This window comes from Pyrgilauda ruficollis, unplaced genomic scaffold (assembly GCF_017590135.1).
Source record: "Pyrgilauda ruficollis isolate IOZ18807 unplaced genomic scaffold, ASM1759013v1 scaffold62, whole genome shotgun sequence".
Classification (NCBI taxonomy): domain Eukaryota; kingdom Metazoa; phylum Chordata; class Aves; order Passeriformes; family Passeridae; genus Pyrgilauda; species Pyrgilauda ruficollis.
Genome location: NW_024527933.1, coordinates 3,540,285 through 3,684,463, shown reverse-complemented (window position 1 = coordinate 3,684,463; position 144,179 = coordinate 3,540,285). Strand labels below are relative to the sequence as shown.

The following is a 144,179-nucleotide window of genomic DNA, read 5'->3' as shown; positions in this document are numbered from 1 at the left end:
CTGCTTTTGGGATGCAGAGGTGGGTTGTGTGCCAGGTTTGAAGTGGTGCACACCCTATTCTGTTAAACATCTTTCCAAATTCCTGAGATAATGCCAGACAAACCTATTGAATATTTAAAGAATGGGCTTGTACTTTCTCAAGCTAAGTTCTTCAACTTCATTTCCTCATTACAAGGCAATCTAAAAACCTCTGTGTTACCTGATCACCGTCAGCGTGCTACCTGTGTCAGAGGCTGAAATCCCCTCTTTACCAATGGTTTATTTTTCAGAATGTGTACTGCCCTTTACAAAGCAAAAAAAGATAACATACTGGGGAAAGGAGAAGGCAGTGGAAGAACTATCTCCCATGTTATGGAAAAATCTAATCGCACCTGAAACCATTTGGGCATCCAAGCACAACATGACTGCAGCAGGAAAAGGGAGGGAGTGGTCATTTCTTCCCTGCAATGGAACTAAAGGTCTCAAACTAATACTTGGCCAAGAAGCTTTATTATTGTTGCTTTGATTTCAGAATTATAAGGAAAAAGCTCTGAGTACTGATGGGGAGAACTTGCACTCTTCCTTCATGGTGCTTAAAATTTTAAAATTATCCCTTGAAAGATGAGCACAATTGGAATCACAGTTGAATGTGTTGATTCTTTTCCCTGCATAGTCTACAGAGAGCCTTTAAAAAAAGGGTAAAAATCATCGGTGTGGCCTTGAAACCTTATATAATGTTTCAGTGTTGGGCCAATAAAAAATATCCTAACTGTTATTTTGTCTGAGCTCAAGTCCTGAAGGAAATGTCAGACCGAGTAGGAAAAAAGTTCTACAGTTACAGGTCTTATAATTCTCAGAGCTTTCCCCCAAATACCCCCCATTTCCAAGCCCTGTCTCCAAACACTCCAACTGTGGAAGTGATAACCTGCAGACTTGGCAGTGTACATGACATTTTACTAAGGGAGCTAATACAAATATTATCTCAAGTGAAATGAGGGTTTAATTCTATTATCTGTGGCTTTTCTTTCCCTGGGGTCAAAAGTACAGAAAGTGGTCATGTTGTCTTTATAGCCCAAGAAACAAAAGACCTGTTTTTAAACCAAATAATTAGTCATCCAGAACTAATGTCCCACAGCACTAACCACGAAGGGGGCTTTGGAGTGGTCTGAAGCAGCTCTCCAGACACATCATTCCAGAGGTGCTAGTGTGGAGCACAGCAGAGGATTCTCTTGGGGTGCCTGACACCATGGCCAGGGAACGAGGAGCAGGGATGCTGCAGGTACTGTAAAGAAACCCTGCAGTTGCCTATTTCTCCAAGAGTCCTACTTCTTATTTTACACTGAGAATTCCATTCGCTGTTGCTGTGTCTTTGTGCAGGTTGCAGGTGTGTGGCCATGACTGGCAAAGCCTTGTGACAGCCAGCAGTGCCTGTGGAGAGCAGAAGGCAGATCAAGGAGGGTGCTGGTGGAGTTCAAATGTCAGTGCTGTGGTCTGGCATCCTTCAAGGCATGTTAAATTCTGCAGCTGTGATCAGAGCTGTTCAGAAGGAGGAATCAGCACCAGCACAGATCTGCTCTTTGGCTTTGACTAATCACTCACTTTTAGTAGCTCTTGTGCAAAACTAAAGGGGTGCAGCTTCAGTTTTCTTCCTTTTAAACTGTTTGTGTCCCAGATTTGGGAATTCTGAAATTTGCAAGGGACTGAAAAGCACCAAAGCAGATTTTTTTAGCAATGGAAGTAAAATCTGAGTAACTCCATTGTCTGAATCTTGTCTCTTCTGCTTCTGCTGAGGGTATGGGCTCCAAGGAGCTCACAGCCTACACAAAAGGCTCATGGAAAAGGCCCACAGTGCTGGAGCAGCGTTTGCTGTCTCTGCAGGTAATGAGTACTGAAAGGAAAAATGACACACGCTCCCTCTGCCCAGGATTTTGGCAGTGGGTCAGCTCAGAGGTTGTGCAAAGAACTTGTGGAAGTGGCACGACCTGAAAGAATGCATTGGGCAGGATACCTGTGCCAGTGGTGCACACACACGTCCGTGAGCTCTGCCTTTTCTGGCAAGTGACACTCAAACGGAGCTGGGCGAGCCTGGCTCCCAGCAGAATGGAAACCCTCAAGTGCTTGTAGCAGTCATGGCATCGGCTCAGGGGCTTACAGAATTAATAACTTGCTACAGTTCATGTCCCAAGCCAAATGCTTTAGCTGGTCATTAATTTACAACCAGTGCCCACAGCACTGGTTATCGTTCCCTAGAAGAAATCTTCAAATCCAGCTAAAGATTTTTTAATGCTTCCCTCTCAGATGCCCATTGCAAGGCTGAAAGTTGGATCTCCTTGTTCATCGCAGGTTCTCAAGGAGGTTAGTTAATTTCAAAATGCTTTTTCTTTTCTCTTACAAATCCTTTTTTTTCTCCTAGCATTCACTATGACTACAGATGGTTGGCCAACAAATTTCATAGGCACTTCATTTTACTGGTCTTGGCTGGGATAACATTTCTTTTCTCCCAGGAAGCTGGTATGGTGCAGTGACCTGAATGTGTGACCAAAGCAGTCTCACGACCAAGCTGGTGCTGCAGTTATTGGTGAGCATGATTTATTCCAACGCAGCGGCAAGGGACACCAGAGGGGGGAGAGGACACTCCAGGACAGCTGACCCAGCTGGCCAGGGTGGCTGTCCCACACCATGACACATCAGAAGCTTGGGGAAGGGAGAGGCAGGAGAGGCTGTGGGGTGGTGGTGCTTGTCTTCCCGAGCCACACGTGCTGTGTCCTGGCCGTGGCTGGACACCTGCCTGCCCTGTGCAGGAGTCCTGAATTAATTTGTTTTGATTTGCTTGCGCGCAAAGCTTTTGCTTTACTGTGAAACTGTCTCTGTCTCAACTCACAAGTCTTCCTGCTTTTGCTCTCTCAATTCCCTTACGCTGGCCATCCCACTGTGGGGCAGAGGTGTGAGTGAATGTCTGTGTGGGCTGCATTGCTGCCAGGCTGGACCCAGAACGTGGCATGGCAGCTGAGACTTCCAGCCCAGCCTGGGGATTTCCTCAGCTAAAAAATTCAGCACTTTCTCAGGATTCAAGAGATACTCCCCACTTTCTCCAGCTCCCAGAGTTATCTCAGGCTGTTCTCTCACATGTTTTTGTTTCCTCAGAGTGCATTGTGATAACTGAATAAATGCTAAAATGGTTGTTTTAATCAAGAAGAAACTGAAAAATATGTTTTGTTGACAGCATGTGCCAGAGTAATAAGATCCAATGCTGCTGCTGTAGTAATTACAAGTAAAATAGTCCTTCAACTCTAAAAGATACTCTGCAGGCTCTGTTTGTTCAGATGGCATAGTGTCCTTTTGGTCTAAAGCAATTACTTACATTTTCCACATAACAACTTCCCAAAGATGCCTTTGAAAATTTCTAAAGACAACATGTATTTAATACTTTAATATAAGCAGGTTTGATTCAATACAGATTGTTCAGAAGCACCAAATATCTGTGGATGTATCTTAGGTTGTATCTAAATCTGTACTTCCGTGCATAGTTTTGTGTCTGAAAGCAATCCCAAGCCACATGGTCTGTGAAACAGCACAAGGAGCTTAGTAGAAATATAAACCATGTGAACTGTGATGCCACTAAATCACAGATCTTCCTTTTGTCTGTTTTGATAGCCCTTGATCCTCCAAGGACGTGGAAGTATTTTTCAGTCCAGCAACTGAAAAATAAGGCCAGTTTGGATTCTGGAAAGAAAAACATTCTGTTTAAATCCATCCCTCTTTAATTTTGTTTTCAGACACTGTCTGTCAGTCTAGCCTTTGAAATTAGCACAAATACCCATGAGAAATTTAATCCTGCTCAAGGCTCTGAATTAAATACATTGCAGCCGATAAATAGTTGCCCTTTGACTTCTAAATGATGTTTAATCTTTGAAGCAGGTACAGTAACCTTGGGTAATCTGCTCATCAGTTTTCTAGGTTAAATAAATGAATATTTTAGTTTCCTCTAGATTTCAATGTTTTATCGTAGCAATGGGAACACAAAATCAGCACCACAAAAAAGAGCCTAGAACTGTCTGCGGTGCTTTGTGGAGTCTATTAACAAGCCTGAGAAGAAAGGATCACTATTGCCCACGAATTCACTTTGTGCTGCCCAGGGGGACAGTCGGTGTTTCTGGGGTGAGGAGCTCTACTCCAGGTGTGTCAGGTCTGCCTTGCCCAGGTGTAACTGCCCAGCAGAGCCCTTGCCTCTCGGACTGAAAGGACCTGTGCTTTGTTTGGGCCACAGGGGACCCTGGGGCTGACACCCCCATCCTGCTTGGGGTGCAAATGGTGTCACCGAGCTGCTCTTCTCGTGGTTTGCCCGTTCCTTGTCTGCATGTCAACATCCCTCGCCTTGCAGGTACTTGTTGGAGATAAATTTACTTGGACTAAAGCACAGAAAAAGAACATGACCACTTCAAAAGGTTAAAGGACCAATTCAAGGAAGATTAGCTAAAAGGTGCTTTTACATATTATTGGGTATGCTTGGAAAAATCTTCATAGGAAGTCAAAATAAGGTATGTTTAGATGTAAATTCTTTTAAAATTCAGATTCAGCTCACTTAAGTAGCTGACAGAACCCAATGCACAGTCCATAGAAGTCGGGCAGTTCATGATTTTAAGATTCTCCTTTTTTGTCAAAGCAAATCAGGAAATAAAAATGAAGCTTATGTAGAACAAATGAACCTGGACACAGCAATCTCAAAGTCTGGGAGCCTCTGTGTTCATGAGATGATGTCCTACTGCATTCTCTTTGGGTAGGACGCTGTTACACATTTTTCTCAATGTGAATGAATATACTCAGTTTGGCTTCCTTATTATGCAAATCATCAAAATTATTGGAGCATATACAATTACCTGCCTCAAATTCATACTCATGTGGGACTGACAGGCAATGAGGAAACTGTAAAATTCATTGTTTAATGGAAGTTATTGATTATTTGCAGAGATGATTTATGGAATTACAAGGGTCTGACATTCATTGACCACCAAATTACCCTTTGAATTATTCAGTGCTTTAGAGATTATTTACTGACCTGCTGTGACCTAGCCTGAGCTGATTCCTGCAGCAGTACAGAGCATTGCCTGCTGCTGTGGTGCATGTAGGACACATGCAGATTTTACACCCTGTTGGCTGTAAAAACCATTAATTATGTCCAAACTGATTTTGTGATATAAAGCTATAAAAAAGCACTATAGTGAAGGCCGTATCAGTCAAGATTCCTTATATCCTTTTCCAAAAAGAGAGCAAGTTGCCCACACTGTTACTTTATTAAGGCTGAAATCAGGTTAGGTCCCTGTTTGCCAAATCTAACAAACACAGCCAGGCATTTTTCAAAAGGTAGAAGAGGTACAGTGTACTTTCATCAGCTTGGGTGGTAATGATCTTCATCTGGCTACTCAGGGGGTTTTGTGACAAAGCAAGCAGCTCGGACACCTTAGTGGCAGTATCTCTGGCACTAGCTCCATACTCCAGAAACCATTGCTTGCTGGAATAATTGTGGCATTTTCTTTTACTTTTGGTTGATAAGTAGATCTCTGAAAACAAAGAAGAAAGCCACAGAAACTTCCCACCTCTTTTTATGTAATACTCAGAGATTAAATAGTATTTGTCATATTTATAAGAAAAATAAAATGGAAAGTTTTGTTATGAATTTCAGACTATGTTAAAATGAAAGTGCTTCCTTAGCATATCGTGCTAAATAAGTGAGATTGATGGGGGGATTGCTTTTTAGAAAGCTGCTGAAATTTTTAGAAGATGACCAGACTTTCAGAGAGACTCATGCAGGAGTTAGTGATCCTGATACAAGCTGTCCACAACTCAAGTTAATTGGAGAATGATGACCATGCAAAGATGACAAGCTGAAGCAGGTCTAGGCACATGGATGGTAAAAGACTATTGTGTAAAAAGCATTTTGGTACAGGTGAAGAGTCCCCCCAGCTATACAGGTGACATTTACACAAATTCAAAGTTTGCCTGGAGTTAGACTTGCCCTATTAGCATAAGGAGAAGGGGTATTACTTTTTTAAAGTTTTTATGAGTTATTGTGAGAAATTATTCAGAAAGCATGTTCCTTCCCAAGTCCTGAAGTGTGTCCCAAAGTCTCTCATGGTGCCCTTTTTGTCTTGTGATTTTACTGATGTAATTGTTAGGCTAGTTGCGTAAGTTTCCCTGCAGTTCCTGAAAGGCACTTTAAACTGGGACAAACTTTCCTGTACAGGTGTGTATAGCAAGCTAGCAAACCTGCAGGAATTGAATTGTGTCTCTCCAATGTCCATGGAACATGAGTAATCTCTGAATTTCCCACGAGCATGCTATAAACCAGTGGTTTATCTAAAGCTGAAGGGAAGAGTGCATAGAATAAATTTCTTCCTAGGTGTGTTACAAGAACTTGCTCTGTAGGCTGTCTCTCCTAACTTTACACTCTCCCTGTCCTTGTAACAGATTCTGCAGGTAAATATTGTGACTGGCCTTAAACTTATGTGAATAAATTATAGTTACAGTTATTCAACTCCTCCAAAGACTTAAACCACAAGCATTTGGATTTCAGAACAGCACAAGAAGGGCTCTTCTCTACTTGTCCTAGGCATTCACTATCTTCAGGGGACATCACAGACACTGTGAACAACCATAATGGTTAGGGAGCCCTTGACCTGGGCTGCTCAGAGTGTTTCAGCTGCCCAACCGTAAAAGCAAAAGGGCTGGAAGTGTTTAGGATGGAGATCTATCAGACCACGGGATTACTGCTGTGCCAGCCCAGCCCTTAGAGCCAGAGCCACCCCTGCTTGGTGCCAGATGCCATCAGGGTCTGGTGGCTCAGGGAGGCTTTATTTTCCTTCTGAAATCAGTGTGCAAGCAGGCTGAGAGCCCGTGGGTGCGCGTGCACCTGGAAGGGAAGGTGCCCTGATCAGCCCTGCTGGTTTTCAGGATTAGTCACTGGTAACCCAGTGGGATTTCTTCTCTGCTGGCTGTAGCTTCAGCTGGGAAGCCTTGCCAGCTGCGGGAAGCAAAGCCGGGATCCCATGGATCCAATGGCCGTTAGGTGGTGCCCCTGTCTTGAGTAAAAAAAAGCAACAAAAGACGGTACTGTCCTCACTTTGGTTGTGCAAATAGGAACAGCTCTAAGAAGGAAACTGTAGAAGATTAAGTTCTAATGTGGGAATACATTAAGTGTATATATATGTGTGTGTATATATATATATGTATATACGCACACATAAAAATACTCTTTGAATCTCAAAAGAGATTTTGGCTGTTGAAACAGCTGGTAGAGGAGAGCAGTTTGTTCCAGTTCAGTTGGGTCTGCTGTCTATCTTCAGTGCAGCCTTTGTCCCATGGGTGCCCTCTGACCATTGTCACTGCAGTTTGTGCCAGTTGTAGGGGCCCAGAGGTGTCTCTGACACACAGAGCCACTTTACACACCACAGCACGCTTTCTTCTGCTTCACTGCCTAAACTTATGTATTTCTCTCTGCATTATTTTGATTTTTGTAGTTTTTTCTGACCCGTCTTAAATCCTGAAGTGCCGTGCATTGTAACCTGCTGATAGAAATGCAACACTATAAAATTACTTCTTTGCCTGTATTTTTTATTGACTGCTTTCAATAATGTTGTTTTCTGCCCCTTGCCCAGTGGTGAAAGGACATGGCTATTATTCAGTAGAGCGAAATCCAGCTCATGACATAATCTGTCTAGTTGCAAGTGACCCACAGAATTCAACGTGATGTCTTTTTGTATGCCATGTACAGTCACTTGTCACTGTTTGCTGTGCCCTGAGGCTTAGCTCATGGCACAAGGTAAGTGAGCCAAATCCTGAACCTTTCCTAGTGACCGACAGTGAATGAAGTTCAGAGCTGCTGACTTCCTGACTGAGTGCTCATTTATTCCTGGCTCCACAATGGCACGTGAACATCTTGTTCCATTGAAAGAATTTTGTCTGCAAACAGGGAAGATTTTAGAAAAAAAAAATTCCCTGAATTGGATATTTTCGTTTCAGCTGCTTCTTAGGTAAGCTCCACAGTATAGCTTAGAACAACAGCAGGTGAGTTGGGGGTACTGCTAAGGGTGATTGTGGCTGCCTTGCTTTATTTGACTTTTTTTTAAAAACAAGCATCCATATTTCCTGTCCATGGGTCCAGGACATTCTGAGCAGCTGGACAAAAACAGTTGGTAAGAGCAAAGACCTGGGGAGGTACCTAGTGCTCCTGGGTTCCAGCAATTGGAGGAAAATCAACAGCCTCGTTTCTCCACACCAGCTTTTCCATTAGCATAATTGAGAATAATGAACTGAACCAACAACCTTAAGGCTGACTAATAACTACAGCTTCTCTGGTGATGAAAAGCATTCCATATCCTATTATTAGCAGATCAATGTGAATAATTTGCAGGCATTCAACAAAAGCCACCCATTGCAGCAATTTCATTATAGTTTTTGAGTAAAATTTAAACAACTCCATTTTTATTATTTAAATAATATGGCTTTGATTTAATCTCTCCAAACACTCAAAATTGTTATTATTTTCATAAGTTGCTTACTTAAAATTACAGAAACCAGAACCTTGTCCTAACCCCCTTGTTTGTTTCTTTACATCATTCTCTCTATCCCTAACATTGCTCTTGTAAAATGTGCATCAGCACTGTGAGTCCCAGCCTGGGACAAGCAGAAGCAGCAGCTGCTGCTGCCACGGCCATTGTGCCCCCTCTCAGTGAATTACCCACCGTGCTGGCTTCCCTCTTCGAGACTGTTCAGTGATAATGGGGAGCTGCTTAGGAGGAGAGAGTTTCTGTAGTTCTTCTGGCCTTGCTGTCAGGGGAAGTTATCTTCCCTCCTGCACATCTGCTGAGCATAAAACCACAGCATTCAGCTGGAGCGAAGGAACAAAATAGCTGTAGTTTCTTTTTGAAATAGAGATCAAATCACCTGCAAACTCAGTGAGCTGGCATGGGAGCTGGGCGCTTTCTTCACTGAGCAGGTTACTGGAGAAGGCGTCTGGCTGGACGGGCAGCTCCTGTGCTTGAGCTCACAGCTCTGCAGTCAGCAGAGCCAGGAGCTTTGCTGGGCTCTGCCAGGAGAGCTTGCTCCTCCTGTTTCTGCACGAGTGGTGCTGCAGATGCTCCGTGTCAGGGTAGTCCAGAGACAGGGAAGAGTTTGTCTGGGGCTGGTCAGCCATGTGCCCAGCAGGCTTAGCACTCAGTCCTGGTGCTGGAAGAGAGCCATTTCACCTCCCTCCAGCCCTGGAAAAGCAGCACCTACAGGGCACAGGTGAGGAGAAGTGGGAAGAAGGATTCTCTCTGCTATGCCATCACTGTACTCATCCCTCCAAGATTTGCAAGGTCTGGCCGTTGTCTCAGCATTTTACGTGCAGTTTATGCCAGCCATTCTCCTGACCTCCACCTGGCTGAGTGCAGGACGGTCACCACGTTTTGTTTATTCTCTATTATTTATTTATGCTGTGTTTAATTTTTGAAATACAAAAAATTTTTGTATTTTGGGGGTGATTTTTCCCCCCATTTTTTGGTTTCCTAAAATTAATGTAACTAATATGGAAAGCATCTTGTATTAGGAAATTTGCAGATGAAAGCATGTATCTGGCACTGGTTACCTGCGCTGGACCTGACCCTGACCTGTGGATTGACTTTGTGTCTTGGCCCTGGACTTCCCTCACTGCCACAGGCTTGCTGGATGGTCTGGGCTCTTTGCTGACACCGGCTGCCATCCCTGGGCTTGTCCTGCTCTGCCCACCTTGTTCAGATACTGCAGGACAGGCTATGGCTAAAGAGGTCCCTTTACTGCCAGTCATGCTGTCACACTTTGTCCCCACCCCTTGCAAGCAGTTAGCCTCTGCTACTTCTTGTCACCTTTCTAACTTAAATCACATTTTCTCAAAAATACATTCATTGCTGATGCTATCTGACTTCTAAGTCTACAGGGATATTTTTAACAAGCCAATATGAATTTATAAAAACTAAATGCGATGTTCCTGTGTGCCACTTGTTCCATCTATTTCAGGGTTTCCTGGAATTCCTAATACACCTTTTCTTGCAGGAAGTTCACTGTGAATCCACCCTGATGCTAGGTGAGACAAGAAATGTTCTGGGGACATTAGGGCTCTGAATTTGCTGTCAGTATTACTCTCAGCTATTCAGCTCCAGATCTAACTGGAGCAAGAGTACAGTTTCTCACTGTGGATGGGGAGAAATTCAACTCAACAGATATTTTCCTTGCCTAGAATACCAGGTTTCTACTAACTGAGGGCACAGGAGACAGCTGAAAGGAAAATTGAAAATAAGCATGGTGCAATTAACAGCCAGCTTGTGTTCTCTCAAGTTCATTGTTTTCTTGCGCTAAAACCAATTATAATCCAAGACAAGTTCTGAATTTGTAAGCTGAAGTTGCTCTTGGCTTCTGTGAAGATGAGCATTTGCTTCTCTTGTCCCTCTTGACCTTATTTTCAAGCTTCCTTTCTCAGTAATATTTTTTTGACCTGAATGAAAAGCTGTCCATGTACAGCTTGTCTTTCCATCCTGATTTCATCTGGCACTGCAGGCTTCTTGTGAAGCTATTCCTACAGGAGCCAATCTGCACCTCAGGCTGCTACCAACTGTGTGCTCTGGGCAGCGGGGAGAGGGAAGCACAGGAGAAGGCTGACACACTGCCCACAGATCCACCTGGGAGTTAGTTTAACACCTGTGTGTTAGTTTAACCCTGCCTTACCTGGACTTGGTGTCTGGAGCTTCCTGTGGAGCAGCACGCAGGCATTAGGTTATTAAAATCTGATCTGCAGCTGTCAGACCAAGTGCATACACTGGTGTGTGGAATCTGCTTCTGAAGCCACACTGGCAATCAGTTTGCACATGTAAATCAGCCAAGCCATGTGTTTCCTCAGTGCTTTCAACTTTTTCTCAATTCAAAGAGCCGCCATAAGCTGCTGAGTCTTTGACTTAAGAGCAACTCCCTCCTGGTGGGCTGGAGGTGGGCCCCAGCCCAGGACACAGCCCAGTGGGTGTCAGCAGCATCACTGAAGGGCTCTGTCCCTGCTGGCAGACAGGGCCCGTGTCTGCGGCCACCCAGCCCTCTGGCTGGGATTCTGCTTTCTCAGCTAGGCAGCAGAGAAGACAATTTGCACAAAGCCTTGACTTTCTGTAGGCTGACTGCACTGCAGAGTGACTTGATGAAACAGGAAAGGTCCACCTCTTGTGGACATTTTTAATGTTCAGACATAATATATTGAAATGTAAAATGCATTCAAATTAGAGACTAGGTGTAACAGCGTTAGTGGCTTACCGCAGCTGGAATTCAGTGCTGAGCTAGGAACCCAGTGCAGACCAGCTTTAATTTGGATCAGATGGCATGCCAGAACTTGTGCACTGAATCTGGAAGGATTTCTGTGGGTATGGCAGGGGGTAGCCAGCGCCACAATAGCGGCACAGATCTGAGCAGCCAGCCTAGCTCTGCTCCATGAAACTAAGCACTGAATAGACACCCCATCCCAGCAAAGGAGAGATTGATCTCAGCAGGATGGCCCAGTCAAATAATTGTGTCAGTAAGAAGGGGGAGTAAAATATCTTCTCACTTTTCTGAAAACCCCTGGGCTCTGCCAAAGCAGGACCAGCACAGGGTAGTGGGGCTGTGCAGGAAACAGGGACTCGAGCCTCAGAAAGGTGCAGGGAGGCAGGTGCTGCCCCTTGGTGCAGAGAGCAACTACTCATGAAAAACATTGAGTGAAAAATTATTTTGAACCCCCTAATAGTGCTTTGACCCAATTACTGAGCTTGGTTGGACAATCTGGCTTTATTGCTCTCCGTAGATTTTCTCAAGAGGCTGAGAACTACCCTGATACAGTGGCAGTAAAAGAAACTCATCTGACTAAATTTCATATAGTGCTCCACAAACTGGCCAAGTGCAGAAATATCAAGCCAAGAGCTACAAGTATGTGTGAAGTGGGAAAACTCTGCCCACTGTTGCTACCCACAATGCAATAAAGCTCTCCCACTAACAGCGCATAAGACTCTTATGCTTTATTAGCTAATTACAGACAGGAGATTCATTCAGCACTATTGATAACAGAGTACTGCCACCACTTGATACTTGTCAAGAAAATATTGCATCTGTCTTGGAAAGGAATTTCACCATCCCCACTTAGAATGGGAGAGTTGTGAAGTATCCCAATAGTAAATAAACATCAGAACCTGAACTAAACATTTTCATTTCTTTTTTGCTGGTGTCTTTAGCTAGTTATAAGGACTCTAGAGAATAATGTCCAGCAAATATTCTTATTTTCTGCCTGTGAAATACCAGAAATATGTTGTGATTTTATTTTATATTTATTAACTCAAATGCTTTTTCGTCTTTTGGACTAATGATTATAAGGAAGGTATTGATAAAACAGTAAGAAACAAGTATGTCTGACAGTCCAATATGTGGCTACATGCTGGAGGAGAAAGAATAAAAATTGCTGAGGTTTCAGCAGACTGGTTTTCTTTGAGTTTAACATCTCCTTTCCTTGGTTTGGGATTCCTGCTAGTACAACCAGAGCTGATGCTTGTGGTAGACTCACTGACACAGCCTTCTTGGTCTCAAGTATTCCCTGTATCTTCACCTTTATTCTGCTAAACAATACAGCCCATTATCTGCAGTTCCCCTTAAGACATTTCAAGGAGTTCTTAGTGTCAGCTGTAATTCTTTCAGTAACTCAATCCAGGATGGGTTCTCACTGTTTTGTAATGCTCTTGAACTCTGCTGCTCCTTGGAAGCAGTTGATAAATTAATGTAAACAATGCCCTTGGGATAATAGATGATACCACTTTTTTATTTTTTATCTGTAAACAAAATAAGACCCATTTCCACTGGGAATCCAACTAGCCTGGTAAAGGGATCCCAGGCTGTGCTAGCTTCAAAGTCCACATCTCTTTATCAAAAGAGGAAACTGTCCTGAATATTAACATAATCAGGGTCCCACACTTGGAAAGAACAGCATATGGGATAAAACATGGAAATAAAAACATGGGATGTCTTCTTTTCTCGAGAGTCCAAGTGTTATCAATAAATGGTTGCAAGAAAATAAAGCGTGTGCAAAGATACCAGCACTTCTGTGTCAGCTGCTGAGCATTACTCTTCCTCCTCACCCAGCTGCTGACAGATTAAAATAGTTCGGATCAGCAGCTACAGAAGAACTCTCTTGGCAGCCCTGCTCCAGAGATGAGTTGCTTTTTCCTTGCTAGCCCTTGTCAGGCTAGGAAAGAAAGGGATGCAAGAGTGGAGAGGTGCAGAGCGCTGGAAAGTGGCACGAGCCTGGTGCTGCTCTGGGTCACCACTGAGCTCTAGCAGCCCAGGAGAGGCTGGGATTGACAGGTAAGCATGGGAAGGAGATACAGCCCTGCCCTTACCTCATCTTCCCAATATTTAGCCTCTTCCCAAACTTTTGGTGACATATGTCCCATTAGAGCAGATGTGTAGCTATGGACAAACTGCAGCTGCCTGGGTCACTGTGTTACACACACAGTGTAGCACAGCAATAGTCCAATGCCAAGGTGAAGGTAGCAGTCCTTTAGGATATATCTATATTCCCAGATATTTCTATATTCCTTCAGGATATATCTGTGCTGCTGCTGAAATCATACCTGCAGTCATAGCTCTGCCTGAAGACAACATGTGATCCCTACGGAAAAGACACATCTTCCTTGAACCTGAGCAAACCTATATTAATGCTATTTGCTTTAGTGAATTACTCTGGAGCAGCACAGTTTTGTGTAAGAGCAGTTATTTGGACTGGTAGGCATAAAACACTCTGGGTTGGAGGGCACTGGCTTCTACCAGCATGTCTTAAAGTGCTTTGCAATACTGAGAAAAAGACCAGGTACATTTCTCCAGTCTTGTACCACCTGAATAATACATATGATTTTTTCTTTTTTGAGAGAGTGGAACATGTGTGCTTTTGCAGAGTCTGACACCCCAGATGCTTTGGTATGTGTGGGCATTCTTTCTGTTGTCCTGACAGAGTCTCACCAATTTTGACTCAGTCTAATCCCTCTCTTTGCCCTCACTGCAAAAGAAAAGGAGGGCACTATACCTGCCACACAAATGCTTATCTAAAATATCTTTTTTCTATTTTAAGTTTATTCTGCAGCTTAACAATGGGACGCCTGAAACTACCATCTGAAATGGATAGGCAGGCTCTTCAAAATAATTCTTCTGTTTTTAGGGTACAGAAATCTGTTGCATGGCAAGGAGGGGAAAATTTGGAGGGACATAGGTGTCAGGATGTTTTTATAGGATGCTTTATCTTTGGCAGAAGTACTTGTGTTATGGTGAGTAATGCCATGGGACCTCTCCCTGCATCCCATTTCTCAGTGCTGGAGAACCCAACATCTCAGTGCGCACACACCTACTGAAAGCAGATTAGAAAGGTTTTTTTATATCTTCCTGAGATATTGCTCTCTCTTTCAGTAAGTTTTTACATGTGTCTTGGATGGAATTTTTAGGGGTTTTCAAGGTTCTTGAGACTGTTAATAATACAGCTCAGGGCCTCAGGGAATGAACAAGATGGTCTAACAGGTTGTTTCCCTCTCTTATTTCTGTGTCTCTTTGATTTAAGGATTTTCTGCATTTATTGGCTGTTGCTTCTCTTGGCCACTTTATACACTGTGTAGTGATTTTAACAATCATGGGGAATGGCAGAGGCTACTTGAAACACCCCCGTTGCCATAGGAACACAACAGCATCCAGCTGGCTCTACCCTCACTCTCCCATACCAGCCCCCATGGGAAGCAGAAATTCAGGCCTTAAAATTTAATCAATTTGATGTTAAGTTTTAGAAGTGATTTTCTTTTTGTTGCCTGGTCTCCTGATGGATGTTTTCATGCAGATTTAATTATTTACCCTACTAATACTTTATTTAAATTACAGTAACTAATTATTAGCACCAGTAGCACTGTAGATTTCCAGAGCCATCATAACTCCTATTGTTTGGGTGCTTTGAAGACCAACAATGTTTGTGTTTCAGTCAGCTACTGATGCAGCCACAGAGGGAAACTTCCAGCATAACATGAGAGATGTAAACCCAGAGAGACTGGGGGAGATGCCTGGGGGAGTGTGTGCTGGAGGGTCCTGTGCTGGGCTGTGTCCCCCCAGTGCTGCCACAGCCCTGCTGCTCCTCCTGCTCTGGAGCACGTTTCTCTGCCTGCAGCCACTTCCAGTCCCCTGCAAACCCTGTGGAGTGCACGGTGCTGTGGCCTCGTGTTTGGAGGTATCTCACTTGAAACTTTCCTCTTCTACTGATGGTTTTCAGAGTTCTGTACCTTCTGTGGGAAAGTGCTGGCTGTCCCATGGGCTGCAGCTTGGCACGGGCCCAGTGTAAGTCCCCTGACACAATTCCATGAGCACTTTAGCCTCTAGAATTCTGTTGCTTTCTCCTCTTTCTCCCATTTAAGCATGACAATATCTTCAGGTCTCAAGACAGGAAAACACCTTTGTAGCACAAGTCCTGGGGTGGGCTGTTCCTGTGGTGCTTGCCTCAGGTAGCATGACTTTATCTTTGGGTGCATAGAGAACCATCATTTCAGGTAATCTTCAGTAATTTCCAGAACTTTTTTTTGCTGTATTCAGTCAACGTGAGTTGTGAGCTTGGGGTGGTTTACTGTCATTGCACATCCTAATGAGCACATACTCTGGCATCAAGGGCAAGGCTGGAGCTGGGATACCTCAAACAGGGTGGAGAGAGAGCATACAGCTACTGTTTTAAATTGCCATTACTGATTAAAAAGTGACAGCAAAGGGTTTTGCTGTGTGAGCTCTGCATCATAAAGACTGAGCAGAGTCTCAGATAATGTGCTAGGAAAGGCAAGTTACTGGAATCACCTGCTTCTCCCATTTGCTTTTCTCCAGTGACTGCTGCTGACAGAGAAGTTTGGAGAAGAAAAAAATTATAAGGATTTGCAATATGAATAGCTTCTGGCAAGCAAATACTGTTTCTCTGCTTACTTGGAGATGACATCAGGCCTTACAACCCCTCTCTTGTCCTGGTCTATGTGCATAGGAGGGCTAAGAATTTTACCTAGGAGTTGGCTTTTACAGAATTAAACTCACTGTGAGAACAGTGGCAAACACCTCTAGTAAAATAAAGGAATTCTGTGAAGATTAGCCCTCTAAAAGTGGTTCATACTGCAAAAGTTTTGTCTTGCCAGGAGTGGCTTAGGAAATTATGGATGCACCTGCAGGACCTCCTTCCTTTGCTCCCATGATTAGATCAGGCTGTAACCTTTCAGTACCAAAAATGTAATTGCTGTGTGTCTCCAAAACTTTAGGAGGCAGCCTTAGAGCTGACATGGGATGGAACTGGCTGTGTGTAAGCACAGGGCAGCTCGTGTTTGGTGAGAGTCTGAGGAGAGGACTTGGGTCAGTAAGGACTCCTGGCCATTTCCAGCAGGTGCTCACAACAAGACCAGGAGCTGGGGAGCCAGCTGTGCCTCTGGGGTGCAGCTGTGCACAGCCACGAGCCAGAGCCAGCTGCTGATGCTGCTGGGCTTGGGGAGCAGGCTGGGAATTGCCAGATTCCCAGGGCCCCGCCGTGCCACGTCGCTGCTGAGCTTTGCTGATCGTCTCATTGCTGTAACAGAAGTGTACATGTTTTTCTTTTGTAAAACAGCAAAAGCATTGCTGTCCTTGGTGTTGTTAAACTGAGTTTGCCCCTGTAAAATCCTATGCCGTTTTGGAGCTTGCAGCTCATTTTCCCACTCAGTATTTTTATGTTTCTTGGAGAGTTCCTGTAACTTTACTCTTCCCTTCCCTCTCCTGGCTGACGTGTTTCTGATCTGTACCAGCCCATATAAAAGCCTAGAGAGGAGAAACAGTTTCTGCTCTCTTTCCATAAACTGGTAAACCTCTTCCTAAGCCTTCACAACCCTTTGGAAGCACACAAAGTACATTTCATAATTTCCAGGTACAGTGCATGAAAATTCTGCTAAGTAAACACTATAAAGTAGGTTTTGAGAAAATATTAGTCACCATTATGCAATTCCAAAACCAAAACCACAAAGAGAGTGCCAGTATATTTTGTTTTATTGGTTGTGACTGCAAATACTATGCACACAAAGGAAACCTTTGAAAACCAACCAGCCTATGTTTGTATGCATATTACTCTTACAAGGTAATTTGTCTAGTAATCTCAGTGTTAATATTTTTCATCTGGTACACACTGCTGATACACCAGACAATTTTCTGTAACACATCTGAAAAATCCCACGTAGAGTGATTTTTTTTTTTTTTTTTTGCTTATCTTATTTGTAATTTTCTAAAAAGAAATTTACCTGCTTTTCTTTTTTGCCTTTGGTAGTAAATGTAGTGAAGATAATATTTTCATACAGTGTCTTTTAACTTCAAAGTTTTCAAAGTAAATAGAAGCAATGTGCACTCTATTAGAAAAAAAATGCACAAAGTACCTAAATCCTAATTTTTCAGGCCTGCCAGAGCTGCATCTGTTTAAACATGTTACTTATATGCATTGTACAGTACAGGAAGCTGGACTGCTTTCCAGAATTGCCTGGAGTCGTATCTTTTTTTTTATTCTTCTCTTTCTCAAAACAATTTTAAATCTACACAAAAGGTCAGGGGAGGTCATGATTCCTGACCCGGGGCTGAACCGAGCCTGCCTGTTCCGCCTGTTTGATGCTCCGACCCGGGTCACTGAACCGGGGTTATTACTGGCTCCCCGTGTCTATGAGGCGCAGCCTATCCCAAACAATTTTTAAATTACCACTGGCATGAGACTGTCAGGAAGGATGGTCGCTGGGAATGTCTAGACGCTGCCGCCAGGACCCGCTCCCCTCGAGCGGAGCCGCCGGGCCGGGGGTCAGCGAGGGGGGCCGGGGCTGCCCGGAGCCCCCGGCTGAAAGCCAAAACTCCCACCACGTGCCCTGCAATTTGCTCCAGGGGCTTAGCCAAAGAATTTCAGATAAGGAAATCTATAGGCATTGCAACTGGGAGAATTTTTAACTTCTTTATTGCTTTCCGTGGATTCTAAAGCCGGTTGTCTGCTTTTATGAGCTCTTTAAATCACACATCAGTTTCTCTTGGCTTCAGTCACACTAAACTGCCTCTGAATTTATACTGGTTCTTCTTGACTTTATTCTTCAGGAATTAACATTGAGGTATGTCTTTAAGGTTGTATCAATGAATTCTCATCCTTCTGCAAAGCTGCAGCGCCTTCCAGTGCTGGCCAACAGTCCTTTATGGTGTGTGAGGCACAGACAAGGCCACGGGGGTCTTTAAATTCTGTCTTCTTCTGATTCATCACTCTGCTTAAGCAGAACTGCAAGGAAAAGAGAGATTCAATGCATCTTCTACTCTTTCCGGCTCAATTAATTGCATTTTTCAGGAAATTTCATTCAGAATGTGTGGGCAAATTATTTAATAATGATATATCAAAATTTATTAGTATCATCATTCACTCATTAATAAACAACCTGTTTTTTACAATAACAACACAGTTATTTTGAACTTCATACTTCAAGACATTTTTAATGGAAAAATGCCCTGATCAGTTAGGTTAGATTGGTGGTGGGCAAGCAGAGCTGAAGCCCCAGCCAGGCACTGGGCACTGTGTGGGAGCTGCCCTGAGCAGGGCCAGGCAGTCAGGTGTGCCTGGGGTGTGGGAGGGGGCACCCCCTGCTTTGCCTCCTGGTGGCTGGACATTTAAGCACCTCACAAAATCCCGTGTATTTCTCTAAAAGCAGCTGAATGGTGGTTATTTCCCTAAGGAAAAGTAAAGCTGTATGAAAACTGGAGTGCTTTCCCTTATGCCCCTTGTCAAAGTCCACCATTCTCCAAAGGGGCAGCTTTCCTGCTTTTCCCCTTGGCCACACGATCATGCTCTTTCACAGCATTTTTGGGCTAACCTGAATGTCAGTAGGAAATACTTTCCATAAGCCCAGAGTTCAGTTTGCACTGTGGGAGCTGTGGTGTGTCACACAGCAGAGCCCCAGCCCTCACTGTGAGCACAGGGAGGGGACAGCAGGGACAGCACACGGCTGGCACACAGCTGGGACAGCACAGGGCTGGGACAGCAGGGAGAGCACACGGCTGGGACAGCAGGGACAGCACAGGGCTGGCACACAGCAGGGACAGCACACGGCTGGCACACAGCTGGGACAGCAGGGACAGCACACAGCTGGCACACAGCAAGGACATCACACGGCTGGCACACATCAGGGACAGCGCACAGCTGGCACACAGCAGGGACAGCACACGGCTGGCACACAGCAGGGAGAGCACAGGGCTGGCACAGCAGGGACAGCACAGGCTGGCACACAGCAGGGACAGCACACGGCTGGGACAGCAGGGACAGCACACGGCTGGCACACAGCAGGGACAGCACACAGCAGGGACAGCAGGGACACTGCCTTGTCCCAGCAGAGCCTTGTGTGCTCACCTGACCCGTCACAGAGTGCTCTCAGTCACGGAGTGAAGCATCACTGCCTGCTCTCTCACTGAGCAGGAAACAGGCTCGTACACTTCCTTGTCATGCTGACACTCCAAAGACAAATTTGCAGCATAAATTAATTTACATTTCGGTTGTTAGCTCCTGTGCAATTTAATAACAAAACAAAAAAACCCCAAAGAGATGATACTATGCTTGCTATATATAAACTCTCCTAAAAGGCAGTGGCATTAGGGAAATGACAGTCCTTACCTTGCTCCCAGCAGAAATCTCTCAGTGAAACTCTTATCACACCTGTGCCTCAGCCTCAGACTGAGGGCTGCAGATGGACTTAGGGAAAGGAAGGAGAGATTCTTTTGCTCGTGCACTGCAGCCTGTTAGCCCGTCCAGAGTGGCAGGCTGCTGGAGGCAGGTTGCAGGTGCTAAGCCTGTCACCACCCTCAGAGGTCACCGGCAAATCTCTGCTTTTGAGGTCGCATCTCTGCAGCCTGGGCTGAGATCCAGCTGGGATGCGAGTGCTCCCAGTGCTCTCTGGCTCTTCCTGCTGTTGTCTGCCCTTGGGGCAGCACCAGCCCAAGGAATCCAGCCTGCTCAGCCTGCTGACGTCCTGGGAGAGCTGCCACACTAAGTTTGAGGACAATTTTTACCTCTCCGTTTTGCTAAACTACATTGGAAAATTAATGCACATAAAGTGATGTGCTTCACATTCCCCAGGAAAGAGGAGCTCCTTCTAAGGACACTTTTTTTTCCCCCTCCCTGAGTTTCTCTATTAGTTTATTCCATTTTTTTAATGCCTGCTAGTTGACTAGGAAAAAGATGCCTTTATGCCTTCAAATGGGAGTTAATCAAGAGCAGTTGAGGCAAGTTATTTTACAATAGCTGTCTTCAGGAGCTGGCCTTCATCTGCTGAGATCTTCAGCCCAAGTACGACTACAGGTTAGTGCACTTCGCATTGCTTTTTCTTACATCCTGTAACAATTGTGTGAACCAACAATTTTTCTAAAGTTGGATCTGCCCGTTAATAATCCTGTTTTAAACTAAGCCTCTTTCTCACAAGCTCACATACAATTTTGTGGAGCAACAGATCCTGTTTCTGAGGATGCAAGAAAAATCAGTCTCTTCTCCTTAAGGCAAATGTTTGCAAAGAAATGCATTGCTCATCTAAACCCTGCCTATTACTGCTTCAATCTGTTAAGCCTGGGATGTAAGTGCACGTGCAAATAAGAACTCTTGCAGGACTGCCTTCCCTGCCCCTCCCGGCAGCCCCTCTCTGGGGCGCCTGCTCCGTGCTGGCCCAGCTGTGTTGGCAGCTCTCTGCCCGTCCAGGCAGCCCTGAGCTGCGGGGGTAAACAAGATTCAGGCTGCAGCTGGACAAACTGGCCCCAAATGCTTCTAGAGACTGAGGGGCGAGCCACTGAGCATGGGAAGGGGCAGGATTTAACTTGGCTGAGGTAGAAGAAAATTCAGTGAGCAAAGAATGAAGCGGGACAAGAACCCAGCCAAGAACAAAGACTCTCCTGGGGCATTACCTGTGAGTGATACGAGTTATGCAATCTGGGGCAGTACTAGTTTTGCTGACTGTGATATCTACATATGGCATAACAATGCATTTCTACAGAAGATGACACCAACATTTGTGAGCAGAAAAGAGGGTCTCTGATTTAAGGCATGTGATATAGTTTTGATGCCTGTTTTTAAGAATGCTTCTCTGAATATTCCAACTTGAAAAATGCTGTTGAATATTAAAATGAAGAAGCTGAATGTCTAATTCCAAAGAGAAAATTTAGAATGAGAAAAAGGAACCCTATTAGTCACCATGAAATACAAAAGGAAGACACACACAAACAGAGTGCTGTCCAGAAATCAGTCAGTGAAATATCCCAGTACCTCTGGACTTTGCTCCCTGTATCATTGTGGGTCTGCTTGCCCCTTGTGCTATCTGCTATGGACCTTCCTAGCTCTTAAGTATTTAAAAATATGTTTTAAAGAAAAATCGGCAGCACTCATCAACTAAAAAAAATTGAAACAAATAGTTCAAACAATTTATCTCCCGGTGTACATCAGAGTTAGAGAAGCCCAAGAAATGAAATGATGGCTGTCACACTCATGATTTTCGTGCAGCTGATGAAGACAGGAGAAGGCACAGAGCCTGCCAGGGCCCCTGCAGCTGCTCTGGGGCTGGGGAGGCAGCCCCAGGAGCAGGAGCCACCGTGGGTCCTGCTCCTGGGGCTGCTTTTATTTACCTGTGGCAAACAGCTCAAAACTCAGGAGTAAGACAAATTATTTGTGGCGCTAAGTTAAAATTCATGCTAGCTGTCTTCTTCACTCGCAAAGTTCCCTGTCTGTGCAGTAGGTGATATGAAATGACACTTGGGATGACCCATCCTGGAGCCCTGCCCTGCCTGGGAAGCTGTGGCATTGCCTTTCTGCCTTTCCTGCTGGCTCTTGCAGTCTCTTTTGGGGTGTTTTATTTTTTATCTCCCTGGTTCTCCACACTCTTGTTTTTGCAGAGTGTGTCTCTGGATGCATGAATAATACACTTGATGGGATGTATGTGTGCGTGTTCTCTCTCCTCAGAGGTACTGTCGTGCCCTGATTTGTGTCATCTCCTGGGCAAATATTTCAGGGTTATGTACAGCTTAGAAATTCATTTTGGAAGCTTCAAAATTATTGTAGCAAGTAGGGAAAATATAGCAAGTGGAGAAAAAGAGAATTTCCCGATAGATTTCTCAGTCATAGTTTTAGTGATGAAATAATACTCCAGAAGAAGCAGAAAGTTGCAGGTTTAGTGTTAACAGAATTTGAAAATAAAAAGAAACCCCTATAAGGAACCCACAGAATAAAATTATAATATTCAATTGGATAAGAACAATTTTCTTTTAAAATATAAATTTGAAAGGACTTTCACAATTATGTCTTATATTTTATACATAAAGTCACTTGTGTGCATAACTACAGGGCAAGCCTTTAAATAAAAAAATAATTGGTGTATGTGGTGTGAAAATGTTTACTGAAAAGGATTAAAAAATAAACACACTATGTTTGTGCCAAATTGTTCCAGTCTAAGCCAACTGATTCTACATTGCAGCATTTTATCTCTTGTTGTCATGTTTTCATTCTAATTTTCCAATGTGTTGATTACTATGAACTCACAGCAAACCCAGGCTGGATGTGAGCATGTGTATAACATCTCTCTCTACAAAATAATTTTTTCTTTTTACTAATCATATCAACTGCAAAGCATTTTCAGAACAGTGATCATTCAAAAATAAGATAAGCAAGGCGCTGTACCTTACAGCACTGACATAATGTCATTTCACACATTTTTGTAGGACTTCTTATTCTGCTTTTGACCTTTTAAAGTATTGCAGTGTATAATTATAGTTATCTTTTATGAAAAAAAAAGCTTCAAATAACCAATTTTCATTGAAATCGTTAGAGCAATTTCTGTTTTGTACAGATCATTAAGAAAGGCCAGCAGTTATGAATCTGCTGCAAATACTCTCTATGGAGCCTGATTTAAGGAAGGCAAGTTTATTAATAGTATGTTTAATAAAAAGAGCCTCTGGTTCTTCCTGTGCACGACTACCAAATCTGTTGGTACCTAGGATGATGAGATGTGGTTCCAAGCGTAATACCCATTTCAAAAGAATTTGTGATTACTGACCTCCACAGTAAGTTTAAATTGTGGGACACATTTTAAAACAAGAAGGTGAAAAGAATCTTGCTTTGCAATTAGAAAATTCCCCTAAATTCTGAGGGATGGCAAGCATCAGACTCTTGCCCTCTTAACCTCCTCCAAACTTTGATGATAGAGACTGATTTCAGCATGTAACAGGAAAGTAACTGGGAAAAATAATTCAAAAAGCCCACAAAACTGGATGTGCAATTTTGACACCGAGTCGTTCAAGACCAAGAATTCTTTATATAACGTGAGGGCAGTAAATCAAGGGATTTTGTCACAGTTCCTTGTCACGCTAATACTCCAAACAGGAGCACCCACACTGCCTGGTACAGAGAAAATGGTTTTAAAAAGACTTCTTTCTTTTAATTTTCCATCACTAATAAGCTGTGATTGTGGTGTTCTACCTGTAAAACTCACCCTGAATTACACTGCATTTATTGCAGAACACTTTAATCTAATTTGTGTTTTCTTAATTATGATACAATCCAAACAGACTTTGAGAAGATCAGTGACATTTACAACGAGAAATGATAGAGCAAAGCGAGATATTCTTCCCTTTAAAACAAGATTTTTCTCTTTTCACTCATCTGCTTAGGATACATTCAAATGTAATTTGAATTACAGCAGTTTCTGTGGAGGATTACTTCCCATTAGCTAATAAAGAGTCAAACTGCAGCAAATAACATTTTTTTAACTTTCATCAGTGCTGTCGTTAAGCAGATAAATTGGCACACTGATTGAAGAGTTTTCAGAGCATTCAGTTCCTAAATCTCAGCACACTAACACATCTAAATAGCATATTTCATTTCAAAAAATAAAATTAATCTCATATATTAATTTATTGGGGTGGTGGAGCAGCAATAATAAAACAGACACAGGTTCAGCCCTAAAGAGTATTACAGCTTTGTTTTTCATTAGGCTTTTGAATCCCAAATAAGGTAGGTTAAGCATCTACTTTGTCTCAGTGTTCAATAAGAATTTAATATTTATTCTTATTGAATCAGATTCTTCAAAGTCTGTAATAAGCCAATTCTTTGTTGTTAATTTTAACATGAGTGAACCTAATTTTTCAGTGTGTAAAGGAGCTTAGTATAAGTAGTTTTGAAGTTAAATAGAAAACCCAGGGAGCAATATTTATAAAGCTGTGCGGCCAACTGCATTTAAAATGCAGAATATTTGTGACTTTGCTAACCAGCAAATCCTTTTCTACTCTCTGCTTAGCTACAGCAGCTGGTGATTTTTCAGTTTCCAGGTACAGTATCAGCAGCATAGCCTTTCTTTTGTGACAAAGGAATATAAGTTGCCTTGGAGATTTTTAATTAACTCTTCTCCTGTAGCCCTGCCTGCTTATCATTTCAGCAGTTATTTAGGCTTCATATCAGATTTTGGATATTGTTCTTCAGAAATGTCTTCTTAATCTACACAAATTAGCATTTCAGCAAAACAGTGTTTCCATAATGGACCATTCACTACACTTTTTTTAAAGGTGTAGTTAGTATTTACAGCCATTAATTCAGCCTTGAAAAACAGATGAATCCTAAAGAGAGGAACATATGTGGATCCTGCAACTAAAAGAAACTATTTTGCACAAAAGAAGTGATCTTAATCAGACTAAGATACTCCTTAATTACTTTTTATTATTTGGTCTTATCAATAAATAAAGGTGAATAGACTGGTTTTGGATAAATTGGGATTCTTCTGACTGATTTGTTATTTAATGCACTATTATTCATTTAACAAATAAATTTACCTAGCAAAATGTCCCTAGCTTTCTCGCTGCCATTTTGAAATGGCTGGTTGTCTCAACATGTATATCTCAAGATATACATGTGTGTTTCTATGTGTGAAAATAAAAGAGAATAAAGTTGGAAGAGGCAGAAATGTGCTTATGACAGTCACATCCCCTGACGTCACAAATTTTTTCTCTATACTGCTTTTTTAAAACGTCTGGAATTTACTGTCATCATTGTTGCTAATGCCATTCAGCTAGCAGCGCAGCTTTAGGGGGCTTTTTTTTTTTTTTCCAGACGAATTATAAATGTCATAAATGCTTCCAAGAATACAGAATCAGAAGCCTTTTCTACCCTGAAAATGGAGGTAGGAGTTTGAGCAAATATGATTTACAGACTCGGGGTTAATGCTATAAGCTAGAGGGAGCTCCTCCACAACGAAATGCAGAGGTTCCGTTTCATTTATCAATGTGCTTCCCCGGCTTTGTCTGCTCGGGAACATAAAAGACACGGTTTTATTGCAGATATTATCTACACCATTCTGTGATATGAATGTTATTGTCTAAACTGTTGCTGAGACATAAAACAGCTGAAACCCTCTACCAACACCATATTTATGCCAAACCTTTTGATAAATATACAGGTCTTTTTGTTCACCTTCCCTGTCTTTGTCTCCATCTTACCACTCAGCCATTTTTAATGAAAACGCGTCTTCTATAAATCCCGAGTGCAGAAATGCACCAAGAGCCAATCTTGTGTCCATAATTGTGCAAGATAATGTCCAGCAGTCGGAATTCTGGGCCAGCCCCAAGCCCGGGGTGTGCAGATAAAAATATCTCCCCAGTTATTTCATGGTGCTCTTTCCAAAGTAATCAACACCACAAATTCATGGCAGTAACAACCCGGTTCATTCCACAGCTGGGCCTAAAGAGGTATCAGAGAAGGGAGGTTGGAGTGACCTGCTTAGAAAGCACGTAGTTGTTGTAACTGGAACACTGATAATCTTTAATAATTGCTTCTGTTGAGCATCTCAGAGACACAGTGATCTATCCACAGTTCCAGTAATTCTCTAGGAATCCTGTTACACCTTCTGGAGCTTTGGCTAAAGGACAGTGTTTGTCCACTATTATTTTTAGATGCCTTTTTAGTGTAAGAATAATTTTAGTTAATTTGCATCCCTGCCTTGCTTTTATGCACTGAAATTCTGGAGCCTACTTTTGGGGTTCTTCTTTCTTACCTCTTGGTCCTCTGTCTCAGCAGATGATATTGCACTGGTCATAGAGATAATATAAAAGCACTTAATGTCTTCTTATTGATTTTTGTTAATAAAATGCCACTTCAAAGAAAAAGCAACAGCTGAAACCATGAAGGCTGAGTCATGGCTGTGTTAATGAACTTTATTTTTGTCTATATTTGGTGTCTAATTCATGGTGAATCATTTATTAAGTAAATGTGTCCTCTTTCCCCTTTGTAGAATACCCACAAGCAAATTAAGACCTTATTCCACTTTCTAGAAACAATATTATTGTTTTCTTCTATCTACTTTAAAAACTTTCAAACGCAATTGACCAACCCAAAAACTTTAAATGAAATTGATCCAGTCTGTTCTCCTTCAGCAGAGCTGACTGCCTCTGCAGAGCACGGGGCTCTCAGAGCAGAGAACACATCCCAGCTTTCCAAGCAGCCTTACCACTAATGTGCTCCCAGCACAAATGTAAAACGGGATTTCCAAATGTGCTGTAAAGAACACTTCAACATTTGCTGTGTGACAGCATTCCCGAGCGTAGAACCTCGTGGGCTTGGCCTGGCTTGTAGGAAAGGGCCAGGGCAAGGCTCAGAGCTGGCCGGGGGTCGGTCACCCGGGACTCGAGCAGGATTTGACCCCGTGTGTCCACCAAGACTTAGAGCCTTGCATTCGCACAGCTCAAGAGTTCCTCGGAGCTAGAAACACAGGAACCACATCCTTAAAACCACACAGGTATTAATCTTACATGTGATACATTTTAATGTTTCTTTGCTAACTTCTGAAGAGTTGGTTGGTTTTTTTTTTTTTTTTGTTTTTGTTTTTTTTTTTTTTTTAATGAGACAAACAGGATGTTTTTCCTCCCATATTTATGGGAGACATGGACTTACTTCTGCTCCTTTTATAAGTTATGGCACATCTACTGAGTTATTGATATATTTGTGCAATATTTTTTATGTCTCTGTGTTTCAAAAAGGAATTCTGAATGTTCTGCTGGCAGATGGGCTCTCCAGGATGCTGAGAGGGGCAGTTTTGCTTCTGCTCCAGGGGAGGGAATAGAAGATTTAGTAGATATGCTGGCAATTTAGGACCCGTTTTTAGGGCTGTCTGCAGAGGGCTAGACCTTACTGGTGGGGCTCTAGGGAAAGGCTGCTGTCTGCTTCAGGGGGCTCTGGAGTGGCCCTGGGTGAACAGCAGATCAGCCTCAGTGAGTGTGCCAGAAATGTTATCACTCTGAGAACTCCACCTGCAGAACTGGCATTAACTTGCAGGTCAGGATGTTTGTTTCCAGCAAAATGCCTGAATTTTCTTCTTAAAGGATTTTAATTTCTGTAACACAAAACAAAAATACTTAACAATCTCAATAAACTGTAAATATCCTCAGACATCACACAAGAAAAAGGACCTCTTGAAAAGGACCTTTTTTATTTTCCTTTCCCTTTCTCAGCCTGGAATAAACTTTTCAATGCAGACATTCTAAGAAAAATATGCTTTGGTCAAAAGCGGTGAAACAAAACTGGTGCTTTCCTGACAAGTCTGGGCTGCCAGCAGAAATGTTTACCAACATCTGTCTTTAGACCATGCAATCATTCTGTATTTCCTTAAAAATAGAATAAAAAGGCAGAATGTGATTTCTCATTTCTGAGCCTCCAGTACCACTAAAACCTTTTATCTGAGAAGTTCTCGAAAAGTTTTTTTGCTTAATTTGCTATTTAGTATTAAATAATGCAATATTAACAAGATCTTAGTGGTCTTACAAGTATGCAAGCAGCAATTCTGGGAGTTGCTCCAAAGCCCAGCTGCCAGGCATCACCCCCGTGCCACAGCAGCGAGAGGCTCGGGGTGTGATATGGTCAGAAAGGATTTCCAAATAGTAATTTTACAGGCAGCTGTTTGTCAATCCTCAGTCTGCTGAAAAGTCCTGCTCAACATCTTTTTGAAGATTTTAGCCAGTGTTTGCCTCTTTGCCATGTGGGATCACCCTCAGACACAGCCAGGGGATGCAGCCCCAGTGCAGGTTCTGCTGCACCACACTGCACAGGTTGCCATAGTGACAGACAGGAGAGACTTTACTTCAGAAATGTTGCTTTATTGCAGCTAAAGTGTATTTTGAAACACGATTGCATTTCAAGTCACTCCCTGCGTTTCATATCGGAGCAAGCAGAATTATGGGCTTCTAGAAATAAGAATTAGGTTGAACCTGCCCATTCCCCAGCAGGTCCATCACAATATGCTGCAGGTGCTCTCCATTCCTTCTGGGTAAAAGAGGCCAGAACACTTCTCCTCTCTCTCACTGTGTGCACAAACACACTTTGCCTCTCTGCTGCCTTCAGAGCTGCCCCTGCTTCCAAAGAGGCCCACAAATGTCACTGCTGGCTCTGATGTGCATGCCTTTTATTGATAAAGAGTGTCTCACTTTGGATTCCATCAGTTTTGTTCACATTAATGCAGGAGAGGCATCAGGTGAGGTCTCTGAAGGATTCCTGATTGTGTTGTGTCCTGACAAATGAAGCAAATAAGGGGCATTCTGCAAGAACAGCACTGCCTGGCCAGCCTGGGCTGAGATGTCTCTCAGACCTGAGATGGGCTTCCCCATGGGAACACCAAGCCCATGGAGGTTCAAGGTGCAAAAATCGTCAGCCATCCTCTCCCCTGCAGGGCCAGCTCCATCCCAGGCCCAGGGCTACCAGCATCCCACCTCACCACGGATTCAGCCATCCCCACCACTTCCCACAACAAACAGGATGGGGGGTGTGCTGGGAGGAGCCTGGGCACATCTCAAAGAGGTGGCTTGGCAGTTTGCAGGGGAAGGTCCAGCCCCAAGAGCCCTGAGAGCCCACAGGGAGGAGAGCCCAGAGCAGGCACAGGGCTCTCCTTCCCACAAACAGGGTGACGGGTCACTGGAGCTCTGCAGGAGCACGGCCGGCACAGGGCAGTGCCAGCTGAATCCTTAACTCAGGAGCAGTGCAGGACAGAAGGACCTTGCTGCTTTTTGGAATGGAGTTTTGATCTATGCCTTGCATTTTATAGCTTGTTCTTTTACATCCTTTCCATTTCTGTAACTCATAGACAGGAATTCTATTTTTTCTGCAGTAGATAGCTACAAAAGACAAAGACGTTCACATCCTGTGGTCTTGTGCATCTACTTATAGTTGTGCTCGCATCATATACTAACAGTACAGTCACAAAATAAAATGTTGATTTCAAACCTGCCCAGCACTCTCCTTCCAAAACACACAGTCTGAGTCAGATTTCTTCATAAGAGAATAAATAACGTACTGTTCCACCAGCTCCTTCCTTCCTGGCCCTTTGTTCCCTGGACTGAGAACAATTAGGAAGATTAGATTTCTTACTTTACTTCTTGCTCATTCTTTGTCTTTCTGCCTAAGCAGACATGACTGTATTTCCAATTGTTTTGCACACATCTCAACTACCAAGTCAAGTAACAAGCAGAGGCACTGGATGAATTCTTGTCTTGAATAATTTTATTTTCTTGTCCATCAGTCAGCAACTGGATGAAGAAGTGGATTAAAGTGCAATGTTCCAGATTTGTTATGATGCTAAAGAACAGCAGGAATAATTAACATGGGGAAAACATCCCTATTTTCTCATGTGGAAAAAACTGAATCTCTCCTCTATTGAGACTTCAAAAATAAGAGTAGACCTCTGGCACAGAGAGCTGAAGGCATCAGCTTCAGTTTTCCACAGGAATGGTGATCACAGTTGGATGTGCCTATATGTGGAAAACTTTGGGTCCTGTGAAGGGGATCCGTGATTTGAACCATTCTGTGAATGAGGAGGACACAGAACCAGCGGGCAGAGTGCTGCTGCTCGCAGCAAAAACTGTGGAAGGAAACCTGTGCCAGGAGTTACAGCCTTGGCCTGCCACAGAGCCAAGGGTTTGGCATCAGGACAGGTGAGCCCAGCTCCAACTACTGAGCTTGAGTCAAACTGTGCCCTGTCTTCTCTCAGGTGCGGGAAATGGGCTGAAAGGAGGCAAAATGTAACAGACTTTACGTCTGGCTCTTTTGTACACCCTCATGCAAACGCTGTCTTTTCTTTCCTTATACTCCTGCATGAAACCACACACTTGTGGTTTGCTTTGTAATTAGTTTTGGCGCTGAGAGAAGACAAGAGAACTTCTTGTTCGGTGGATTAAAGGGATCTGTGCTCTACAGCGCTTGAGTGACAAGAACCGTGTCGGACCAGTCTGCTGTCAGGGGATGGAAGTGACATGCAGCCTGGGCCAGACGAGCTCTCCTGCCCAGCGAGGGGCAGGGCAGGCACCAACTCGCCCTGCCAGGGAGCAGCCACAGGTGACTGGGTCAGAGCAGCTGGGACGGAGACGAAAACACAGCCACAGCCATTCCTCCTTGACTTAGCCCAAGCTCTCCTGCTCAGACTTGTGCCTTCCTAGCAGGGCAACCAGAAAACGCCTTGAGTCGAGGAGTGGGAAGGGAGGAGCCTGGGTCCAGCTCTGCACAAGGTTTCCTGGGTTGCAGCCGGCGCTTTTTAGCAGTGTTTGCCTGCCATGTGCAGTAGCAGCGACTCTTGTTGGGTCAAAGAGCATGGAAAGTGAAGCAGAGCTCGCTGTGCCTGTGTCAGTGTGGCTGAAATCCAGCCTTCGAGGGCAGGAGGCAGATGGTGAGCCAGGGCAGTGAGGGAGAGGTTCCCTTTTGGTTCCAGTGCCCAAGAGCTCTGCTGGCACCAGACCTCAGGGTGCTGTGGAGAGGCTTGTGCCTCCCACGGCTGGACAGCTCAGTGCTGCTCTGCCTGCTCACTGCGTTAGCATTATTGGCTGAACGAGCTCATTCTCTGCTCCACAGGCCCTAACATCATGCCAGAAATATCACAAATATTCAAGATTCAAATGCTTCAGGTGCTGGAGAAGTAAGGTAGTATGGAATGAATGCTCCAAATTTGAATTCATAGAATAATGTCCATGCTGGGAAAAAAAAAAAAAAAAACCTTCCTCTCCTCTGAACTTCTGCCTTAGTTCTGAATACTGAAATTCTGAAACCCATAAACAAATCAAATCTGCCTTTTCTGCCTCTAACCTGTATAAACACATAGTTTAATGCAAATTTTACCAAGCATGACTATCAGTACCTTGAAATTTGTTGACAGAAAACAGCCCATCACTGCAGCTCTCACCCAGCCACCTGAACTTGCTCATGCCCAGCAGATGCCCCCAGCAGAGCATCCCTTCCCTCCAGGGCGCTGTGTCTGGTCTTCACTGTGGCTCAGGAAGAGTTCAGCTCTGCAGGGTGGTCCCTTGCACCTCCTCATGCCTCCTGTCACTGCAGGCACTCCCTGGCACATCCTTGTGCCTCCTGTCACTGCAGGCACTCCCTGGCACATCCTTGTGCCTCCTGTCACTGCAGGCAGTCCCTTGCACCTCCTCATGCCTCCTGTCACTGCAGGGTGGTCCCTTGCACCTCCTGGTGCATGCTGTCACTGCAGGCAGTCCCTTGCACCTCCTTGTGCCTCCTGTCACTGCAGGCAGTCCCTTGCACCTCCTCGTGCCTCCTGTCACTGCAGGCACTCCCTTGCACCTCCTCATGCCTCCTGTCACTGCAGGCACAGGCTGTGATGGCAAGTATGCACCTGTAGCTGTCAGAGCATCAGCAGTGCTTCAGCTGCAGAGGTGTGGGGACAATTCTGACCATGTGGACCAGCATCAGCTGGTTGATACCTGATGTTCTGCAAACCTTTGTGGTCTTTACCTACTGTGAAACTTCTTATATCAAGACTGCCAGCATATCAGGGCAGACAATAATAGTGCCAGCATCAGTATAACTGCAGCTTAGAGGGCTCCATGAGTGGTGAAAGGTGTGTGCCCAGCCGTGCTGGGACTGCCGTGGAATGTGTGAAGAGTAACAGGGCAGGAAGGACAAAGTGATCCAAGTGCTTTGAAACTCTGCAGTACTGATGCAGGAGATGAGGAAGGAAATAATTTTGTGATGATCAGAAAAATAATGGCATGAAAATAACTAGTGAGGTGACAACAAAACCAGTGGTGTGCAGAGTGCAAGGCTCAGCATTGGATCAATGGCAAGTGTTGAAGCTGAGAATTGTAAATTGCAAAGCTGTCAGGGCACATATAAGCCATAAAATCTACTGATTTTAATCCAAGTCTCTGATTACAAAGTGACAACTGTTTTGATTTGGGTGGGGTTTGTTTGTTTGTTTTTGGTTTTGCTCTTTTTTTTGTTTGTTTTTTTTTTTTTGGGTTTTTTTTGTTTTTTTGGTTTTTTGGGTTTTTTTTACATCTTAGTCTATGACTCTGAAATGTGGACAAGTTAGGACAAGAACATCAGAGGAAACAGAAATCATTAATCAACAATACCTTCAAGCTATTATGCTTATAATTGTCAAGACAAAGATTATGAGTAATGATTTTCTGCAGTACATTTTCACAATTTTTTTTTTTAAGTACTTGGAAAAGTATCATCTCTTCTGGACAGCACCTTTTTTCCTGGCTAAAAGGAATTAATATCAAATTATATTTTAATGGAGAGATAAAAATACATAAAAGGGGCAAAAGATCTAGGAAGAGCTTTTCTATCATCACTGGGAGCTCAACAGAAGCAAGAAGTCCTTATGGCACATTGACAATTACTGTGACATGTTGGTTACCAAGCAGAAAAGAGCTTCTGCAGAGACTTGCTGTCTTTTGAAGTAGCCTAAAAATCAAAACCAGACTTTTTTATCTGTCCTGCCTCTCACAGAAGCCTTGGAAAAACTGAAATTCATGATGGACAACAGTGACTAGAACTAGTTCTTGTCCTCAGATTCCTGGTGCAATGGGTTGTCTCCAATTTAAGAACATCTCTCAGCTTTTCAGGCCAAGAACTGACTGCATGCAGGCATCTGATAATTCCCTGTATCTGCAATAGCCTAGGGTATCTGCAATATCATGGTTGAACATTCAATGCTTTGCATACGTCCTGCTCTGTTACCTCCTTTTTATCATCTGAAAATACAACTTCTTATTAAAAGTTTTCACACCAGGATTTTTTTTCACTGCATTTGAGATGAACAAACACCTCAGGAGAAATAGTATCAGCAGGAAAGGTCAGAGTGGTTGCTCTGTAAAACATTTTAAAAAGGTCTTAAAAACAATATTGGGATAGGTCTGACAAAGTTTTCAAAAGTCAAATAACTGGGAAATTGTCAGTCCACTTCAATTAAACGATCTCACATTCGTACTGTCAGCTGCAATAACACTCAGCTGTTAGTGAATGTTAAAGCCTGCATTTTATGCTGCTGAAGCAGAGCACTAGGAAGGGGAAATGGCAGCGAGGAGCTGTTGTGGCTGCAGCCGTAGCCCCCAGCCCAGCAGCTGTGCCCCGGGCAGGGCTGGGGTGTGCGGGCAGCGCTGCCTGGCAGCCCCGGGCTGATGGCAGCCCCAGGGCTGGGGTGTGCGGGCAGCCCTGCCTGGCAGCCCCAGAGCTGGGGTGTGTGGCAGCCCTGCCTGGCAGCCCCAGAGCTGGCAGCCCCAGGGCTGGGGTGTGTGGGCAGCCCCGGGCTGATAGCAGCCCCGGAGCTGGGGTGTGCGGGCAGCCTGGCAGCCCCAGAGCTGATGGCAGCCCCAGAGCTGGGGTGTGTGGGCAGCCCCGGGCTGATAGCAGCCCCGGAGCTGGGGTGTGCGGGCAGCCCTGCCTGGCAGCCCCGGAGCTGGCAGGGCTGGGGCAGCAAGGCGATCCTGCTGCTCCCCGGAGCGCTGTGCCCAGCTCCGGGCTCCCCAGCACGGGGGAAGCTGCAGCTCCCAGAGCACACCGGGTCTCAGTGAGGGACAGCAGCACCTCTCTTACTGAGGATGGCTGAGGGAGCTGGCCGCTTCAGCCTCGACAAGAAATGACCGAGAGGGGAACTCTCAGTGTCTGAAGGGAGGATGCCAAGGAGATAGATCCAGGCTCTTCTTGGCGGTGCTGAGCTGTGAGCAGCGGCAGTGCACACAAACTGATGCACAGGAAGTTCCACCTGAACACGAGAAAGGATTTCTCCCCTGGAGGGGTGGCTGAACACTGGAACAGAGCCCAGAGAGGTTTTGGGGTCTCCTTCTCTGGAGACATTCCAGAATGACCTGGACACAATGCTGCACCATGTGCTCCAGGGTGACGCTGGCTGAGCAGGGAGTTGGAGCCACTGTGGTCCCTTCCAGGCTGATCCCTTCCGTGGTTCTGTGACTCCCAGGCAGTGTGCAGCACCCAGGGGCTGTGCCAGGGGGGAGCAGCTGGCTTCTCCCCCAGGAAAGCCCTTGCCACTCACACCCAATGTCTCTTTTTCACATGCTCCTCTCTGGGAGATGCCACTTCCTCATTCTGTACTGCACTCACAGATCCCATGTTCTTATCTTGACATTAAAGAAATAGATTTAATTGTCAGTCCTCTTAAACAAGCGTTTAATTCCATTCTGTGGGGACTAAAGACAGTCTTAAATAATTGAGCGGCCAGGAGATTGGTTATTTCTGTTTTCATTGCCCATATTGATTTAAGTGCAGTTAATCCTTTCAAATACCCATGTCACACTGGGCCTGATGGCTCTCTTTAGGGCAATATTGTTCCTCTGGCTAGATTATTTGACATCAAGCATTGTAATGTCACAATAAATCCTTCATGTAGGCTCCTCTTTTCAGAGAAGTAGCAGATGGGGACTTCAGCTCTTACATTAAGCTCTTGGTTTTACTAGTCAGAAGTTGGTCTTGTGAATAATTTTCATTAAATTTTCTTTTGTGCTTCATAAAAACTACCTCTTCAGCAGTGACATTAAATAATCAGAAGCCCAATTAAACAGGCATGTTGACATAAACCAAACCAAGGTGTTCCCCTCACCACAAATTAAATATAGTTGTGTGTAAAATAATCTCATTTGGGGTATTCCCCAATACAGAACTTGTGGAATGGATTTTATAAACAAAAGTGGAGATGGCTGAAGCCAAGATCCAACAGACGTGTTTTCCAAGTCATTGCAGCATTTCTTACTTCTGGTTAAGTCCTAAATTTGTCTGTCTATCCTGAGTTCCATCCTATTAGCTGAATGATTCTCCACTTGCTATTCATCAATGCATCCAAGTGAACACAATAAATATCTGTACTCTGAAACTTCCTTTGTTTGATGCACTCATTCTTTCTTCCTCCTTTACTGTGCTTTTCATCACTGCATAGCCTTTAGAATAACTCTGGAATTAGCTGGCAGTGGAAAGTGGATGAATTTCCCTTGAAGCAGAAGATCTTGTGCTTTTGCCTGTGCTATTCATGTGGACAGCTGCTCCATGGAAGCCTTTTTAACTTTCTTCTTCTCTGGCCTTCCTTCTGTTTGGTAATAATTGCATTGTCTGCTTTTATGGGTTCTTTGGGTTGTTTTTTGGTTTAGATTTATTATTAGAATGCTTAATGGCCAACTGATAAAGAACCTGTATGGTGATTCTTTGGCTCTGTCTCCAAAAAAAGTAATTACACACACAACTTTATGCTGCTTTATGCAGTTGACAGGGGTGTCAGGGAGAGATGCACAGGACCATGGGGGGAGGCTCATGGCATATTAGCTGGGCAGGGTCCCCATCTCCCTGGCTGGTGAGTACTAGGGGATCCATTTTATCAAATTCAAGATAAAGTTCTTATTGGAGTTCTTGTTACTCAGCCAAGAAGTCTAAAATCCTGGCCAGTTCAGCAAACATGGCACTCTCCTTTGCTAATTTAGGCCATATCTCAGCACTGCTTTGGAAGCAGCAATGGCAGGACTTGGGCTCATGGTCTTCAAGTTGTACTGTGGGGACTGGGTCCCTTTAGCACCAAAGATCTTCTGCACCAGCAACTTCTACATTAACCAAGGAAGATAGATTTTTCAGTAATTGATAAGAAATTCTTCTCTTATGACTGCTTTCTTATTAACCAGATACGTAATTGAAATTCCTGAATTTTAAACTTCATCTGGATGAAGCATCTGGATCCACCTCACTGCGTAGCCTTTAGTGACAGAAAATATTTTGGATTGGCAGCTGAAAGGACACAGATTTTCAGCTGTTTGAGCTCTGCTTACATCAGTAGCTCCCCTTTCACAGCATCTCTCCTTGCCTAGCTCTCCCTTTCCTGCTGTCACACAGGTTGCTGGTGCACTCTGAAAGGTGTTCGTGCACTATCAACCTTCAGAATAAAAGTATTACCTACTTCTGCAGCAGGAGCAATCTTCATGGCATGTGAATTAAATTATGTTAAAATCTGTTCCCTGTGGACTCCCTGTCTGTCAGGGCTGCCCTTCTTCCTAGGCAGAAAGATGATGTCCAAGAACAAGAGTGTACTAGAAAACCAGGCAGATAAGTGAGTTCTGCAAACCCAAAGAGATGTGTGCTTTAGGCTCTGGTTTTCTGGACAAGGATACAGATACTCATTGCACTTGTGGGCTGCTCCAAAGCAGTTTCACTTCCATTCCCTGAGCAGATTCTATAAAGATCTTATGGCTGTTACCTGTCTGCTTCGGGTATTTACAGCATAGCAGCATACTTTTTTTGTTATTGATTGCTATTCTTCTGTTCTCTTGCCACAGACCTGCCCTAAACTCATTCTGGGTGGCCTCAGCAGCAAGGCACAGATAAATGTATGGGTCACTTCTGCTGTCCATTTGGTCACTTTTCCCAGTTAATTTTAAGTACATGTTACTGTCAAATCCTATCCTGATTGAGTAAGAGTTTACATATTTGATGCATTTTTAAATGACATTTTAAAGAAGTTTTCTTAAGATGATAATGGAGACAGTGTGTCAAGAATGCAGCTCCCAGCAGCGTGAGAGCATTCCAGCGGCATTACCGGCTCGGCAGCCGCACACCCGGCGTGGCTCTGCCTCGTTATGCCCAGAGGTGTAAGAATAGCTGTGAACAGCTAATAAGAATCAATGCTATTGGAGACATCTGGTTCAGTTTTCATTTTTCAGTGTTATTAGTGCTTATTGGTACAAGGCTCAGGAATGCAGCCAATCCCTTTGAAGTGGAGTGCATTGTAAGGCTGGAGGCATTGTGAGCCTTGTTGATGACCCTGTGTGTAACCTTTCATTTAAACATCCGTAATGCACGGAATGAGAAAGGCCTCCTTAAAAGAGAAGGCTGGTATACTGGAAATCTTGTTGCTGACGTTTTAGTATTCATTTTAGATTTTATAATCTCCAACAAAAAACAATTTTCAATCTTTCAATATTCTTTAATTTTTAAAAAAATCTTTTACTCGGGTCATGTGAAGACATCACTGTTCTTTTAGTTATTAATAGGTAATAAAGGTCTTTAATCTGTGCACAGCACAAGCAACCAGAGAAGATACAGCTCTTTGACCTCAACCTAGAAAATGAAACAGAGACCAAGCGGAGCTGAAGTCAGCTGTCACCTGTGCCTTGTTCCCCTCAAAATCTCACCACGTGCATCTACAGCAGCCTGGAACAGGAGCACAATTTGACTTGTGAATTAATTGATCTGCATAAACCCTGAAGTTCGGAGGGAGGTTTCCAGAGGCATTTTGTGGAGCACAGGGAGGTCAGCACAGCCTTAGGAAGCTCCTGTCAAGGCTCAGAGCAGCAGCGTGGTGAGGTTGGAGGGCTCTGCGTGTGCCACGCTCTCTGGAGCTGATCTGAGTAAGAGGCTGTCACAAATGCAGCAGTGACCTGGAGAAAGCTGGGAGATGATTTGTGTGACAACCATCACTACTCTGAAGACAGTGCTAGTGTACTTTGATCTATACATGAGAAAACTTTTTTGAGCTTCCTCCGAGAGTCTGATTAAATCAGCTCCTGCCACCTGTGAAAGGCACTTTTATCAAGACAAAGAGAAGCTCCCCCAGCTGCTGAGTACTGAATGCTGGATGCTAGCTGGCTGCTGCTCATTCATGGAGGACAGCATAAAATTTTGCAAATCCTCTGCACAGATGTGGCAAATCTATCACGGAGTTTATCTTGCCATGAATGATGCAAGTCCTCCCTCCCAACTGTCCTGAGGGGAGCAAGCTACAGTGTCTGCCCACTTTTTCCGACTGGCATGTTGGGATGGAGCTGTGCTCAAGCAGCAAGATGTAACTCCAGCACCTAGCATGTGTTAGTAAAAGACACCTGGTGCTCTCTGACTTCAGCATGGACAAGTAAATCAGATGAACAGACGTGGAACCAAGCAATACGGTGGGTGAACGGTGGCAGTGGAGCCCCTCAGTGGTCTCTGCTTCTCATTAGTAGTGGGGAGTGTCAGCTTGGATTTTTCAACCATTAGTGTGAAGACTGAGCTCATTAACTTGTGGGGTTTTTATAGAGTGATTAATACAATTACTTACTTGTACTTAAATGGAAATAGTCACAAATATTAGCAAGAATCAAAATATTTAAAAAATAGGCCTATAGTGAGATGAAAAAAAGTGGCAGAAGTTGGTTGGCTTAAAAGGTAAGATGTTATTGCAGACTTATAAGTGGGAGAGGAGTTACTCAGGATGATAAAATGAATTATTCTATCATTCTATCAGGAATGATAGAAGGAATGAATAATGGCAAAGCTTGGGCTGGCAGTGAGATCTGCAGGGCTGTGAGAAAGTTTCATAAGTGAAGTGTCAAGTGTATGACTAAGGACATTTAAATCTACTAGAACAAGGTAGAGCAGAAAATGTCTTCTGAATGAAATACCTTAGTCCTTTGGGCTGAGACACAGGATGTTACAGAGCCAGCAAGCTCTCTCTCTCTATTTGGGGTGGCCACCAACATTGCTGCTGGGACATAGCTTGGCATCGTGTGAAGAGGAAAAAAGTGTGGTAGTGATCATTCTGAATGGTGGTGGACAAAATAGGATGTAGATTTAGTTACAGATGTACACCAGCACAGAAAGTATATCTTTTCTGCAGCAGAAATATACATTTGGTTAAAAGTTGTCCCTTTCAATTCCTGTTTGCAAGAACCCTGAGTAGCAACAAAAGCAAGAAATCAAGTAAAGCTACCAAGAGAATTTTTATTTCCCATGGGAAGAGTGGTCAATGATTTTTTTTAAAAGTCTAGATACTTCAGAATTGTTGTTTCCCAGTACAGGTAGCAAGGATATGTTTTAAACCAGGAACATTCTTTAGCTGTTAATCCATATAAGAATGAACTAATATGTTCTTCACCTCTTGAGAAAGAAACAAGGTGGCACACTGGGGCAGTGTGCAGAAATGCAGAACAAAGAGAACTAGCCCACCATGACAGTGGAAATAAGAAAACTGCACATTCCTCTGCCTGGGGCTTCTTCGCACCTCAGTATCCTTAATTATGTTCCAGGGTATTTTGGCATTCCTCCTATTTGCATTTAGATCTTTCATCAGGAAGTTAATGTTCTCAGAGCAAGTAAAATCTCAAACCCCATAAATCCTAATGTTTAATACGTTAACGATATAGAGATAAGTATTTAATTTTGCTTTATGCATGACAGAGAAGCCAATGACAAATAGCACTGAGTAATATTTATGAGTTCCATGCCTGAAGGAATAATAAGCACCTTAAATTATTGTAAATTCCAACAAGGCACATACATTGAAGGCTTTATAAAACTTTATACTTTATGTATGTTAACTACCACATTGTTCTGCCTACCATAGTTCAGCTTTTGGTGTTTCCAGCTGCTGTGATTACAAAGCAGCACCTTCCATGCTGAAACGATCTGTGGCAATTTATCTAACTGTCCTTCTTGATATTGTTCTGGTCTCCAGGTTCCAGCTATGTCCTGAAAAGTGCCATGAAAAGGGCAATAACAAAACTTAATGCAGTGCTAAGCAAGTAGCATATGGTTACTAAATGTCTATCATGGCTAGAAACAAAATAGGGTTAATCTTTCCTTTCTCTCTTTCATTATTTGAATATTAACTTTATATGCCAGTTTTGCTGACCAGCATTTCCTGGGCTTGCTGAAGGGCAAATGGAGAAAGGAACCTCACACACCCAGGCGCACAGCAGCAGTTTCTACATGAGTCTTGCACCAGCTCAGCAATGAAGAATGAAGAGCTATGGGAACAGAAGGTGGACTTTAGCCAAGGAAATCTATAGGAAGCCACTTCATTTCTTGGATTTTCAAGTGCACCTTATAACTGGACTCAGAAGAAGTCACAAGTGTACATGGAGGAATCAATTCCTGCGGCTGATTTTGGGTCTGATAATGGTGGCAAAAGGAAGATGCCTTGGCAGGTAAGGAAATATTTACAGATATTTGTGGGAGAAGATGACAGCCTGGTGTAAAATGATACAGTTGCCAATTGTCATCACCAACACTGACTGTATACTGGAGGACTTAAAGGATGGTAGGCGTGCAGGCAGATGCCCACAGCCAGAGCTGAGAGTGAGCTGCAGCAGTGGGTCAGCCTGACAACCTGCTCTGCCTCCAGACCTGTGACTCGCCAGCTCTGGGTCACGGGGCTTGGCAGGGGCTGAAGTGCTCAGATTCCCTGCCCTTGGGGGAGCTGCTGAAACGTGTCCTTCTCCTTTGGGCAGCCCTGTCTGGGAGCGGGTGGGCTGTCCAGGTCCAGCTCCTCAGAGGATGCCGAGCCTCCTGTTGTTTTCTGGTGCTGAGCACGGGGACTCCCTGGCAGGGGTGGGAACCTAGGGGTTGATATCAGGGCAATAAAAGGGCAATAAATCCACATTTAGGGCCCTTGTCTACCACGGTAGAAGATCAGCTTCATGGCTCAGACAGTTTTTGCTAGCATTCATTTAGGAAAAATGAATAACAAAACATAAACCATTTGGTTTGCTGAAAGTGTTGCAACAAGGTTTTTGAAAACGTATTTCAGAACTTTGCTTCGTAAGGACATGGGGCACTCCTCTTGACTTTCTGCACTGTTTTACCAGGATGCTGTGAGGACCCTACCCCCCTCCAGCCTCTGCTGGAATGACTGAGTTGCCTGAACGTGGAGGAGGGTTTTTTTAAGTGCTTGGAGGAGGGGCAGGCTGGTGACCAAGCAAGGCTTAAATCCTCCAAGTACTTCTCTACTCTTCAAATTAGTCAAGGTATTTCTCTGCAAGGAGAATTTTCCTGCACTCCCAAAGAAGTATTGCAAGAGATTATTTAAAACATAGCTGTCAGTGCCTTCTAGCACTAAGCCTGATAAAGTTTCTCTCGTCTCTTGGAGGACCGCCTGCTTTCAGGACATACTTGCTTTCAGGAGGATGGCAAAGCACCAGCACTGCCAGGAGATCCATGTCAATGTGTGAGGTACCTCTGCAGTAAAAATGACAGCCAGAAATTGGTAGCTGGTGCTTATAATTTAGACCCCAGAAGCTAAGATTGACATTTTCTGGCAGCAGGTTTGTTGTGGTTAAATATCTTTTTTCTTTAGCCCATGAAAAATACTCACACAAGAATTACTTGATCCACAGCAGAAGAATAGGATTAGCATCAGGAAGAGGTGTCTGGTGGCAGCCTCAACAGTCCAAGCTTCCCTCCCTGAATGGGATTCATTCTTCCCCAGCTGAGCCGGTGGGAAGTTCTTGCTCCTACAGGAAAGTGCACGGAGGGCTGGCGCAGTGTTGTTTTTTGCTCTCATGTTATGCCCTTTTCCAGGGGTCAAGAGTTCTTCCATAACACTCACTCCAAGCTAGAGGTCTCAGCATAAGGAGCCTACTTGGCATGTCCCCTCAGAAAGGATTTTATGCATGGGGTGATGGAGCCCTCATGAAATGCTTGTCAGCCCAGCAGTGTTTGTTTATTCCAGGTTCACTGGAAGGAGACCTCACTTCACTCTTCAGCCTGGCCTGGCAATGTTTTTGATGCATTTTCTCCACCACAGCCACATCTCAGAGAGATCTCTGCCACAGCCAAGTGGCTGCTCCAGGCTGACAGTCTGGCACAGGCACACAAAGCTGACTGAGGCATTGACAAAACCAAGGTGCCGCCCATTATTTGAGCATGGTAGAGTGGACAACTGCTGGGAGATCTCAGTGCCAGACAATGGGCGAATCCTCTGCGGTTAATTGTCGTCCCTGCCAATGAGAGGAGCTCCGTCGCTCTCGCAATCAAGGACAAAAGTCTTTTCTTTGGCCCTTTATTGCCTGTCACAAAGCTGGTTGGTGCAGCTGGGATCAGGCCCACAGCTGATCCTGCTCTCCCCCGCCCTGGGCCATTCCTGCCAGCTCAGCTGGGGTCACCCGGACAATGGGGAAGCTGCGTCTGCTGTGTCACACCAGCGCGGCTCTGTAACCCGGACAGCCTGGGAATACGTGTGTATTCTCCCCCTCGGTGCTCAGGGGCTTGATACCTCTTTGTTTGCTTTGCTTTATTGTAAGGTAACATGGAAGAAGGGAAAACGCTCCTGCCTAGAAATACAGATGCGTCGTGACACAAAAGGGATGAGAAAGGCGCATTTCAGCTGTGAGCCCACATCCCACCCCAGCACAGGGCTGGGGTAGCAGAGCCTGTCACAGTAGCTGTGCTGCCTCGCTGCAAGGGTTCTGCAGGGGGATCCTCCCCACAAAGCAAAGCCTGTTTCATGTTCAGGTAACGGCTGCCTACTGTAAGATGTCAGGATAACCTGGCAGTTCCTCTGGCAGATTGCTCTCCATGCAGGAGGAACAGGCAGGTCTGACTAACCTGCAAGCAGACGAGCCATCAGAAAACAGTGATCAGAAAGTAGTGCTGCTCTCTGTTTGCCTGTGTTGGAGCTTTGCTTCTCCGATGTGTTTGATGTAGGTGCCCTAAAAGCATAGAATAATTTTTTCCACTCTCTGTGTTTTTGTGGTTACCTTTCTCCCAGCTTGGGAGCCAGCAAGCAGATCCCAGCATGTCCATTTGCTACTACCCACTTGTGCCTCAGCAAGACGTAGCACAACCTGTGCAATCTGTGCTTGTCTCATTAGGACCTAACCTGGTTACCTGCTTCCCAGAATTTACCTAGTGGGCCTTACAGAAAATCACTGCCTTGTGTCCTCATTTCCATAAAGCTACTGCTACCAGGAGCGCCACAGCAGCTGGCTGCTTTTCCCACATTTATCATATGCGATGACTAAACTGCATTTATTCTGTATATTCATCTAAGCAACTGCCTGTGTTCACACCTGTCCTAAACAAGGAACAATGCCCAGTGGTGTGGGTTAAATAAAAGTATGCCCTTGCCAGATCACCACCAAGGAGCTGGAGAAAGGGCAGAACTGCAGTGGTGTCCATGCCCTTGTCCCTGCTGCTATGACTGCTATTACACCTTCAGTGCAAAGCGCAGCAGAGGCTGATAAGCATCCTGAAAGAGATGATTTAACTTGTATTTACCTATGCATATGAACCAGGCTTGAGACAACACAGGCATCTAATGTTAAAGAAATGAATGGCTCTTAGTTCATCTACTATTATGGAATAATGTATTCCCTGATTTTTCAGGTGTCATTGGATTATTGATAGTTATTGTGTTCTATCTGCATATCAGTGCTTGTACTCTCTCTGCACAAGATGCTCACCTGGAAGCCTGTGGAAATCAAATACATATTCAGGACTCAAAACAATTCCTGCCTGATGTATTCAAACACAGCAGCAGAATTTCATCACCTACCTCACCTCCAAATTCTTTTCAGATCTTATCTTTTCCAGTCATAAGCTAAAAAAGATGCATGATACAATATCCTAGCAGTGCTGCAGGGGATGTGACTCCACCAGTAATTTGTGAGATAGATGTTGGGAGTGCCCCTAACTAAAATTGTTTGAGGATAAAATTACTGAGCACAGTGCTGAAATGGTGCATCACCCACTGGCCTGGTCCAGGATTTCCAGAGGGCTTCTAGGACTTATCTGCCAAAATGCTACTGAATATCAATTGGAATTTTCTTTCTAATTCAGCTGTCTGAAACCAAACTAATCCTTCCCATAATGTTTCTTTCAGGTTTTGGATGGTGATTACATTAGAAATCCTATGGACTTTGATCAGCATTTGCTTTGATGTGGTAGAGCTTTGATAGCCACATCAACATGAAATCAAAATAAAAGAAAAATTTAGAGATGTTTATCAGTTTACGATGGCAGCTATTCATAAAAATCTCTGATAGAACTGGTGCAAAAGTGTTATTTATGTGCAGTCTGAGAAACGCAAGCCAGAGGACCAAGTTCTGATGCAAAATCAAGGTGGTGTTAATGACAAAAATTTAAACACCCCCACAGTAGAAATTATGACACCTGTGCACCACTGTTCCAGACCAGACTGGGGGTTTAGGAGCTGCCATGTCCTTTACTTGCCACCACAGGTGACAATATGAGTATTTTTAACAGAGACAAGAAACATCAGTTGGTTTCTGACAAAGCATCACCAACATGGGCTGTGAACTGGGACTTGTTGAGTTCTGGTTTCTTAGAGAAGGACAAGATCTGTGGTACAGGTTTTCTTCCCGAGAGCAGGTGTGCAGGGACAAGGTGCTGGAGAGATCCTGTGCCCTGAGGAACACAGCCCTGCTCTCCATCAGCACCCTGGAACTGCCACAGCAGCACTGAAGGCATTTGGCAGAACTCGAGGGCAGGACTTTGCCTTTGCTGGCCACAGTGTTTGTACAAGAACGACCTGCATGACTGATTGGAAGAAAAGAATATTTGTACCTTATATATTGGAGAAATTGTTCAGGAACAGTTAATCCCTGTGAAAGTCCTGCTGTGAAAAGCTGCCCAGAGCAGAGGCTGTGTTGGTATTTGCCATGTCAAAGCCAGTCTGTGAGGAGCACCTTCTCACCGTGTGGCTCTGGCAAAGAGGGTGGGACATTTTTCTGCCAGCAGGACACAGCAGATTCTGTCCTTAATGCTGCCTGGGCTCCAGGAGTGCCAGCCTTTCCTCCCCCGGGGGCATTTCCCCCATGGGCTGCGTGGCAGTGGCCAGGCCAGCAGCACTGTGCTCACAGGTGGAGCACACCTGGGCCAGGCATGCCTCGCCTGGAGAGCCCCTTCACACTTCATGGACATAGGTGTACACCGAGCATCTGCTTTATCTCACTGGTTTTTGCTGATTGTGTCCTCAGCTCACAGTGCTCTGCACTCTGTGCCATTCAAAATCAGGTTCTCCTCAGCCTGCTGCTGTCACACAGGATATATCTGTGAAACTCACACCTCAGGGATGATGCTCATCATTTAACATAATCTTGTGCTTTCCTTCATATTTCATTTTTCGTGCTCTTAGCAGCTATAACAAGGCTGAAAGGTAAATGATGAGGAGCCTGAAGTATGCAAGGAATGACTGTTTGATTCTCCTGCAACACTGGGAAAGAAAAGCCACAAACACCTTTGAATTTTCACATACATAAGATCTTATTCATGCCACACCCATTCTGGGCTCAGAAACATAAAACATGCCAACCTATATTTATAGGAAAATCAGAACAGGTACCTGGAACATAATGAGGTTTTGCAAGAGCACTTTGGAGAAAAAATAGGTTTTATTCAGATATTCTTAATTCTAATTCAGAAATATAAAACAAAATAATGCTTGCATAGAAATGCCACGTCAAGTAAACTTTGTATTTACTTTTCAGTTGTATTGAAATAGTAATGTTACCATTGTATTTTCATCAATAAAAGCTTTATTGATGAAATGTGCATTTGGTTCAAAACCAATAATTTCAGACTTTTTTTTCCCAGTGGTCAGAAAGTTAGCTTTCCACTCCAGCCTGTTAGATTTTTCACTACAATAATAAAGTCCTTTTTTCTCCAGTGTTATCAAGTTTGACAAAGCAAAATGGTGATTAATAAAATACTACCTTTACTTTGACTAAACCTGTTTGTGTTTATTGCCTTATTCTGTAGAGGGTTGTTTTTCTTCTTGTGGTGTAATTGTACTTTTGGTACGGAAACACAAATATTCCAGGCTTGCAGATACCAGCTCCAGTTCTCCAAGACTGACTTTCCTCTGACAGCTAATTGAGGCACTGCTTCATCAGCAGAGCGAGCAGGAGCTGCACTGCCTTCCTTGCCCCCGTGCTCCCTTGGCAGTGGGTGAGCAGAATAATGCAGGGAAAGGCAGCACTGGGACAAAGCAGGGCCTAGCAAGGCTGGGTGGGTTTGCCATGGGGCAGGACAGCCCTGAGCTGTGCAGTCCTGGGCACCTGGAGGGAGGCTGTGGTGGCCTGGCTCCTCAGGGTGCTCCTCTTAGCAGCTGAGTGTGCTTCATGTTTTCAGAAGATTAGAAAGGAAAGGGAGAGTGTTCTTCATTAGAAGCTGAAAATTACTAAATGCAGTAATAGATCTGGTGTGGAAGTTTGAATAACAGTTTGAACATGTGAATTAAGGTTCAGAAATTTACTGTGATGCCCTCAGGGGCATGTCTTTGCAGCAGCTCTCTGTAGAGATAAGCAAGGTACCATGAGAATCAATTCCTGCTTTTTGTAGCTACGGTAATTTGGGCTAATTAGGGCAGGCTGAGCACCACCCTGGTGCTGAACAGAGAGCTGTATATAAATTCAAAATAACTAAGCTGTCAACTTCAGTGAGTTCCTCATCCAAAAGACCTCACTTGCAATCACCTGTGGAAAAAAGCTACTTGCACAGACAGGCCATCCTGAGAGCATCCCAAGCCACGAAAGAAACGTTTCAGTTCTGAAGAAGATGCAATGCTTAGAGCTTCCTGCCAAGCTTCCCTGGTCTGTGTGCAGGGTGCCAGGCTGCCAAGCCTTGGGGAGGCTCGGTGCCCGGGCACAGCCGCGTGCTTTGCCAGCCCTGGGTGCCTGACCTGGCCCAAAAGGGCAGAGAGAAACTCCGAGCGCTTCCCATCTGCCCTGCCCAGCAGCAAGTGCAGCAGAGCCTGGCCACGCTTCCAGCAGTACCAGGAGATGAAAGGCTGAGGTCTGCCCGTGGCTGCCACCTTGCTTGCCCAGCCCAGCTCAGCAGTGCCCCGAATCATTGCGGCAGCACCAGCACCGCAGCTGGCTCTGCGAGGCACCAGCTCCTCAATGCCTGTCTCTGCTCCCACTTGGCTGAAATGATGAAACCCTGCACAATATCAGCCTGACACAGCCGCTCACTCCTGGGGAGGATTCCTTTGCTGCATTGACAAAGCTGCCAGGTATGTGGAAGGGGAAGGGCTAGGCTGCGTTCACATGTTCCAAAAGCAGTTAAGGAACCTGAAAACACAGCACAATCTGATGTAAACAAACAAGTTCTGCATATTCTCCCTTCCCAAATGTTCAGAAGTCTTAAAAGAATTGGGTGTGTAATTGAAAGTAGCCGAAGGCAGCTCTATCCTGTGCTACCAGCGCTTACGCAGCCGATCACCCGAGGTTTCACTTGGCAGCCTGACAGGGTTACGCGTTTTCACATGGGTGAACGCTTCTCTGACAGCACTGCAGCTCCAACAACACTGAAAACCACATTGTCTTGTTACATGGACTCTGATTTCAACAGGCTGGGAGAGAAATTTTCCTTTCTTTGCTCCAGCCTTGCCACTGAAAAAGCAGCCTTCCAGCACCGGGAATCTATTTCCTTCCACCTCTTGAATCACTTGCATTTTCACTGAGAGATAGCATCCCTTGTGTTCTGGTCCATATCCTCAGTAAGCTCCTCTGGAGGCATAGTTCCTGATGTCAAGGGATCCTGCTGTCAGGAAAAGATCTGAACCTGCTGCCTTTTGGATTTTGGAAGACCATTGCTCAGAAAATGAGACACTTGCAAGGGATGCCATTGTTCTGAGAAGGGAGAAGCATTTAGCTGCAAACCCAAGCAGTCCAGAGGAAGGAGCTACAGGGAACAGCGCTGGCTCCAGAATACCAGGTTGTCTTCCTTGCATGCCATAACCTGCGCTTTCTTCTCTTATGGACCAGAGAGGAAAATCACTCCAGGGAAAGAAAATTCAGTATATAAACAAGTTGATGAACAAACCACGAAGTAGAGGGCAAGATGAGCCTCTTACAGTTCTGCACTAAGAAAACAGAGAAGCTTGTCCTCATGGCAGCTCAATAGCTCTCTTAAAAATATTGGATTTCCCATCTTTTGAGAAGAAGTCCCACTTTTGATGACTTTGTTCCATGCTAAAAAGAACTTTTTTTTTTTTACTACTGAAATATGACAAGATAAACAAAAAACTCCACAACATGGACAGACACTACATGATAATAAAATCTGACATGTTTTTCTAGTATCACTGTTTTCATTCTTGTATATGCTATTTCCTTCCTACATACATAACTTAAAAATATGTGAAAGCCCTAGAGTGCTCCTGAGAGTTCCATCCCAGGGAAAGAGTCTGAGATGCTGAGCTGAGCCAGCAAGGGCAATTCTCTTGACTAAATCAATAAGGAGCCATAGTAAAAAAAGAAGAGTAGCAGTCTCTTCGCATAGTTGATTTCTGTTGTTTTGGGGGATAAAAGATGCTTTTTTCACTCACCACTCTTGTGAGGGACATAAAAGTCCATCTACAGTACAAATCATGCTGTTTATCAGAACCACAACCAAGAGCATTTCTGGTTCCTTCTGCAGCAAGCTTTGATGCCAAAAACCTTTTGACATCATCTCCAGGCATTCCCAGCATGGAGACAAATTTATTTATTCATTAATTTAATATATTCAATAAGCCAACCAGCACACAGACTTATTCTTTACAAGTAATTAGAATGTATTACAAGCATACAAATGTGCCTAAGATTGAGAACTTGGGTTATAATCTAATGAAAATATTGTCACTGAATTAATTTCCTATGTGGTGCCAGACTCACAGAATAAAACGTGTATTGAAAGTCTTCAGAGACCTACTGTCAACAGCCCAGCACTACCTCTATTTTAAGCAGGAGAAGATTAGATTTCAAAAGCCTGTTCTTTTTCATGCATGTTCTAGTTGTCTTAGAGGAATCTTCTGTACTTGAAAGGCCTCATGGAAGTTTCAGAAATTAAGAAAGTGAAGAAACTGGCATCTTTTGCTACAAATAAAATTAGAATTAGTACTTAATTATTCATAACTTATCTATTAACTGAGAGCTAATTATTTATTGGGTTTTTTTTATGGCGCGATTGATTAATTATTAGCCATTAGCCATGCACTGGTCTCGCAGCAGTGGAGCTCAGCTGCCAGCTTACCGGGCTCAAGGCGGTTGCTGCTCCCGGTGCCGGGCTGCAGCGCCGGGAGCTGCGGTGGCATCGCGGTGGCATCACGGTGGCATCGCGGTGGCATCGCGGTGGCATCGCGGTGGCAGCCGCAGCCCGGGCGGCTCCTCGGCAGCGCACAGACCTCACGGCACTCGGCCCCGGTCGGGGCCATCCGTTCCACACCGCCCCGGGGTTTTAACGCGGCGGCGTTTTGCACACCGGCTGCGGTGGGAATCTGTGCAGGAGCGGGCGAGGTGGCCCCGGTGGCACCGGGACAGACGCGGGCCGGGCTCTCGGAGCAGCTGCCCGGAGCCCCCCTTGCGAGGCAGGCAGAGGAGCCACAGCCGGATATCGGCTCCAACTTTCTGTTCTGGTCGGCTGACACAGAAACCAGGCAGAAACAGCCGCGGCTGGGCGCAGTTTCAGACACAGGCTGCAGCCCTTGTGAGCCGCATCCCGGGAGCATCCCAGGAGCTGCCAGCCTGATAGCAATCTGCCTTCCAACACACTTGTTTCTTTCTGCCTAGTGTACAGCCTGGGGGCTTCTCCCTCTTTATAGAAGTGAAAAAAAAGAATCTAAGTTATCCAGGGCTACGTATTAATTGGTCTTAGTCAGATGTATTTTGCCTGCTTCAGTATGCAGCAGGCTTACATGGCTGTGTCCTGCGCGAAGGAGGGCTGCCACTGGGAGTATAATTACCTGTTTTCTCTTCTCACTCCTAAAACAAAAGGTTTCCGCATAGTGCTGAAGTGTAAAGAAAGATCAAGGAATGCCCGAGGTTCCCAGAGAACCCCTCAGTGCAAGGCTTATCAGCGGCTCCTTATCGCCGCTAATCTGACAACACAGGTGTGATGGGATGCCCCAGCTGGGACGGATCTCTGGTAATCTGATCAGGAGTAACTCATTGTGTGCTGCTGGACACCGCTTTACTCGTTACCCGTTGAACAAAGGAACGAACTAAGCCTACCTGAGAGGTGCAGCACCCGCCGGGTGGTGGGGAGAGCTTGGCTGTGCAAGGATGTGCAGCCCCCAGCCATTGCACAGCACCCAGGACATGTTCCTCGGGGACAGGGGGAAGAAAAAGGCATTTCATATCCCGTGTTCCTCATTTTAATAATACAGATGGCTCACTGTGAAACATCTTCCAAAAAAGCCTCTGTGACCCTCATCCTCGCTGCAGTGACAGAGCCAGAGCAGCAGCCTGTGCCTTCCCACTGCTCTGGGGAAAGGTCCCTGTCCCACCCCATGCACAGGACTTGTCCCCACAGCTGGGTCAGAGAAGTTCACGGCTGAAAGGGCCAGTGTCTGGTTACAGCCAGGGTCACAAAGCAGAGAGGTGCCCTCCCCCAGCTCAGCCCAAAGTGCCATGAACAGAGGTGGGCACCAATGCATGATCCATTCTGCTCCTCTGTGGGCAGGTCACCCTCGCCTGCTTCATTTCCAACTCCCTGCTGGTGCTCCCTGGGCCCCACCACCTGAGGGAAGAAGGCAGCATGCCAAAACATCCTCTTGAACACCGAACTGAAGCAGCAAAAGAGCTACAAATAATTTGGGGAAGAACTGTGTTGTGCTCCAAATGAGGTTGTTTGTTTATTCAGGAAATAGTATTTCAGGTAGAAAGTTGTAAGGAGCCCTTCAGTGCTCTACTCTTTTCCACAGTAATTTGAATGGAAAAATGGCTCAACTCTGACAAAACCAGGTGAATTCTACCTAAGCCTGTTTAAAAGTAAAATATCACAGCATATGGAAAGATTTGTTTGAAAGGGGAGGGGCACAGAAGCGCATGACAATGGAAAAATTTCTGTCACTGATGGATGACATGAGAGGTTTGAGCCAGGCTCCTGTGCTTTATGTACAGCTCCAGCCTGTCCCTCCTGTCAGCTGCTAAAGGTTTGCCATAAAACATTGCTTTTATCTGCCTGTCTTACAGAATCTTTTTGATTTGGACATCATCTGACTCTGCCAGGATCTGATCAAACCCTCATTACCTGCTGCTTCTAGGAACTGGATCTGCCCTCTCTGCCAGCCAGTCAGCACAAGGGATGGCAAGAAGATTTTGGGCTGAGCAGCTGTTGTGTCCCTGCACAGTTCCCTGTGGATGCACCATCCCAAAGGCATACAAAAATATCACTTCTCTTTTACATTTTGGCTAAAGATGAGAGAATGTGATGCCCTCTTGCTAACTAAAGGTCAAGATACTGTTAGTGTAAATCCAGGCAGCAGAGCAGAGGTCTACCATCATTCAGTGCAGTGAAATGTGCATTGCTCAAGTTCATGTTGTGCTTTACGTGATTTTCCACTTTTATTTTCTTTGTGGTTTGGGGTGCAGCTTTGGCCACATCCAGTGCTGGGCTTTGCTCACCAGGGGATGCTGCAAAGCCACGCTGAGCTTTCCATGATAAAAGCATCCAGCCCTGGCCATGGCTGGTGAGAACCATCAGACCTGTGCAAGGAGCTGCAGGCCAAGGAGATGTGCAGGTCATTTCTGAATTTAAGGTCTTCACACATACAGCTGACACCGTGCTGTCACTTTATGCAAGCAATTCATATCTAGTTCTCCAAGAATGAGAAAAACCAGCTGAAGACTGCAAGTGGTGGCTGTGGCTTTGACAAATACTGCAGGCCAAATTCATTAGTAAGCTTTCAGAGAGAATTGTTTCATTTTCCCATCAAAAGTAAACAAAGAAATAGCATTTCTATCACCTCATTTCAGAATGTACCTGCTGGTTCTGGGGCTAATTATCATGTTCTTTCTGTGATGGAAAATAGCCCTACAGCATCTTAACTGCAAAATTTGGTTTTCAGGAAAGAACGGTTTTCTGAGGACATAAAAATGTGTTTCATTCTTACTGAGTAATTGGTTTATATTTATATTTGAATATAAATAAATGAGAAGCAAGTATGCCATCTATTTCATAGCATTTGAGGCACAATCATTTATACAGTGGGGCCATATTCATAATAGTTCTTTTATGTTATTAAAATTACTGATAAAACACTAGACATTCATTTGTTACACCACTTCCAAGTGCACGGGAGGATGAACAAATGTGTTTTCATTATAAGAGGTAATAATAATTAAGAGTGACAGAACCTTATCCTCAGGATCTGCCTCCCAGCAGCAGTTTGGCTGATAAAAAACCAGAAGTTAAGATAAGGCAGCAATTATTAAGACAAATCTTTTGAAGGGCTGTTTGAACTCCTGTGTCCAGCAGATAATCTGATTTTACAAGGTGCTCCAAGGCGGGGGAGCTGCCTGGGAAGCAGTACCCAGGTGCAGGCCTTTAGCCCCTTGCACCGGCATTTTTACCTCTAGCCATTTCCCTGGGCTCTTCTTCTTTTGTTTGCTACAGCTGTGGCACATAAATCAGTCTCCATTCTGTCTCACTGACACCAAAGAGAAACAGAACACAAACAATGCACAACACCAAGCCCCAAATGTATTCATCTTTTTGGTTTTTTTTTTTTTTTTTTTTTTTGCTTCTTTTTTTTTGTGATCCCTTTCACCTATTTTTGGGGGGAGATTCAAAAATGGCTACGGGCAACTCTGATTCCTCCTTCATGAATATTAGATATCCATAGAGCATGAATATTTGAGTAGCTAATTCTGACTTAGGTGAATCCAATTGCTAATGGCAATTCATTTTTCCTCAGTGACATTCCACCAATAACCAGTGTGAGTGGGACAGGATGATGCAGTTTGGAGCTGGAAAGCAAAAGGGACTGAAAATCGGAGCAGAAATGCTTTATTGATCCATCCTGGGGTGGGACCTGGGGCTTGCCTCCTCCCTTGCCTTGGGGAGAGTTTGAGCAGGGGATCTGCGCTCAGCAGTTACATTGTGGAGCTTTAAGGACAAAATAGGGGGAATACTTTTAAACTGATGTTTATTATGTCACTGAGATGTGGTGTGCCCTTTGTGGTGTCACCTCAGGATGTGCAGCAGGAGGGACTCGTGCCAGCAGCCCCAGGGACACTGGGACACCGTGTCCTCGTGTCCTGGCTGCTGGGGCTGGGAATGCCTGTTAGCCAGGCAGGGCAGCACACCGTGCTGCACCAGGGCTACAGGATGGCCTGAAGGGCATGGCAGGGTGGAAATGGGGCTGTCACACTTTAGTGACACTAGGTTATCTGTAAAACTGCATGCTTGGATTTTTTTTTAAAAAAAATAGAAATTGTGATTTGATCTCCAAGGCATAGAAAAGAAATGGGGTGTTTCTGGACCTAGGGAATAGCAGTGAGCAATCAGATACGACCAGATCAACCTCAGCTGGGGTTCCATGTTTATGTTTACTTGGCCCAAGAGACACCAGCAAGTATCTATCCTTTTATATTAGTCTCAAATTTGCCATTACTAGATGGATACTTTATAATCCATTGCTAATACTTACACATGTTGTCTGCTTTAGCATGAGGCTGCCCTCGCGTGTGCTTTGCACAGCAAAGATCACACTGGGTCTCTGAAATCACCAGGACAGCTCCTGTGCCAGGCTGGGTTTGGGCTGGCTCCCTGTCTGCCGCCAGCCGCAGGAGCCAGGCTGTGTCACAGTCTGTCCCCATCCCTGCAGAACAGCTCTCAGCCTTCAGAGGCCACAAACCAGGGCACAAGGAGCCTCTGCCACGGGCCTTGCTGTCCCTCCAGCAGGCAGCCTGGGCTCCAGCTGCGCAGCACCACAGCCCCCGAGCAGTGCCCACTGTCCTGCCCTGCTTCTCCAGGACCCTGCTGCCAGCGTGGGACACGGAGAACACTCTCAGTCTGCAAAGGCAAAGAAAGAACTGCACACTGAGAGAAAGTCCTGCTTAGTTTACAGGTTGCTTTTATTTACAAATATACTGAAGTGTAATCTCTCTCTTATTTTTCTTTTTCTGTTTTTGTTTATACTCTGTGTGTGTGTGTGTGTGTGTGTGTGTGTACGTGCACATGCACGTGGGAAGGAACATGATGCATGAGAAACATGGATCTTAGCTGCCAGCAATGGTGGCAGGAAAAAAACTGAAGTGAAATGAAAATTAAAAACACTAATAAATAATTTAATAATGACAAATAATTAAATTAAAAAAAATTCCAATCTACATACATTATGGTGGTTTGTTTCCGACACGGAGGGAAGGGAGCAGCGAATCTACAGTGAAAGGAGCTGGTTAAGTATGAGAGAGCACAGTCATATTTTGTACAAGTTAAACAAATTGTAACAGACAGCTACAAAATACTACATTTCGATAACATAAATACAGAATATATAAATATACAAGTAATACAGCCATACACAGCTAAAAAATAGGGTGTTCACCTAAAAACAGAGTTCCCAATGCAAAGTATCTGGCAGCCCCTTCACAGCTGCTGCTGAGCAGAAGCAGAGTGCCCGGAGCCAAGGAGATCCAGGCTGCAGCCAGCAGGAGGGAACAGCCATCAGCGCCGTCAGATCGGCCTCAGAGCAGCAAGACCGTGTTGAAAGCCCACCAAAGCCAAGAGGCTTCAGGCCAGCAAATGCCCAAGCATGTCCCTAAGCAAGGAGCACCGGTGCCCGGAGTCCTGGCCTTGTGGCTGCCCTGTGCCCCAGGGCACAGGAGGGCTCTGCAGCGTGCCAGGAGCAGCCACTGCTCACAGATTCGTGGGGAGGGCTGGGCAGGGCTGTGTGAAGCATGGCCCGAAGCACTGAGACCCTGGGGACTGTGGCTGCAGCTCCCACAGCCGTGCTGTGCCTCTGTCCTTTCACTGCTGCGACCCAGCTCCAGCTGGTGAGCATCCTTCCCCTCCTCACGATTCTGCTGCTCATTTCTAGTGGCATTCAGAGAGAACCAGAGTTCTTACGACACGGTTCACAGAGGTGCTCTTGTAAACCCCAGCTTGCAGCATCCCAGCAGCATCCCAGAGCTGGTTCAGAGTACCTAGGGCAGTGGCTTGGGATGTACCTCTGACCCTTAAGGAAACTGGAAGGGAGTCCTGAGCACAGGAGGAAGAGGGAAGTGGGTTCACATCATCTCTGGAAGGTTTGCTGGCATGAAGGACCTTCCCCATGACAGGATGCTCAGCATGGTGGCTGAGCAATGACCTTCAAAGGACCTGGTAATGATCATCTGAGTTCTGCAGGGTGGGTTTGAAAAATCCACTCAGCAGCTACTGTGTGACTAACACGAGCCACATCTCAGGCATGGTTAGCTGCGACTGGGCCAAGTGATCTGGGTGTTTTTGAGACAGAGCTTAAAGGAGAAAAGGAGATCAAAATACCCAGGATGATGTTTCAATATAAGTGAGTGTAACCACCACCATTTATTTACAGCAACATAATTGTCTTCAATATTGTGACTGGAAATGTCTGCCACCAGCCCCAGGGCTGCCCCTCAGGGCAGTGACAAGGAGGGTCTGGAGCCCCCTCGAAGCCAGCCAGGCCAGGGGAAGGGGCTGCTGCCCATCCCAGAGCCCAGCAGGGACCAGCTCCTGCAGCTCAGCTCCGGGGTGCTGGGAGCCCTGCCGCCGTCACAGACCTGCAGCTGCACAAGGAGGACCTCTGAGCTCATACCCAGCGCATTCATTCTGATCTCACAATCATCTTTTTTGTACATTATTAAGCACACTGAAACCTAATCAATCATCTTTTACTTAATTGCATCTTGTCACCACTTTAGCTGCACACTTATTCCTTGATTAGCCAAAACAATATGATGGAAACACCGTGAAGAGCTCACTTGATGCATTTCTGTTAGAGAGGGGTTAATTTCCTAGGGAAAATGATCACTGTAAGGTGCATGTAATAAACTGCTGTCATGACCTCTGGCCTTTGAGCTCCCATATGTGCAATCATTGTTTGTGGTTTCCGTGGAAGTGCCAGATGCTAAGAATTTTTGGCAAGAGTTTATCAATTTGACTCAATGTAAGATATTACTGTGATATGGCCCATTAAACATTTTACTTTCACCTGATCAGGGACATTCCCTTGACAACAGAAGAGTAAAGCAGAAATCAAAGAGGTCAGAGGCTGCTGTATAATCTTTTACTGCAAGGTCCCAGGTTAAAACCACAATGATCACACTCCAGTAGGATAATTTATTCCACAAAAAGAAGTGACATTTATTTTGCTTTAATGAACTTTGGCCTTTGCCAGCTATTGCAGGCCCACTGGATGTCTTTGCCTACGCATTCCTTCCCTGGACCAGCAGCGGCCCACCATGGCATGGAGAACGTGCCAAGGGCCTGAATGTGTGCGTGTGTGTGGCTCCAAAGGTGGCAGAACATGGGGCAACAAACAGCTAAGGCATCATCATACGACACACCAAGGGAGAGGAGATACTATGTACAAGCACGAAAAAAAAGGTGACAAACAGTCATCCAAAAAATCAGCAAATTATACTTCAGCTATAAAATGGGATGTCTGATTTTTTCCTTGGAGATGGATTATTTTTCAACATCCATCCCAGATGCAGAGGTAGAGTTGGGACAAGGCAGTTCTCCAAACTGTAGGTCATGTTATAGTTCTCATGTAAGTCCCTGTAAACACCAAGAATGCCATTTTGATCCTGCCAGTAATGAGATGTGAAGCAAGGCTGTGCTTGTGTGAGGAGCCTACAAACTGGTGCGTCTGAGAGGCTTTTCTGTGACTGTAAAGTAGCACAGCAGAGGGGAGAAGAGGGGAACGATGAATCCATCGAGATCGGTGTGACAAATGACATGTTTACATGTGCCATATGAAACCTGCTTGCTTCTGCCCTGCAAGCAGTGAGGATCACCTGAGTTCTTTATAGATGTTTGCTATCATGCAGAGAGAAAGGAAATTGTTATTTGGATACACAAGGAAAGGGAAAAATACTTGAACAGGATGGGTGAGAAAAGAAAATCCTTTCCATTTCAAAATATATCCAGGGGCTCCCAAGGCTCAGTTGAAACCACATCCTTGCCAGAAAGCAGGGAATGGTCACTAGGCAAAGGCTACGGACACCACAGACCCACCTTCCTGGGGATGGCAGCAGCCAGGGACAGGGACAGGGACAGGGACAGGGACAGGGGTGTCCCCTGGAACCCTGGCAGAGCCACCAGTCCCTCCCCTGAGCGAGGCTGTGTGTGGGACATGGGGGCTCTGCGCCCCAAGCACTGGGAGGGCGGTGCTGGGACTGAGCTCTGCCCCTGCACGACGGGCACGCACTCAGGGACGGACACACGGACACACGGACATGGACACAGACACACACACGGACACACGGACACAGGGACACACAGAGACACGTGGACACAGACACATGGACACACGGACACAGACACAGATACGCACACACACAGAGGCACAGACACACACACACACACACACAGACACATGGACACACAGACACACGGACACACACACACAGATGCACACACACAGAGGCATAGACACACAGAGGCACAGACACACAGACGCACACAGAGACAGACACACACACACACACAGACACACGGACACACACGCACACAGACACACACAGACAGACATACAGAGGCACAGACACCCACAGAGACAGACACACACAGAGACAGACACACACTCACACAGACACACGGACACACAGACACACACAGACATGCACACACACAGACAGACACAGAGACAGACACACAGACACACACAGAGACAGACACACACGCACACGGACACACGGACACACAGGCACACGCAGAGCCTCATGCACGTGCTCTCGTCCTCTGCAGAGTGAGAACCTACGCACTTACGCTGCAGATAAAACTCGGCTTTCCCAAGAAGCCTCCAGCACGCTCAGCCCACCCTTCCACGCTGGGGGAAAAAGGAAATTTCTGCCCCGGCCCCATCATCCTGCCCTTCCCACGCGAGCCCCCGGAGGCAGGAGGGCCTGTCCCCCCCAGCTGATGGGGGCTGAGGCTGCGGGGGTCCTGCTCTGGCCTCCCCTCCACGGGAGCCCCACGCTCCCACAGGAGATGCCAAGCCCCACGGGGACGCTGCAGCGCTGGCCTGGTACCAGTCCTCAGCCTGGAGGAGCTAGATTAACGAAAGCTTTGGACTTGTTTTTCAGCTATTATGGTCAATATATTAAAGGTATTTATTTAAGAAAGTGCCTATCCTGCCAATCTTTCCCCATGAGCTCTATTTTGAACACACCCTATAATTACTGATATTACCCTGGCAAATATTCCCCAAGAAGTTTTCTCTACTGAGAGCCATGACTGTACTTGTCTGCTTCTCCACATTATAATTATCACCAGGCAATATTTATAGCTATACTATTATTATTTATGATATTTTATGCCCTACAAAAATCTATATGACATATGCTCACACCTCAGCATCAGAGGCAGAGGTCAGCTGGGCCCCCTTCCCTGGGTGCAGCCGTCCCTGCAGCGCTGGTCACCAGCTGGCACCAGGGGCATCTGCAGCCCTGCTAAAATTCAGCTCAACATACCTGAACTTCCCATCGCAATTTCTCTCATAGTTTCCTGTTCCTGGCTGGTGCACATTTCAGGACTTCTGGTGTTTCAGACTAGAACTGTGTATCCTTGATTCTTGCTGAGGCAAGGTAACTAAAACAGTGCTTAATTATTCCGGATGGACAATAGAGAACAGCACATTTATGCCTCATGCAAAACAAATAAACAGAACAGAATGAAAAACACTTCTTTGCCAATCATGGTCTAGACTTGAAATTTGGCACTGCAATACTTACAAACAAATGTAAATATTTTCATCTCACACTTCAGAAAAAATTAAATAGATCTGTCTTGTAAGCACCTTTAGTTTTAATTATTTAAGATCAATACTAACCTAAATGCCTCTGCCCCTAACATGCATCTCCTCTCCAGGGTCATAGACCTTTCTTACTCTGAAATCACTGGCTTTCTCCACAAATACTGGTAACCAGTTTCCTCAGTACCATACGCATAAGGGCTATAAACTAATGAGCAGATCTAGGTTATGTAGGAAAAGTGTAGAAAGGAAACAAATGTTGAACGTCACATTTACATTAACTTCTCACAGTTCAAATGGCAATTTATCCACAACATAGTATGAATCATGCAGTAAGAAAAGGAGGAATCTCCAGTTTCTTTGATTTATTTGTCATATGGTTGACTGATGTCAGTATCAGTGGCTAAAAAAAAAGTTTAGACATCCAAAAGAAAGGAGAAGAGAGAGGAGGAAAAGGTTTAGCTTTCCACAAAATCCATTTCTTTTAAGATGATGAGCTCAAACCAAACCAGATCAAAGGCTGAGGACGAGCAGGTTCTTCTGTTCCTTCCGTGCTTGTCTCGTGGTCTGGCGCCAGCTGGGAATCAAGGGTATGGGACGGGTGGATGTGTTTTGTCTCTCTATATATGTAGGTATGTAGGTATTAAAATATATATACATACATACACATATATGCAAACAGAGACAGTCTTCCTAAAAAAATGCTCTTTGCAGTCCAGAGGCAGCAGAGTCACTGTGAAGGAAGAGCTGGGCAACATATGGCTGTAGAGTCTGCACTGGAAAAGTCACTGGCTAAACACACGCCGGCTGTTAGTTTTCTTTACTTTCATGAGGCGAAATAGGAGCTCTGCATAGAGTACAGCCTGTCAATGGGGTTTCCTACTCTAGCCTGCATGGAGTTAACTTCGGAAGAGGCAAGAAAACAGTCGCTCAAGCTAGTTAAAGAGGTATCACTGTCGATATCATGAAAAATGGAGTCGTTTCCTGCAAATGAAACGCACACGTTAGGCTGGGTGCTGCGCAGCCAGGGGAGGACACAGAACACACGGGTGAACGGGAGTGCTGCTGCTCCTGTGCTCACGTCAGTGCCAGGGCTGGGCTCTGACCTGCGAGGAGCAGGGCTTGCAATCAACCCACAGGGGCCAGCTGGCAGCAGTGCGCCCAAACCTGCCAGGATTTCATTCCAATCTCAGTCAGCGGCACAAAACAGCAGCAAACGGTGCTGGGGAGGAGCAGGTCCCCAGCTTCTCCACGGGCTCCAGCACTCACGGGAGCACCAGGACTGCCAAGAGAGGTGGAATCAGCGTGCCCACGACAGGGAAGCGTGGTCTAAGAGCCATAGTCATACTGGTCTTCATAGACACGCAAGGCAAAAGCTCTACCAGTGGGACAGGACCCAGAAGAGACCTAGTTTCCCTGGCCTCAAGTGAGCTACAGTTGTAAACATGCTCTCCTTTCAGAAAATTCCACTCTTTCAGGGCTGGTCTGGAACAGCACCTTTTATTTCCCTTAGCAACTAAGACTTCAGCTTACTTCAACACTGAAGGTACCCGAAAAAGCTCTAGCTCAAGTCCTGGGGGCTCTGAGAAAGTGCTAGTCTGGTTCTTTTCCCTCACACGCTCATTTGGAAGGGCTTTGTGCCATCCCCTGCCCCCCTTGGAGCACAGAACCTACTTCCCAAGGAGTTTCACTCAGAAAGCCAAGGAAACCAACAAAATCACAAGCCACCTAATGCTCGAGGGCACTTCATATGTCCTCAGCTCCTTACAGGACCTCCCAAACGTCCTGGCGTGCACCACGGACTTGTCTCAGTGGCAAAAGCAGTGACACAGAGCCAAGGCAGATTTCCTGTTGGCCTGTGCTCGGGACAGTGATGCGCCTGTGAGCCTCTACAGTGAAGTGCTCCTGGTCAGCAGAAGGAGTCTGAGACAGGCCCTTGTGGGCTACCGCAAGGCCGAGAATCACAGTCTGGAAAATCCTCTGGCATTCTTTTTAAATGCCACACTGCAATTGTCCAGAACCAATAATTGAGCATTTAGTGCTTGCACTGCGTTTGATGTGGGGTCAAGCAATCGTGAAAGCAAACCGTCATCTTGATTTGGGACAGAGAATAAAACCATGCAGGAGAAATGTCCTGTGGTAACCCATCTCTTAGTAGCTCAAGAACTGTCCTTTAACAAATCCACGCATCCAATCTGAGTGGTCTTACAGGGCTGCTTATTCATTTTGTACTGAATAGATTACTTCTCTTTATTGAAGGCACTTTTTCCTCAAAGCTTCTAAGAAAAAAGGAAAAATTTGTGAGGGAGCTAGAATTTGGTACTGTTTATTTTTCAGTGTCTTGGACAGTGGTTTAAAAAAGTGGGGCTTGGAGAGGTGATGTCGTTTGCTTATCGTTTATCAGAATTATACTGTGAAATAGTTCTGAGAGGTGTACAGAGCTTGAGATGAGCTCTGTTCTACCCCCTTAAGTGTACAAGAAAATACACACATAAAACTGACTGGTACAAATTCCCTGGTACAAATCCCAGAAAAAAATATTCTAAAAGCCAGTAAAGCTGCTGCCCCTGTGGTGTGTGATCAGCACACAGACCCAGCTACTTGGGATGTGGCAGAATGAGGCATGCCTTACCATAGGGGTTCATGTGGTCGCCTGGCATTTGTGGAGGGGTAAGACCCTGCTGAAATGGGTCTGTGCCATAACTGCTTTGCTCCATTGCTACAATCTGCTGCTGTGGTGGTGCAAGTGGTGTGTAAGATGTCATCATCCCTTCCATTCGGTTGGACATCACTTCTGCAAAGCAAAGAGGAGGAACAGTTACTGCTGGGAACAGGGCAGAGTCAACAATGAGCCCTAGCAAATGCAGTCAGGGGGATCCTGTCACTCAGAGAAACTTTCCAAATTTTGTCTGAGCCTAGAGCCCTGAGCAATAAGCTGAAAGACTTGTAATTCCTACATAATTTCTGGAGCTCCTAAGTCCTGGACCTTATCCTCCAAAAGTCTGTACACTGTGTCTGACAGAGCCCAGTTATTCTCTAACTTCTGCAGGTCCCAGTTTTTCTGTTCTGGGTAAAGCTGAGGATTTGGGATCTGGAGATACTCCAGAGCCCCCAGAAGCAGCAGAGCAAGCCGCAGTGCCCGTGTGCAGTGCCTGCCCCTGGGTGCAGACCCCTGTGGGGGCACAGGAGGGGCTCTCCGTGCATGGCTGGGGCAGTACCACTGCTGCCTGTGCAGGTTCCCAGCTCAGCTCTGCGCCCCTTGCTGCGGAAGAAAGCAAACAAAGGATGTGTCTGGAGCAAGCCTCCTGGAGATTTCCTCCTGTGCAGACAGCTCCACGTGGCACATTTCTATAGAAACGAGGTAACAGCCCCTGCATGAGCACCTGGGCTCTGCCCCGCCAGGAGAAGCCGGGGTAGCCTGGCGTGGCACTCAGCACAGCTTTGTGTCCTTGCAGGGCTGGTGGCACACGTGCCCGCAGACCTGCCCTGGATGGCTGTGCTAAAGGGTCGTGTGGCAATGGCACCTCCAGACAACTGCAGAGTCTTTCTCTCTCACTTTGCTTTTCCACAAATCCCCTACCTTGTCCTAGTCGCTGCGAGTTCTGCTGCTCCTGCTGCTGTTGGTGCCTTCGTGCTAGCTTTTTCATCTGAAAAAAGCAGAACACAACAATCTCATAGCTCCAAATGCAGCAATTTTGTTTCCTTACAAAACTCTGCAAACATCAGTCAACACAGATCATTTATAACTATGCGCAGACTGTTGTGGGCTCAGTTTAAATTCTAAGCTTAAACATTTCAGTTTCCAGTTCAGATTTGCATGCAAAATTTACTCCCAACCCTGAGTTGCTTTGAGCATATGAATTTAATGTCTGTGTTTGGAAGTTGCCTTTCCAGTGTGGATGTAGAGAGCAGAGCAGGCAGGACACGCAGAGCCCAGCTGTGGGACTTCTGCAGAGTGGGCTGCATCCAGGCAAGAGCCCATGTGGAGGCACAGCCTGCATCTGACTTTTGAGGATGTGACAAACAGCCTACCTTTGCTCTTTGGTTTTGAAACCAGACTTGGACGACTCGCACGCTGAGCCCTGTTTCAGCTGCCAATGTTTCTCTGACCTGCAGAAAGAAATGCTTAATGATGCAATTTTTCATAAGTTAAAAAAAAAAAAAAAAAAAAAAAAAAAAAAAAAAAAAAAAACCAAAAAAACCAAACAAACCAAAACCACCAAAAAACACTAATCAGTTTTGTCAGGAGAAATGTTTGTACTTACAACAAAAACTGCACGTATGGAATTACTTTTAAAAATTTGTCATATTTTTGCATAGTGTTGTCAAGTTCTGCCCCTGATGGTGCCACCAGCTCTGTAACTACTGCACAAAGAGTCTGAGCTGAGGAAAATGACACTAAGTTTTACCCATAAAAGATTTCTGTGCAAAAAGAGTGCTCTGCTTTCAGCCCAGGAGAACTGCTGTTGCCCCAGGACGGGGCAGGGCTGTCTCTGTCTGCGGCTGTGGCCGGTGTCAGGGCTGACTTGGTCCCTGCTGAAGCACCTACCTTTCTGCAGGGCTTAGAAGACACTTCAAAGGACGCTTTGAACGCTCGCCTCTGCTGTGTGGTGAGTATTGTCCTCGGTCGTTTGGGTCTCCTGGGGTCCTTCCCGTCATCGCTTCCCTTCCCTTGGGTTACTTGGCCTTTGGTGGGCTTAACGTCTCCATCTTCATCATCACTTTTCACTGGTGGAAAAAGGATATATGATTGCACTGGTTCCACCAAGAAAACAGGATGTTTGAGAACTGCTCTTCAGCCAACAGGTTCAACTACTGTCCCAGGGTTATCTGAACACCTAAAGCAGCTGTGGGCAGGAAGAGACTATCTTAGATCTGCTGCTCTGCCTAAATCAGATGCCACAAAGGCAGAAAATGCTTCCAATTTTTAATTGAGGACACGGGACTGATCAGGGGATGGAAACTCAGAAAATGCTTCAGCATTTCCAGGAATTGGGCACAGAGACACTTTGTGCCTTTCCAGCACCTCTTGGTCCCCTGTGCTCACCTGCCCCGATCTCAGCAGCAGACAAACACCTTCACCTGCACAGCAGACAAACACCTTTACCTGCACAGCAGACAAACACCTTCACCTGCACAGCTTCACCTGAAGCACTCTCTGCAGACAGCTACTGCTGCCTGCACTGAACAGCAGCAAAGCAGCACAAAGCAAGTATCACACAAGTATCTCGAATCTAACTAAATACAGTGCAGATTCCAGTTATTGAATACTGTTTTGAATGTTTTGAAGCTCCTGCGATAATATTAAATATAATCTTTGTCATCCCATTTCTACTTCCCACAGAAAACACCAGTAATCTTCCTCTGTGCATTAAAATGTGTCTGTATGTACAAGCACATACTTCTCTTTTTCAGTAAATGCATACAAGTATCTATGTGCTTGTGTAGACCAAAGAGATTCTTTGTATTTTCTATAATTAAATTCTGAATACTCATATAATCTGGTGATATTACATGTGTTAGTATATTGTCCTGGGAAATCTCAAGCACAGTGGCAAAGGTTGATGGGTAAATACACATTTTGTTGAGAAAATCAACTTTACAACTCAGCATATTTTATTTGACCAGACTACTGATTTTTCCAGAAAACACTATCACATTATTACAGGGACTTCAACATGAAGAAACACACAGAATTTTTTATATACTGAAAGACTACATTTGGGGAATCAACAAATTAGACTTTAATTCATTTTAGGGTCTGATTATTATGCACCTAGCAGTCTAATTACCTTTTACTTTAATAAGCATCTTTGGCCTAATGATTAAAGAGAAGTTCAGTCATTTTAATAACCATGACATTATTAACTTTCCAGCATGCCATTTCTAAGGAAAGGTTTGTGAGGATTAATACTGCTCATTGGAGAGTTACTTTTGTGTCCAGTGGATAAATATTTGATTGAAGCAGGACACATTCTCAGCCAGGGCTTTGCAGATTGTGTGCTCTCACACAGACCCCTGGGAGATCAGTGTTTTCACTCTGTTAGACAATGGGAGACAAACAACTTGTTTAATTTGTCAGCTTGTTTTTCAGGTTTGGGTTTGACTAACAGAGAATAATGAGGGAAAAGAAGCATCTCCAGGACTAAGAAACTCCCCTTTGTGCCAAAGGGAAATGAAATTGAAACCAAGCCTGGTTTGTGCGACCTGGTAGCTGCTCGCTGCAGACCACGGGTCAGTCTGGCCCCGCAGAGGAGCCCACCCTGCCAAAGCTGATGCCAGGCTGATGCCAGCCCTGGCTGTGTGAGCCAGGAGCCGCGGGGACAGCGCCTGTGCCAGCCCCAGCGGGGGACACCCTGCACCAGCTGGGCACGGGCTGTGGTGGGCACGGGCAGGGGCACAGGGCTCACCTGAGCAGGTGGGGGCAAGGTGGAAACTCGCGTTTCACCAAAGCCCAGACCCCATGACTTGGGATTTACTGAGCAGAGCACTCAAGGTCCTGCCAACGCAGTGTGACAATAACTAAAACACTGCTCCCAGAGTGGCCCTGGGCCCAGGCACTGCCAAGCTTGCAGAGACCTTTGTCTTGAGGCATTCCTGGTGTGGAAATACAGATTTTAGCAATGTGGAGAATATGACTCTCTGATTAGAGATCAAGGATAATTTCTGCTACCAGTTAAAACAGAGTAACACATTTTCCCATAAACCAGCGGCAAATATGTCATTTGTACATGTAATGGAATGGTAACTGTTGATTATCTTATATATTTTCTTGGGAAACAAGTGTGCAATTATGATGGCAGAAAGCCACATCTCAGTTACTTTCAAATTCTCTTCAGTACTTCTGTGTTGCACTCGCAATCTTTTTTAAAGGTACTATTTGATAATTGGCAGAGGTAATTGGCAGAGAGATTCCTCTTGAAAACCATATTACTCCTCTGCCCATTTTCTTAGTTTAGTGCTGAAATTGTATGTGAAGAAGATCCCCTGAAAAATATGTTAAGTGGATGGAAGAATGCCTATGGAGAACAGCACACTGATGCCTCACTTGAGTGAGACCTTGGGTAGCTAAAGTCAGTCTGATTCATGCTTTGTGATCTTACAGGAAAACACATTGATGGCAGCAAAAAGATTCTGTCTTTTACTAAGCAGGAGGTTAAGGAAGGGAGTCAGGTTAGGGAAAGCAGACTGCCAGTAGGAATGTTTTCAGCTGTGCCTGCAAATTTGCATAGGTGGCACATGCATACAGATGATGAGGATGAGAAAATGGATGCACTTTTCTACACAAAAGCTCTACAGACCCATGCAGCTTTTCCAGTCAGAGCAGGTGTGGGAAAAGCTCACCTGAGTCTGAGTCGTCTGGGCTGACCGAGCTCAACAAGTCTTTCTCTTTCTCATAGTCACTTTTGCAGAGCAGCTGCCCTTCCTTGAGGACAAACTCGTCGCCCTTCCTCAGCTGGCGCTCGCAGACGCAGCAGCAGAAGCAGCTCAGGTGGTACACGCACTCCAGCGCGCGCATCACGAACTCCGTCGGCGCGATCTTCTCCATGCAGCCGCTGCACTTGGCAGCGAACAGCCTGCAAGGGAGAGGCAGCACGGTCAAGGGGAGCATCAGGTCATGCCCTGCCTGGATCCAAACCCAGCTGATCTGCACAGACCAGCCCGGCTCATGCTTCTGCTCACGGCAAGGCTTGCATCCTTAGGCTTGGAAATAGCACAGGCGTGCAATTTTTTCAAATCTCAATTCCTTTGGTCTCGAGATTCCCTAAGTCACCTTTCCTGGGCAAAGCCCACTAAGATCTGTTCTTGTCTCAGTGGTTTTTTCCTTTTCAAAATGAGAAACAAAAGGGAGCTCCTGAAGTTGGGTAATTGCTTAAACACAAATGTATTTCAATTCGCCTTTTAGAGGAAGGACCAGCTCATGCTTTGTTTAATGCAGGGTCTCTGGTTTCAGCACTTAAGCCCTATTCTGAACAGACTTTCCATTTTTGGTATTGTCTGTCTCTGAGGAGGATAAACACAGAACTGAGCATGAAAACTTTGTGCTTTTGCTGAAGCAAAGTCAGCACGTGTGCATACACACATGATTGTACACATGCAATCAATAAAGAGAGGAGTGAAATAACACAGCTTTTCTTTGGATGTTGAGTTATTCCAGAACAACCTGTCTCTGAAGGAAGTACTGTGCATTTCAAATGGTGTGAAACATCCTTTGGCAGAGATAGGCAGTGATACAATCTGTCAAATTACCAGTATAATCACAGACCCTAGAACACACACTGCATCCAGACTAGTTCTTATTAATGCTCTGTAAACCCTGTCTTTCATCCATCATTAATTTTCTAGGTTTAAGTTAGAAATATTTAGATTAATTTTATTTTGCTTTCCTAATGGCAGCTGGGAATCTCCCTAAGTGAGATTTCAGAAAAGGGCTGCCTCAAATAAAGACGGATTGCTGTTGCATCCCTGTGTCACATGGTGTGCTGGTGATTTGAAATTCAGTGTCTTTTATGGCAATACATCACAGTGCAAGGTGCATGAACATTTACATTTCAGCAAGGAAATGAACATCACTGCACCAGTGTGCTCACAGAAAAAAAAAAAAAATTAGATTCTATCTTTTAGCATGGGGTATGCTGACTTTTTTCTGTCATCAAAATTATAATTTTTCACCAAAAAAAGGCAATTCTCTCTGATTTTAGAAGGCTAAGGCTGTGGTAGTTATTCATTCCTCCAGAGCCTCCATTTTGTCTGAGCAGAGAAGAGCAGGAAAATGGCAGTACGAGCCCTCGGCAAAGGGCTGGAGGCAGTGGGCAGGAGGGAAAAGCAAATGTCAGTGTGGCTGCACACGGCATCCAGAAAAAGGCTGAGAGACGGGAGCTGGGCTGTTCCCCGGCCGTACCCAGGAGGGACCAGTCGGGAGCACGGCGCACACCCCTGCACAGCCACAACCTCAGGAGCAGCGAGGTGGCCTGGGTGGCTCTTTTTCAGGTATGTGATGAATTAAAGTGACCAAAAGGAAACTGATGCCACCCAGGACCCTGGGCACTGCCATGAACAGGAAGGTTTATTCCATACACTCTGTTTGCTTTATCCGCGAGGTTTTCTTCACAATGCTTTAGCCAGCAAATTCCTAAACAGAAAATATTTTTATCTCTACACAATTTTATGTCCAAAAGGATTAACACACAAAGAGGAGAAAAAATAAAGAAAAAAAAAAAAAGAAAAAAGAAAGGGTGCACTACAATAGTTGTTTCTGTTTAATTGCTTAAACCTATTTGACCCGTTTAACCAAGCCTGGCCTCTGTCCGAGGGGATGCCCTCAGGTCGGGGCACACCTGGAGAGCTCAGGAGCGGCAGAGCCGGTGCGAAGGCTCTGTCCCCGGGGTACCCGCACCCGCTGGCCCCGAGACCCGATCCCGCCGCACCGGGAGCGCCCGCACACGGGCTCCGAGCAGCCCTGCCGCCCCCGGCGGGCAGTGCCCACCGCCCCTCGGCCCGGGGAACGGGCAGCCCCCCGGGAGAACGGGAACGGGCAGCCTCCCGGGAGAACGGGAACGGGCAGCCCCCCGGGAGAACGGGAACGGGCAGCCTTCCCGGGAGAACGGGCAGGTTCCCCGGGAGAACGGGCAGCCTTCCCGGGAGAAAGGGAACGGGCAGCCTCCCGGGGGAACGGGAACGGGCAGCCTCCCCGGAGAACGGGCAGCCTCCCGGGAGAAGGGGCAGCCTTCCCGGGAGAAAGGGAACGGGCAGCCTCCCCGGGAGAACGGGCAGGTTCCCCGGGAGAACGGGCAGCCTTCCCGGGAGAAGGGGCAGCCTTCCCGGGAGAAAGGGAACGGGCAGCCTCCCCGAGGGCTCTGCCCCGGCACGGCGATGCTGCCGGAGCCGCCGGGTGCCGGGGCCGCCCGGCAGGGCTGGGACCGCTCCCGGATGGGCTGCGGCTGCCTCCGGCTGTCTCCCAAGCAAACCGCACAATGCGCCACCGTCCAGCGCCGTGAAAACACAAATGTGACACAGTTTACAGATAATTTCAAGAAGAAAAGCGCAGGAAAGCATAAACCCCCTGCACCTTCCCTCAGACAGGGACAGGAAGATAACCTCCTTGTCCTGTGGAGCCTGTTGTTTCCCTGACCTGCACCTTCGCTGTCATACTGCCTTAGTGACTGTTTGTGCTTCTTCTTTTTCTTCAAAATAAACATATCTAACATGAATAGAAAATACTTTGTGCTATTTACTGGCAACCGACTATTCCTGTAAAGATGGTGCTTTTGCAACAGGGCTTCCCAAGGCAGCCTTTTAGCTATAACGAATTACACTGTCATCAGTGTAGATTAACTCATTCAAATGAACATTAAATTGCCCTGACAATACTGCACGGACTTCATACCCCGAATTTAACTCTTGTCAAGAAAATTCCCTCCCCTCTACACAGGTACTCTGTGTTATAACATGCATTCACACAAATACACACACACACACGGAGCAGCGTGTTGGGCTGAATTCTGAGATTATAAAATTTTCATTAAACCTATCTTATAGGGTGTTTATAGGTATTTTTTCAGCTTCCCAAGAGGAACACAAGGTTATGCACTCTTTTTGCACAAGGCAATCTCACAACAGGAAACTAATCTTGACAAATGACCAGACTTTGATAGCTGTGATCTAAACCACTGCTCGTTAGATTGTTCATTTTATAAACGAATGGTAATAAACCTGTTGGGAAGTGTAGGATAGCAGGAATACTTTACAGATCACCCCTTTACAGGTTTCAATCAAAGCCATAAATGTGAAGGGGAGCACACAGATATTCTGTGCTGAGACAAAGACTCTGTCCCACACCAACCACATTTAAAGGATTTTTTTTTTTGCTTTCTATACATTTTAGAAATAATTTGCGTAACTCTGGCTTTTTACTCCCATGGCTGATTATCTCCAGCTCTCTTAAGCTAATGTCAAACCTCAAAATCCTTGGATGTGTTAAAGTATGTGGAGAGTGGAAATCAAATGCCTTTATTAGAAGCCGCAGGAAATCTCCGACTCCTAAGCACAACGAAAACATTCCAGAGAAAATCGTTCAAAGAGGACAAAGAAGAAAAGCAGAACAAGAAAACCTTGTTTTGAATCAATGATTGCAGAGTTTTATAAATAAATTCTGTTGCCTGGACAATTTTGAAAGACAACTCAATAGGTTTAGGAGTTTTTAAGTGTGTTTGCCTGTACGCCTGGAACACTTGGGGGACTCAGCCAAGCTAAAGCTCAGAACAATGGCCTGTCTGTCCATCAGAGTATTTACAATAAATGCTGTGAAGCAACTTTACAGTACTAGATAATCAAAAAGCCTTTACCAGCCAAAACTGTGTGAACTTAAATTAATTTTGCATATGTATCGGGGCAGTGCAAATGCTACGACATGTCCTGACTTTAACCAGTAGATGAAAATGTTCACCAGCGGAAGGGGCCATAAAGATTTTATTTGTTAGGATATCCCTGTGAAGGCAGGCTGAATCAGTAATCCTTAGAAACAACCACAGCTACATGATCCACTGTGCCTTCCTGCATGGCACAGCCATCTGGAGTGCAACACGGAGCCCTGATTTATTATATCCCGCGCGGTTATCTCACAGTAAGTTTGACCCTGCTTTGCTCCTGAGAACCACGGCTCTGCTGTTTACTCTCCTGGTGCCCTGACAACCCACCCTTTACCTTTCTGTGGCTCAGCCAGGTCCTTCATTTCCTCCTGTCTGTGGGCAAATAGATTTTAATTGTTTTATTATAACTAATTTAATCTGTGCTGAGAGATGTCCGCGTGCAGTGTGAAATTTGCCGTTCACATTAAGCGTGGTTCAAGAAGTTTGTTATACAGGACAAAGGTAGAAAAATCGACTGATTCAGTCAGGTTGTTTATTTACTGGGCCTCTGCCATGAAGCAGTAAATAGGAAGTTATTAAGCTGTGTTTGATGTATGCAAGAGGACAGATGCTGCTTCCTACCTATCAGAGACCTTCAGTCATTTCCCTTTCTGTGTTGTTCTGACTTTATGTGTTGCAGCAACCACAGCAGATACCTGGCTTTTCTTTATTTAATAAATATGCAGAGGCAGTGGTCATGGCTTTTGTAAGTACTCTTGGTGCAGTCTCTAGGTGTGACGTTTTTCCCTCTGCTGGGACATCCCTGCTCTGGTGCTGGAAGTTTGCTCCACACTCCCGTGCTAGGAAACAGGGTACAGTCAGTAAAATACAGCATGTTTTTCACACAACTCAGTCTTACCAAGGGAAGAAATTAAATTACTAATGAAAGATAGCTGTTCCTTGCTCTTTGGGATAAATTTTGATTTCTTTCTTTAGATTGCATAGGATTAGAAAAACAGTATGCATGGGATTTTTCCAGCATAGCACTTGAATATTTTTTGGAGAGTCTTACAGTTCATGGGTGCTTATAAAGTGGAAAAACTGTTGCTTGGTTGCACTCAATTCAGAATACACAAAACATCCTGAATGCAGAAAAGCAGAACAGGAATATTATAAATTTATTATTTGAAACCCCCCACCCTCTTAAAAAAGAAATAATCCATACAAAATAGTTTCCCTGCAGATGAAATAATTACATAGTTTATTAAAACCAATTTCATAGCTGAAACTTCAGTATAAGAAAGATAATTCCCTTTCATCAAGTAGTAATAAAATGTGCAAAATTTAAAAGTTTCTAGAAAAAAAAACCCTGCAGTATTTAGAGAGAAACTAAAACAAAGAAACCTTTTTATTCTTCAGGGAGAACTGAAGAAAATATTTATTAACCCTCTATCCACAGGTGCTGCAGTATGAACACCAGCTACTGGTGAAAGCTTGTGTTAAATCTGCACTTCACAACGTGGATTTAGACTCACAAATTGCATATTGCCTGTCTTGGCAATGAGTGACTTTTTCTTCACGTAAATATTTCACCTGTATTTGTGTGAGGAGTGCTATCCTCCCCTGCCAAGACAAGCTGATGGCTAAAATGACCATGGGGACCACACACTGTCCCATGCCAAATCTTGCTCTGGAGCTGGTGGGACAGGGGGAGAGCCACCAGCAGCCACTGTCACCGTGCCACCAGCACCCATTGTCACCGTGTCACCAGCACCCACTGTCACTGTGCCACCAGCACCCGCTGTCACTGTGCCACCAGCACCCATTGTCACCGTGCCACCAGTACCCACTGTCACTGTGCCACCCGCAGCCACTGTCACTGTGCCACCAGCACCCACTGTCACCGTGCCACCCGCAGCCACTGTCACTGTGCCACCAGCACCCACTGTCACCGTGCCACCAGCACCCGTGGCCACCCCAGACCTGTGGGCACCCTCTCGGGGGTGGAACTGGGGTGCTCAGACAAAAGCACAAAGACACACAGAATTTAAAGCTCACAGCCTCGTGCAACTTGCTCAAGTGGGACCAGAATGACCTAAATAGTTACAGCTCCCTTAACTATAAAGTACAACATAAAATGCAAAGTGCAGAGCAGTTTCTTGCTTTGAGCAGAATGTGACACAATGAATTCTTCTCTTTGCTTAATTTTCATCCCCTAATTGACCACTTTGTTCAACTGTCTTCCATCACTGCCATGCTGTTGTATTTTATCGCATTTTTCCATGCAACACTTTGATGGAAAAATTTATGAAGAATAGAATTATTGCTGTTAGAAGGGAATTAAAACAATTTTTCATTTACAAAGTCACTGATATTGCTCTACTGTGCTCCACCTTTGGGAATCCAATTGCTCTTCTCAGCTACTCCCATTCCTCTTTATAGCACAGCAATTGCACTGTACAGATTATGGCTGCAATTTTCTCCTAATCTTTTCTGTAGAACAGAAACTGTTATAAAAGTTAAGGGCACCAATTGAATTGATAAAGCTAGGGCTGCAATTAAGAAGACTTAATGAATTAACAAAATATGTGATTTTGTTAGAATTCTATTTCTAGGCAGTGCAAACATTTGTGAGATAATGCTATTTTTGTCCATGAGTTTCAAAGGGGCTAAATGGGCTCCTGCTGTTGTGCTTTTTGCATTCTCCAAATCACAGTGATGGGCCATAAAAACATTGTATTTCTCGGGGCATTTGTGCTTCTGCCACAGCTCTACCTAGCTGGGGGGCGGCGGTCACCAAAACAAAATGGGCACTCCTTTTTTTCCCTTTGGATTTTTATTCGGATATTTACACAAGTGAAATGAAATCTACCTCCATCTTCCCCTTTGCCAATATCCAGTGGAGGGGCCCTGAGGAGCAGGCTGGGATGCTGGCTCCAGTCTCTGCTCTGACAGACATCTTATCCTGCTTGTTCACTAAAGGGCACACTGAATTTACATCACCAACAACACAGGGAAAATCTTCTAATGCAATTTTTGTATGAGATTTCACCCTAAAGGCCCCATGAGCAGGGGAATTGTACTGTTGTGATTCACTGGCCTGGTCTTCACTTTTACAGAAAAAAATAATCGTGTCAAAGCAATTCAAATGTAATTTCTAAGTTATTTCTTGGCTGGCAAGAATGACTTAGGGAAAGAATTTACACAAGGCTTTCCTCACAACTGAGAGCATTGAGAGGAAGAAACGTTATTTGCCAGTATAAAACAAAATCGCTTCCTGTGCCTGCTGCAGTGATGCTGGTGGAGAGCTTGTGCCCAAACTCATCAGCACAGCCAATTTAGCAACTGATTTGCAAGGGAAAGATACCTTAGTCCTGTGGTGTTAATGTCTTTGCAGTGGGGGGTCTATTGCCAGCTTCTCCAAACTCATCAACACAATCTATTATTAATACCCAGAAAGGCTTTATAGTATCTTTATAGCACAAGGCAATGAAAGCTCTGTGGTGTAATCTGTTATCTATATTGCAAAAACATGTGAAATAAAACAAAACATAGACACTTCATAAACAAAATGTTTCATCTATTATATCTCTCTGCCTCCCCTGTATATAAAGCAGTGGGGTGCAGGAAAGGCATTCAGAGAGATTTGATGTTAGATGCAGCACTGGCTCCTTTTAAAATTCTATTTGTATTCTGACAAATTTTACACTGAATGAAAATTTCTGCTTCTTTCACTGAGATAGAGATACTCAAATATTTGCAAACTTAGGCTGTGTTCTGTCAGTAGAGCAAAGGGGGTTAGGTGTAAAATACAGCTGCTACACTGCTACAGAAAAACTCTGAGCAAGGGATGAGCTGGCTGAGCCTGGGCTCAGGAGGAGTCAGCCTGGGCAGGGCGAGCAGGGCCAGGTACAGGTGCCCGGGCATTGCCATGGCACCAGCTGAGGAATTTGTCTCCAGTAAGCAGCAGCAAAACCAAGCGCCCACTGGAGGCAGTTAATTCTCTGGAAAGCACTCAAGAACAGAATTTGAGCAAAGCTGGATCTTTTCTTCTACTATTGATATGCATGACGATGTTTAATACGAAAAGCCCAGAATTACCCTGCTTTCAGTCCCTAGGAACAGACACAGTTAGAGACATCATTTAACAGCAAATAAATAAGCACACAGTTTAAAACCCAAGAAGGTTTTGTTTCAAATAAACGGATTGTGGCAGAGGTGGAACTGAGAGGGAAGCATGAAGCAGTTTTGGGTACTTGGTGCGTGCATGTTCGCAATACAGTAGGAACAAAAAAAAGTCCTCAACATAGGGCTGTGTCTTATTTCCCAGATGCCTTTTTATGTTCTTTGCTGGTTGAAAATAAATTGTTCTTTTGTAGTGTTTGTCGTTTCAGTCCAACTGTCAGCTATTATTTTTCTATTTCCTCTTTTTGTCACTTTGCATTATTTTTGGTGCTGTAATTCCCATTTGTTCCCACTCCTATCTTCCTGTCTCCCATTGTTCCATTTTTTAATCCCCAGTTTTACTCTTCTTTGGCTCTTTTTTGGCCCATTCTCAGTAGGGTTTGAGAGAATACCCAGGCGTGACTCCCTGCTATAGCAACCACACCTCCCCAGGAAAGCCACAACAATCTCTTCGGGAGGAGGAAAGTCTTTCACAAGCTGGCAGCAAAAGTAAATCCTTCTTCAAGGAACAAGAAGGATTAGCAGGGAGCAGTGGGCTGCAGACTTAACCCTACCCTTCATTTCTTTAAAGCACCAGTCACTCAGAACCCTGCTGTGATGTACAATTAAACAGAACCCAAAAAAATCCTGAATGACACAAGAGCAGGATTGTGTAAAGGTTTAATTCCACTTTAATACCTTTCCAAGTTCAGAACTCAAAGATAGCAATTTAACCCAAGAATCCCCATCCGAGCATGAAAAGTTGCTGCTTGTCTTACAAAAGTTCCAGCTATATTCTGCTCTAAATCGTGCTCTTTTAGGCTGACCCTTAATGGATGAAATTTTTCTCCCCCAACCATCTCACATGGTTTCTCTTTATAGTCCTTCTTTTACAAACTTTGTTCTTCTGATAGAAACAAGAGACTCTTACCAGAGGCATGGAGCTTTGTAGAAAGGACCACTGAAAAGGGAAAAGGAACACTAAAAAACCCCAACAGAAACCCCGAAACTCAGGTAACTAAAGGTGTCTGCTGCAATGCCTAAGAATGGTAATTTATTCTTGTAACATGAAGTGACTCTTATTAAGCTTATGTCAATTACTTACTATTAATATTAGCATGGAAAATAAATACTCCTCTTAATACAGTGTTTTTTGAAGACTTGAAACATCTGATTCATCTTCTTTAAATTAAAGAACAGACAAGCCTGGTTGTTCTAGTATGGATGACTACTAGAGTTGCTCTATAAACTGAATTTTTAAGATTAGACACAGAACTATGAAAACCTCCTGGCTTCCGAAATGCCAAATATGGTTGACAGACTAAGTCAGGTTGAGTCCTAAGACCCAGCTATCAGCATCTGTGTTTGTATTCAGGCTTTAGTAAACTAGATGCTCTAAAGCCATACAAAGAGATTTATCAGCAAGCAGGGCCCTACAGCACGCCCAGGCCCTCCTCCTGCCTCCAAAGTCTGCACAGGTTTTAAGTTATTCCAGCAGTCAAACATTTATAACACAGGACACTTCCACATGTGTGAAAATGAAATCCCATTAGACACCAACAACATTATTAGGCATGCAAAGAGGATTATTCCTTTAAGCTCACAAGACTGAAAGGTTTGTCTAAACATTTTATTAACTTTTTCAGATTTTTTTTTTAATTAAATGAAAAGTTGTAAGTAGGTCAAAGCTGAAATACTTAAATACTACTTAACTTTTGGATAAGTATATGTATATATACAGAGAAAAAATAGAGATGCCTGCTAGAGAAAAAGTGTACAAAATCCCCTCATATCTTATCAGCACATTCCTTTCTTTCAGCAAGAAAATTTGTGTGGCTTGGAATTGTTCTATAAAAGCACCAAAATGTTCCATGGTGTTGCTCGGGGTTCCATATATGTTTCCAAAGATGAGATGGCTTGTTGAATATCTGGTTGAAAAGAAATCCTGCTCTGATTGCACTGTCCTTTTTACAGATTTGACAAAGCCCTTTTTTTTCCAAACACAATATTTCCTGAAATGCACTGAAGTTTGCTCAACAAGAACTCTGATGTTCTAAAGATCATTTGTTAAAGGAAAAACAAGGGAGTAGAAGCTGTGTCAGCTTTTGCTGCAACTAAGTGAGATGCAAAACTCCTTAGGGAGCACCAGGAGCAGGACTGGGTCCTCATTCCCGGGGAAGATGACTTCAGGAACAATCAGCTCCATCACAGTTTGCTCCTGCATTTTGGCGTGTAAGGGCTGTTCACAGTGTCTCAATTTGTTACTGGAAGGAAAACAATTCTGGTTTTGGGTCTCACACGGGGAGGGGAGGGCGGCGGGCGAGGGGCAGCACTCGCTGCCCGTGCTGGTCTCCGCGCCCAGCCTGGATGCTCGCACACCGCAGGGCCGACCCACGCTCTGCTCCTGTCACTTCACTGACAACAGGCCCTAAAATATTTAAGATTTGCTTCTAGCACTGCATGGAGCAGGCAGGAAATGTAGAAGCTTGGGTGTACAAGTTAATGAAATATGGTTGGGTGAACATAAGCTCTTAATTTAGACAATAACAGTTACCGCCACAGTGTCTTTGTGTCCGCTTTATGAAAGTCATAAACTCTCCAAAGAAAAGCAGGAGCTATTTCACCCTGATGGTCTTTGACTCCCTCTCACTACCTGCTGGCACAGTTAGAAAGTATCAACTGCCTTTGAACAGATTAGGACCAAGTTAAAGTGTGACAACATCTTAAGCTTTCTCCACATGTTGCCAATGATTTCCAACTAAAGATGTTACCCTCATCACTTCTGCCACAATGATAAGAATCTATAGCCCGCTCACTTGAGGAGATAAAGGCAGTTTAGCAGGAAGTATAAAGTACTCCAACGTGCTAAGCCAAGTGGCTGGCTGTCCCGAACTAGCTGAATTTTTCCTCTACAAAGCACAAAATCCTTATCATTAGGGACTTAAGCTGCTTTTTATTTTGAGACAAAAAGAATACTGTTTATTGGCATCCAACTCAAACCAGCTGTAAACAGTTGCTTTGATGAAGAAGCAGCTACAACTTCAGTGTGCCCGAAGGCACAAACCCACCGAATGCCAATCATTAAAGGAAGAATGTAAGGTGTATATAGGGTCAAAAGAAGGCCAAGGGACATTTGCAACCTCAGGGATCTTGGATAGTTCACTCTGCCTTTAGAACCAGAAGAGGAATTGAAGCTGTTCTGCTGTATGACCTCTATCTCCAGAGGCAGCTCCGGGCTGGGCTCAGAGGTTACCCAGAGGAGCAGCAGACCTGCAGCGCAAGGCTTTTCTCCCCAGCACGACTGGGGGAGCCACACCGGGCACTTTGCTTTGACAGAGCCCGGGTGGCTCCAGGGTGCTGTGCTGCACCTCACGGCACCCACGCAGCACCCACGCAGACGGCTCTGGCAGCAGGAGCCCTGCTAGTGTCCACGGGCATTTGAACCACTGACGTGCAGGTGCTTTTAATTCTTCTTGAAACTTCTTTCATCTAGAAACAATTTACAGTTGCAACACCTGTTTACATTAAGATGCCCCACCAGTTTTGGTGTCGCAGCTAAACTGATGTGGACCCTTACAAAGTTAAATGCCAGCTGCTCCAGGCAGCCCAGGGGATGGGCTGGCATGCACTGCTGCCATCCTGCCATCCTTCTTCCTCCTCTCCCCTCTGCCTAGTAGGTACTGATGTCTCTCAGTTGTTCCAGGCTTCCTCCCACTCCCCATCCCTGGCACAGCATCAAATCTTTCCCAGAAAGAGCAGCAGCACAAAGGGTTTCAGCGCGGAATGGCAGTGCTGGCTGGTGGGGCCTGGGGTTGCTGGTCCTTTATAAGATCAGAGTGGCTTTTCAGTGGGAATTCAAATGCTGAGCGAACTCAGCTACCAGGCTGCACATGCAAACCAGCTGTCACGCGTGCCACATGAGCTGGGATGTTTTATAGCAGCGTGTTGTTTCTGTAGATGGCCCTGGTGCCGGCGGAGATGTGGCTCCTCCAGGTACAGGCTCAACAGCTCCTCCTCCTCCTCCCAGTGCTGAGAGCACACACACCAGCATCACCGGCTCCTCTGGCAGAAACAGCGTGCATCTCCCTGCCCACATCCTCACAGACCCACAGGCAGACACCTTGGTTCGGGGGAGCCAGTTGGGAGCTGCTGCCCGGGTGTGGAGCCCTCTCCCCGGCCGTGCCTGGGGCGCACAGCCACACCGGGAGCCAGGCTGCCTGCCGCTCTCAGCCCCTCCTCACCCACCACAGCCTGGGGAGCATCTCCAGCCCGTGCTGGCCCTCCTGGCACCAGCTGCCAGCTCCATGCACCAGCTCCTCCCAAGCCCTCCAACACAACTGGAATTGCAGGTATTACTTTGGGCTCACATGAGAGGCAAAAGGCAGTAGAAGGTTTGCAGTGCTGTTAGATTATACAACATTACATACATAATACAAAAAGAGTAAGTCTTTGTAATTTATTCTGTTAAGAAATTTTCCTATATAAAACCCCAGATTTTTTTTTTTTTTTTTTTAAAGAGACAGTGGTTCATCTTTATTGTCACATTGATATCTTTATAAACTTACTCTAGTGATCTACAGGAAAAGCAAACCAGACAGCTCTGTATTTATGGGCATATTTTAAAAGCCTCTTATATTTAACAACTGCATTTAGCTGTGTTAACTGTGAGTTGCAGTAATAAAGGCTCTGCACACTTCGATGCTAAATTAAAAAAAGTTCTGCTGTTCAATAATACATAGATGCTGTTTTTTTCATTACTCTTTAATATCATTTCCATTTAGTTTATAAATAATTGTAGCTAGCTAATGAAACGAAATAAAACCTGCCTCCAACCCATTCCCTAGAGCAAACTAAACTCCTCTTTTTAAAGCTTCTTAATCACCGCCCAGTTCTTACAAAATTAGCATAGTAATGGGCTTTAAATTGAGCCTCTTTGTTTTTTAATTAAGCTCCCAGCAGGTAAAAATAAAACAGATTATTGAAGAATATGCCAACCCTAATAGCCTGCAACTCTTTTGACAATTAAAAAGATCCCATGTTAACCCTTTTGAGGAACGCTGCATGCTAATTAGTCACTCTGAGGCCCAAACCCATCAACATTCCATCCAGACACCTTGTACTGTTGAGATGGCTGGTCTGTGTCCATACCTGCCCCTTGCCCACGGAAGGTGAGGAGCCCTCGGTGGTGGCCAGATTCCAGAGGAGCTGTGTGCCAGGACAGGGTGGCATTGGAGCTGCCACTGGACAGGGTGGCACTGGAGCTGTGTGCCAGGACAGGGTGGCACTGGAGCTGTGTGCCAGGACAGGGTGGCACTGGAGCTGCCACCAGCCTGGCGCTGGCCGTGCCACAAAGCTCCCAGCCCTGGCAGGGCTCCCGGCTGCCCCACGGCTCACCCTGTGCCCACAGAGCCCTTCCCACCCTGCCAGCCCCGTTTGGCAATGCCTCCTTGGAGCCTCTGCCTCTTTCTGTACAACAAAAGGAATGGGGTGCCAGCAGAGCAGCCCCAGTGCAGCCCTGGGCTGGGCACAGCAGCACCAGTGCCCCAAACATGCCAGACACACAATGATCGAGTTTGCTTAGCAACACTGAGCTGCCCCAGAGGCAAAGGGAAATCCTGAGCAGAACAAGGGCGTTAAGAAAGTGCAGTGATGGAGCCATGTTGTGGACGGCAGCGATTCTCTGGGAAAATTTACTAGACACTGCTGGCAGCCTAGAAATAGGAACAGCACAGCTCTTCCCTGGCAGTTCTGTGTCAAATATTTGGAAAGCTCTGTCAGAGTCCCATGTTTTATCTTCAGTGTCTGCTCTGAGCATCAGTGCAAAGTGCTGGCTGCCCTCCACTTGCATCCAGCCAGGATGATGAATCACCACGGCTGGAAGTGTTGTGTCCATCCAGAAATGAAATCATCAGCATGAAAAGCCCATTCATTTCCACAGACACTGATCACTCTGCATCCTTCAGAGACTCCCAACAAATGGGGCTGAGTGCCCCTGTGTGCCCAGTAAGGCCCTGCCTGTCCCAGCAGCTGCAGGAACTACTGTCAGTTCCTGCTTTGTTTTACACCTTACAGTGCAAGGGTCACCGTGACGGAGTTAGGGGCCCACAGAGAATGGGATCAGATTTGAGGGCAGACTCCAGCCATGAATATATGCTGCCTTCCTTCTCTGAAGCATTTGGGAGACTCTACATTGTGTTTTCAAAGATAAATGACATTTCTTGTGTCTCTCAGCTGCTATCAGGAAATTTGGAGAAAGAAGGATGCGCCTTGCTTACAGTGAATACAAATTCATTGGGCAAAGACTTTCATTTACCCTTTGCACAGGGACAGGACTGACTTACTTTAGAAGGCACCTCTGGACAATGCCCTGCTACAAATAAAAATTGCCAGCAGAATCATTCAACACAATGTAGAACCATCACAAAAAATTCACTTTCCCTGAGCTGTGCTGGAGGAGATCACAGACAATGTACACCAGAACTGGAGAGGCTGGGCTGTGAGATGATGGTGACAACTTGAAATTTCTCAGGTGGGATCCTCAGCCCCACAGCCCCTCCTCTCACTGCTCCCACTGGGCCTGGCAGACAGACAGCTGATGGCTACAGAGATGCTAATTCCTCCTGAGACCATTTCAATTACGGGAACCTCTCCAGGAATATATTTAGTTCAAAGAAAAAAAGCTACAATGTTCAGAATAAGCTTGCAATATTCCCATCACAACTTGTTGAGAACAGCTGGAGAGGCAGTACTGGGTACAAGCTTCTCCATCCCTGGCTTGAGGTTTGTCAGCTGCTGGTGGGGCTGCAAAGTGGCTGCAGAAGAGCAGCAACTTGTGAGGGATGCATTTCCCCAATTCTGGAAAACTGACTTTAGAGAATGCAGTGTCCCCTGCACCAAACAACTGCACTCCCACCATTTCATGCTGAAAGCTTCCCAGCAAAAATTCCCTATGCATGCAAGATTCATATGACAGATTTCAAGCTGAAAAGCATGTTTTTGCATTGTGCATTACACACCTCATGCCATGTCACGTGAAACAATATTCTATGAAACTCTGCTGCCAAAACCACTGTGGAAACATACCTTCACCCCAATGCACCTTGAGAATACAGAATGGTGCATGTAAAAATGCTTCTGCCATTTTCCAGGATTTTTACCAAGCCCAAAGACATCCTTTACTACATGAGGAGCTCCTTCTCTACCACAGCATCAGTCAAAATGGAAGAAATTTTTTCCACGTCTGATCCTGACTGGTGTTCAGCTGTGACTGTAGATGGAGCTAAAATGAGCCCAGCACCTTCTGCTCTGTGTGCACAGGCTGTTATCTCCACCAGCTCTGACCTTTTGCAAATGTGATCCAAAGTGACCTTTTAGTATTATTGCAGCACTAAATGCAGCTTTTCAAGTAATCCTCACTGGAGCATGTTCTACACCAGTAGCTGGTGTGCACTGGAAAATCCAGCCTTGTGCTGTGCTGGGTTTATTGTCACGGCCGTGTCTGTGGGGCTGAACCTTTTGATATGAACCTTATAGACCCTGGCACTCTGCTGCCCAGCCACTGGCAAGCAACAGCCTTGAATGGGCAGTGCAGCTGAACAAACAGTGCCTGCTGTACCTGGACAGCACAGAGGTGCTTGTTTACTCTCTTCCAGAATACACAGGGGTAATTCTTCTGGATTTCATCGCTGCCCATTGTTTTATGCTTTATATTCAACCTCTCAGGAAATCAGAAGAAGGCATTATTTCCTAACAAAAATATCTGTCATCTGATTCCATCTGGCAGCCTCAGCCTCCCTCTGCACCCCAAATGTGGGCTTTGGTTTGGTGTCTCCTTGTCAGGAGTGTGTTTTATACTGGCACTGTGTGATATATTTCTTTTGCATAAAGGAAGCACCAGTGACAAAACTGCTTTCACCCACCCTTGTGGCTGAGGACAATCTCACTTCCAGGGGCCTGGAGGGCTTTGAGAAGTAGTTTCCAGTTATGTGCCTGCTGCAGCCATTAGCACTATTCAGATGAGAGCAATTCTGCACAATTAGCAGCTCCACTTCATGTTTTCTTACCAAAAAATAAATGTAACTTGACAGCAGCAAGGAAAGTTACAGGTCAAGAGCCAATTCTTTTGGTTAGGAAGGCACCATATCACAGCTGCATGCTATGAAAACCTGTGTTTGCTAATGTTAATGTGATTAAATTTTACCATTGACTAAATTTATAAGCCTAATTGAAATCTGATGCTTTCACGTGAGTAAATCTATACAAACAAAATCATTTGGCACAAAAATGCTAAGAACAAAGGCAATCAGTTCCCCTTCTACACTCTTGAAGACACACATCTAAGTGTGATGACCAGTGGGTTGAACACTGGAGGTGCAGTCTCGTTTGGATATACATTAATATAATATAATATAATATACATTAATTTTATATATTATATAATTATATATTATTGTTATATATTTATATATAATAATATATAAATATATTATTATATTATATATTATATTATATAATTAATATAATAAAATATACATTAATTTTTATTTCCAAATTCTGTCAGAACTCGGAGAAAGACTGTGAGGTTTGGTAGTTAATAGCAATGCGGAAATCATAATTTTCCAAAGACAAGACTCTAGACAGATGCTGTAGTATCAAGACTGTGTGAAATAGTCACCAGTAAGAAACTCCCAGCGTGGTGAAGAGGAGTTCATGTCTGTCAGTGGGAAGTGCAGGAGCAGCTGCCCCGTGCCCAGCTCGGGTGCTCGGGGCACCCACAGCCCTGGGCTTGCCTGGCTCGCTGTGAGCTGCTTGGGTCAGCAGGTGGAAGGGCAGAGCCTGCCCAGCACAGAAACCCAGGGGCTGAGCACCAAGGCCAGGGGTGCCATTTGCTTTGGGGGTTCTCCTGCTCTCCCACACTGCAGCCTCTGACACCACAGAATGGTGGCCACAGCTCCCACAGAATTCCATGATCCTTGGAAAAGGGCCAACTCTGGCTCTGGTCATTTCAACGAACCCAGCCCTGAGAAAACCAACTACCTGTCAAGCTGCCACTTCTCACAGCGTGACCGTTTCTGCCAGCCATGAATTACACACTCCACATCCTCCAAGTCCACCTTCCCCTGACCCACACCCTGGCATTCCAGCAGTTTTTGTGATTCCCATTAAAAAGATCAAACTCTGCACAGTTCTGTGCATAAGGCAGACTTCTATCTGGCAATAACTCTGCAAGCAACTCTGTAACTCTGAAAAATATCATTAAATTAAAAGCAGGAAAATATTTGAAGACATTGTCCTCAAATTTTTTCTCTAATTTTTAAGCAGTATTTTCCAACTTAATTTTTGCCTATCTTAAATTGCCTGAAAGTGAGAGAAGCTACCATGAATATTTTATTAGGCTTGGTGTTATGCAAATTAGAGAATTTTGGACTTAACCGTAAATTACCTCTCAGCCCCCAGAGGACTGTTTCCATGATTTCCCACCTATTAAACACTGACCCTCAACATTCTGCTGCTCTGGAGAAGCTCAGAGCAATTCCTGATTTGACCCTGTATGGATAGAGTGAGGTAGGCTGGGACTTTAGGAGCCAGCCTGGAGAGCAGAGCTCCTGTGGCTGCTAATAGAAGTGCAATTGTTTTTAAAAACCTTCCAATGTCAGTGACAGACAGCCAAGAGGTAGAAACACTCTTTGTACAAATCCCACACTCTGAAGCTGTGCTTTTAATTGGGCTCCTAGCACTGTAGTGGTTGCTTCAGCAACCCTCACCACTCCTGTCACAAGTAGTAGGGAAATCCGTAATCAATTGAAATTGAAATGCTGAGTTCCAGGTCTTCTGACTCGCCTGTTCCTCCCCTGCAATGCAGGAAGGTGAATTAGAGCACACCTCTGTGCAAGCACAGCCCCACAGTAATCATCAGCCTCCGGATGCAAAAAGGGGAAGGAAACAGAAAGGTATTTCTTAGGGAAATGATCATTACATATAATACAGTTTATTTGCAGCTACCAAACACTCCAGGCTGGATGAATCTCCAAGCTCTTCTTTTTGTAACCCCCCAGAATTAGAAGTATGATATGCTTAATTTAAACCATATTTCTCCAACCTCTAAGTGCTTTCACAGAGCTGGAAAGTCCATCTTCCCGTAGAAAACAATTTTATGTCATTTTTCCATCAAAAACTCACAAGCACTAATAAGTAAACTGAAAAGCTAGGTTACAAATACATTTGTATCAATGCATATATTCTTCCTTTCACCCACGTTTTCCTGAGCTCGTAGCAGGCTTTCTAACAGAACGTTGCTGCATAGCAAGATGGATTTGCTACAGGTATGTAACTTAAAACTGTTTGTAAGAAACATCCTAAACATGTCCCTTGCTGTAAATGTGACATCTTTACAGCATATGCTTAGTAAATGAAAGCCCTGGGAAAAGGAGGAAAGTCAGGATACCTCCCATATAACTGATTGTAAATTCTTGGGCACCAGGTTTATATTCTTAATAACCTACTAGTTAGACTTAGTGTGTCTGTTCCATCTAAGTCAATTTAAATGAGGTGTACCAGATACAGTACATAAAGTGTTTCATACTTGTGGAGATATGTTTAAGTATTGTTTCTTTAGGAAAATCTAATAGCTAGCTCCAGTTAATCACTGTCAGATGTTCTACATGCTGCAAGTGGTAACTTCCTTGACACAAACTGCTTTTAATCAGGAATCTCCAGCATATCTTGCACACATCTCAGACTGACTTTTGTGATACATTAAAAAGCCTTTATAGCATTTCGTTTTTGTTCACGTTACCCCAGCCTACTCTTTGCTTTACCGTGTAGGAAAACCCCTACAAGATAACTTCTTCTTTCCCTGGAAAAGGAGAAGAATTCCACAGGGCTTCACAAAAATCGGACCACGAACGCGCCCCCCTGCCTCCCCCGTGCAGGGGCGCCCAGCGGCTGGAGTCAGGGCTGCACAGCCCACTGTGAGAGCAGTGCCAAGGCAGCATTCCTGCTCCCCAGCCCTGTTTGTAAACACCTCTCGGCTGGGAGCACGCGGACGCAGCGCTGGTAACAGGAGCCTTCAAACTATGTTCTTTAACTTCTCTGACTCCAAAAAGGCAATCAAAGCCACCCCATAATGTGTGATTAAATACACGCAGGGGATAATCTCCCCTTCGAAAAGCTGGAGAAAAGGTGGTGTTGAGACTGGTTTGAAGTGGTCTCCTTAATAGAAAAGGACGGTCCCTTTCTGTGTACATCATGATTTGCTTTGGGATTTCTGTTGTGCCCTGTAAGCCTACAGGATATTACAGCAGCTTTTGTGTCGCTGGTGACCCAGCTGTTCATTATTGAAAAATTCCACTGCTTGATGCTAAGGGCAGGAAGGCTGACCCCTCATCTTATGGACGTTACTATCTTTCAAAAGATACAGGATTAAAGGGCCGAGCAAAATCTGGAGGAAAGCTATGTCTGGTTTTCTGTGTTTTCATTGTCTTTTGCTATATTGGCCCAGAGAGGGATGTTTGTACAGGATTTAATTAGTTGGAATCAGGCTGAGATTATTGTTGAGACTATTTACTCAGCAAATCTCCAGTCTGAGCTGGAGCTTGAAATGAGTCTGAATAAGAAAATCGAGGAGTGCTCAGCCTTACTGCTCATATTCTGTAAGGAGCAGCAAGACAGACGTGAAGGGTCTGCTTATGTGAGGTGCTGAATGCCCTTCATTCCCACTGGGATCAATAAACTGTGGGGGGAACTATCATTAAATCACGTGACTGAGCCCTAATCAGCTATAAATAGCAAGGGAGAAGATCACAGAAGCCACCAAGGTTGAAGAACTTTTCCTACATTCTCTTGGGGAGCTACAGCACCAGTGCATGATGCAGCACAGGAAGCAAAAGTAGGCATGTTGCTATCACTACTGCAGTTGTGGGGTTCCGTAATTTCATACAGACAAAATTTTGTAATAAAAAGGTTTGAAATACATATAATTTTTTTTACATACTTATTTTTTAAATTAAAGCATCAAGATTTGGACATAAGACTTGACCCATCAGCTTCAGTGGAAAAGAGGACACGGCATCTGATAGATACAAGTAAGGTAGCTAGAAGAGCCATCAATAAAGGAGAAACCAAGGAATGCTGTTCTGAGGCAGGACGTGACATCTCTAGAAACACAATGCATTCACTGCCTCCCCTAGTTCAGGGAAAAAAAAAAATCTGGCAGGAGATTCCCTGGGATTCATACCCTGAGCTCCTCAGTAATCCAAGCCCCTTGCTCTCTGCATTTCAGGGCGTGGGTGGTAATTCTTAGAGAAGGTTTGTACAGGTGAATAAGCTGCTGTTCATACTTTGTACAATTAGCACTGGTGCTCCAGGCCCGTGTGCAAGCACAGCAATGCTGGCCAGGCTGCTTCTGGAGCTCTGGGGCTGCAGAAGTGCCTTGTCCATGCACTCTTCCAGCAGAGCTCTTCTCTGCAGTGCTCAGGTGGGAACCGTGGTGACACAAAGTCTCCTGTCCCCGTTCCCTTAGGAGGACCTCCACCAGCATCAAGAACAGCTGCTTGCAGACACAAGCAGTCACTGCCCAGTGATTAGAGGAGGCACTAAGATTGCTGAGAGAAGAAAAATGTGTGGGTTCAGCTCCCCTTAGGCGCAATACTCATCAAAAAATTGCCCCCCTCTGGTTTAATATACCTGAAAATTTCATGAAGACCCAGAGCCAGTCACCAGGACCTCATCCTGAGCGCTGAACCAGCCCAAGAGTATTCCTGCAGCAGATCCCAAGGCTGGCTGAGAGGGCACAGAGAGCAGAGGTTCCAGCCGAGGGTGTTTCAGGCTGCTGCTGGGGCTGCCTGCTCACTGTGGCACGAGCTGCTGCTGGGGCAGGGGCCAGGGCTCTGCAGGTGCTGCCATCCAGAGCTGCCCTCTGCAGAGGGGAGAAGCCCTTCCTGCAGGCTGGAGGCCCCGTGTTGCCTGGCTGCACCATTTCAGTCGAAATAATATTGTTTTAAACTTTCTAAATTGAAGAGTAAGTGATACAGAGAGAGCAAACATAGAACCACAGTGGATTGTCACAGTGATCGCCTGCCTGCTCCAAAGGACAAAAGCAGGTTCTTACTCAGCCTCAGAGCAGGAGGCAGGAGGCATGCTGAACATCTCCTCAGCCCCAGAAAATTAAGATCAAGCAAGGAAGTAGAATTCAGTGCTGCTCTTAGGTCCCAGCTGTGACTTTTTACCAGGTTTGAGCAAATACTTGGCACTGGCTCAAAAGACTTTTTGTGAGCAAGCATGTTGTCAGCATTTTTCCTTTAAAGACATATAACCTAAGGTAAAAGAATAAAGCTAGACTGAGATTTATGCTGCAGCTTTCTTCCCCTCCTGCCCCCCACTTTGGTAAATTACTGATGTTGCTGCATCAGTCAGCTCTGCAAGCTGTGGGCACATGACTTCAAAGGCAGAGGTTTTCCCTTCCAGGAAAGAGGATGGGATGAACCTTTCCAGCGCCGGGGGTGTGGATCCTGCAGCTGACCAAGGCAGAAAGGCATCTCATCCATAGCTGCTGTGTAGCACTGGGAACTTCCCAGACCCTTGCCAACTGCTCTTAACATGCCTGATGGATCACAGGGCCTAAGGAAATCATTGCCATGTTTATATTACATGGTTATATTATCTGCCTGCAGAAACCACAGCCCCTTTGTGCACTCAGACTCTTCCCCCTAAAGAAAGGAAGAAAATTTGAATAGAATAGAGCCTGAATAGCAGGGAGATGCAGCAGACAATGAACACAAAACCCTCTTTCAAATATTTTGCTGGTGATTTTGTACAAAACAGCAAGACTGCATTCCTCCTTGAAATGCACTGTGAGCTTTCATAAACAAGGATTTTTCTGAAGGTTCAGATTTTATAACATTCAGAGTAAGGAGGAAGAGCTCCCAACCAGTGCCTGGGGAACGGATCCAGCTCTGCAGCTGGGGGGATCAGGCTGCAGGAAAGAGATGGCAGGGCTGAGCTTTGCAAGTGTTAAACAGGGATCCCATCTTGTACAAGTGGGAAAACTGTTCATCTCCTCCAAGAGGCAAATCATATCTACTCACAGAATTATGGAGAAATTAACCAGGAAAGTCTCTTTGGTTTTTTAAGAGTGAAAAATAAAAGATAATTTTAAACAAGCAGAGGCCCTGCAAGGACCAACTCCTTTAAAGCAGCCATGCCCCAGAGGCTTGCCTAGGTGTGAGCTGCAGTGAAACTCAAACCCTTTTGTTTCAAACCTCCGAAGCACAGAGCATGGCAGGAGCTGCATGGCCCGTGAGCATGTCTGCAGCAGGCACGGCACTGCTGGACACAGCACCGCTGGGAAATGACCTGAGAGGGGGTTTGGAGATGAAATACCTGGGGCACCTGGGGGTTCCATGTGCTTTGCGAAACACAGGAAGATCGTGGACTCACAGCAGGACCTCACGGGCAAACCATCTGAATCCTTTACTAGTGATGCAAACCCTGAGACACCACTCAGCACCCTCGGAGCACCACAGCTCTGTCTCCAGCCACAGGAAAAGGGGCACCAGACCTTCAGAGTCCTTTGGGCAGCCAAAGCACCCCACAGCACAGCAGCACCAGGACACCTGGCAGCTTTGGGACCCCCTTCCCTGGGCAGCCAGGCTCCTGGTGCCCATGCCAGCGCTGAGCTCCAGGGCTGGGTGGCACGGAGGAGCTGAAGGACAAGGGGTCCCAGCATGGCACCGAGCCCTGCTTCAGCAGAGCACCCAGAGCACTCAGGCAAGGAGGATGCAGCAGCTGCAGAGGGAACCCCACGCAGGAGGCAGGTTCAGCACTGCGTGTGTCTGTCCGTCAGGTGAAAGAAAAGCGTGTGTCTGTCCGTCAGCTGACAAGAAAAGCACTGCAGCTAACGTCTGCTTGCTGGGCTCTGCAGCCACGCTCCTTTGTGGAGCCACAGGCTCAGGCAGGAGCAGCCCAGAGCCAGCCCCTGGCACAGGAGCAGCGGGGCTGAGCCCAGGGGCAGTGCCACGCTCTGTCCCTCGCCGCCTGGGCGCCCTGCACGGCCAGACAGCCGCGCACAGAGCAGCACCAAGCAGGTCGGGGAGAGCCCTGCTCCCTTCTCTCCACAAAGGGCGAGAGCGTGGTGAAAGAGCCCTGATCTGATAGCCCTGATCTGATAGCCCTGATCTGATAGCTCTGTCCAGGCTGCATCCGCAGAGAATGGGCATCCAAGCTGCTGACAGCCCTACCGACTCATCCTCCCGTGGGCAGCAATCAGGGCCAGCGCTTTCCGTGATTTATAAAGAAAATTGTTTTCACAGACACAACGTGAAAGACGCAAGCTCTAGATTACTACCAAGATTAGCATGCAAAAATGTATTTGAATTTCTGATCAGCAGGAGGCTTCAAAGGGCCCAGGCTCAGATTAGCAGGTGTTACGTGAAAAAGGAGAGAGAGCTTTTGTGCTACAAAGTTGCGCCAGCAAAACAAATATGTCTTTCACTTTGAAGAGCTGGGGAGGAATTTGTGGCCATTGCCATGGAAACTCAACAGGCCTTACACGGCAAAGCCAGATTTTGGAGACAGAACTGCTCTTATGTCTGTATGCTGCTGAATACAACATGTCTTTATCAGAAGGCTGCTGAGGAAAACGAAATGACAGTGTGACACCATTATAACACCTTTGTTTGTTTCAGTTGAATTTCCATTATTTGGAAAAGGAAAGAGTACAGCAGGCGCTTGCTTTCAACAGAGGATCCCCTGAAACTACATTATTTTGAGAAAAAAAAAATACTGAATTCAGAGGACCTTGATTATCACTAACATCTAACTAAATTTTCTGGACCAATATTCCCACCTAAAACCAGTGTAGGGAAGTCTTTGGCTGTATGTTTTAAAATTCTTTTTCCACTTCTCTTTTCATTCATGCTGTGTCTGTACACTAACTGAATGGCCTTCACGTGAAGCACAAGACCCTGACTAGACACCAGTGACTTTCAACCAACCCAAGGCAGGCTGCAGAGGATGCTGCTGTTCCCAACAGCCTCAGCGACCTCACTGGAGCTGTGACAAGCCCACGTCCTCGAGCCCCCCCAAAGGCGCTGTGCTCCTCAGCTGGCCGTGTGGACAGGTGACTTCACAGGGCTGTCCTCATCCTCCGGGCCCTGGGGGCCACGAGCATCAAATGTCCCCAAAAGGACATTTGGGGACACAAGTCTTCCTCAGGGCAGCAGGGCACAGGAGCAAAGGGTGGTGCAGTGCAGGCAGGGGAAAGGCCCCCTGCAAGGGGCTGCAGCACTGCGGGCTCTGGAGCTGCCCCTGCCCCTCTGAGTGTGCCTGGGGCTGCCCAGGGCCCTGGGTTACAGGTTACAGGTTACAGGTGCTGCCTCACAAACAGAACACATCCTCAGTTAACCAGGTAGCCCACACTAACCACCGTCAGCACGGTTAAAACACACAATTAAATAACATAAATAATGCCAAGGTGTTACACTGAAAGGTCACAGCATCTCCCCTCTCCCTCTTCATTCAGCCGTGGCTCATCTGGCAAAGACAGAGCCCCTGCCCACCCAGCCCTGCTGTGGGGGCACAGAGCCACACTGCCAGAGCCTGACACACTGCCACAGCCCCGACACACGGCCACAGCCCTGACACAGTGCCAGAGCCTGACACACGGCCACAGCCCTGACACTGGGGGACACAGAGCCACACTGCCACAGCCTGACACACTGCCACAGCCCTGACGCTGTGCCCAGGGCCACCAGCTTGGGGACACTGACCCACACTGCCACAGCCCTGACACACTGCCACAGCCCCGACACACTGCCACAGCCCCGACACAGTGCCAGAGCCTGACACGCGGCCACAGCCCTGACACAGTGCCCAGGGCCACCAGCTCGGGGACACAGAGCCACACTGCCACAGCCCTGACACACGGCCACAGCCCCGACACACGGCCACAGCCCTGACACAGTGCCAGAGCCTGACACGCGGCCACAGCCCTGACACAGTGCCCAGGGCCACCAGCTCGGGGACACAGGCCCTCCATCCCCGGGGCACCCAGCTGAGGTCCCGCAGCCGCTGCAGAACAAGGAGGCAGGGAAGCAGAGGCTTCCTCGGGAAAGGCAGGGCTGCTGGCACTGCCCCCGTGACTGCCCCAGGCAGGAGGGCAGCGACTGCTCCGAGCTCCTGAAGTGCCTCACACGGGGTGCAACACACCAAGGCAAAGAAACCCATGGAAGACTCAGAGCCAGCCCAGGCCAGGGTCAGCAGGATGTGGCAGAGGATGGTGTCCCCAGGCACTCTGAAGGTGTTCAGGGTGCTGTGCAATCCTCCCAGGGACAGGCTCCCCAGGGACTTTCTAGCTTTAGGGGGCTGAAGGGCAGGCACAGGGCAATAATTCTTAGCTTTGCTCCACTTGCACCTGGCCCTTCTAGAACATCTCGGGCAGAAGGATGCTGGCACCACGTCAGACACGGAGCCGTCTCCAAAAGCCCTGCTCACACACTGGGCCACGCTGCTGCTTGTGCTCTCTGACAGCAGTGTCAGGAGACGCTTCTTGGGTGCACCAGTCTCTTCCTGTTGAAAATCTGAATTGTTATTTTAAAACAATAATCCAGTGATGTCTAAGTGAGCATCATAGAAACCTTAAAAGGCCCTGGTGCATTAAGTAAGAGCACATTCTGTGAGAGGCAGAGCAGCAGCACTGTCCAGACATTACGATATTGACTACCCGGGAAAAGAAAGAGTGTAACAATAGCATAACAAAGAAACTGGGAGTACTTGAAACCCAGTGTACTTGCTAGAACATGTATTCATCTGTCTTAGATCTCATTTTTAGCTTCCACAACTCCTTGCATAAGAATACCAACTTCCTCTCCAGCCTGCCCCACCTTCACTGGCTTCATTCACATTTGCAAGAATGCATTTTGCCCCGAGAAATCTGGCAGAAAATGGAACTCCTGTCCTTCTCTCCTCGCTGGCTACTTATGAAAAGGCTTACAGTATTAAAAGCTAAAGAACTGGTTCCACAGAATTCCACAGAGATAAACACACAATTTGGTGGAGATACTGCCTGAATTTCAGAGCCATTTGCATTCAGCTAAGAGGGAGCAAAGACTTCTGCTTTTCATCACTAACCAGTCACATCCCTGGATACACAAAGTAAAAGGCAAATAACACTTGCATGTGGAAAAAGAAGCATGCTTTAAAATATTCATCATTGAAGCATACTTCATATGGGCCAAGCACTTCTAAACTAATTAGGTACATCCAGGTATTTTTTGAAAGCTGGTAAGGCAATATTTAGATCTTCCTCCATACCATGGGTTTAGGAAAAAGTATTCCTTCAAGTGAAGCATACAAGAAATATGCAAACACATATTTTATCTAAATGAAATTTAAAAATGCAGTCCTTACATTTATAGCCTGTTTACATTTCTAGTTAAAAAATATTTAAATTAATATTTAAGTCCAAGATATATATGACACGATGAATATAATAAAACCAAACCAAATTAAAATAATTTCAATGTATGAGTTGGAAATGCTCAAAGATTATTCTAAATTAAGTAAGAAAGAAATTTTATGATAGAGATCTAGAAGCTGAGGGAATAACTTCCAGTCAAATGCCAAGGTTTTACACTGTCAGTTATGTAAAACAGCATAAGACAAGGCAGCTGAATTTGTAACTCACAAAACCCTGACAAGTGTGGTCAACCTCCTGAAAGCAGTAATTTATTATCAGAAATGTCACGCCTACACAATAGCCTTATTGTTGATTCATTAGGTAATTTCCCTTGAAGACCAGCTGTTTCTAGTGTGGTGGGATGAATAATGAGAAAGATATTTAATGTTCAGGGTACAAATGACAGACATAAGGAGGTTCTAACACCACCAGCGTCCCAGTGCCTAGGGCAGCAGCTCTGTTCCAGGGGGTAAAGGTCCTACACCTCCCACTTGCACAGAAAACCTCCCAGGTGTCAGACAGCTCAGAGGGCAGGTTGCTGTGCAATACCTTCAATAGAATCAGGAGACCCATGTGATATGGCCAAGCAGGCCTTGGGCTCATTGTCACCTTCTATTTCCATTGACATGCCCCAGGGGTAGATACTTTCCCCTCCCAGCAGACTCAATTTATTCCCAGGTGCTTCCATGCATGTCTCGCCACCAGTGCAGCTTGCAAAAGACAGTCCCCGTGGCTGTGCTCCAGGCAAGCTTTCATCCTGTTTTCCAGAAGTGCCTCTTTTTTAACCTTAAGCCAAGCACTGTCTAGATAATAATTATTAAACTATAATTTACTAGAGCTAGTAGTACTATCTTCTAGTTGTTTAGTTTATTTTTTTAAATTTTACACAAATACATTATTTGTCCCTCAAATGATCCCTCTGAGGGCTACTTCTCCATCATGTTAAGTAACACTGCAATTAAAGTGAGTTAAATTCACCAATAAGCAGACAAGCACCATGTGCTGTATGGCTGGTGTTCATTATGCTCAGTACATTAATGCCAACAGTTTGTCACTGCTTCTCCTGTTACAGCCACCTAAACTGCAAGAAGCAGAAACAAAAAAGGAAATTTTGTCTAAAGGCTGAGATTGATCAGCTCTTTAATGTGATCCTGGGATGCAGAAATCAGGTGGAACCATTTCTTTGCCCTTCAGGATGTATTTGTTAGGAACTGCAGGCCAGTGCTGCCTGGAGCAGGCTCAGGGGAGCTGCAGTGGCTCTGGGTGAGCTCCAGAGCTGGGCAGGATGGAGCCTGGGCTCTGACACACTCCAGAGCTGGGCAGGATGGAGCCTGGGCTCTGGGTGAGCTCCAGAGCTGGGCAGGATGGAGCCAGGGCTGTAACACACTCCAGAGCTGGGCAGGATGGAGCCAGGGCTCTGACACACTGGCAGCCACCTCACAGCCCAGTCAGGGAACACAACAGTGCACTGATACAGGCCCCAAAACTTTCACTGACATTTCAATAAAGAGGAAGATAGCCGCTCTCTACCTTGTCTAGTGACACATAAAGCTTTGAGATGATGGAAGGACACTTTAAGTTCTAAAGGCCTGTCGCTTGCAAGTGTCCCTATGTCATACCCTATTCCTCCTATGTTTTGCCTTAAGTTGCAATTATATCAACACTTTCAATTAGATGTGGCTTTAGGAAAATGAACAGAAAGCCCAAACAGTAAACACACCTTCAATATTTCTTTCTGAGGGCAGCTGCACTGACATGGCACTCCAAACATGATTGTTTTTTCAGTGACAGTGCTATATAAGGTAAATAATTTAGTAAATATCTTCCTCTCAGATCTTACTTGGCTGCAGCTGAGATCAAAATCAAGTTATTGTCCTTCTCTACCTATGGGGAGAGTGTAATAAAAACCTGGATTTACAGTTAATCAGATCTGCTGACTTTGTGACTTCTGTCTGCATTTTAGTACTGCACCACTTCTGAGTAGCTCCATATCCTCTGACACCAGAGGAGGTGTTCTCTGTCATCTCAACCACACTGTAGCAATTCTGTTTCTTATAAAAGTGTTCCCCTAAATGCTTTAATTGAATATAAATAATATTCAATATTTTTATTATCAGAAGAAAAGATCTCTGAAGACCTTTTTCCCCTCACATATGGGAACACGCCCTAGGTGCCAGCTCCACACTCTCAAGCTCGATGTCTTATCCCTCAGAAAGGTGCCCATTGATTTGGGTGTTCAGGCCTTCCTTGGCAAGCTTGAAACATTTCTCCATGTTTGAAATCTAATTTCAAGAGGGGTTCCCACGGTCCTTAAAGCCCTGGTGTAAGTCACAGCCTGACAGTATATTCCATAGTCAGGGTTTAAATTTGAAGTCACTAATTATCTAAATATAAATAGAGTTCAGAGAACTGTTTGGGATTTGTATTGCAGAACCTTGCCCTTACATTCCCTTCAGCATGCCTCTTTAAAAGATGGATTTAGATCCTGGTTTCCTTCAGTCACCATGGAAAACCACAGGTACTGGTGGGAGGGTGGCTCTGCAGCTCCAGGTGTGCTCAAGGGGCTCAATTCTCCATCCCTCCACCCCAGGGAGGGGAATGTGGTGCTCCAGAAGCATCGTGGGGTCAGTGCTGTACTCACTGGCCACCCTCATCTCCATATAATCTTATTGCAATTAGCATTTAATCATGTGCTTCTTTCCATCAGACATTTGTGATCGCCAAAATCCCAACCCGAGGAGCCTGTCTGCCCTTCTGAGAACCCACCATGGCAGAAGCATCCCTTCTGTCTTGGTGCCAGGCTCCTTTGCACGGATGGTGGGGCACACTGCATCAGCATCTGCACACGTTAGGGGCAGCCAGAGCTGCAGAACCCCTCCCTCGGCTCAGCAGTCCTGCAGGGACACAAGCCATGACACCGACTGCTGAGACCTCACCACGCCTGAAGGAGGGGATGAGACCCCTTTTCCTATTTTCTGGCCTCTTAGACTTTCAAGTCCAAACATGGAGATGTGCTCAGTGCAATTTCTCCATAAGGAAATTTCCAAACTGTGCCCCATGACAGAGTTCTGCCAGCAGAAGAGGTTTCACAATTAGCAAAACCTTGTTCACTGCTCTGTTTTAGAATCTGATTATTGTGCTACATTTATCTTAAGCAAAGTGGCTGACAAATAACTGCAAAATAATGTGATAAAAACCATTTATAATGCCAGGTTATTCCAGGTCTTTCTCCCTAACTATTTATGACAAGGTAATAATGCTGGTTATGCATTTGTCTGACTTTAAATTGGTTACTAACAGCCATGATGGATGAGGGGAAGGATCGCCTTATTCGGAAAAGCAGCTCCTGATTTCTGATCTCATTCTTGCAGGTAATGAATTATATCTAATTAGTAGGCTCCAAATCTAATCAAGAGGTTGTGATGTTGACCCAGAGCAGCAAAAGAGGGTGAGGAGGCCTCCTTTTATGTTTTTGCTTATCTTGAGTAAAGAATACTTCATAAATACAGTCTTCTGGAGAGCACTGACTGCACTGGCTAAAGATGGAATCAATTCTAAAGTCACTGTTTCAGTTAACAGTGTAATGAAACTCATCTCCACAGATGTATTCTTTCTGTTGGGAATGTAAACTCCTTATTCCCCATTATGGTCTATTTATTTTATTATTTAAGAAAAGTATGAGAAATTGTTGTTGTAAGCAAATCAAGCTCCAAGTGAAAGAAATTATTTTTCATACTATGAAATATTCTGTGAGTTAAGAAAAATTTGCATCAGAATTCTTGAGAAATAAATAATAATTAAAAAAAAAAAGAACTGGAGTGGAAATAATAGCACAAGGAACGGACAGATTAAAAAATGTTTTTCAGTTTTACATCATAATAGCTTCAAAGCAAACAGAGCTCCACTTCTAATTGCATTTTGCTCTTACATGCACAATCTTCCCCACCAGAGACAGCAAAGTGAATATGGGAGAGCAAAATCTACCCTGCAATTCAGTCAGGGAGTCATGTCTGTTACTCTTTGGCTTTCACACTTGACCTAAGCCCACTGCTCGACAAAAGGCAAAGTGCACTGCACACAGGAGGGGCTGTGCTGCTCCTGCAGGGAGTGCTTTGGGGTGACAAGCCCCCAGGCCTTCCTGCTTTGCAGGGACCACGGGATGCTCCAGGAGAAAGCTGAGGCAAAGAGCCCCTGATTCATTCAGCACGGCTTTTCTCCAGCAGTATAGACGTGGGAAGCACTCCGAGCTGGTCTGAATCCTGTGTTTGCGCGGTGCCACTGAGCATGGAGCAGCCAGAGGACACGAGCTCCCTCCTTGGCCCGGGCAGCCAGAGAGCCCAGTCTCTCACTGCTGACTGGCCTTTGCTTTCCCAGGAGCAAGCACAACTTGAGGTGACCTATTACAAGGGAAATAATCAGAAGTCTTCTGGTATTTTTACCTGCCAGAGTTGCTATATAACCCTGGCTTCTTGTTTTGATCATAATTCGAGAATCTCTGCAGTGCTCATGGTGTTCAGATCGCTGCCCTTTTCAAGGATGCTGTGCCAAGCCACAAGCCAGCTTTGTGCAGTCAAACACCACAATGGGACACTTAAAACCCCCTAATGATTGCAAAGGGAGAGCTGAGCAAGAGCCACGCAGTGCCCTGCTTACATTTGACACTGCTAAGACAATGCTACATCTTGATTACCGAGAGGATTTTATGGTTTTGTACTGCAGCACCCACGCTCCCAGGCACTGCCTGCCCAGCTCACCTTGTTCCAGGGCACTGCAAACAGGCATTGTTTGGGAAGAGGAGCACTTGCTTGCCAAGCTGACTAGTAAAACGATGGATTTATAGGGCTCTGTCTTTCATGTAATGAGGTTAAGTGACCAATTCCAATTACACCTGTTTCTCAGGCAATACCAGTTTTAAGAGCTCATTTTTAAAGCCAGACGAGTCTACTTTGTGTATTTACTTATTTATTTATGCATTTCCGAAGATCACCACAATATTTACTCTGTTATTAAACTCTGTGTCAGGCACTAATGGCCTGTAATTATCTTTGAAATTGGATTTGATGTTGCAAAGTTACATAGTACAGACAAGTGTCTAGTGATGTCAGAGTTTCATCATGAGAAACTGTTCTGATGCTGCAATTTACTTAGAAAACACACCTGCCATGCAGAGCATATGAAAACAGATCGACAACAAGCCTGACTTAAAAACTAAACCAGAGCTCAAATATCCCAAATCTGTGTTTCAATCCACTTCAAAATGGCCAGAAAAAACCAGCTACCCATGCTCACATTCTGCTACTTGTACTTCCCTGCACAAGCCTACATGAACATATAACTACTTTTTCTTATTTAACAAAATGGTTCACCACATAACTCCACAGAATTAGCATAAAAACGAATGTTTGTGAGCGGTATTTTCTTTGTTCCCTTGAGCCTGGCCGAACCAGCATACTGTGTGTCATTCTTCCTTGCGAGCACGCGGCTGAGAGCAATCGCCTCCAATTCCCCATTAAAGCCCTCGCCCTCGCTCATCCTGTCTGCAGAGAGACCAGAACCCCGCCAGCAGCAGAACCCGCTGCCATTAATTCAGTTACCCAGGGAATTTCACACCTTTGCCAGGCCCTTTACGGTTCTCATTTTAGTGCAACCTAATCTCCAATGGATGCGGGAAGCTGCGAAGAAGGGCAGCTCAGGCTGAAGGCAGCAATTAAATGATAATTAGGGCTTTACTTCATCTTGTGATTGATAGAGGTTCACTGGACCCAAACTGCATCTTGTCATGTGCTAATAGGCCTGGCAAGATACTCCACTGCATCTGAAGGATTTTGCCTTATCTCAGGAGAGATAATCTACTCAACAAGTAAACTCCTGCCTGTGGTAAAGTGCCACTGTGTATTTAGCAGGCCAGCATTCTCCATGGTTCGGCTCTGAGCGAGCCCCAGGACCTCCTCAGGAGCGAGGGAGCCAAGGCCTTCCTGTCCCGTTTTCAGGCCTCTGGGCACCCGGCTCTGGGGTCGGTCTCCTCAAGCACATCCCTCACCAGCACACCCTCACAGCAGCCACCACCTCGGAGTCTGAGCCACGGAAAACTCTGGAACCACTGTGAGTCTGCCTCCTGCTCCGGGAAGCGAGCTGTCCTGCAGCCCCGCGCCGGGCCCGTGGTCCGGGGCTGCGGCTCCCGCACTCCTCCGTGTCTGTCGGGCCTTTGTCAGCCCAATTACTTATTATAAACAATACAGTTTATCTTTATCAGAATCATTATCTAAATTGGCTACATGACACATGCTGTTCTCCTAACTGCACTCCCGGGAAAACGTGCTATAAAATCTGTGATTTTGTACTTTGTAATTATCCCTCTATGGGCTATAAAGCATTACTCTGGTGTTTAAAATAGGTATAGCTAGCATTTTCCACTCCTCGGAGTGGAACATTTATTCTACCTCAGAAAATAAAATGCAGCACAATATTGGTGCAATCAAGCAGAGGATTACTGCAGCCATGTCCTGACTGCTGAGCTGACTCCACACACAAAGGAGTTTCTCATGACGTGCTCCATTTTTATTATGGAGTTTCTTTTTCTCTGAGCAAGACAAAGATGACCTAAGATAGTGTGAAGTGAAACATGGCCTTAGCTGGCATTTTAGTCTGGAAATGATGAGGTGTCAACAATAACGGTTAACAGGATCATACTCCCAGTGCCATTAATTTTCTCTTTTCAGTATCCTCCACATTTCCTGTTGTAAAAATGCTGGCCAATTCTTCCCCGTTGCTGACTTTTGTTTTCCTTACTGTTTTGAGAAATTCCTCCTTCCTCAGGATTTCTAAATCTATTTCACACAGTGCCAAGCCAGCAGCTCTCCCCATGATTAAAACAAAACACTTTAGTTCTAAAGAGCAAAGACCTCACCTCCCATCTTGCACAACATGAGGTGTCCCCGGCCTCCCTTTTTAGCTGATTCTGCTTGCTTGATGCACTTTCAGAAGTTCAGTAACTAGCAGTGGAGGGGTCATGTTTGCCCTCAAGTTGCTGCTTTTCATGCTTGACATGTTTTTCTACTGTCCAGTCCCTTAGCTGCAGCAGGGTCAAGAGGATGGAGGGAAGGGTGGGGGTTACAGAAAGGGTATTGTATTACACAAACCCCAAAAGGTTTCGGTTACAGAACGTATATTGTCCATGTCTGTTGGGCTTGTGAAGAAGTATCAAGTTCACCACATTCTCATTTAGGGACTTTGATCCTTTCAGTTAAAAAGAAGCTGCTGAGAATTACTCTGCAGAGCAAAGAAATGAATCAGTTGTACTCTCTCACCCAGCACTGAGGAATGCCAATATTTCTGTTAGCCAGCCCAATCCTAGGGAGATTTACCCAGCTGCAGAGAGGCTGGAAGGGGCTTAAGTCTATCAACACAACCACAGGCTCCCCCTCCTTTCAGAAGGGCTCAAGCACCTCTTGTGCTGCCTGACTTTCAGTGATGTGGAGCCCTTCAGGAGTCTCTGGGTTTGGGTATTTTTATGCTCCTTCTGCAGCTGAAGCAGCCATGGGAACAGCAGCCACGACGTGTCTCCTCTCCCCATCTCTCCTTCTCTAGGTTATCCATGATTACAAAGGTATTCCTGCCCAGGTAATTTATTGGTCAGATAAAAATATATCTGCAATCACCACTGCAGTTTTTTCTGTTTCTTTCCCCTTCTTTCTTCCTTCCTACGTTTTCTCTTTCCCGTTGCCCTAAGAAAGGCTGACATGTCTCAAAGACCTTTCATTCTCCCAGAAAGTATGAAATTCTGTAATTATCTTTTCCCATAGGGGTCCCTGTATTTTTTGCCTGGAACATATTTTTTATGGCTACTGACAATGTTTGGGTTTGTTGTTTTTTTTTTTTTTTTTCCTTTGTGTTTACATTGGTAATCTTTGTTAATCTAATTTTTATGGCTGGCAAGCTGTGATGTCCATGCTGGCACTGCTAAATCAGGGAGACCTTATTTATGTATGGGTTTTTGTCTGCATGTACTAAATAAGGGAGACTCAGAGCCATCAGGTATTTCAGGGTCTGTGCCTGAGCATTATCCTGGAGGCAGAACCTGCCAATGGCCTAGACAGGGACTCAGAAACTGCCATAATACAGAGCACAGGAGTGTTAGAAGCTGGCTTTCCTTTTGCTGTGAAACAGTCACTTTCCTCTGGGCTCCCCCTGCCCAGGACACAGGTCTGAGCTTAGCTGGGGAGCTGCAGGTCCCAGTGCAGGCTTGGACTGAGTTTTAGAGACACCTTTCAGCATTCCAGCATCCCAGGGAGCAGCCACACGGAGATCAGCTCTTCTGTGTGAAGTGATGCTCCCGTGGATGGGGTCAGAAAGGACCCAGAGAGGCATCATGAGGCGTTAGCTGATTTTTCAAGGGGCTCTGTTTTGTTGCATTAGCAATTTTCTACAGCATTAAGCAGTTTCATGGTACATTGTACTGCACTGCCTGAGATGGGACGCAGACTATTTTCAGCCCAGAGAGGTGACAGATTTTAGACATCATGCTGGACTGGGAGACCAGAACAGAACAGCAGCCATCTGCCACAAGCTTCCCAGCTCACCAGACCTGCCTCCCTTCTCAGATCTGCAGCCCCACCAGAGCCCCACTCCAGCCTTTTGGCAAGCTGCTCCCTTAGTGCCTGGGAAAGTCCACGTCTTCATTAGTCACTACCTGGGCCTGTCTAACCTGTTCTCTCTCTCTGCTCCTTTCCTCCATCCTTCCCCTTCTTTCTTCCTTCCTACATTTTCTCTTTAAACATTCTTCATCTTCTTTTTCTCAGGGAAATTGTCCAGAGATACTAACAACAAATAGAACAGCTTAGACAATTGTCTGGTCAAGAGCTTCCCTTTCATATGACAAATATATGCATTTCAATCACTATTTCAGTTAAATTTACATTTCCACTTGTCTCTTGATTCCTGTCACTGGTCACAAGAGCAAAGACATTGGTACCTGCCCCTCTGCTTCCCCTTGTGAGGATGCTAAAGCCCACAACAAGGTCTGATGTCACTCTCCTCTTCTCCAAACAAAGTGCCCTGGTCTGTTCCTCATAAGACTTCCCCTCTCTGTGTCTGCAGGGCCTCTCTGCCCTCAAGGGAGTTGGCTGTTTCTCCCAATTTAGTGCCACTGGCAAACTTAGTATTGTTTTGAGTCCCGTGCCCAGGTCATTAATGAATGAATGTTGAAATCTTCATCAATGAAGATGTTGAAGAGGCAAGGATGGAGCCCCCAGAACCCCTCTAGTGACAGTGCCAGGCAGATGTCACCCCAGGCACTGTAACTCTGCACTTCATCCATGAGCCACCCATCACCATGGCTGTCCAGCTGTGAGCTGGACTGTTTGTCCAGAAGGATAACACCAGAGTACCAAAAGCTTTGCTGAAGTCCCCACAGATTACATCTACTGGCTTCCCTTGGTCATCCAGGCGGGCTGTCCTGTCCTAGAAGGAAATCAAGTTTGACAAGCAGGACTTTCCCCTCGTGAGGCTGTGCCAGCTGTGACTGACGACTGCATTGTACTCCATGTGTTTTTCAATACCTTCCAGAATAATCTTTGCCATGATTTTACCAATAAATGCTGCATTTCTTGCTGCCTTCTAGAAATCAGCTTGACTAACTAGAACTCACCAAACCTGAACTTCCCTCACAGAGCAGTAGAAGGTTGTCTTTTTTGTTAATCTGCAAAAATTTTCATAAATTGTCAAAGGACATAGCAGGCAGCCCTCCCCTTTCAGCCAGATAAAATCTGAATAAAAGAACACATTAAAAAACATAGAAAAGCATATGTGTGAAGGAAGAGCTGTTCACTGGAAAGGGACACAGATAAAAAAATCCCTGGAAATGTCATCATGCCCTGTTTGTAGATACAGCTGTACCCATATCTCTAAATTACAAGTGATAATGAGGTGTAAAGATTTTATCAGATACCTGGCCGGCTCAAGAGACCTTTAAGTGTTGGCTGGTGTAGTCTCATATTAGGTGGTAGGAATTCTGTTTTCTTTTCTAAGTGGAACATCAGATTACACAGGTCTTATTTCACTGCTGATTGCAGTCATCCACTTAACATCTTGACAGATATTCAAGAATGGAGCAAAGCTGGTGGTGCTGCTGAGTGAGGTGCACATCCATCCATCATCTGCTAGCAGATCACTTGGAGGGCCAGGCCTCATGTCATTAGCCTGCAGCACACCACAACTTGGTGGCTTTTTTTTTTTTTTTAACTCCTGCTAACTAGGTTTCTCAACAATTTTGGGAGAGCCTGTTAGCTGTCATTCCTACAAACAAAAACATCAGCTGGAACATCCTAGGCCAGAGCTTGAGTAACACAGTGGGGTTTGATATATTTTCTGGAGATAACACAGTCGTGTGATGTTTTAGCTCATTTCCAGCTAAATGAAATTTCCAGTGCTCAGTCGGGGTGTCACCCCCTGCTCGGTCTGGGTGTCACCCTCTGCTCAGTCTGTCACCCCTGCTCAGTCTGGGTGTCACCCCCTGCTCAGTCAGTCTGTCACCCTCTGCTCAGTCTGGGTGCCACCCCCTGCTCAGTCTGGGTGCTACCCCCTGCTCAGTCTGGGTGCCACCCCCTGCTCAGTCTGTCACCCCTGCTCTGGGTGCCACCCCCTGCTCAGTCTGTCACCCCTGCTCAGTCTGTCACCCCCTGCTCTCCCCACGCTTTGCTCCCTTCCCACAGCAGCAGGACTCCTGTGCCTCCTGCACCTCTCCTGCCCTCCCAGCCAGCCCACTCTGCACCCTGCAGAAGAAATGGGCTCCCACTGAGCCCTTGGCTGCCACCTGAGGGCACAGCACAGGAGCTGAGGGCAGGGCAGTGCTCCCAGCAGCCACAGTCCCCAGTGCCCTGCTGAGGCCATGCCACTGCTCTCATCTGTGCTTCAGCAAAGGTGCCCAAAAAAAGAGTCACTGCCTGTGGTCTGATCCCCTCCAATCCTCCACTGCTCTTCCTGCAAAGCAGCTTTCCACAAGGGTCTGGCCAAGGATATCCCTGGCTCCAGGTGATCTCCATACCAGCCCTCCTGCACTAGCAAACCGAGTGCCCAGCACTGCTGTGACCCAACACTGCCTCACACAAGTACAGGACAAATCAAGGGCCCGAGAAGGACTTTTGCCCCATTGAAAGAAATATGGCAGTTGACTGTTTCTCCTCTAGGTGATCTCCTGTGCTCTTGTCCTCAATAAGTTCAGAGAAAAATCAGGGTTTTTTTCAAGGAAAACTTATTTTGGGGAAAGATTTGAGATGAGTTACAAACATAATCAAGATTTTCCACCACTGCTGAGTACAGTACAATGGCAGGAGCACCCCTGTTTCCATGCTGTGAGAGGCACTGGAAACCTCTGCAGCAGCAGGAGCCTCACCCAGACAGCAACCAGGTCAGTCAGCCCAACACTGAAGCATTTTGTGAAACACAAAGCTGAATGTTCTATATTCATTTGTTACTGCTTTTGGCACCTCATTTGCTCTCCTTTGTGACTCCTATTTTTCTGTCATATTTTCTCCTTGATTACATTAAAAGAAGAACTCTCTTCAACTTCTTTAATGTTCTTAAATCATAAACCACAAAGCATGTTCTAGTTCTGTCAGCCTGTAAGATGTATTACACAAACTGGACTTGTGTTCACCTCTGCTGAAAGACAGAAACAAATTCTTCAGCACTCAAGAAAAAGAATAATTCTTGTCAACATGCCACTGTGTAGCTTGACTTCATTGGACATAGAGGAGAGTGGCGTTTCTCTCTAACACTTCTCTGTGAAATAGTCTCTAACAACGAGGAATGAACTCGTGTGCTACCTGCCCAGGTGAAATGGTTATCTCCCTGTCTGCTTTCATCCAACAGTGCAAAAATGCGTTTGCTTCTATTTGGGAAACACTCAGTGAAATCATTAAAAGCCATGGATGAAACCATATAAAATAGATTTGTATTTTCTTGTCCCAGAATACTTGACATAACAAAGGGCACGTACTCCTTAATGTAAATAGATCACACTTGCACAACACTATTCTAAATAAATCTGGGGCTAATGTAGTTTATGAGATACACTGAGGAGGTTAAATTGTTTCTGAGTAGGTGGTTAATTAAAGGATTTATTTTGCAGTTGCAGAGGACCCATAACTCATGAGTTACTGCACAATAAAAGTGGTGTAGATGTGTAAAATAACACCATGATTAACTCCCCCAAGCCACTCAGCCCCACACAGTTTTGTGTGCCCCTTCATTCTGCCAATGGCCCCAACCCAAAACTCAACCACACTGTGGCCTGGGGTTGGGATTATTGCTGGTGGTGGGCTTGGGTTTTGTTTTGACTTTTAATGAAATAGATGCATCCACTCAAGTGGTTGGCTCAGGACTTCTGTGAGGTACAAAAGAGGAAAAAATATATATGGAGGATTAATTATCAGTTAGAAGTGGTCTGGAACAGAAGAGAGAAACAGCCAGGAAAGACTTTTTGATACAATAACTCTCGTTCTGTTTCTCTCTCAAAAGGCTCCTGAGGAGTTGTGAGCTGTATGGTGAAGCTTCCATCATACAACACACTGCACTTGTGTTTTCTTTGGTAAGGTCAAGCATCTGTTTTACCATTTCCTCAAAGTAATCTTAATATTTAATGGAAAGTGACAAAGAGGAAGCGTGAAAAAATACAACATGGTTTTCCTTTTAGTTAAAACTCTGTTCGTTTTGGTCCATATTAAAAAAATTACTTTCCTATATATTTAGCCCTCTAAAATCCATGCCATTCGGCTACCAGCATTAATGATGTTAGGATGAATTATACAGAGAAATCAAATTTTCCGTAGCATTTGAACGCCATTAAAATGCCAAACAATAAACTACCAGACTGCAAATTAGATCACTGGAAATATCAAACACATTGCGGTATAAAATCCATAATTGCATTTAGCGCTTTGGCTCCCAGGGGACAGGCTGCTAAAGATCATCACCGTGCCACATATGAGAAGCTATTGACAGAACGATAAAAATCGACAGGCTAACCAAATAAACACTGCAGGCTTCATTAAATATTCAGCAACTGAAATTTGACTATCATGTGCCTTTTCTCCCACTAGATGTGTGGTGCTGCAGCGCTCGGGACCGCGCCGCGACAGCGACGAGGGCGGCTGTGCCCCGCAGGGCGCGCGGGGCATGGGCAGCACCAGCAGCTCCCGGCGCCATCAATAAACCCACTGCAGCCCAGACAGGCTGATTATTCTCCTGAATACATTATTAGTCTTGGCCCCGGGAATACCTCCAAAGACTTTAATTAGACGGAGCGTAATATCTGCACAAGTTTAACGCTGCTGCTAGGAGAGCGGGGACGTTCGGTCCCTAGTGAAGCTGAGCACTAAATGGCCTCCTCCCTAGCCCCTTCTGCAGGTGGGTGCCTCAGCAAGTGCAGGACCCCGAGACAGGAGGTGCCCAGCTGTTCGGGTGGCCAGCACTCCAGCTGTGTCTGAGGAGCGCACGGCGTGTGCCCACCCCAGCAGCCTGGCCCCACGGCCAGCAGGCACCCACGGGCACGGCCCTGGGCTGCCCACCTCTGCCTGGCTCTGACCTGGAGGGAGGTAATCTGCTGTGTGCAGCTCTGTCTTTTATGTGGTTAGAGGGACACAAAAGAAATGAATGTCCCTGGCTGAAGACAGGATGGTACTAATTTTAAATTTTACTAACCGCTTATTTTCTGTTGCTTTTTTGGATCATTTTCTGGCAGAAAGAGCACTTTTGTGGCTTAAACACCCATTCTTTCTGGTGACAGGGAAAGAAATAGAGCTACAGGAGAGTTGGTACAGGCAGAAGGCACAGAGCCATGCCATGTACTTGTGGAAGAAAAAGGAACCTAAGTAAACCCAGTGTGCCACAAGGAGTTCTATTTCTACAACATGTCTACAACAGTACTTGCTGCTTGTGGACCCAGCCTGACCAAAATGGTGAGATACCGGGACCTGGAACAGAGCTTGGTACTACATTGTTTAAAATATACTGTTGTATCTCTTGAAATTACACTGAACATTTCAAATCCTGGAATTGGTTCCCACAACCCTGTCAAGACACATTTTTGCCTGCTTGCAGGCTCATGCATGCAGAGTGGCACACTTACTGCTGCAAGAGAAAAGAAAACAACAAAAAGGCTGCACGTTTTCTCACTCTGTTCCTACAGGCCTTGAGTCTGAAATTAGAACAAATAAAATGTATAATGCATGCTCTGGAAGCACCCAATAGGGTTATAAGCAGCCATTCCCTCTTCATGGAGAAAAAGTTTATGTAAATGACTGATGACAGTGTTATTGTGTGAGGAATATCAATGGAGTAATTACAGTTACATAGCTTGCTGCTGCACTGCTGCTCTAAGCCTGTGTTAATTTTTCACACCACTCCCCTGGGAAGGATCGCAGTGTGCTCCTAAGAGCAGAGCTAATAATCGGAGCTCTGAGCCACTGCCGCTGAAACTAGCCCCAAGGTCTTTCTGAGCAGACTGCTAAACACTGCCTGTCTCCCCAGAGAGAAGAGAACAGAGATAAAATGATTAAAAACTGCCAAATTGGACTGGCAATCACTTGGCTATACTGTCAGCCCAAGACAAGACAAATCTCAGTTATTTTTCCTTTTGTGAGCTGGAGAACAAGGCCAGCACAAAGCAGCACGACTGCTAGCAGAGCAGCGGGCTGACCGCGTTCCAGGGCCTCACCACTTCTGTGTCAACATCTACAGGCTCAAATGATACATTAGTGATTTTATTTAACACCAGCACAAATCCAGAATCTGAGAAAACCAAGTTCTATTTAGGCCTACAGGGACACTTACTAGAAGTCAATTCCACTTGTTTGATCCCAAGAATAATTTCAGAACTGAGCAGATCACAGACCCAATTACTACATCTTCCTCCACATGAGCAGTTCTTTGAGGTTGGATGGATCAGTTGGATGCTGATACCATTTGTCCTGAAGTTTTAGACAAATGACATATTCCTTCCAGCTCTACACGGTGAGAGGTAGCACAAGGATTAAGTGACTTATGTTAAATGTGTAAATTAAAGTAAACATGCTTTCCAAGACTCAGGTGAGGTAACTGCACCTGAGTTGTGTGAACACTGTGAGACAGTCTTAAGCCACAGTTGATGATCAGTAACACAAGGTATCATTTCCTACAGGCTTGGAAGAAACACTCCATACCAAAAAAGACAAGTAGCCACAATTAACCTATCAACTAGAAACCAGCAGCCCACATAAAGCAAGCTTGCAGTCCTGACAAAAACCACCCACAGTGGCGCATACACCTCTCTTGGTAAGGGGACAGGCAAGAACAACAGCCAGGATGGCTGTGGAGAACCCCACTGACCTTACTCATGGCTGGTCCATAAACCCTGTGCAAGCTAAATTTCCTGTGCAAAACCTGTCAAAATCAGTCAGCATCGCTTCGTCCCTGTAGAGGGACAAAAGCGTGGTGGCTAGGGACCTCTTCTGTGGCCCATCACAATATTTTTAGCTTGACTTCACTGCATGAAATCATAAGTGCAGGTGTCAGCATTTGTGTAACCTCCTAGCCAGATCCTTTTCCAGAGTCCAATTGTCAAGTGGTCATGCATATTAATGACAAAAGTTACACCAGTCTGGACCCGGGGCTCCTCAGCCCCCTCCTATCTATCCACAGAGAGGGGAACGACACAGGGGCTTTTCTCCTATACCCCACAAATTTCTCAAACATTTGTTTGTGATTAAACCATTTGTTTGTTATTAAAAATACTTTAGCTAATACCCTTTTGAAGCAAGAGGAAGAAATCTGGCAAGACTGAACACTAGCAGCTGGCTGGGATAAAGGGCTACAGGAGGCAAGTTGCTCTGATACATCCTCCAATCTCTCCAGTTTTCACTGAAACATCAATTGCCACGCCCGCTCCCCAGATATCTCATTTACAGGACAAGGACTGGAGTTTCACGGGGTTCAGAAGAGCTCTGTGTCTGTTTCTCTGTGGCAGTGCCCGCGGGGCAGGGCTGCCAGGGCACCCGCTGCCCCTGGGGCTCTGCCGGCCCCAGAGCCCTGCCCGGGGCTGTGCCCGAGACAAACTGCATGCACGAGCAAACCGGGGCTCGGTCCTCCACGTCCCAGCAGAGACTGGGAAACAGGATTTACAGCCCCGCAGGTGAGGGAGGGAGGGAAGCAAAGCACCCCCAGCCCGGGAATTATTTTACTCTATTTCCATTTTGCACCAGCCCTGTTAAAATGTTTCTGCTTTCATTTCTCCAGCATGTCTGGGGTCGGTAGAAGGGATTAATGGCAAGGCACTCGCAAGGGGGATGAATCCTGCAGCAAGCCCTCCCTTCTCCATCCCCGAGGGCTGCCCGGGCGGGGGGCACTGGGGCTGGACCCCTCCCCAGGGGGGCTGGGCTGGGCAGCCTCCCCCAGCAGGGCAGCGTGCCCGGGGCCGGGCTCTGCGCTGCTGGGTCCAATCTGCTGCTGGGGCACGGCATCCCCCGTTATTAAACAGGTTTATTTCACTGATAGCTCATTTTTAGCTCATTGTTTTTGCCCAACTCAGTGTCTCATCTGACATGCCTTGTAGGTCTACCACTCCGGCTCACTCCGGCTGTGTTGAAAAAGCCCCATCCCTCTGTACAGCTTTGGTTTTTATCAGATTAAGGTAAACTGAATCCTTTTCACCTATTCCAAAACTGATCTTGCACAAAGACCAGACACACCACGACACCAAGCTCTGCAAAATCACATTTATTACCTCCCAGTTCCCTATCAGTTAAAGCAAACGTTTCCTCTGTAAAAGAAGCTGTTGGGGAAAGTCTCTAAAGTACAGTCAGGAATGATACAGCCACATCTACAACCCCTTTACCTTCAGCTGGACACACTGCTATTAAATAAAAGAGAAACCATTCCATTAAGAGAACCTAAAAAGGCATGTACTTGCAGCCTGGAAAAGTTTAAGTTACTGGAGCTGTCTGCAGGGCATTTGTGGAGTGGAAATGCTTTAGGCTGCTGCAGCTCAAGGATAGCAAGGCCGGTCTTGGTGGATGTGACACAGCCCAGATGGACATCCCTCCCCTCCTAGTCTTCAACGTAACACAACCTTGCTGCCAGCTGACAGACATTTTCCAGTGTTAGCAACTGGAAACAGTGTTTGTTTCCTCATTCCCATTTCTTAAAAAAAAAAAAAAAAAAAAAAAAAAAAAAAAAAGAGAAAATCACTATAATCTTTACTTTGGTACACAAAAATACACCTTTTTCACACACTAAATATCTAGCCAATGCACACCAGAGGTATTTCACTTAGTTATTGTGAACAGAGTCATATTGTAAACAGAAAAACAACTTTCTACTTCAGCTGCTCTAGATCCAGATGCTTTCTCTGTTCTGCAACACTCCAGACACTTATGATTAAAAAGAACATACCAGGTATTACAACTATTAAACTGTTAGATACAATTTACAATGGCAATAACCCTCTTGTCGTTGGTCCTTCCTAAAGTTAACCAGAAGTTTGTCAGATATTTAACAGCTCATGGAGCAAACTGAGTTTGGGACTTGTTTCACAGAAGTTTGGTCAGTTATTTCTTAAAATCATCAGCTTTTGGTTTAACTCAGTTTGTTCAAGAGGGCAGCAGAGTGAGGTACTTCCCTGGCCTCCAGCTGCCCCGGGAGATGCAGGGCACAGCTTTGGCACAGAGTAAGGTGGGCAAGGGTGGTCGGGCTGGCCAAAAGACAGGAGGAGAGCAAGCATCCAGCGGTGTCCTCATTTTATCAGAAATTTAATAACTTTGCTAGAGAAGTACAAACCAGGAAAGCTGACAGTGCTCATTCACTGAAAGTAATGAGGTTTGACATATTTTTCTCAAGGATCACAGGTTATAGGCTCCCCTACTCACCAGATGCAAGAAGTTGTCAGGGTGGGTGTCTATCCTTCCCAGAAAATATGAACAATTTAAACATGTGAGAGCACGCTGAAGTCATCATAAAGTTACTGTCATTTTTGTCCCTGCTAGGATGAGCACTGCAAATGCAAACCAGCCTGGCCTCAGGACACCCACCAGCATGATGCAGCCCTGGGAAGGATCAGCAAAAGCTGAAGATGAGAAAATGATCAGATTAACATTTTCTCACTACATGTCCCCAGGCTGAGTGTGTTGCCTGCCACCTCTGGCTAAATTCACCCAGAATTTAGCCCCAAGCTTCCCTGGATTTTTAGTTTAGCAAAGGATCCTTGGGCTTAGTAATTCCAGCAGATGATAAGAGCAGTTTACAAAATGTCTTAGCTTTTCTATTTCTGGAGAGCTGATAATTTAGGGCTTGACACCACGTGCAAGTCTTGCCGGAGCAGGAGCCCTGCGTGGTGTAATCGCTTCCTGCGGCGAGGGCACGGTGTCTGACCAAGGCTCTCAGCCGACACCTCCGTGCCACGGCACACTCTGCAGCCGCCCCGGCCAGCCAACTTTCTCCTCGAACTGCTCGAGCTGGGTATTTTGGAATGATCTGGGAGGTGCAGATTTTATTATGCTAATGGAATAAGAACACAATAGTCTTCTGAAGCGTGCAAGCCAGAGGCCGGGGCAGCGCTAAAAACTTCTCCCACAGGAAAAACAGATACAAGGCTGGCTTTGAGAGTGGGCGTCTTCTACACTAACCACTGCATTGTCAGAAACCACAGCTGTCCACCACATGAGCGAGCTCAGACGGGCTGCCCCGGGCGTGCTGACAGGTCAGTGCCTGCAGCGGGGCGCTCCCCGCGCTCTGAGCTGCCGCCCCAGCACCCTGGGCACGCAGGGCACCGAGCTGAGCCGTGCCACAGCTCCCTGTCTGTGTCCCCAAAGGCAAGGGCTGGGACAGCCCCCCTGGCCAGCTCAAACACAGCATGTACACACGCACACACGCTTCTCTTTGGCACTTTACGCCTGGCAGTTTTTACTGGTGGGTGCCTCGCAGCGCAGCATCCACCTGGGTCTGCAGAGCCAAGCTCCAGCTGAGCACCAGCACGGCCCCTGGCTGGCCCAGCTTTCCAGGGGCTGTGCAGGATCCCGCCCTGGACCCGCTGTTTGCCCTGTCATGCTCTTACTGCACAAGCAGAACAGCTTGGGTCTTCCAGGAGAAAAAGCCCACAACAAGCCATTATTAAAATTAGTTTAGTAAACAATAATCAGAGGAATAGTTAATAAGCACAGCTTTGCTGTGTTAAGTAGGAAATTAGATCCACTGCCCCATTACTATTTTGAGTGAGAAAGCAATGATGCCTTTAATTATGCATAGTCTGCTTTATTTGAACTGTGTTGGCTGTTGTGAAGGAAATAATCAATGTAAACGCCTCCTGAGGTCGCTCCTGAGGCAGCCGTGAAATGAACTAAGTGAGCAGAGCAGTGTGTATAATCATATCAAGCAAATCCCCAGGTACCAGCCTGAGAAACACACACATATGATTTATACACTCTCCACAACTCAACACTGACACCCCGAGCCATTTTAACAGCAGAGCCTGCACATTGCTCTGAATTCTTACCTACACATGACAAGTCAAATTTTTGAAGCTGGAATTAATCCTGTGCATTTTGAAATTAACACAGACTGCCCTGAACTCTGTGGGAATCCTGCTTGATTAGAGATTGTGGAACTCAACTGCTGTTTAAAACCAGCTGGTATTCTAGGGACCTTAAGCAGAAGTCCCCGAATAATTTCTGCACACTAAAGTTAATCTTCAGTTCAACATGAAATAAAGTTTAGAACCAAACTCCACTGTAGTGAGAGGGGCAAGATTCAGGCTGGAGAAATTATCTTTTAATTTCTGTATTTATTTAATACCAAACTTTTGTTTGAATTTGTTTACAACGCTAATCTAATTTTTGTTTATTGTTTTCCACATTTCTGAGTTCAAGCAAACATTTTAATTACAAGTATCCATCTTTAGAGTTATTTGGCAGAAGCTGTGTCATACCACGAAGGAGAGAACACACCAGCCAAACGAGACTTTCTGTGTAGGCTCCTTCACCCAGCACCTGAGGTGGCTGAGGGGCCGTGGTAGGGTCATAGCTCACACCACCCCTCCCCTTGTTTCACTTCTGTGGAAGCTGCACCAAGAAACTTACATTAAAAAAATAAATAAAAAAGGAAAAAAGGGAAATGGTGCTGTGATTCAGGGGATCACAGCTTGCAGGGAAACCTTGGAGAACACCTCCCAGCCTGGAAGGGCAGCTGGAGCCCAGCGTGCTGCAGAGGGGCGCGCTCGGCTGACGCAGCCCCTCGGACCCGCGCAGGGCCAGGGGCGCTCTGCCCCTCACCTGCATCCTCACACACCTCGCTCTCAGCCGCACGCTGGCCTTGCCCCCCACAGAACGGAGTTTCTCAGCTGTCCTGCTGCAAAAAGCGAGGAGGGAAGTTTGGGTTTGCTGAGCGCAGCTCCCCGACGCCCTGTCGCTGCCAGGGCAGGAGCAGCAGCTCACAGCACACGGCTGGTGGCCGTGTCCAGACAGCAGCTCTGCTCTGCTCACAGCAGCTCTGCTCTGCTCACAGCAGCTCTGCAGGTCACTCGCTCAAAAGGGAGTTTGGTCTTCCACTGAGACGTGCGCTGGCGTGAACTTCACCCTAAGGAGTTAAATCGGCTTTTGCTATGGAAACTCACATGATAAAAATAGATCCTCCTGCTCTACAGGATCTGCACTGTGTGTGATTTAAGGGCCCTTACTGAGCTGTCCTGTGTGGTTTGTTTTGTTGCACAAAAATCATGTTTGTCAAAAATTCCTTTCTTTCCCCAAGATTCATTTGAAAAGGTGATGCTGTATTGGCCACAGAGGGAAAATACAGCCTCTTTTTCCCAAATGTAAAACAAAAGCTTATGCTTCTTAACATGTTGTCTAGACATAAAAGTTTTAAGGAGTAAGAGCATATGGTGGTTCATAATTTTTATACAACCCATCCCTAAGCATGCTACCATAAATCTTTTAACAGCAAGAAAGTCTGAATAGAGGTATCCAAGATCACAAAGTAGTGTGTGTTTAGTAGTTTTGTGGCTTCAGACTTTTCAAATCTACAATCAAAACAGCTATGTCCAAAACATGCTAAAAATTTCCAACAGGAGACTAGGGGCTATTGTTTGCATTCTTTGATGGATTTGGCTATTCAAGGCTCTTAAAATTGAAACACTGTAATGGTGATTCTAAAAAAACATATTCACCCTCATGTTTTCTGAAAGTTGGATAGAGACAGATTTTGGTATCAGGACTTTTTTTTTTTTTTTAAAGATTATTTGAAATACGGTTGATTGATTTTAGTTTAAAGGGTTTTTATAAGAGGGCTGTTCTGGTCATGTGAAAAGGCACATCCAGTACAACAGGCAGGAAAAAAAGCAATTGGCATGAGCTCTGAGTGAGGGCCCAGGCAATGACAGATGGACTGTCACCTTACTACCAGCAAGCAGCCCTGTGCATTGAGGATATGATCTTTCTGAATGAGAGGATGAGCATTTCTCATCCCAGCCTCTTGCTCCCCCCTCCATAACACGCACAAGACACAGAAGTCCTCCCCCAGCATTTCTGAGCTCTGGGTGCCGTGGGTGGTGCTCTGGTCACTGCGGTCCCGTGCTGGCCTGCCAGCAGGGCTGGGCTCTGCCAGTGCGTGCAGCCACGGAGCCAGAGCTGTTCCAGGAGCCTTGCATGGGTTCCTGCCCCACACAGAGCTGGAACAACCCGGAGCTGCTGTCCCCTCTCCTGAAATCACAGGGGCAGACGCGAGCAGGATTCCCAGAGCGGGGTGTGCCCGCAGGAGCGCTGCCACAGGCACTGCCACCCCTGCACCCGTGGGCTGCACCAGGGCACGGGGGGCAGCCCTACAGACCTCCCCTCCATGCAGAACTTGAGGATCACACAGCCATGTGCACACAAACACATCTGCACACACTCACATTTTCCAGCCCCTCAAAGAAAATAAATCGCATGAGCGTCGTGCATATTTTAAACTGATACCCTGGGGGATTTTCAGACCAAAAATGCCTTAACCAGAAAACTTCATGTTTTCCTTGCTCTCAAAAACTCAGAAGAATTCATATACAAACGATGACAAATACTTCATTCAAACAGACAGTTACTCCCAGAGCAGAGGGAATACGGCCAGCTCAAGTAGTTCGGATGGCTGCATGCAGCTAGGCCCTTTGCTTCAAGACCACAGGAATTGTTTATCACTGAGACTCTCCCAAGCTAATTGAAACCAGCCCTGACTTTTGAACCTGCCAGCACTAAAGAAACTTTAAGTGTTTTCTCCTACTGAGATTTGGCCTATGGGGACTGCTCATTGCTCACCCCTCAGTCATTTTCAGTTCTTTTTATTTCCACCTTGAATGAATCCTTGAACTAAAAGATGCTTAAACAATTCTCTGGTAAAACACTTCATTTATATGAAAATGAAATCTTGAGACCATATTGTTCATTTTGCATCTTTAAGGACATTGAATGCAAGTTTGCATCAATCATTAAGGACTCCTATTATAAACAGTTTCAACAGTGTGGGTTTTTTTGTGGTTTGCAACTTACAAATGTAACTTACACAAATGACATTTGCAGCATACAGCATGCTCTCACTTAGGATTTTCACAAGCTCTTGGTAGTGAAAATTTAAGTAAGGAGTTGGTAAAACAGTCCAGTTACCCTGAAGCTGGTTTAACATTTTCTAAAAACAAGCTGACAAACATTTCCACCCAAGGGCAGATGAGCCTGGTACGTGCTGCACTGGACAGGTATGCTGGCCTGCCCTATGCAAATGGGAAATGAATTTAATCCAGTATGTACCTTCACTAGGATGCTGTTATAACAGGAACACCAGTGTCTAACGCTGCCCTCCAAAAACCACTTTGGAAAACATTGCAGCCATGATGCTCTGCTGCTAACACACAATCCACAGCCTTATCATCGACAGAGAAACAGATACAGGTCACAGCACCAGATTCTGGCAGCCTGACATCCCAAGCTTGCTTCCAGCCTTCCTAGTTCCCCCAGGACACTGTTTGGTGCATCACAGATTAAGTCAGGACAAGCAGGCAGGCAGCAGCACATTTATCTTCTCTGCAAACATCAGTTCCAAGTGAGATTCCACAGATAAGACAAGTTCATTCAAATTCATTCATCTGAGAATAGAAACCTAAGCCAAAACTAACACGCATTTTATGCTTATTTACAGACCACCAGAGACTAAAGGATTCACCAAGAAATTCACAGGTACCTTGTCTGCAGCAGCAGCAAAATGCCACAACTGATTCTCCTGGGAGGTTTCACCACACACCAGCCTGAAGTTCAGCCTTTTCCCACAGCTCTTCTCCTCCTGTGGTCCTGCTCCTGGTGCCGAGCTGACCTTGGTCCACGCAGCAGCAAGGAGGGCACTCTGTGCCTGGTGCTGTCTGGACAGATGAGCCCCCTTGGTACCAGAGCAGTCAAACAGCTGCAAGCACACAGGCCCCAAGAAACACTTGCAATGGGATCACATCAGTAACTTCTCTGCACTCTTAGACTTCAGCACATTTATCTGCCCAGAAACTCAGGGTGCCCTGAAGAGCAGCACCACCCTTGTGCCTGCAGCCAGTCCAGACCTGCAGCCCAGCCCAGCCCCCGGGAAACAGCCAGGGTGGAGCTGCCACTTTCAAACTTCTGGGGAAATTCAAGCAGGTGAAGCCAGTAACAAGGAGCTACTGCCCTCAGCTGTGCCTCTTGGAAGGAGAGGCTCAGGGACGAGAAACAGAATGGTGTTTGTCCCTGGGAGGGTTCTAAGATGCACTCATGATATTCTGCTGGATCCCTTGTTTAAAGTCCCTGCAAAGATCAGCTCCATCCCTGACACTTTCTGTACATGGTACATTCATTGCCTTGGTATGTGGGATACAGCTGATGGCTTGGAAAAAAGAGGTGACTAAAGCTGAAGCTTTTGTGTAGGTTGTGTCCAGAGGAAGTCTGTGCCCATGTGTTGCCAATTTATAAACAACCAATAGCCAGGTCACGTCATAAGTGAATAAGGTAGTGATGATGCCAATGAACAAGAGAGAAGAAAGCATTTTCTCAGTGAACTCTCAGGTCATGACCTTCTGTAGAGAAAAGGACAAACACAGTGCTCTTTTTCTTATTATCTACCTTTTTCCAACCTCGCCTCTTGAATGTGCAGCTGGCAGTCTGAGGACCTCATCAAAAGAGACACAGAGCAACCATGCCTGTCCCCATGGGAAGGACAGAGTAAACAGCGTATGACAGACAGTAGTCACAGTGCTGACACACAGTGAGATAATGTTTGGGTCTGGAGATTCTAAACACTGAGACATTTACCTGCTAACATCAGGAAGGTGAGAGGACTATGTGCCTTTGAACTCCAAATGCCCTGAGACAGCCACTGCAGCAGGGACTGCTGGAGCAGGAGCTGGGGACACAAAACTGTCCACAGGTGTAACGGGGCTCAGAGAAAATGGGTGCATGGGCTGGATGGACCGTGTGGATGCATGGATATGGCTGAACCAGAATAGGCCCTGTGCCCACAGTCAGGGTCCTGTCCACTCTGCTCATGGGCACCAGCACAAGGTTCAGACAAGGAGCCTCTTGGCTATCCCCCTGCTCACCTCATGAGCACCTCTCCAACAGGCTGCCAGCAGTGCTGGTGCACATCAGCAAGAATTACAACTTCCAGGAGCTCTCCAGACCACAGAGCCAGTATTTTCCACACATGCCAATACTTTCCAACTGTGGGTACTCCTTCTTGACAGGATTTGGGAATGCTTGGGGGCTTTGGATTCACTCCTGGAGCTGGAACAGCCATGTCAGCACGGCTCTGTGCCCAGGCTGAGAAATGTGGGGGTGTAAGAGTCAAGTTTATCTGGAAGTGGGACAGGGGGTACAACAGCTTGGGAAATGCTGACAGAGGCTGTTTGACACTCAACCTGTCCTGAAGAAGCTTCAGGAATCCGGCTCAGTATCATGCAGGCATCAGCCTGGCAGGCTCACACGTGCACACCAGTTACTTCCCCCAGGACTGGAGCAGCAGCAGCAGCCTCCCATCACCTTGTGTGTGGGAGCAGTCCTGGTGCCAGTGTTAATCCAAGAGGAGAGTCACCCCCAGCTGGCACCAGGCCAGCCTGTTGAATCGTCTCCTCACCCCATGCACCCTCAGCCTTTAGGAAGAACTTTGCACTCCTGCTCTGGCTCCACTGTGGGCATCTGTGCCAGCTCCCAACGGGCAGCACACAGCCCTTCCTCTGCCAGGGGGATGGCACCTTCATACCGCGTGTGGACAGTTCCACACAGACCTGAGAACAGTGCCAAGGGGCTGCTCATTCCTCCTTCGTGGGACACATTAATGTTTGTTACCTTACAACACTGCAAGGAGCAGTCAGGGCTCAATTGCCTGGTCCTATGGAGTGGCCTTCGCCTGTGGCCAGCAAAAATGGCATTTGTGGGCTGCAAGTCTGTGGGTTAGGGATGTGGGAGACATTAGCTCTCCCCTGCCCTTGAGAGGTGCACAGCTCTCACCAGCCTGGAGAACATCCTCACCTGTGAGCTAGGGGTGACAGGTCCCACCCTCACCCTCCAGCACACGGGTGAGTCAGCGGGTGAGGTGGGGGGCCGGTGGGACGGGGGTGCACAGCAGCGAGGACACCCCTGTGCCCGAGGCTGCGGCTGCCCAGGGCTGCCCAGGGCCGTGCCCGGGCTGTGCCACGGAGCAGGGCGCGGGGAGAGATGCGGGTGCTGCAGGAGGGAGCAGAGCAGAGGAGGGGAGAGGGGGTGCACCGCCGGCTCCTCCTCCGGCAGTGCTTCAAGAGAAGGTTTTGGCTGCCGCTGCATTTTGTGCGAAACCTGATCTTGTCAGCGTGCGCGGTGAGCTCCTGCATGCCTACCGCGGCGTCGAGCCCCGCGGGCCCGGGCGCAGCAGCGGCTCCGCTTGGCGAGCCGTCAGCTGGGAGCGGGCCAGCGGCTCCGGAGCGCCCGGCGCCGCCGAGCGCGGCCCCGCTCCCGTCCCGAGCCCTGGCCCGGGGCCCTGGCCCGGAGCGCTGTCCCCGCCCAAGCCCTGTCCCCAAGCCCTATCCCCGAGCTCTGTCCCCGAGCCCTGTCCCCAAGCCCTGTCCCCAAGCCCTGTCCCCGAGCCCTGCAGGCTGGCACAGGGCATGTGCCCAGCCCAGCACACCTGTGCCCAGAGCACGCTGCCTCTGGAACTAACTTGACATCTTTGTATCCGTGCTGATCTGGGCCAGACTGCTCACCGCCACCAAAACCCGTTTCTATTAATTTAAAACTATAACACATCTTAATTATAGCTATTAAAGCTACTCTATATTTATACTTAATAACAGCACCTTTACTGGGGGTTTGAGAGTTCACACTCATCTGACAGCCCTGTTCTGGAAGATCTGAGCTAGATGGAGTTGCAAAAACTTTGCACTAATTTTGCTTTACATCAAAGTATTGTAGATTTACACTACTGCCAGACAAAAATTTATATGTAAAAATGGGAAAATACAAACCCAACCTCTAAAAATCCCACCATAACACAATCTGAATTCGAATTCCTGGCACAAAATATTTTTTTTAGAAATCCTTACATTTTAAAGCAAGAATTCATTCCAGCCCACGTGACTCTCACTGGCAGCCAGCTTAGCACTGCTCCCTACTGTCAGTCCCAAACCCAACAGGAATTTACAGCCTTTCTTCCACTCAGCATTGTCACTGAGCAAATTGCCGAAAATGAACTGTGTTCCTCACCACAATTACTCTGTCTCTCTTTTGCACATTTTCCATGTTCTAACCCTAGTGTTTGTACTCTGGTCATTATCCACCATAAGCCACTGCACCCTGCATCTGTGTGATGCTTTTGACAACCTCTATTCCCAACTATTCCAGCATTACTAAATGCACATTGTGAGATTAATTTTGAAGAATAAACAACAGTTTATTTGTTTTGCTTTTCACAAACACATGTACAAGTAAAGCTTAGTGGCCAGCCCACTTAAGAAACAGGATGCAAAAGCGTATTGAAAACAACTGCTTTAAAATAAAAAGCCAAGGGAAATGTTTTCCCCGTTCCCCACTCACAGGACATGGGGAGTGCTGCCCTAACATTCCTCAGCAAGGGAGTCAGGATCATGCCCCTGCCTCTGGCCACTTGCTTCCTTGTGGTGCAAGTCTGTGACTTGTCTGGAGGAACAGAGATGGTAAGAAAAAGAGAGAAAACTGTACCCAAGGTGACACAGAACAGCCAAATCCTCACGTCTGCCTGCCGAGCCTCGGTGACACAGAGGATGCACACGGATTCACTCCAAGGGGAGATTGAGTTAGTTCCCTCCTCTTGGTCCAGCAACTGGCTAAATGCAGCTTCATCCTGTGCCTACCTCAGTTCTGTGGATCAGCCAACAGGACAGTGTGCCCTTTGGGCAGGGAACATGGCATCAACGTTTCCTTTTTTATTTTCCCCTCTGCAGCACTGCAATTTGGGTGTTTCAGTGCGTTCCAGCCCCTGTTCCCTACCCAGTCATCTTGTCAGGAATGCTAGCAGAGCTAAAACACAAGGCAGCACTGATCCTGAGCCGTGACTGACCCCAACTTGATAGTCCCATTTTTTTCACGGAGGATTAATTCATAAAAGATTCCACAGCTCCACCTAAAGCTCCTTCCTCTCTGAATTTCCTCATGATGCAACCCATTGAAGTTTCAGGATGGCCTTTATTACAGCATATGCTGAGGCTTCAAATGTAAAGCAACGTTTTGAAAAGGCAGCATCTGTCTGCAGGCAGGAAACCCCTTTTGTTGCCATATTGAACTCTTACACGTAGAGAGGGATGCAGTGCAAGCACTAAACTCTTGATCTTCTCTCGAAAGTCTCTACTTTCACTTATCAGCCTGACATCTCACAGTGGGGCCACCTGAGCAGACGGTGGGGCTGGCTCCAGGGCTCGCAGACTGGAACCAGACCTCCGAGGGATGAGGTGGCCAGCTCCCTGGGACCCTCCAGCACAGTTCAAAGTGACATGTTTCAAACAGCCCTCTCCTCCGTACCCCATGGCCTTCAAAGCACAAACAGCTTTATTGCCTGGAGCAGGGTGAGGATCCGCCGGGGATGTGTGGCAGTCGCTGAGCCAGGACGAGAGCGGCTCGCTCGGCAGGGACCTCTGCATCCTGTGCTCCCAGGGCTGTGTGTAAACCAGTTTAAAGCCACTCTGCTCTTTGATTCCTGACATCCTATTTCTGCCAGATCGCTGCAGTCCTCTGTCAGAGCTCACACACAAAGGATTTTAAGCAGAAGTACAGTAAACCCTCTTTTTTTTTTTTAATTGAATAAATAGATAAATAAAAAAAAGCTTCCCAGCAATTGGACTCTGAAGTTCAAGACGAAACTTCTCTGAAGTAGAAAATGAGTTAACACATAATTAGGGGTTTTCCCAAAGAGACTGAATAATTTATGGAAAGTTACTGACATGTTCCTGACATGTTTGGTCCAGTTACACCTTTGCACAGTATTAGGCTGTGACATCACAGCACCAAAAGACAGTGTTTTCAAAAAAAATTAGTTATTGTCAAGCAAACAGAGCAGAAGCTACAGAAACTGCAAAACCTAGCCCATTTTCCTAAATCACTATTTTATAAGAGGAAAAGGAAAACATTCCTGGCTGTGTGCAATGTGTGCAGAAGTCACAGGATCCCACTTGTAACAACTTTCCTTCCTTGTCACAGCTCAAATTAATGGCACTTGGGAGGCAGTGAGCAGAACTGGAGTGCTCTGCCCAGCTCCTCCAGCAATTTCTTACACAAACTGTTCCTAGAGCAGAGACCTACTCACCACTGGCAGAAAAGTCCCTCTGTACCCAAACAGACAAATTTTCCAATACTGATAAATGGATTAACAGAGCTTATGTTTTGCAGAGACCTGCAGGAAAACAACTGTCCTCAGACAATGTGAGGGTGCAGCTCTGTGTGAAGACACAGACACTGTTTATCTAATGGCTGGAAAGTTTACAAGAAAACAGCAAACTTCGTGCTGTGGTTGTTGAACTGAAGTAGTACTTTACTAGAACCAGGTTTTTTCGGTAATTTTGCGGTTGTAACAACTATTTTCTTTACATACTGCTATAGAAAAGGGACTCTTTTTAACTTAATTGAAGACACTATCAAGAATAAATATACTGGGGCTTTTAATAAAAACAGTATGAGGGGAACATTCAAAGCTAAATAATCAGAAGCAATTTGTGTTCATGAGCAGAATGATGTGTCATTTTTTTTCCTTGCAATGCTCTGTACTGGATCAGTTTTGAGACTGTGGCAAACTTTAAACCTATCTTAAAATAATGAACAGCAGTGAGGGTTGAAGATAGTTTGAAAAATACACTGGAAAGAGAAAACATATGCCACAGAGTGTGGTGCAAAAGTCATATTTCATGCATGACTTTAGAGAATGTTAATAAGGATTAGAACCATACTTCAGCAGAATAACAATCAGTCAGAGAAGTGTAATTAATTTTTCTTTAGATCTCTGTTAGACAAAAATACAGGAGAGATAGTAAAGTTGCCTATAGATTTTGATCCAGCGAAGAAATACAGCCCTTAAATACTTGTTGCAATTGTACACTGTAACTGCAGTGCAGTACATGACTCATTTGCTTTATAGTTGTTGATTTTATAATATTATGAATCCAAAAATATTTTAAAATTCAATTTTTTTTTTGCTTTGGCCAATAAATATGATTAAGATAATACATCCAAAAACATATGTATGCTGTGTATGTGAGACATATGGAAAGCAGATGTGTTCTTCATTTACATATGACCTAAAAAAATCAGCTGATTGCCAGAGATGGTACTTTGTGGAGCTGTTTTGGAGGCAGAAGCATTGTTGCTAGCTCAGCACCATTTTAAAGTAGGCAGCTTGCTTCTTTTGTGCCTGAAGCCCCAAAGTCAATGCAGCAGATTGCACCCCTGGAACAGTGATCATTTGGCTTCACACAGAACAGCCCAGAAATGGAAAACCAAGGCCATTTGTTTCTAAACACGATTATTATTGAAAACCTCTTTTTAAAATCTTAAGTGCATGTTCCAGCATATGCTTACAAAACTCCAGCTATGCCTGTAACAACGCTCCTTCAACCATAATGACAATAAAGGCCACGCTCGGATTCCATCGAAAGCCAATGCTGAATGCCAAAGTCAAAAGGCAAAACTGTGTCTGTCCCAGTGCTGGGGAGCCACACTGAGGTGGCAGCCACCTCCTCAAAAGCACAAAGTAAATTTTATCACAATCACAGACCATGGACGTGGCTTTTTAATTAAACCCCCTGTGACAGAATTTCTCTGGGAGAGAAGTTCTGGTTTCATTTTTTTAGCTATAGAGAGTAAGAAAACAGTAACTTACCATCAGATAGAAAAGGCCCCAAAAAACTTGGCTCTCAATAGCAAACACAACCAAGAAGGCATGTTCCCATTCCAGTTAGCATTAGAAGGCAAAGCTGGGCTGCAAAGGGGAGCACTAGAAATAAGCAGTTCCTACATTTTTTTAAAGCAAAACATTATCGAGTCTTTTCCTCAGCAGAGGTTCCAGTGGCAGGGGAGGCTGCTGGAGCAATGAGACAGCTTTCCCAAAGCTCAGGCTAATTGAACGCACCACTGATAAATAAACACACACTTTTTTCAGGCAGGCAATTGTCACAGTTAGGAAATTCTCACTCTTCTGCCAGGCTCCAGCTTGGCAGTGTCCACGGGAGCTGTTCCAGCCAGAGTCGCCTTCGCAGCCGTGCCAAGATGCAAAGCTGCTGCTGCCCAGCCCTGCCTGCTGAGGGGCTGGGCAGGCTCAGGGGCCCCACAGCTCTGGCTGACTTCGCCATCCCCTTCACCATCCCCTTCACCATCCCTTCTCCATCCCTTCTCCATCCCTTCACCGTCCCCTTCACCATCCCCTTCACCATCCCTTCACCACCCCCTTCTCCATCCCTTCTCCATCCCTTCACCGTCCCCTTCACCATCCCCTTCACCATCCCTTCACCATCCCCTTCACCATCCCTTCTCCATCCCTTCTCCATCCCTTCACCATCCCTTCTCCATCCCCTTCACCATCCCCTTCACCATCCCTTCTCCATCCCTTCACCATCCCCTTCTCCATCCTTTCACCATCCCCTTCACCATCCCCTTCTCCATCCCCTCCCTCACTGGGTGCAGGACGCACCCTCCTCCCAGCAAGGCAAATGTCAGGAGGACCTTGAAGAGCCTCTGCACTCCCCCGGCCAACTGGCAGTTGGCTTTTTTTTTTTTTTCAAACAACCAACCAAACACCCAGTATTTTAAATTCTGTATCCTATTTTCTCTCTGCAGATGTATTTCGAGATTTGGTGCTGCAGCACGAGATGGGGCTTTCCTCCATGGAACCAGCAAAAGGTGCCCACTGTCACTTCCAGCTGTGTTGGGTCTGACTGGTGAGAACGTGAGGTGCTGGCACCCATGCCTACCTTGGTGCTCAGGGCATCTCACTGAGACCCCTGCCTGGGAATAAAGCCATCCTCAAGGCCCATGGGGGCTCTGGTACCTCAGCCCTGCACGGAGCTTGTGTCTGGACGTGGTCTCTGACCAGAGAGACCCCAGCACGCACCCAGGCACAGCAGGACTGGTGCCTGCTGTTTCTCACCTATTAAGCATTAGACCAGAATCAGGCTCCACAGTCTACGCTGCTCTCCTGGTGCTTGAACATGCATTCAGGACATAATTCTGGCCTTTTCTCAGCCCTGGGTGTCAGACTCACACGCTCTTTGGCCCAGCAGTGATGCTGAAGGATGCTTTGCCCTGGATGCAGTGCAGGTTCAAATCCCTGGTCCCAGAGCTCCTGCCACAGGGCAGGTGCTGCCTCACCGGTTCTTCTCCACTCCTCCCAAGGGCAGCAGCCTCAAGATCAACATGGACAGAGCCAACATGGCCAGTGGTCAGTGCCTAGATGTTTAGCAGACCTACTGCTGAGTCAGGATCCTGAATCTCCTCCTTCTCCTCCTCCATCAGTATATTTCTTTCCTTGTTCCAGAACCTGCCCTCCTTGCAGGAAATCTCAGTCAGGAAAGACAATGGGACAGGCCCTTGCTCTTCTGGCTCACCTCCTCTCAGCCAGCCAGCCCTCTGGGCCACTGTCAGGGCTGGCAGCAGGCACAGCCCAGCCCCACCACCAGTGCTCTGGGTGCCCCTGCCACCACCCAAGCAGAGCAGTAATTTCCCTCACTTCCCAGAGGGAAATTAAAACCCCACCCTGCTCTAGAATTACCTAGTGCAAAAAGCACCAAGATTCTTCCATGACAGACCCCTAAGAATGCAATTCTGTGAGATGTGATAGCATTATACCAAGGAAAAAGGGCTGCAGAGAAGACCCCAGCCCAGAGGCTGTTAGGGGCATTTTCTCATCATCCTAAGAGACCTCGTGATCGGAAACATCTGCATTGTCTTACACTGGTCATCAAGACCCACTGTCCCTCTGAACTCCAAATGTTTCCCTTCTCTGCTGCTTGATGCCTCCCTGGGTCACAGGACCTGGCTCACAAATCATTTCAGCCTTCAGAGGGGGCTGAGAGTAAGGCAGGGAGTCTCTGAAATTCAATCCCCAAAGGGGGTTTTTTGTTGGGTTTTTTTTTTTTTTTTTTTTGGTCCAAACAACCGTTATTTTTCTTTCAATGAGAATGCTGTAGCACCAAGTACTGCTAATGCAGGAACAGCAGTGCAAACTCACTGTGGGTGGATGTTTTTTCCCTGTTTACTGATCCTCTTGCTCAGAGGACAGGACACGTCAAGGAAAGCAAGAGGAGCTGTTCTGTGTAGCGTCAGGGCACACAGTGAAGCTTGGTTCCCTCTGGAAGATGCAGAACATGCTTTTATTTCCTACACCTTTCTGCAACAGATGTGTTCAGTGTTAGGGCAGCACATCCCAAACTGGCACCACAGCTGGCCGAGCTCTGAGGAGAGTGGTAAACAGCCCTCAAGTTCAAACCTGGGATACTAACAGCATCTCAGGTGCTTTCTGAAGCCCCCTTCTCTCACATACACACAGCTTCATGCCACATCACTTCTGCTTGCATTTAACACTTCGTATCTGTTAAACACTCCGGGGTTTCAGCAAGACTTCTGCCAATGTTTTGATTCCCCTTAGGGTTTTACTGAACCCTCTCCCCAAGCTCACCCTGACATCACACAGTCGGCTCAATTCACCTATCAGTTAACTGACCTGAGAAGCTTACAGACATTTATGGAGAGTGCCAGCCTCGCAGATTTCCAGGGCACAGAAGGCTCTGTTCAGCAGAGCCTCCAGCCCTGTCCGTGCTGCGGGGCCACGGCAAACTGACACCAGATTGCACTCCCAAGATCCCAGCAGAGCTGCCTGCTCAAAGCAAACATGCTCTGCTGCAGGAAAGCCGCAGCCTTGCAGGTTCCTTTGCGTGCTGCTTTTTAAAAATAAGAGTCTGTGTGTGCTCCCTTTCACACTTCACGCTGGCAGCTGCTGCTGCTTACAGTGGAAAAACAAACAGAGGCAAAGCAGCAGCGAATGCTCCACACTCCCCAGACATGGGAACGCTCCCATCCCGGCTCCTGGGCAGCCTGGTCCTAAGGAGACACGGGAAGAAATTGTGTGTCACAGGGATAAGAGTGCCTGGGACAGGCCCCAGCCTGCAGGAACCCCGGCAGGTCGCTCTGCAAAGGACTTTGATATCTGCTGGAGCAAAGGGCCACAGGAGAGGAAGCATCTGCCCGGGATGGGATGTGAGCACCCACCGGGGAGCACGAGGTCGCCAGGAGCTGGGGCGGGGGACAGGGAGGAGAAAGGGGAATTCCTAAAGGATGATTTCTTATAGCATTTAATTAGCACTGACTTCTTACATCTAAAATTGTTTTTAAAATGTGCATAGAGATGAAAAATACAGAGGAGCTGGACACGCCTTCTCAAATGAGGACTGGTGAGTATTGCTGACAGAACCAGCTTGTAGCAGAAGAGGTGGAGGAAGTTTGATGCAGTTTCTCTGCCAGTGGTGCCAGGCTGGATGAAAAGAAAAATTTCTTAAAACTTTCCCATTCCATTGCTTTTGATTACAGCTTGAAAAAGTACTTCATGCAAGGAAAGAAGTAATTAATTGGACTATGCCCCAGAATGAAGCATTCTTTCAAAATTTCCCAGACTTCTCTTTCAAGAATTACAGCAACCAGTATAAACTTCACAAATCCACTGAGGAGGCAACTCTTCAAATACCTGTGGTTTCCCACATTTTCCAAGGAAAACAAAAAGATTTATAGTTTCTCATGTTAAATCTGAGGGGCTAAACTTTGAAAGATGTACTTGCCCACCTGCTGCACATGTATTAGTTCTAACTGAAAAGAAGTCAATAAAAATGGAGAAAGAAGAATTTGCAGAGCTGGTTAAGGTAATAAGATTTGTTTCAGAGCATCTGATCTTTAGACTAACAGACTTCCAAACAGTTGGACAAGTAAATAAAGCACCACAGGGAACCGCTATTTGCAATAGGTTACCGCAGGGATACGCACAAAGGAATTCCTACAACTAAGAAAGAGCTGGAGCTATGAAACTTATAATACCAGCACTGGGATCGATTGCTGACTTCTACAACATTGATCCTATGCTTCTGAAAAGATAGGGGGTTTAGTTCCACTTACTCTTTTGCCTGGGTGCAAAGTTTGAAGAAGCTCAGTGAGACATTTCACTACATGATCTTACAACACAAAAGGAAGTACTTCCTTTAAAGGTCTTATGTTCTTCAGAGACATAAACCCAGAATATAAACAAAATCAGATAGCCTGTAAATCACCCTCCCCTCTCTCTGGGCTTCTCCTGCCCGGCAGGCACAGCTTCCCCTGGCAGCAGGGCAGTGCTGGGCAGGACACGCCAGCGCCGGGCCGGGAGCGCGGCACAGCCGCGAACAAAGCGGCCCATGTCCCATGTCCTTGCAGCACCAAGGGGGTGGAGGTGACACTGTTGTAAGATGCCATCTGATCAGAACTCCTTTTCTGTGCCTGACATGAATAAGGGGATTAGGACGGAGAGTTTCCGTGAGCTCACTCTATCGGACAAAAGGCCCCGAGGTTTAGTGTCACACTGCCTGATAAAAGTACAGGAGGCTGTCAATCACACGCTCCTAGGTACTTGTGTCGGTGACATAATCTTATTAGAAGATAAACCAGCAAAATCCTTTTCATGATGAAACGTTACATTTAATTGCTCCTTGGCTTTTCTACTTTTTCTCTTACTCATTTGTCCATTTAACTTTCTTAATGTTTGCTATTACAAGAATATAGCAGCATGTGGATGCCAGCCATCCCCACCGCAGCCACGCTTCAAATACATGAACAACCAAGGGTGCTGGGGGATGGCGGTGTCTGGCCAGGAACAGCACCACTTGTGATGGTTTAAAGGGAAGGTCAAAAGACTTACTGAATTAATTAGCACAAGTGCTCATGCACAGGGATAAAGTTAAATGTTTTGTCACTTGATTTAATACCAAAGAAAGCTGACAAAAAGAATAAAACACGGTAAAGCTCAGTCTCTGTACAACAAAAGGACTTTTAACATCCTCTTACGGGAGCAAATCCATATTAGCCTCAGTGATGTGACTGTTTCATTTTCAGATTGCTTCTTTTCAGTTTCACAAACAGGCAGCTGATGCTGACTGCATGAATCACCTGAGAATGAACCAGGAGAAACTCCACGGAGCCAGGAGAGACAGGTCAGGAGCGTTGGTGTCAGCATGCCTGCGTGCCCCCCGCAGCCTCTGAGCCCCCGTGCTGCGCTGGAGCAGCCAGGAGCAGCTCAGGGTCAGCCTGCACCGCACAGGCCAGGGTGGCCAGAGGAGCCCTGGCAGCACGGCGCTCCCCGGCCCGAGGAGAGCTTGGGAGGGCACCCACAGAGTCTGCACAGGACTCACTTCTCAGGGACAGGAGGACAGGACAGGACAGGACAGGACAGGACAGGACAAACCTTGAAGGCTGGGGCAGACGAGGAGGCTACCCTGCCACTGTCCCTGGCCACAGCAGCTGGGTCTCCTGCGTGGCTGTGCAGCCTGCACACGTGAATCTGCCCTGGACAACAGGCAGGAGCCAAGGGATGTGAAGCTCCACCTGAAGGTGAGAAGAGCTTCCTTTCTGCACAGGTCACCCCGCACTGGAACAGGCTGTGCAGGCAGAGCGTGGGGTCTCCCTCACGGAGGATATTCCAGAGCTGTCTGGATGCAGCCCTGTGCCGCGTGCTCTGGGATGACCCTGCTCGAGCGGGGAGGCTGGAGCAGCTGCCCCACCATGGTCCCTGCCTGCCTTTCCCATCCTGTGACTCTGAACAGCCAAACCCCTGCCAGTACAGCTCCCTGTGCCCCACACTGCCCCAGAAAATGCCCCTGGGAGGTGAGTGATCACCTACACACCGCCTGGGCTCTGAAGGCGCCCAGCTCTTCAACCGGTTGTGTGTGCAACTTTGCCTTGTAAATTGCACTCGAGGAGATTGAGTAAATTAGCCGGCTACTAAATGTGGGAGCACAGCCCAAGCCAGAAGCTTTGGTTCTCAAAATATAGATTTTTAAAGCATCACATCATGGTTACAATTAATACACAACAAACATATTCTCAGCAAACAACTAGTGTCATTTAGTGCTATGGAGTTCCACTAAAATAAACTTTAGACAAAGCACCTGAGTGTCCATGTTATCCAAACGATTTAGCTCCACAAATGTGAAATGTTCAAAGAAAAATTGAATTCCATTCATTTTATACATACTGTTCTTTATTTTATCCAAGTGCCTGTTGAACTGAAAACAAACTAGCACTGGGATCTGAACTGCTTTGAGAAATTAAATGTGTAACTCTCTCCCACAACTCAGATGATTACAAAGGAAATAAGTCCTCCAGAGTTCTAGAAAACCACATTTTCATTTAAGGACTAACAAAAAAAATATCTGACAAATGCTTTAATACTTTGCTTGTTTAGTGAAAGTTCAGATGAAAAATCGTATGAGAAGGATCAGAGTGGCTGATGGCAGAACAAAACCAGCTAAAAAATGTGACTTCACATTGGTTAAATCAGTGGTAGTTGATGATTTAGTGAAGAGACAATTGTTGCCTTACTGCGGTACTGGTCACATGTCACTGGCATTCCACAAACACTCTGCCAGCTTAAATCCAACTCCAAAAGCTTTTGGCAGGGCAATTTCAAAACAGTGCAACATATTATAAGTTAATTATCTCTCTTACTATTTTCTCCCAAAACAACAGTTTCTATACTACAGATATTTACAAAATCCTTTGTTACATTTTTGAATATTTGATCACATTTCATACCTGTCAGTTCTATGTTTGACTCTAGAGACTCCCATTAGTACACCCAAAAGCCTATCAAAAATATTTGCATACAGGTTATTTGCTCGGCACCCAAACTCCTCTGACGTTTTTTCTGAAATCAACAGGAGATGGAGAACAAGTCCAGCCCCTCTCAGCCCCTATCCTGGTCACCCCCATTTCAAGGCTGCAGGGTGATCCATGGACTCAAACTCCTAAAAATGAGTGTTTCAAAGGTTTTGAAGCAGCAGTGAGGGGAGAACGATGGGTGAGCTCAGTGCAGAAATTTATTTTTACTGATTGAACTTCAGCAAATCCAAGGAACAATTAGGAAGTGCTGTCAACTAAAGCCTGAAATCTAAGCAAGTCGCCATTCAAAGCACAGTAGGCCCTTATAAACAGTTAATCCACGCAGCTGCAGTAGTTAAAGCAAACACACTGCCCTTCACTGCGCCATCAATTACACCTTCCCAGAAAAAATTACACAAACTTTGTAGGATTTTTCAGAGAGAAGATGGATTCTTTTGGAGACTTGAGGTCAAGGCTGGACTGTTTAAAGTATATTATTAACAAATAAACATTTATTGCAAAAAAACCCTATAGGCCTTTGGGGAGGAAAATAATGTTATTTTTGGCATCAAATGACACAAGCCATTTATGACATGAATGGCTATCACCAACAGACTGATGAAATGGCAAATGTCTCCCACTTAACTTCCCTTGGCTTCCTGAATAAACTTTTTCAAACACTTTTTTCCTTCTGAAATGGCAATAAACTCCATGTAATTTTGGTTTTCTCTCTGTTATAGCTATTTCAAGATCTGTAGGTGGAAAGGGTTGAAGGTACTTCCAGCTGGAAGATGAAGACTCCCCAAAGACTGGTAAGGTGATGAAAATCACATTGTTGGGGTCCGGGGCTGTGGATCGCCCTTGTTTGTGTGTATTCCTGCCCGAGTGACAATGTCCAATTAGCTTTCGGATGGTTGGGTGAAAAACCGGAGGTTTAGTTGTGGCATCCAACAAACGGAACATTACAAAATTGAATGTATCCACTACACACTCAGACAAACCCCTGCCAAAGCAAGGGCTGATTTTTTAAAGAAAAAAGCCACAAATGGGACAGCCCTCAATTACTCAGGACAAGCAGTGTTCAAGGGACAAGAATGAAGCCAAGACAGTGCACTTGCCTTGGGCCCGTGCTCCAGCCTTTCTGCAGGACACATCGGCCGAGCGAGCTGCTGCTGGCACTGCATCCAGGGCCCCGGGCCAGCTGTGCAGAGCCGTGGGAGCACAGAGCACCCACGCTGGCTTTGCCACGAAGGTGCTGCAGCTGCCAGCACTGCATCACCAGCCCTCCTGTCCCCTCTTGCTGCTTCCCTCTGCGGGGAACAGCAGCGGGACGGGAAGGACGCTGCGCTGGGCAAGACCGCGCTGCCTGTAATTGCTCTGGAATCCCTGGGGATTCTCCCACGTGAAATTAATGCAGGCGCCATTAGGGCTAATTTATTCTACACTCACAAAACCGTGCTGGGAACCAGCCCCAGCGTGGGCTGCAGGCGAGGCGAGGTCGAGGGAGCTGGGCACCCCGAGAGCAGGCTCCCTGCAGCTCAGGACACCCCAGGAGCTCAGCAACCCCGCCAAGGCCACGCGTGCCCCTGCAGCCCCAGCGCAAGGACGAACGAAGGCTGCTGCTGAAACACAAGCTCTGCCTCCTCCGTGGAACTTTCTTCCACAGCAGCTCCGGCCAGGAGCAGCCAGGGCGCAGCGGGGATCCCGGGTAGTAGGATCCGCCTGCTCCTCCATTACCAAAGGAGCTGTCAGTGCTATTAACACTTTCTGCTCCCAGCAGCTTAATCACTTGTTTGTTGCAGCTCCAAGGAGTGAGCCTGGCAGGTTCAAACGAATAATGCCATGCAGAAATAGCATTGCTGCAAGATTACACTGCCATTTCTTCCCTCAAATTGTTTTACTCCATTTGTATTTTTGCACTGTCTGCACACTTAACAATACCCAGCCTCACTGCCGGTGCTAACGTTCCTGTAGGATCCCTCCACACTTCCCATATCGACTCCAGTGCGAGTGGGACCTGACCCCACAGGGTCAAACCCATAGGGGAAACTTTTCTTATTGCCAGATGAAGCCCGTGCCAAGATCCAACTGTGAAGACAACTCATGATGTTAAACTGCAACTTCTGCTTAGGGTGAGTGAGAGCTTAGGCCTGTGAAAAGCCACATCCCCAAAGCTGCAGGGAGAGCTGATGGAGCCCTCAGGGACACGGCTGCCAGGCAAGCTGACCCTGCACGGCACGGCAAGCTGCTGCACGCCAGGGCAGCTGGCCTCACTGGCACTGCTGGGATCTGCTGGCTCAGGCCCCTGCCTGTCGAGTGGCAGTGCCAGCCCGCAGTGCAGGGACTGTCCCCAGGGCTGGGGAAGGCACTGCCAGCCCCGGACCCGCCGCGCACGGCGCATCGAGGAGATGGCAGGGCTGACTCGAGCCTGCGCCTACACACAGACGTTCACAGAGCAGATATTTAGTCTGCAAACCATGATTATTAACAGTGGGCTGGAGGAGGGGGAGGATCAGCTCTTCCTCTTCTGCAAAGCCAGAAGTGCTGGAAGACCTGCACAGGTAACTGCATGGCCCCATGGCAGCCAGGCAGGGACACCAGCTTGCTCCCCCGTGCCAGCTGCCCTCCAGCCAGCTTTGGAGCCTTGTGAGCTGCCAGCCCCACCACCACAGCTCCAAATCCCGAGCACGCCGTTCTGCCAGGATCTCACGGGTGAGATACCCTGTTCTGGGCTCGGTGTTCGAGGAGAACTTGGCCTTTCTCAGTAAATGGCTGCGCAGGTACGGTGCCACCCCCAAGGGTCCGTCCCACAGCGCTGCCAGAGCTCGGCCCCAGCTCCTGCCCAGCTCCTCTGCTGGGGACTGCAGAGCTGTGCCCATGCCACTGTCCCTGTCCGCAGCCTGCAACACACATGCTCCCTCACTGACACACCAGGGATGCTCCAGAGCCAGCCTCTAAGAGCAGTGGTGCTTCTCTCTGTCAGAGTGACCCCAGGCTGTAACCAAAAATGCTTTAAAACTATATTCGTAGTTTCTTCTGCAAATTCAAGCTTGCTTGCTCCCTATCATAATACTAACATGGAGAAAGTAACAACTGAAAAAAAAAAACAAAAACAAAACCCAACAAAACAAAACTGATGTAGACAATTATTCTTTGTTTGGTTTTGTTTTGTTTTTGTCATCAGTGAATGGTGATTCAGGTTACACCAAGGAACAAGCATGTGAAAGTAAACTTCCTGACAGCTACCAGGAGGATTTGGTCCTCAGCATGTGCACATAAATCCCATCAGCTCTTACTGGGAGAGTGCACGTGCACTCTTGTACATTATAAATAAAACACTGATTGCAGTAAAATCAAGAGCCAAATTCCCTCCTTTGATGAGCGAGGATGGCTCTCACTGAAGCCAATAGGAACTGCCTGTTCACAAGTTCATGTCAATGTTTGCAGAGGAAAATTTTGTGCATATTAAAGAAAATATTATGTTTTGGAAGCAAAGAAATGACCTCCATAGCAAGTGTTCCATTTGCCCATTACAGGAGAATCAGAGCACAAACACCTAACGAGTCCTGAAGAAATGTGCTATACCTTATTTATGCTGATAACAAGGGCATTTAATCAATTTGTGATGGAGCAGCCCTGCTGCATCTGTGAGGAAGATCGCTGCAAAATTTCAAACCCAGGAAAATAACGAACTGAGATTAGTCTTATTAACGATCCCTTTACTGTAATACAATCTCAGAAAAGTCTGCTTGTTCGCTGCCCACAGGCAAATAGTTTTGGAAAGGTAAAACCCCATGTTGCCTGTGAGGGCGAGCGGTGAGCCGCGCTCAGGTGGGCCGCGCCGGGCTGCGCTGCACTCGGACCCGCGAGCCCGCTGGCCTCAGCACTGCACCCTCCTCAGACTGCAGGCACTTTGGGGACTACAGGTATTTCATTTTAAGGGTTTGCTTCAGACTGATCCGCGCGAGAGCCGCGCAGCGTTCGGCGCAGGGTGTTGCTGTGCGTGAGGCCTGCTCAGCGCACGACGAGGGCCATGGCTGCACCCTCCTCGGGGCACGCGCTGGTCGTGGAAGAGCAGAAAACAGCCACCAGCACTTGGCTTTTAACAACCAGAGCCTAGTGTGCAAAATGGCTGTTTGAGAGCGGCCTGCTGAGGCCCAGGGGCAGCAGCCTCGTCCTCCCGGCCTGCCGGGGCTGGGCCTGGGCTCGGGGCTGCAGCCGCCGGCGTGCTGGGCACGGCCCTCGTGGTGCGGCCAGAGAAACTGCAGCGATGCCCAGGAGCAAGGCAAGGGCAAGGCCGTGCTGCTCCCGAGAAGTGTACGCCTAGCTAAAGCAAGTCCAGGAACGTAAAGTAAACGTAAGTTGATACGTGAAAATAATTTAAAAAAAAAAAAAAAAAGGAAAAAAGTTGAGTATCTGTCTCAATTTTGTATTGAATTTAAAGAGACTTCTAAAACCAGTGAATAATTTGCCTGGACAAGGCACTGAAGATGCAGATCTATATTAGCATGCATGTTAGAAACACTAACACTGCATTTCAAACAAAAACTCAGGCTCATTTTACCTTATGAGTATTTTCATCTTTTTTCTCTTTTATACATTCAGACTCGGAAGTGTAGCTTGACTTTCACCATTTATTTTAAGTTAGATGTGAAGCTGTTAATGTTTTTTTTTTTTTTTTTTTTTACTTAGTTTCTAATGGAGAAAAGTGATGTCTCTTTCCCAAATGTAAACAGTGCTGTTAATGCTCCACTGCTGCAAAATGAGGTTATCTCCCCATTACATTTTATAAAATACCATAACTCAGAAAACAACTCTGCTTTCTAAATAAATTCTAATACTTTTTTATCAAAAGATCAGTTTTCATCCACAGCTTTGGCTATACCAAACCACAGCTACACAGTCTGCAAGGTGGATATTCAATAAAAACTTCCTGCCCACTTCATTTAGTTATTTCAATTCACCTGGAGAAAGAAAAATTCTGTTCCTAATTTCACCCATTTATCTTGAGACTCCTCTAGTCCCCTTGTGTGACTGCTGCACACAGCTGTTGGGGCTCACAACACATTGTTACTTGTAACTAATCTTGTCCTTTGTTTCAAAACAAATGTGGAAATTTTATGTTCTGCAATGAACAAGAAATGTCATTTCATTATGAGTCAATCTTTGCCTTGTGAGTAATGTAATCATCCCAAATCATCCCAAAACCCCTTCCTACCACACCAAACCATCCCAGAGCAATACCTGGTTTGTTTACCTTTACTGGAGATTGCTGATCAAGTCACTTCACCCTTTTATTTATTTATTTGCTTGTTTTTTACCTCACTTGAGCATTAACATGACTTAACATGTGGGGAAAAAAAAAAAAACAAAAAACTGTAGGCAAAGAGAAGAATTTTCCTGTTTTTTTGTGAGCCTGTCATTTGCCCTTGTACACCTTCTACAGAGGACACAGCAACGGCCTTTTCCCATCCTGCTGGGGTGTGAAATCCACTGCCTTTCTCTGACCCTGCGTTTCACACAACTGGGTCCAGGCTGGCCCAAGCCGTGTAAAATCCTTTTCTAATTGTTCCCCGAAATGTTGCCGTCACATTTGCCCTCCGCACTGTCCCGAGCTCCGGGAGCCCCGCGGAGCTCCGGGCGGGCGGCAGCCACCCCGAGCGGCCAGCGAACCCCTCTCCCGCCCCGAAACGGCCCCGCCGAGCCCCCCGGGGTGCTCGGGGTGCCCGCGGCCCCGGCGGCTCCCTTCCAGCCGGGAGGGCCCCACTCCTTCCTCGAGAGCCGCAAGATCCCGCATCTTCCGCATTTCCCGCAGCCCCGCAGGTCCCGCATCTCCCACATCTCCTGCAGCCCCCTCAGCTCCCGCATCTCCTGCAGCCCCCGCATCTCCCGCATCTCCCGCATCTCCCGCAGCCCCGCAGCTCCCTCAGCCCCCGCAGCCCCCGCTGGCCTCCACACCGAGCGCAGGGGCTCAGCTCTCCTCTAACCAATCCCTTTATCTGCTGCACTCGCCATTCCTGAGGAAAGGCATATTAAATAAAATTGAATCAATTCCTGCCACAGCAAGAAAAAAGCAGATTTAGTCTAAATCCAAATTTTCCTATGATTTTTTTTTTCTCTCAAGGTAGAAGTAAAGCATTATAAATTATGCTCCTGTTAATTTAATTATATCGCCTATACGACACAAAGACCTTCCCTATCGTTTTCCGTCACGGATCAGCGCAAATCGCGTCTTTCCATTGCGATTATTTTGCCCAGCGTTACAGCGCTTGCAGCAGCAAACCAAAATGTCTCCCCAAACCCTGAAAACATTCCTCCCCAGGTCCCCGGCAGCCCAGCCCCGGCCCGGCCCCGGCCCGTGGCCAGCGCTGCCGCCGAGCGCGGCCGGGGCCGCTGCCACCCGCGGGGACGGGGCCCGGCGGCCCGGGGGACCCGCGGGGCCCGGCCCAGCACGGCCACTCCGCTGACGTCACGGCTGAAAAAACAGCCACATTTCCTCCGTGCTCCCGCTCTGGGACTGCTCCGAGGTGCCGCAAAAGTCTGACCGTACAGAGCATTTTTTTATGGGGCTGATGGGACCGGCGGTGCAGGACCGGTGGGATTTTCAGAAAAAATGCCAGAGTAGTCCAGTGACTTGGAAAAGCATTTTTAGTGGATGACATAACTTTAATCATTACTCCATGTCCTGGGCATGTGCTTAGGCTACTCCTGTCTCTAAGTTTCACCTGGTTTCTGTCCCAGTGACCCGCACACAGGGAGCAGCGCAGGGCGAAGGCGGCCGGAGGGATCCCGATCCGCCCGGTTCTGCCGAGCTCACAGCGCTGCCCGGCTGCACCCGTGAGCCGAACAGATCCTCCGTTACAAATGAAACAGGGACACCGGGAACACATCAAATCCTGCCGTTAGCAGATTGCTGTTGCCCACCGAGCATGCAGCAGAAGCCGGGAGCTCTGGTGCCTCGGCACCGGGCTCCCAGCGCATTCCACAGCCCGTGCTCTGCGAGAAACAGCAGCCACAACACCCAGCGACACTCACTGACGGGAAGCTTTTGTTGTGTTTTGAATCTAAAACGCAACTGAAGTGAGAAACATCAGCCTCAGTGCTACGCTCGCGTGAAAGCATTCCCAAAATCTGGAGAGGGCAAGGCTTCCCCGCAGCACGGAGGCTTCGGGGTTCCTCTCCTTCCTTCCTGCGAGGGACGTGCTGCTCCGCGCTCACTGCACAGCAAAACCAAGCCCAGCCACCGGCAGGAAAGGACTCAAAGACGAGGAACAGAAATACATGGTGGGTCTTCCTAACAGCATCCAAAAGTGATGCTAAAACAATACCTGACACACGAAAAAGAACAAAAGCCTGAATATTTCTCTTTCTCACCCCAAGCAAATCTTAGAATGCATTAATGAAAAATTACGACATAGCGACTGTGGGTGTTTGCTACCTGGTCCCCTGAATAAAAACCTCTTTTAGAGCCTTTATTTCCAGAACTTAAACAGGAATACAGATCTTCCTATACATTATATGCAGTGCTTAGGTATGCAATACGTATCCTGGAACAGTTATTTTCATAACGTATCTTTTTTTACTATCAAGAACTGGGGCAAATCGCTATATAACACTGGGCAGTGAGAGAAAAACAAACCAGAAAGGCACAACCACAAAGAAAAAAAAAAAAAAAAAAAAAAAAAAAAAAAAAAAAAAAAAAAAAAAAAAAAAAAAAAAAAAGGAAAAAAAAAAAAAGAAAAAATAAAGAAAAAAAATAAATACACAAATGGAAAATAAATGTATCATTTATAAATACTAATGCTTTGTAGTAGAAAGCACTGTTATGAGTGATACAATAAGTAAATTCATTTAAGCAAAGAACCAAAATACAACTACCACAAGCCTTCTATTTTGAAAAAAAAAAAACCAAAAAAACAAAAAGCAAAAATCCATTAATTCTGAAGGTTTCAATTCTCAGAAAGAAAACTTCTTTAAAAAAACCCCAAAACAAAACAAAAAACAAAAACACAGTGTAAGGTTCCAAAAGTGCAGCAATTTGGCGAAGTTCTAATTAAAATCAAAGAGATTCTGCTTGACTGGGGCTTGTGAAAGCCAGCCTTCCCTGGTGCCACTGCTCTGGCTTGTGTGGTTTTTTTTTTTTGTTTTGTTTTGGTTTTTTTTTTGGTTGTTTTTTTTTTCCTTAAAAACCTTGCCATCGAATGCACCTGACCCTCAAAATCCTAAATTTTAGCAAAATAAGTACTTTGCATTAACTCAAAACATCAGTATGCTCTCATGCAAGTTGAATTCTTTCTTTAAAAAGAGACCAAAATACATGTCCAGCTTATCCCACTGACATACTGATGATATTTTTGTGATAAATTACATTTATCAGGCACCTCTGACTACTTCAAACTGGGCTTGGGCTACTAATCCACCTCCCCCAGGATTTGCTGTAACATTCCAAGCATAAAAGTATCTTCCCACAGCCAACATTTTTCTTAAAAAAAAAATAAAAAGCAAAAAGAAAAAGAAAAACTGTTTTCACCCTTCCCCCTAATGTGAAATGCCCTCATCCAAGGATGGGCAGCAATCATTCCTGACCCAGGGAAAGGTGTAAGGTCTGATATCTGACCCATCAGAAGCTTGCTTTCATTAGAAAGATGAGACACCATTTTCCCAAAGATATATACACAGCACTTGATTATAGTCCTGGGAGTTCTGGAGAAATCTGACCTTTTAAATTACATTACTACGTACAGAAAAATCTATTTAAGGCAAATTTCAGGAACTGAGATATTTAAGTAAACTTTATTCTCTCTCTCTTTTTTTTTTTTTTTTTTTTTTTTTTTTTTAAATTTTTCCCAGTTATTTGTAAATAGGACTCAGGATAACAAAAATCATCTGATATTACTGATCCCTGTCTTGCTCCGTGCCGGTCCCATTCCATCTCACTAGCCCAAGGCATTCTCACTGAGCACACAAGCATTTCCCATGCCGGTGTTCTGTCCTCTGCTGGAGCTGCCTCTCCCAGCTCGCTCACGGCTCCGCTCCCCACAATCTGACGGATGAAGCTGCCCCTCTGCACAGCCCAGGGCCACTTGCACGGACACACAGCTATTTTTATCCTCTAGCAACCATAAACGAACATTTCTCCAGCTCTGAAAGGGCACGCAATCCGTGTCAGCACAGTTTCACATGTTTGCTCTTTTGGGCTAATAAAATCTCAGAGAAAACAAATTTTGATTTACCGTGTCTCCCCTCCCCTTGCCGTGAGCCGCTGCCGCTGTCAGTCCTCGGGGGCACACACAGCAGGGCACCATGTCATGTCACACTAGGTGCTGGGATTCAACAAAGGCCAACATGTTGATATCTTTTTATTGCTCGGCAGCCTGGTTACCCCATTTTCCCGCTCTACAATTGGACACTTTTGGTAATACGGGAAGTTCTGAGGCAGTAACAATTCTGTTTTCAGTCAGAAAAGTATTTTTGTTTTACAAAGCAATAGTCTCTGATCTTGCTTTTTAGGTCACTAAGTACAATTCTTTATTTTACAGAAACTATAGTTGGGAACTTAGAGAGTACATTTATTTGCAATTAATGTAAATATTTACATTGCCAAATAATGCTTTTTTAGGTAACCTAAAGACTATTCGACATTCTTTACTAATTAACAAAAATATCTAAGGTGTTGCTACCTACAGAAAAAGAAGTTTCACCGATCTACAACTGCAGCTACCACAGGGTGGTTTATTTTGTGTAGAAACGAAAGGCAAAGCCTGTGGACGGGTTCCTTGAACCGGGCACGAGAAAACCCCAAAGGTGCCGCAGCCCCAGCCCCACAAGGGCGGGATGGCGGCAGCCCACGGGCAAGCCCTGAGTTATTCCCATGCACAGCGCCCGGGCTATGGAGGACTCTGGGAGCTAGCGAGGGCTGCAGCATGAAATAACATGTTTTGTTGTAATTCCTAAACAGGGGGACATTTATCTGGGCCATTTATACAAGAGTTATAACCCTCACAATATTTATACTCAGCATGTCATGTTAGCATTTACTACCCGTTTCCATGGAGATGGATTTTCATGCTGTAGCTATGAAATGCACATTGTTGCCACTAAGCCACTTCAGGCCTTTCTGGATGCCTGCTGAATGCCTGACAAAAGTTGATGCAAACCAATAGTTGTTGTTCTTTGTTTGTTGCCAGACTTCTAGCAGAGCCATATTATGTCCTAGTGATTGAAATGCCCATGTTCGCCCCCCTCCCGGCACAAAAAGGATCCTCAATTTAGGTGACAAGCATGAAGTGGGCTTCTGCAGGGGAGGGCGGCCCGGCGCGGGGCCGGGCTCGTCCCTGCGCGGGGCCGCGGCGCGGCGGGGGCCGCTCCCGACAGCGCCTGACATTTGGGGATAAAGCCGGAATAAGAGAGAGCGCGGGCAGCGGTGGCCGGGCCCGCCGCCGTTCCAGCGGGCCGGCCCGCAGCGGCGGAGAGACTGCCCCGCCGAGCCCCCGGCCCGGCCCCGGGCAGGGCACCGGCCATCCCGCGGGCCGGGCCTCGGGCCTCTCGAAGCGGCTCCGGGGCAGCGGGCGGCGGTGGGACGGGACTCGCGGCGGGCACGAGAGTGCCGCGGGACGGGCACCGGGACCGGGCCGGGCCGCCCCATCGCCGTCCCCTACGACGGCACCGCGCGGTACCGGACCGCGGCGGGCCCGGGGCGGGAGGCAGCCCTGCCTGGGTCGGCCGCCCCGGCTCGGCGTCTTCGGTCCCATTCGTGCCCGCCGCGCAGCCTACGCCGGGGTCCCCGCTCGCCGTGGCCGCCACCCGTAGCCGTGAGCCCGGTGCCGGGCTGCCGCGCTCCGCCGGGCACGGGGTGCGGCCCGATCGGGAACACGCCCAGAGCCCGCCGCGTGCCCCGGGCCGAGCCGGGCCGGGCCGGGCCGCCCCGGCGGGACCCCCGCCGCCCCCCGCGCCCTTACTGTTGGTAGTCCTGCTTGCAGTAGAGCTTGCGGTCCCGGAAGTAGCAGCTGGTGGTGAGCGCCTGCTGGCACGCAGCGCACTGTAGGCACTCCTCATGCCAGGAGGACTCGTTCACCCGCATCAGGAACCGGTCCGAGATGGGCCGCTGGCAGCCCTCGCAGACGGCCTGGTGCTGGCACTCCGACCCTGCAAAGGCAGACGGCGGCGTCAGGCGCCGGCCCTGGCCCCACCTGGCCCCGCTCCCGGCCCCGACACAACCCGGCCCCGCTCCCCAGTCCCCGTCCCGGGCAGCGCGGTCCGCCCGGCCCAGCCGGCCCGTAACACCGAGCTCGACGGCCGCCGCCGGTCCCGCGCACCGCACATGCCGGCGAGACAGTCCCGCGCCCCGCACGGCTCAGGGGCTGACCGGCCACAGTGGGCATCAGAGCGGCCGGGCCCGCGGAGCGCAGCCCGGGCACCGAGCGGTGCGCGGGACCGCTTTCGTCGCAGTCGAGAAGCGACCAGTAACTCACCCAGCAGCACTCCCAGCGTGGCCGGCCCCGAGCGCAGGGGGTGGTCTTCCATTTTAATGCCGTCCAGCATCTTGGCGCAGTCCGGTGGGCCCCGCGGGAAGCACCTCTCCAAGGACTCGGGACCCGTCGCGATGTCCATGAGCGGCGGCGAGAGGCGCTGCCGGGCGGCGGGGCCGGCTCAGCCCCGCGTCGGGCCGGGCGCGGGGACACTCTGCGGCCGGGAGGAAGGAGTCGCTTTTATTTTTATCTGGAAGACATGAGGAGCGTTTCCTGCCCGGGCTTCCAGAGACGGGGGGCAGAGGCAGGAGCCGGCGCCGCCGCCCATGGGGCCGCCCCGCTACACGGGCGCGCACATGCCGCGCACACGGCGCCGGGCAGCCGCGGTGTCACCTGCTCGCCGGCAGCGCCGGACCCACGCCCTGCTTGGCGCGGAGGGCCCTCCCGGGGCGGGCCGTGCCGGGCGGAGCGCGGGCGCGGCGGGCCGGGCGGGGCACGGGGCTCCCGGCGCTCCCAGCCCCTGAGCCGTGCGGCGGCCCGAGGAGCCGCGCCGTTTAGAGCAGGGGCCGCGGCGGAGGAACACACCCCCCGGCGCCTCACCCCTCCTCAAACTTGCTGACATTTGAACTCCATTGGTGCGCGGCGTATCGCTGCGCCGCGGTGATCCGTCTCCTCGACGTCAAATAGTGCCCTGGCCCCGCCGGGCCCCCGCGGCCCCTGAAGCGCGGCGGCGCCCGGGGCGGCCGGCTCCGTGCACCCCGGGGCGGCCGAGCGGCGCGGGCAGCGCGGGCCCGGGTCGCGCCCCCGAGGGCCACGGAGGGGGAGAGCGATCTTGGCTACCGAGGGTGGCGGATGAGCGGGGCCCCGGCCGCTCCGCTCCCCGCTCCGCGCCCCGCGCTGCTCCTGGCCCGACGGCGGCTCTTGGCTCCTGCCCTGGCCGGGGTAGGTAGCAGCGCGCGTCCGGCGCCGGGCCGCGGGCAGGTGGCGGCCGGACCGTCCCTCGGGGCGCCCGGGGCCGGCGGGGACGCGGGTCTGTCCCGCGGACGGCAGCGGCGCGACCGGCCCCGGCGGGCACGGGCACGGGCAGCGGGACCGCGCCGCGCACGCCCTTCCCAAGGGCGGCTCCGAACCGTCGCGGCGAGGCTGCGGCGGGGAAGCCCGGGCGGAGCAGCGGCCCGGGGGCTGCGGTGCTTGCGCGGCGGCGGAGCCCGTGCCCGCTCCCGGCAGCGCTGCCCGCTCGGGTTGGTCGCCGGCGCTCTGGAACGCGCGGGGCTCGGTGCGGTGCGGGACAGCCCGCGCCCCCCGCGCCGGGATTCCCTCTGAGGAGAAAACCGACGGGAAAGCGATCCTGCGTGGAGCGCCGGACCCCGCGCTGCCGGCTCCCCTTGCGTGCTTGTTTTGTTTGTTCGTTTTTGTTTCTGTCTTTGTTTGCTTTTTTCCTCCCCCGATACCGTTAAAAATCTAAAAATGAGGAAATGAAAATCCAGGAAAGATTCTTTGCTGAGATTCTTAATGTGATCTGTGATATGCCACGACCCTGTCAAAAGAAGGAGTATATTTTGTAATGCTCCCAAAATATTGATACTTAATAAGCAGGACGAGTGTTAACTTGAATTACTTTATGCTTCTATTTTGTGGGTCTTAAGATAAAACTTCTTTTTATGCCGTTTTCGCACGGAAAAATTATTTGAAAGAAATTCGTCACTGTGTTTGAGTAAATTATTTTGGAAAAGGTTTTCAGGAATAGAGCCTATTTGTTTTTGTTCTGGACGGTAGAAATCGGAAAATCTTTGTCGTTAATGCTGAAAAAATAATATATGATTATTTAATTCTGAGATCAAGATAAAGGCTGCTAAGATTTCACAGTTCAATCAGTGGCGCAAAAGCTGCTCGTGTACATTAATTTTTTATGTCCCCTTCCTATTTTCGCGTAAGGATTTGGAGTTCTCCATCACACAGGGCTTCCATCAAATTATCTTCTACAACTGCGTGGAAAATTAAAGCCCCTGTTTCCTCAGGAGTTTTCATAAATTCTGGCTATAAAAGAACGAGAAAAAAAAACCACCTCCTCAAAACCCAACGAAAAGGCAGCGCTGAGCAGCGGGACCGGGAAGCAGAGCGAAAGCCCCAGCCCTGCACCCGCAGCAGTAATTCCAGCTTTGTTCGTGGGCTTTTACTCCCAAATATCGCACTAAAGGTTTGTTGCTTCTCTCCGTGTGTGTATACGAGCACTGCGCCGGGAAATTGTTATCCCCGCTCCTGCCCCGAGAACAATTCGATGAGGTGTTATATAGGTTTATATAATGCTTTTAACGAAAAACGAAATGCAATTAAAACACCCACGCGCAAAACCATCACAGAAATAAACCCTAACCAGACTAAGTAGCCCCACCTCCCCGCGGCTTCCTTCGAATTGTCCTTTTATTTGCAAGGCAAATCTCTTTGTTTTGAGTTAAATTTGAGAGTCGAACAAGAAAGCCGGTCCCAATCCTTCCCAAGCGAGGCAGGAGGAAGGAACCATCGGGATTGCTAACAACGGCCGAGCCCGCTGCACCGACTCCCTCCCGGGCCGCGGGGACGCGCCG

General features: G+C 46.6%; 1 protein-coding gene across 2 annotated transcripts; it reads right to left on the bottom strand.

Annotated features, from left to right (window-relative positions):
• Positions 1-59,366: 59,366 nt before the first annotated feature.
• LMX1B (LIM homeobox transcription factor 1 beta) lies at positions 59,367-141,736 on the bottom strand. 2 transcript variants are annotated; one of them, XM_041483947.1, is made up of 8 exons: positions 141,598-141,736; positions 141,085-141,271; positions 66,129-66,361; positions 63,334-63,512; positions 62,817-62,894; positions 62,365-62,431; positions 61,417-61,578; positions 59,367-59,768 (listed from the first exon to the last, which is right to left on the bottom strand). In XM_041483947.1, exons 1-8 carry the CDS (start codon positions 141,734-141,736, stop codon positions 59,611-59,613), a joined length of 1,203 nt encoding a protein of 400 aa, XP_041339881.1. In that variant the 3' UTR covers positions 59,367-59,610. The 2 variants fall into 2 exon arrangements, with proteins under 2 accessions (XP_041339881.1, XP_041339884.1); XM_041483950.1 differs by having other exon boundaries at positions 59,611-59,768; positions 61,438-61,578.
• Positions 141,737-144,179: the final 2,443 nt, after the last annotated feature.

Coding starts and splice junctions, on each gene's coding strand:
- LMX1B (XM_041483947.1), bottom strand. CDS start 141,736: ATGGACATCGCGACGGGTCCCGAGTCCTTGGAGAGGTGCTTCCCGCGG. Junction 66,362..141,084: donor TGCAAGCAGGACTACCAACA/GTAAGGGCGCGG, acceptor TCTCCCTTGCAG/GCTGTTCGCTGCCAAGTGCA. Junction 61,579..62,364: donor CTCGCAGCGACTAGGACAAG/GTAGGGGATTTG, acceptor TTTGCTTTGCAG/AAGTGATGTCCAACCGAATG.